General features: G+C 49.4%; 4 protein-coding genes and 1 non-coding gene across 6 annotated transcripts; 4 read left to right on the top strand and 1 right to left on the bottom strand.

Moving 5' to 3' along the window:
* The first annotated feature begins 3082 nt into the window (after nt 1-3082).
* On the top strand, nt 3083-10616 carry rrp7a (ribosomal RNA processing 7 homolog A). Its single transcript, XM_072271805.1, has 7 exons — nt 3083-3152; nt 3237-3376; nt 5184-5309; nt 6906-7023; nt 7236-7333; nt 8038-8236; nt 9438-10616. The coding sequence occupies exons 1-7, from the start codon at nt 3101-3103 to the stop codon at nt 9521-9523; spliced, it is 819 nt and encodes a 272-aa protein (XP_072127906.1). The 5' UTR covers nt 3083-3100; the 3' UTR covers nt 9524-10616.
* Nucleotides 10617-22182: 11566 nt separating this feature from the next.
* On the bottom strand, nt 22183-22333 carry LOC140205623 (U12 minor spliceosomal RNA). Its single transcript, XR_011887891.1, has one exon. It is a non-coding gene; the product is annotated as a U12 minor spliceosomal RNA (small nuclear RNA).
* A 4901-nt stretch (nt 22334-27234) lies between these two features.
* On the top strand, nt 27235-33836 carry tomm22 (translocase of outer mitochondrial membrane 22 homolog (yeast)). The gene is made up of 4 exons (XM_072271806.1): nt 27235-27374; nt 29064-29182; nt 31279-31396; nt 32828-33836. Exons 1-4 carry the CDS (start codon nt 27240-27242, stop codon nt 32903-32905), a joined length of 450 nt encoding a protein of 149 aa, XP_072127907.1. The 5' UTR covers nt 27235-27239; the 3' UTR covers nt 32906-33836.
* A 2258-nt stretch (nt 33837-36094) lies between these two features.
* Nucleotides 36095-56866, top strand: adsl (adenylosuccinate lyase). Its single transcript, XM_072271807.1, has 13 exons — nt 36095-36303; nt 39264-39467; nt 41395-41439; nt 41529-41608; nt 42027-42198; nt 43904-43950; nt 45585-45675; nt 47211-47280; nt 47896-48043; nt 48175-48265; nt 51849-51938; nt 53963-54139; nt 55818-56866. The coding sequence occupies exons 1-13, from the start codon at nt 36139-36141 to the stop codon at nt 55902-55904; spliced, it is 1467 nt and encodes a 488-aa protein (XP_072127908.1). The 5' UTR covers nt 36095-36138; the 3' UTR covers nt 55905-56866.
* A 1020-nt stretch (nt 56867-57886) lies between these two features.
* pick1 (protein interacting with prkca 1) lies at nt 57887-82948 on the top strand. Of its 2 annotated transcripts, none has more exons than XM_072271808.1 (13): nt 57887-57975; nt 61249-61331; nt 64248-64359; nt 65945-66073; nt 67905-67971; nt 69824-69913; nt 71794-71847; nt 72986-73048; nt 74203-74336; nt 74549-74641; nt 77994-78044; nt 78543-78687; nt 80804-82948. In XM_072271808.1, the coding sequence occupies exons 2-13, from the start codon at nt 61291-61293 to the stop codon at nt 81007-81009; spliced, it is 1185 nt and encodes a 394-aa protein (XP_072127909.1). In that variant the 5' UTR covers nt 57887-57975; nt 61249-61290; the 3' UTR covers nt 81010-82948. The 2 variants fall into 2 exon arrangements, with proteins under 2 accessions (XP_072127909.1, XP_072127910.1); XM_072271809.1 differs by lacking the exon at nt 57887-57975 and adding an exon at nt 57983-58153.
* Nucleotides 82949-122130: the final 39182 nt, after the last annotated feature.

Genomic DNA, 122130 nt, shown 5'->3' on the forward strand with positions numbered 1-122130 from the left:
GTAAAGTTGTGCATCACACACAGCCTGCCTGCTGAGCAACATTAACCAGCTACCTGGTAACTTGATCTGATCCAGATCTGCTCAGCATTCCCTCTACCTTTACCTGCCTCTACAGAATAGGGCTAATCTCAGTAAAACACACACACACATACATTCACCCCTACCTCAATCCCCAATCAAAACAAAAACCAAATTCAAATCACATGTTATTTGGTTTTCTATTCCCTGGAAGTTTTGTGGGAGCTGTGTGCAAATTGGTTGACTGGTTCTCCACAACACTTTACTGGCTGTAGACCAGTTAGGGCATTTTGCAAGGAAATGAAAGATAAAATCAGTACAAATCTTCACATTACCTACTTGCTGCTGTTCCTTGTACACAGGCCTCGGTATCTCAGCCCAATGATTATGCCTGGTTCATTAAAAGAATTACTCAGTGACACCCTAATGTTCCTTTCCCAGCAGCCCAGCCAAATACTCCATTTTCAGAACGTATCCAGTTCCATTTTCAGCTTGGCCGTTGATCGTCTCCACTGACCCTTCATGAAGACCGGATCACGGCATCAAAAAACTCCGACCATCTGCCCATGGCTAAAGACAGCAAACCTGCCCCCTCCTGTGGTGGAGATGCTTATAAATTCTCACCAGTCTTCCAGCAGCGGTCAGCATAATGCTTTACAGCGCCAACGATCAGCGTTCAACTTCTGCCGCTCTCTATAAGGAGTTTGTATGTTCTCCTTGTGAGCACGTGGGACTTTTCCAGGTGCTCCAGTTTCATCCTGCATTCCTGAAACATGGGTAAGGCTCATAAGTTGTGGGCATGCTATGTTGGCACCAGAAGTGGGGTGACGTGAGCTGTCCCTCAGCATATCATTGGCCTGTTGGTCATCAATGTAAACGACACAGTTCACACTATGTTTTCATGTATACATGACAAATAAAGCTAAACTTCCAATATTTTGAATATTTTTATTGAAATAATGGATCAGTGGCTCCTTCAAACTGAGCATGAAAGTTCCTGAAATCCACATTCTGGATGCAATATCTGCAATGCACTAATAATCTCGTGCATTATCTATGCTTTCCCTAGGGCGTTGGTCAGTGACTCCTATTATACACTGGTAATACTGTCAAATTCCTCTGCTCACTAAAGGGCCAAGGTATAACCTCGATTTCCCATCGGGGCAATCCTTCTGATCTCATAATGGAAAGCAGAGACATGGCTGATATTGATTGGAGTTTGACCAGTTGTTCCAAGGGCACCATGGTAGTGTAGCATGATGCTATTACTGCTCGGGGTATTGGAGTTCAGAGCTCAATCCCAGCACCGTCCATAAGAAATTGTTACATTCTCTCCATAACCGCATGGGTTTCCTTCCACGGTCCAAAGACGTACTGGTTGATAGGTTAATTGGTCATTGTAAATTGTCCTGTGATTAAACAGGTGGGTTCCCGGGCATTGCAGCTCTTTGGGCTGGGAGTGCTTGTTATGCACTGTATCTCTAAATAACTGAGTTCCCCACACTGGGTTATGAGGATTTTACGTCTGCCGCCAGCATTTCAAAAGTTGCTGAGCTGTGGGCTGGGGTTTAGCTAAGAGAAGGCTCCTGTCCAGAATGGGGATGCCATGCTCCGTTAAAGCAGCTTTGCACCTTGTCTGCTGGTCTGGCTTGATTCTGGGATGACGGATAAATGCTATCCGTCAGCCAAATTACCCTTCGAGACAGCAGTCTTGGTTTGACTCATCAGGTGCAGATCCAAGTACCTTTCTGGCTCTATCACCCTCCTGCATAAATTCCTGTGTAGAACATGGGCCAAATTCGAGCCACTCACTGGTCAGAATTCCATCCCCTTGGTCTGCTCCATCTTGCCGGTGATCTTACACAGAACTTCATGTGTGCAATTGATGTCCAGAAAAGGAGTGTTGTGGTGTAAGGGGTGAAATAAGAGGATAGATCTTTGTTTAGTATGAAGGGTTTTTGCCCAGGGCTTGGACCTCTTGGGGACTGAAAGCAGGAATTCACCACCTCTGAGAAATGGTCTTGGTGTCAGTGTCAATTCTTGCACAGGACTAGATAGGTTTGTCCTGTGTATCCCAACGCTGCAGGAGAATAGGTAGGTCTGTTGGTGGCAGAAGAAGCTGAAGATGCTGGAATGTGGAGCAATACACAAGATGCTGGAAGAACTCGGCAGGTCAGCAGTGTTGGGACATCTTCAAACGGTAGTATCCATCATTAAGGACCCTCACGATCCAGGACATGCCATCTTGTTCCTGCCATCAGGTAGGAAGTAAAGGAATCTGAGCACCGGCACCCGAAATTTCAGGAACAACTTCTTCACCGCCACCCCCACCATCAGATTTCTGAATGGTCCACGAGCATTACCTCAATTCTTTTTTTTTTGCACTATTTATTTATTATAACTTAGTTTTCTTTTCGTGTCTTGCTGCCACAAAACAAGAACTTTAGTGACATATATCAGTGATAATAAACCCGATTCTGATATGTTTGGGGGGGGGTAATATATAGTCGATGTTTCAGATCGAGACCCTGCAACTGGACAGATGAAAATTAAAGTGGTGCGGAACCAAGCAGCTGAAAGTTGGGAGAGCTTGTAGCTGGGACTGGGTGGGGACTGGATGGAGATGAGCAGTCCAGATGAAGGGTCTTGACTTTCTCATTTCCCTCCACGGATGCTGCCTGACGCAGCACGTTCCTCCAGCATCTTGTAGATAGGTCGGGTTCTGATATTGATGTGAGTTCGGAGCTGTGAAGAGCTGCCTCGGGTGGTCTGGCACAGGATCATAGATACTGGACGTGTCCAACTGCCTCTGGCTGGCAGAGAACAGCCGACCAGCCTGATCCCATTTCCAGCAGCCTTGCTTTGACACATCCAGGTACCTGCCTCTTCCCACCCTGTTCCACACGCCTGGGAACTGGACAGAAGTGTTCCGACCCTCGGGACTCCGGCGGTGGTCCTGCCAAGAGGAGGGAGGGACGGTGGGAGACGGAATTCCCTCCTCGTCCCTTCCCCTCCCTCCCTCCCTCCCTCCCTCCCTCCCACTGCGCAGGCGCGGTGCCGCGCGTTGCATCCTGGTCGTGTGATGGCGCCGCGCGGTGTGGGAGTCGGCGGAGCGGAGTCGGCGGGTTTCTCAGGTACCGAGGGGTCGGTGTCGACCCAGGGAACCGGGAGGGGCAGGGGGTGATGCGGCCCGGACTGACTTCCATCTTCCCCGCCAGAGATCCCCGTGAGGTTCGCGGACAGGAGCCCGGTCTCCCGCCGCCTCCTGGTGAAGCCGCACCGGGCCCGTGAACCTGCTGCCGCCCGGCCTCAGAACCGGACGCTCTTCGTGCTCAACGTGCCGCCCTACTGCACCCAGGTACCGGGGGGAGATGGGTGGGGTGGAGGGACGGGAGGTGGGGGTGAGGGGTAAGGGGAGACGAGGGGTGGGATGGAGGGACGGGAGGCGAGGGTGTGGGATGGAGGGATGGGAGGGCGAGGTGGATGGTGGTGTGGGGTAAGGGGAGACGAGGGGTGGGATGGAGGGACGGGAGGGCGAGGTGGATGGTGGTGAGGGGTAAGGGGAGACGTGGGGTGGGATTTAGAGATGGGAGGGCGAGGTGGATGGTGGTGTGGGGTAAGGGGAGACGAGGGGTGGGATGGAGGGACGGGAGGGCGAGGTGGATGGTGGTGAGGGGTAAGGGGAGACGTGGGGTGGGATTTAGAGACGGGAGGGCGAGGTGGATGGTGGTGTGGGGTAAGGGGAGACGAGGGGTGGGATGGAGGGACGGGAGGGCGAGGTGGATGGTGGTGAGGGGTAAGGGGAGACGTGGGGTGGGATGGAGGGACGGGAGGCGGGGGTGTGGGGTAAGGGGAGACGAGGGTGGGATGGAGAGACGGGAGGGCGAGGTGGATGGTGGTGTGGGGTAAGGGGAGACGAGGGGTGGGATGGAGGGACGGGAGGGCGAGGTGGATGGTGGTGAGGGGTAAGGGGAGACGTGGGGTGGGATGGAGGGACGGGAGGCGGGGGTGTGGGGTAAGGGGAGACGAGGGTGGGATGGAGAGACGGGAGGGCGAGGTGGATGGTGGTGTGGGGTAAGGGGAGACGAGGGGTGGGATGGAGGGACGGGAGGCGGGGGTAAGGTCGACAGTGGTGGGGGTAAGGGGAGACGAGGGGTGCGATGGAGGGACGGGAGGCGGGGGTGTGGGGTAAGGGGAGACGTGGGGTGGGATGGAGGGACGGGAGGCGGGGGTGTGGGGTAAGGGGAGACGAGGGGTGGAATCCCGTGAGAGGAGAGGAGGGTGCAGGAGAAAGCGGAGGAGATCGAACCACGCATAACGGTTCGGAAGGAGCGGGAACGGCCCCTCAACCTCTTGTATCTGCTCCACCATGTGACAGTCCGATCCAGCTGAATCCCCGCCCTCCCTCCGGGAAACTTTTAGCCCTTCACTTACAAGAATCAATCCCCTTACAAATATATGTATTCAGAGGTTTTATTAATGGTACTACTTGCAGAAGAGAACCCCGAAAGCTCTCAGTAAGAGAGAAGTTCACCTCATCTCTGTCCAAAGCAGCTGACCTCTTGATTCTTCCACCAGATACCTCAACAGTATCTTGTGTTTCAATCAAGTTCCCTCTCACTGCTCTGTACTCCAGTGATGTAATCTGGTCTGTCCAATCTTTGTATATGAGATTATGCATCCCACTACTAATCATGTAAATCTTCCCTCACTTTGGTTTTTTTTGGTTTGTGTTTTTTTTTCATTTTTCCTTTTATCATGGTTAACTATATAGTTTGGGAGATCTATTATACTTGTATTATCTGTAGTTTTTACTTGTCAGTTACCAATAATGTAATCCCAATCTTTTTGTATTAGTACTGTTATTATGTTTATGAACTTGAAAATTAATAGAATGATTATAAAAGGAAATCTTCCCTCACTGGTAATGAGCCCTGGACACTGAGGTGAGGGTGCCAGCTGGCTGCAGGCCTTGAGCCCTCGAAATAGGGATGAAAGTGAGGGCCAGCATTCCAGGCGTGGAGTCTTGGAGGGAGGTTGGACAGACAAAAGGGATTTGCTGTCCTCTTACTACCACAAAAATCTGTTCCTTGGAGTATTTTTAAATATTAGTTTAGCAATGCTGAATCTGTCTGAAGTTTTTGTCCCTTTCTGTTGGGTACTAGGAGAGCCTGCTCAGGCTCTTTTCACAATGCGGTGCCGTCGCGTCAGTGGAACTGCAAGACAGACCAGGCCCAGGAACCAAACCTGAGGCAAAGAAATCAAAGTTCTTCTCCAGGAAACCTGCGGAGGTAATGCTTCAGTGTCTGGTGTGATTATCATTACAAGCCAGAGTTCTTTGGAACGTGGTGAACTAAAAGACCGTAAGGGTGAGCTGGGAATCATTGCTTGGGTGGCCTGAAAGGAGTTGACTTCAGATCAGAGAGTCGTGAGTGAGTTTCTCTTCACACAATGACCACTGACTGTCTTTGGCATTAATAAAAGATGTGTGTGAGCATGGGAGTGGTGTCATTGGGTAACTCGTGGGATCTCAGCTATCAGTGAACATCCTGTATAACCATCATAGGTCAAGTGAAGTTTTGGTTTGCTGTTTGCCTTGGGAGCAGCCTGCCCTGTGACAGTGCAGTAATGATAGCATGTTCCAGAGTTTCACTATCCTCCCCCTTCCGCTGTGCACCCTGAATTCTCCATCTACAATAGCCTTCTCCTTAGTGAATACAGGTGAAAAGTGTTTGTTTAGAGCTGATCTGTGTCCTGTATACACACACGTCGTTGTGTTGGTTCCTTATGGGACCTCATTCCCCTTATTATACAGAAAAATGCTTTTGAATTTCTCCATAGTGTTGTCTGCCAGAAATATTACGTGCCCCCTCCTGCCCCGCCCGTGCTCTCCTAATCTTTCTTTTCCCTACTGTTCCGCTCCACCCCGACACTTGAGGTGCATCTCCCGTTTCCATATCTAGATCCCTGACATCAGATTTGCCGTGCTTGTGTTCCAGTGTCCGGGAACACGTTGTCCCTGAACTCTCGTTCACTTCAAAATGATTCACTAGTCCGATGTTGACCTGTCTTCAAAGTAACTCCTCCCTGTCTACTTTTGCCAAGTTCTGTCTGGTTTAGAAACTGGTCTTCCTCCAATTCAGGACCTTAGTCTCTGGACCACCATCTTCTCTTTCCATAACAACCTTGAAACATGCAAAGTTACGGTTATTGTCTCCAAAATGTTCTCCCACTGATACTTCAGCCACTAATAATACCATAACATATGGGAGCAAAATTCAGCCAATCAGCCCATCTAGTCTGCTCTGCCATTTCATTATGTCTGATCCATTTCCCTCTCAACCCCAATCTCCTGTCTTCTCCCTGTACCGTTTCATGCCTTGACTTACCAAGACCCTATCAACCTCTGGTTAAATACACCCAATGACTCGGCCCCCAGAGCTGCCTGTGGCAATGAGATTCACCGCCTCATTTCTGTAATTCTCTGAGTCTGGGTCCAAAACTGCCCCTCTACATACTGGCACATAAGGCTCCCTGGGTGCATTTTCAATTTTTTTTCCCTTCAATATTAAATGGAATCACTTTTAGACACCTTGCACACTAATACTGGGGGAGAAAGTTTCCTGCTGCAACCCTTGTGTGAAGAGAGCATGCCCCAGGTGGTGAGGGTCCTTAATGATGAGCGCCGTTTTCTTCACCACCACCTACTGACGAAGGGGAGACGAGTACATAGAGTCAAGTACTTGGTACAGTCAGTTATGGTGATGGGACCGACAGGACTGCCTGGCTTCCGGCTGCGTCTCTATGAGCCAGAGCGGCCGTGTTCTGCAACCCGTGTGCTGGACGCTGCCTCTCGCGGTGGTGCCTAACCTCCGTCTTTGCTGCAGGGCTTCCAGGTGGCCTACGTCGTGTTTAAGAAACCAGCCGGGATGATGTCTGCCCTGAAAGTCCAAGAGCCTTGGGTCCTGTCTCCGAAGGAGCACCCCATCAGAACAGGCCTTCAGAGTGAGTACCCCGGGTGGGGTCGCTAACCGTGACGGCAGAGCGATGTTGGGGCGAGGTAGGAAGCAGCCCCTGCGGGGGTGGGGGAGTACGTAATCCTGGAGTGGTGGGCAAAGGAGGGGGTTTCGGAACCACTGTGCCGGTGTAACCCCTGTTGATTGGGAACCCAGGCTGGCTGAGTCTGCTCCTGAATTCCAGTCCCGTTTCTTCCCCAGAGTGGATCCAGGAATACTCATCCGGCATCGTCGACCCTGAGGCACTACAGAGCGACATCGATGAGTTCATGAAGCAACACGACAAGCGGGTGGCAGAGGTAAGTGCAGCAGGGTGGGGGACGCTGTCTGTCACTGGCGGGAGAGCTGGGTGCCGGGGGTGGATCTCGGGGTGGGGGACGCTGTCTGTCACTGGCGGGAGAGCTGGGTGCCGGGGGTGGATCTCGGGGTGGGGGACGCTGTCTGTCACTGGCGGGAGAGCTGGGTGCCAGGGGTGGATCTCGGGGTGGGGGACGCTGTCTGTCACTGGCGGGAGAGCTGGGTGCCGGGGATGGATCTCGGGGTGGGCGGCGCTGCCTGTCACTGGCGGGAGAGCTGGGTGCCGGGGGTGGATCTCGGGGTGGGGGGGCGCTGCCTGTCACTGGCAGGAGAGCTGGGTGCGGGGGGGTGTGGGTTGGCTAGTCTTGCGTGTGGCAGATGAGCAGATCTGCCTCGGGTTGTGGGGAGGGGTGGCCATATGGTTTATTGGGGAGAAGATGGTCTGGGGAGGGTCAGTGGGCAGGGTGGGTATGAACATGGGCACGCAGTGGAGTAGGGGTGGGTCAGATAGGGTGGGTGGCTGCAACATGGTTCATGGGATTGGGTGGAGTGTGGTTCCTGATGGTTAGATGTAGGGCAGCCTGGTGGGTGCGATTGGACAGTGGGGCAGATGCTGTGGTTGAACGGTGAGTCACTGAGTGGGTGGGTGTGGTGGGGATGGTGGGTTACAAGCCAGGGCCTCTCACGCCCCTCGTTCCACTCGCAGCTGGAGGCCGTCGCCGAGGCTGAGGACGGGGTCCCGGACGAGGAGGGCTGGGTGAAAGTGACCAGGAAGGGCCGTCGGCCTGGTGTTCCCCGGACCGAGGCACACAGCCTGCAGGCGATCCAGCGGGAGAAACGCAAGCGAGCTCAGAAAGAGCTGCTCAACTTCTACAGCTGGCAGCGAAAGGACGCCAAGCGAGAGCGTGAGTCTGACAGTGGGCTCTGTGTGCGGGGTGGGGGGGCGCCGATTGCTGACCTAGGCGTGGCCCATAGAGGCTCCTGCTGTGGGGAGGGGGGTTACTTCTGTTTCGACTCCGGGATGGGGTGGTGGGCAAGTGTAACGGGGGAGGAGTGCTCTCCAGTGAGAGTTCTCACTCCATCACAACCAGGACCTACAGACGATTGTCTCTGATTTCCCCCACCGAGGTCTCTTGTCTTATTGAATCACAGAGTACTACAACACAGAAACAAGCGCTTTGACCCATCTAACTTGTGTCGGCCTGATTTGCCTAGACCCATCCATCTGCACCCCGACCAAGTCCCTCCATGCCCCTCTCATCCTTGTGTCCATCCAAACTTCTCATAAATGTTACAAATGAACTCACGTCTACCCACTTCTGCTGGTGGCTCATTCCACACTCGCTCCGTCCTGAGTGAAGAAGCTCCCTCTCAGATTCTCTTTAAACATTTCACCTTTCATTAAACCTGTGGCTTCCAGTTCGAGTCTCAGCCTGCCTGTACTTAATTTTGTATTATGGCCCTTCGTTGGTCTGGATGTTACGTCCCAGCTGTCTACATGATACACAAGCCAGGGCAATGTGATACGGAGAGCAAGCTGTTGCCTATACAGCAGGCCCACCCCCTCCACACAGCTGATGAGTCCAAATGAAAGGCAGAGACCGATGCGGTTTGGCACCCGTGTCTGCAGAAATTACGGGTCAGCTCCGGACTTTTCCCTTGGTGTTTACTCCTGAAGCCCTCCCCCATGAGTGGGTATAGCCGCAAGGCAGTGGAGGTTTGAGATCGGAGTTTTCTTTCTCCTAGGTGAGCTGCCAACCCTGCTTGACGAGCCTCATCTGCCCGAAACGACTGGTTTTAAGGTGCCAGTAACCCACCTTTGCCCCTTCTCCTGTCAGTAGAAATGGTTCCGCTGGGCTTAGTAGCTAAATCACGTGAAGCCCAGGAGCTGGACTCGGTTGTCAGAAGCTATTTGGGACACACTGTATTGGGAGCATTTAATAGGCAGCGGGAGCTAATTTAGTGCACCTCCATGAGATATCCCCTCATCTCCTGCCCCCTGGGGAGTTTTCCCTTCCTCCCTGACATCACTGTCTTCCCCTCCCCTCTCCATCTTTGGGCATCTCTGATCCTCCCCCAGCTCAGCCTCTGCTGTTCTCTTCGCAGATATCGCCCAGCTTCGGAAGAAGTTCGAAGAGGATAAGCAGAGGATTGCTGTGATGAGGGCCGAGCGGAAGTTCAAGCCTTACTGAAACCTGGTCGGGGCGGGGGCCGGCGGGGGAGGGAGTGGGATTCGGGTCGACGGCAAGGCTGCAGCAATGAGGAAGGGCTTCAGAGAGGGTTCTTCCCTCGTGCTCAGTCCTGTGGTACCCATGTGTGGGTCCACAACAGCTCGGGACTATAACTGGGCGTAGCTATTTGCGACTGGCCAGGACCTTGGGGTGGGTGACAGGGGCCGGGGCTTTATCACGTTACTCTGGTAACTGAACCCGTGGTGAGTGAACCAGAGATGATGTTTTCAGCTGGCAGAACAGTGAATGAGCTCATCCAGTCACAAGTCAGTGGGCACCTTGTGTCCTGGAGGTGCCGTCCACTGGGTATGGCAGAGGAACAGAAAAGGCTGGATGCACACCTGGTCAGGTGGCACCTGTGGAAAGAGATCCAGAGTTTAAGGCCGCCGTTCTTTGTAACTGGAACTTGCACATTGACTGCACACATCGCTGATCTGAATGTGTATGTTCCCTACAGAGCCCCGCTATATAAAAGTCTATTGCTAACTGCGAAATCTAAGATTTTATTAAATGATGACATTGTCAAGTTTTGACAGGAAGTCCTAAGGTGCCATGATTTAAAATCAAAAAGTAATAGGAACGAGAGATAAATTTCCTGCAGCTCAGTTTTTGCGTAAGCTTGGATCTTGTCAATGTTATCGAACCACTTCAACACCTTGTCCTCGCCAAAGCTCCCAGTCCAGGGGTTAAGTCTCACTGCCAAAGTGTTCCTCAGTGTGCAGGTGGTTGAGCTGCTGAATCAAATTCTCCGGGACCAATCTGTCGTTCCCCGAAACAACCTTGCTGCGGTCAAATGTAGGTGAATGGTACAGATATTCGCAGGGTTCTTTGAGCGAATAAAGAGAAAAGCTGAGGCCTGTCACAGTAATTCACCTGTTTGTCACTGCGGCCGTGAATCAGTTCACTTCACTGACTTCTCCCGTTGCAGTCCGTTCAGGTGGTGCAGAGGAGGCGGCTGATTTTCACACTATTTATTGAACCTGGAGCGTTTTAACTTCATACCTGGAAACGTATTTCAGAGTTTCTAAGATATTTGTAAATAAACAGCCAGTATCATAAACACTGTGTCCTGTGTTGGTCATTTGGAAACAAGAAAGATAATTGAGAGGTAAAGGCACAAGAGGTGGAGAAGGTGGAATCTGGAGCAAAAAAACAAACTGCTGGGGGTGGTGGGGTCAGTGGGTCAAGCAGGGTGGTGTTGGTGGGAGAGTGGGTGACATTTCAGGTGGAGACCGTGCATCAGGGCAGGGAATTCAGAGGGGAAGGGGAGGGTGTGACACAGGATGGGCAGGTGGAGCCCAGGTTTGGGAGGGTAGGAAGGAAAGGGATAATCTTGGGCAAATGGGGAAGGGATGAGGGATGTTAAGAGTAAAGGGAAGGTGGTTGGGAATGTGGATAATATGCAGATGGACTAGGGTCATGAATCTGGTAACGGGGAAATGGTGAACAGAGAAACAGAGGCTCCGGGTGAACTGATGGGAGTGGGTAACCTGAAATCAGAGAATTCATTCAGTATACCATTTGGTTGCCTCCACCTGCTGATCTTCTCCCACCCCACCTCACCTGGTTCTGTCTCTTTCTATCACCTGTCTTCCCTCTGCACTGCTAATGCAGGGACTCCACAGAAAAATATTGACCATCACAGCTGCTGCCTGACTCAGTGAGTTTTTGACTGAGGGGTGAAGGCAGTGTGGACAGCCACGCTCCAGCCTCTGAGGGTAATGGTGAAACGTCTTAGACTTCTGAAAACGAAGTGGAATGGTCTAAGAAAGGGAGAATGTCTCAGTCACTGACCTAACCCAGTGAAACATGAACTGCTGGAGCTCAGTGGCTGCAGCAGCATCTTGGGTGGAATTATCGACCGTTTTTAGGGGTAATTGAAGCCGCTACCTGAGCATGCTCTGGTTGACTGTGAATTGGTTCAATATTGTCACATGTTCTAAGATACAGTGAAAAGCTTGTATACTGTTCACACAGATTAAATCATGACAGTGCAGTGAGGTAAAACAACATTGCAGAATAAAGTGTTATAAGACATAGGAGCAGAATTAGGCCATTTGGCCCATCAAATTTGCTCTGCCATTCCATCATGGCTGATCTATTATCTCTCTCAACCCTGTTCTCCTGTCTTCTACCCATAACCTTTGATGCCCTGATTAATCAAAAACCAATCAACCTCCACTTTAAATATGCTCAATTGCTTGGCCATCACAGCCATCTGTGGCAATGAATTCCACAAATTCACAACCCTCTGGCTAAAGAAATGTTTCCTCGTCTCTTGTGAATGGAAGTCCTTTTATTCTGAGGCTGTACTCTCTGGTCCTAGACTCCCCCATGATAGGAAACATCCACTCGATCGAGGCCTTCCAATAGGTTTCAATGAGATCTCCCTTCATTCTTATAAACTCCAATGAATAAAGGCCCAGCACCATTAAATGCTCCTCATATGTTAAACCTTTCATTCCTGGAATCATTCTTGCGAACCTCCTCTGGACCTTCTCCAATGCCAACAAATCTTTTCCTAGTTATGGGCCCAAAACTGCTCCCAATACTCCAAGACCATTGCCTTCTAAGCCCTCAGCCATACATTTTTGCTTTTGTATTCTAGTTCTCTCACAATGAATGCTAACATCACATTGTCCTCCTCACCACGAACTCAACCAGCAAGTTAACCTTTAGGGAATCCTTACATGAGGACCCCCAAGTCCCTTTGCACCTCTGATTTCTGAATTTTCTCCCATTTAGAAAATAATCTTCACCTTTATTCCTTCTGCCAAAGTGCATGAGCATACACTTGCCAACACTGTGTTCCATCTGATACTTGTTCACTCATTCTCCCGATCAGTCCCTGCAAACTCCCTGCTTCCTCAACAGTGCCTATCTACCTGTTCCAGCTACAGAGAAACAACGGTACAGGTAAACAACAAGATGCAAACGAGTTAGCTGGTGAGGTCAAGAGATGATCTTACTAGGAACAATTCCATAGTCTATAATGGCAAGATAAAAGCTATAATCACAGGGTCACCAGAGGCTGCAGGTGTAGTTTTATTCTCCCTTTCAAAGTGTGCATAAAAGGAGTTGAGCTCATCTGGGAGCGAAGCATCGCAGCCATTCCAGATGTTAGGTTTCACCTTGCCTGCAAACACTACCAGAGGTGATGTGCATCAGATTCCATTTCTAATTTCGATCAGATTGTTTTTTTTTTTCACTCTTAACATACCCTTCTATTCATCGTACCTGAACTTCTTGTATTGTTTGGGGTCACCGGTTTTGACGCCACAGATCAAGCCCTCAGTTTACTGCAAATCTCCTGCCTCACGGCTTTTGGTTTGTGTATATCCAGCACGCTCTTGAAGGCAGAAATTCATCTTTACGGGTCTTGATGAAGTTAGTGACAACAGTGGCGTATTCCACTGTCCTTGAGCCTGCTGTCTTCAGGCTTTTGTATCTTCTGCCTAACGCAAGGGGGAGAAGAGAGAATGTACGGGGTGGGAGGGGTCTTTAATTGTGCTGGCTGCTTTACTAAGTATAGACATTGTCCATGGAGAGGAGATTGGTTTACGTGACGTGCTGAACTGTGTCCACAAATTTCTGCAATTTTTTGCAGAACAGAGCAGTTGCCGTACCAAGACATCATGTGCCCAGATAGGGAGCTTTCTACGGCGCATTTATAAATATTGGTAAGGGTCGACGGGACGTGCCAAATTTCTTTAGCCTCCTGAGAAAGTAGAGGCGCTGGCATGCTTTCTTGGCCATGGTGGTCGGACCGGGGCGGGCTGTTGGTGATGTTCACTACTAGGAACTTAAGGCTCTCGACCACAGCTCTTCTCATGTAGATAGGAGTATAGGCATCGGCCCCCTCCTGCAGGCAATGACCAGCTCTTTTGCTTGTCTTCAACCTCAGGTTTGAGGAACTTGGAATTGGTTGTCATGGAGTGGGTTACGTGCGCTGAGCTGGGAGATGTGGGTGGTCTTCCTGTTCTGAGCCCCATCAGTGGGTGTCCTCTGAGTTCTGTTGCAGTTCCGCCTCTTTCCAGCAGGCGTCCTCCGCGTGTGGCTGCTGTGCTTGCAGTTCTACATTGGCCCAACAGAGGCCCTCAGTCGCCAGGACGTTGATACTTTGTGGTCGAGGGAAGTGATGGTGTGAGGCCTTAGTTTGGGACTTCTGTTTACGAAAGTTGGGGATCAACTCAGATGAGCATTAAGAGCTGTCTGGAGCTGAGTGTTTACATTTTCCAGGCATGACTAAGTAGAACTAAATGCAACAGTCTCAAAAGCACTCCAACCAGGTCAGAATCAGGTTTAATATTACCCGCATATGTTGTGAATTTTGTTTGTATTTGCAGCAGTAGTACATGGCAATATATAATAATAGTGAAAAAAGTGAATTACAATGTATACTAAATATTGAAGTTAATTAAGTAGTGCAAAAATAGAAATAAGAAAGTACTGAGAGAGTACAGAGAAGATTTACTAGAATGTTACCTGGGTTTCAGCACCTGAGTTACAGAGAAAGGTTGAACAAGTTGGGTCTTTATTCTTTGGAACGTAGAAGGTTGAGGGGGGACTTGATAGAGGTGTTTAAAATTATGAGGGGGATTGATAGAGTTGACGTGGATAGGCTTTTTCCATTGAGAGTGGGGGAGATTCAAGCAAGAGGACATGAGTTGAGAGTTAAAGGGCAAAAGTTTAGGGGTAACACGAGGGGGAACTCCTTTACTCAGAGAGTGGTAGCTGTGTGGAACGAGCTTCCAGCAGAAGTGGTTGAGGCAGCTCCGATGTTGTCGTTTAAAGTTAAATTGGACAGCTATATGGACAGGAAAGGAATGGAGGGTTATGGGCTGAGTGCAGGTTGGTGGGGCTAGGTGAGAGTAAGAGTTCAGCATGGACTAGAAGGGCCGAGATGGCCTGTTTCCGTGCTGTAATTGTTATATGTTATAGGTAGTGCTCATGGGTTCAATGTCCATTCAGAAATCGGATGGCAGAGGGGAAGAAGCTGTTCCTAAATCAATGAATATGGGCCTTCAGGCTTCTGTACCTCCTTCCTGATGGTGGCAATGAGAGCAAGGAATGTCCTGGGTGATGGATGCTGCTTTTTTGAGGTTGGTACAGTACCCATGATGGAGCTGACTGAAATCTGAAAGGACCATCTTTATTTGGTACATGTACATCGAAACATACGGTGAAATGTGTCCTTTGCATTAGATGAAATGAGCGAGGATCGTACTGGGTAGCCCACAGGCGATGCCATGCTCCTGGTGCCATACAGCATGCCCACAACTTGGAATGTGTGAGGAAACAGGAGTGCCAGACAAAACACACGCTCTGACAGGGAAAACATACAAACACCTTTCAGGCAGCGACGAGATTTGAACCCTACTCTTACAGTGGGCACCGCCAAGGGCTGCATTCACCAGCATGGTGATGCAGAAGCCTCGGAAGCATCCTATCGAGGTACTTGAGGGTGGAGCTCTGGACGTTTATCAGAACAGGGGCGTGAGTTCAGCACAGCTTGGACCTGATCTGGGCACAACTCCGAGCCAGGCCAGAATCTCCCCGCGTTGGTCAGAGTCCTCACCCAGCATATCGGTGCGGTTCAGTTGTGTTTTGGGTCGGGGGCAAGGGTGGAATGGGTAGCTTCACACGGTCATCCTGCAAGACAAGTGTACTGATCAGTGAAAGGTGGGGGTCAGGGATAGTTGGCCCAGTACTGGCTGGGGAATAGAAACCAGGGAGTGTGTACAGAACAGATTGACGTCAGTATTGATGGTTGTAGTTGGGAGCTGAATGTCCAAGATTACACATTGTATTGGAGGGATAGGAAGGTAGGCAGAGGGGGTGGTGTGGCTCTACTGGTAAAGAATGGCATCAAATCAGTACAAAGATGTGACAGAGGATCGGAAGATGTTGAATCCTTGTGGGTTGAATTAAGAAACTGCAAGGGTAAAAGGACCCTGATGGCAGTTATATACAGACCTCCCAACGGTGGCTGGGAGGTGGACCACAGGTTACAACAGGAAATAGAAAAGGGCAATGTTATGGTAGTCATGGGAGATTTTAACATGCAGGTTGACTGGGAAAAGCAGGTTGGTAATGGATCTCAAGAGAGTGAGTTTGCTGAATGCCTAAGAGATAGCTTTTTAGGGCAGTTTGTCATTTAGCCAACTAGGGGATCAGCTATACTGGATTGGGTGTTATGTAATGAACCAGAGGTGATTAGAGAGCTTAAGGTAGAAGAACCCTTAGGAACCAGTGATCACAATATGATTGAGCTCAACTTGAAATTTGACAGGGAGAAAGTAAAGTCTGATGTAGCAGTGTTTCAGGGGAGTAAGGGGAAATACAGTGGTTGAGAGAGGAGTTGGCCAAAGTAAATTGGAAGGAGCTGCTGGCAGGGATGTCAGCAGAGCAGCAATGGCTTGCGTTTCTGGGAAAATTGAGGAAAGTGCAGGATATGTGTATTCCAAAATTGAAGAAATAATCAAATGACAAAGTAGTATAACCGTGGCTGACAAGGGAAGTCAAAGCCATTGTAAAACCAAAAGAAATTTTGTACAGTTACTGTTACAAGAGAGAAGGTGCTCAAAAAGCTGAAAGACCTACGTGTACATAAGTCACCCGGACCAGATGAACTGCACCTTAGGATTCTGAAAGAGGTAGCAGCAGAGATTGTGGTGGCATGAGAAATGATCTTTCAGAAATCATCGGACTCTGGCATGGTGCCAGAGGACTGGAAAATTGCAAATGTCGCTCCACTCTTTAAGAAAGGAGGGTGGCAGCAAAAAGAAAATTATAGCCTGGTTAGCATGACCTCAGTGGTTGGGAAGATATTGTTGATATAGTCAATTGTTGAGGATGAAGTGATGGAGTACTTGGTGACACAGGACAAGATAGGACAAAGTCAGCATGGTTTCCATCAGGGAAAATCCTTCCTGACAAGTCTTTCGGAATTCTTTGAGTAGATTACAAGTAGGATAGATAAAGGGATGCATTGGATGTTGTGGGTTACTTGGCCATTGTAAATTTCCTGTGACTAGGCTAGGGTTAAATCAGGGATTGCTGGACGGCAAGGCTCAAAGGGCCAGAAGGGCCTGTTCCACACTGTATCTCAATAAAGAAAAAAACAAGCAATGTTCAAGAGAGATATAAATTAAACTTAAAATTATATACGTAACTCTCACTTCAGCTAGCAGCTTAATATGGGGGGGGGGGTGATAGCCCCGTTGCCTGGTCAAACTTAAGAAATTGCGTTTGGGTGGCTGCTGTGCGATGTGTCCCCTGTTGCAAATCAGTACCCCAAAGTAACAAACAGTACATAATATGGGATTAAATGATTAAGCTTTATAATTCTTACTTTGACTATATGGTTAGTAAAGAAACAGAAAAAAAAGGGCCCAATCTTATTGAACAGTCTATTGCGCAATGTTGGAACTCACTGATAAGCTGGTCGTCCGTCCACCATCGACCTCTTCCGATTGTTGCTGCCCTTCGGACCCTCGCTCCAAATCCACCCTGTCCAGCAGTCTACCCACTCTCTCCATTCGTGTCTTCTCTCTTCATCTCTCCCCAGCCAAAAGGCCGTGAAAATCTCTCTTCCAGACTCACAAGAAAGAACAACAGCGTTCCAAACCCCGTTATCTCTAGTCATAGCCCAAACATTGCTGCTACAGATAAACCATTACGATATCAGTGAAACCTTACAGCGTGTTACACACAGAATTGTTTACAAGGGAGAACACAATTAGAACAAATAAAATGGTCATAGTGTTATGAAACTGTAGTGATCAGGGTTCCTCCGGTTGGTTCAAGAACCACATGGTCGAAAGGAAGTCGCTGTTCTTGAACCTGGAGGTGTTGGACTCCAGGCTTCTCCAGCTCCTGCTGTTGGTAGCTGCAAAAAATTGATGGTCCTGGAGGTGGGGATCTTTGACGACGAATGTTGCCTTCTTGGGGCAGAGTTTCTTGTAGGTACCACTGATGGTGGGGAGGGATGTGTCTGTGATGTATTGAGGGTGAATCCACTGCTCTGTGCAGCTTCCAAAGTTCTTGTGCATTTGAATAGCCGTACCAGACCATGATGCAATCAGCCCAAAATCTTTCAACAGTATGTCTGTGCAAGTTTGTTACAGTGTTCCGTGGGGCTGGAGTGTGAAGATCAGGTATGGAATCACTGCTCAGTTTTACTCGCGCAGACTGAAGATACTGAGGCTGGGGGTGGTGAAGTGCCTTTGGGTGTGAGCAGCAGCGAGCGTCTCTCCTGGCAGCGGGCAGTAACCAATGGGTTCGACAGTGATCAGTCCCCAGCCGTTCACAGCGATCTGGATGAGGGAACAGAGTGTTGCATCTCCCCATCAAAAGGGTGTGCGGACTGCAGGCAGGACGCAGAGAGGCTCCAGTGCAATGTGAAAATGATCCTGGGAACGAAAGGGTTAACGTATGGGGAGCATTTCGTGGCTCCGATCCTGTCCTCGCTGGAGTTTAGAAGAACGGAGAGGGGCCATATCTCATTGAATACCGAAAGGCCTACATGGAGTAGATGTGGAGAGGATGTTTCCTGTACTGGAGGAGTCTAGGACCGGAGGGCACAGCCTCAGAATAGAGGGACATCCATTTGGAACAGAGATGGGGAGGAATTTCAGAGGGTGTGAATCTGTGAAATTCATTGCCACAGACAGCTGTGAATGACAAGTCACTGGGTATATTTAAGGCAGAAGTTTGATAGGTTCTTGATTAGTTGGAGTGTCAAAGGATACAGAGAGAAGGCAGGAGAATGGGGTTGAGAGGGATAACTAGTTATGCTCTTCGGATCTCACATGTGAAAGATCTCATTATCTGAAAGATGGAGGGTGGATGGGAACTAGGGAGCATGTGTGTTCTCCCGTTCCAGTCACTGAGAGCTGGTGTTCAGGAGCACCAAGCAGATTGGCAGACAAATGAGACGCTGGCCCTCATTACAGGAGGATTTGGGTGCAGGAGCAAGCAAGTCAAATGTGCCGAATCTTGGTGAGAACTTGCCACCTCACCACTCCATCAATACCCTCCTGATGCCTGTGAAGTTTAATGTGCCTCCCTCTCCCCCATCCCCGTTTGAGGAAGGATGTTCTCACCAAACAGGAAGCTCCCTGGGGTGCCACATGTTGTGTGAGAAAGGAAGGGGCCCATTGGACCTTCTTGTCATTAACCTTTAGAAGAATGAGAGAATATCTTGTAGAATGTATAAAATGTGAACCAACGAGATACCTGTGACTGCACGAAGTGGCAGAAAGTAGGAGGCACAGCTCAACTCATCACAGAATCCAACTTCCCCACCATGAACTCTATGCATCTCCTCCCCATGGACTCTACACATCTCCCACCATGGACTCTACACGTCTCCCACCATGGACCCTACACGTCTCCCACCATGGACCCTACACGTCTCCCACCATGGACCCCACACGTCTCCCACCATGGACCCCACACGTCTCCCACCATGGACCCCCACATCTCCCACCATGGACCCCACACATCTCCCAGCATGGACCCCGCACATCTCCCACCATGGACCCCGCACATTTCCCACCATGGACCCCGCACATCTCCCACCATGGACCCTGCACATCTCCCACCATGGACCCTACACATCTCCCACCATGGACCCAAACATCTCCCACTATGGACTCTACACATCTCCCATTCATGGACCCTACACATCTCCCACTCATGGACCCACACATCTCCCATCATGGACTCTACACATCTCCCACCATGGACCCACATATCTCCCACCATGGACCCTACACATCTCCCATTCATGGATCCCACACATCTCCCACCATGGACTCTACACATCTCCCATCATGGACCCACATATCTCCCACCATGGACCCTACACTTCTCCCACCATGGACCCTACACTTCTCCCACCATGGACTCTACACATTTCCCACCATGGACCCCACACATCTCCCACTATGGACCCCACACATCTCCCACTATGGACCCCACACATCTCCCACCATATACCCCACACATCTCCCACCATGGACCCCACACATCTCCCACCATGGACCCCACACATCACACATTCATGGATTCTACACATCTCCCACCATGGACCCCACACATGTCCGACCATGGACTCTACACATCTCCCATCATGGACCCCACATATCTCCCACCATGGACCCCACACATCACACATTCATGGATTCTACACACCTCCCACCATGGACCTCACACATCTCCCACCATGGACTCTACACATCTCCCATCATGGACCCACATATCTCCCACCATGGACCCCAGACATCTCCCATCATGGACCCCACACATCTCCCACCATGGACCCCACATATCTCCCACCATAGACCCCACACATCTCCCACCATGGATCCTACACATCTCCCACCATGGACCATTTTCTTCTCCCATTCATGGACCCCACACATCTCACATTCATGGACTCTACACATCTCACATTCATGGACCCCACACATCTCCCACCATGGACTCTACACATCTCCCATCATGGACCCACATATCTCCCACCATGGACCTCACACATCACACATTCATGGACCCTACACTTCTCCCACCATGGACCCACACATCTCTCACCATGGACCCCACACGTCTCGCATTCATGAACTCTACACATCTCGCATTCATGGACCCTACACGTCTCGCATTCATGGACCCTACACATCTCCCACCATGGACCCTATACATCTCCCATTCATGTACCCCACACATCACACATTCATGGACCCCACACATCTCACATTCATGGACTCTACACATCTCCCACCATGGACCCTACACATCTCACATTCATGGACTCTACACATCTCCCAACATGGAGTCATCACTTGCCACCTTGGTCTGGAAGCCAATATAATCACCCACCGTGGAATATTCTCTCTTTCCTTCTCTCCCATTGGGCAGAAGAACGTGAAAGCAGGTCCCACCAGGTTTAAGGACAGTTGGTATGAGACTCTTTCATGGTCCCCCAGGACAATACGACGGACTCTTGACTTCACAGTCCCCTCGTTATGACCGTGCCGCTTACTGCTTGCTTGCTCTGTGCTTTCCCCACCGTCTCTTATTGTTTGACCTTGTTCTACATTCACGCACTGTGTCCTGATCTGATCTGTATGAACAGTACGCAAGACAAGATGTTCACTGTGTCTCAGTACCGGTGACAACTGTAAACCAAACCCATTCAGTGCAGGATTGTCTGGTGCAGGGAGGGTTGGGATGGGGATGGTGAGTATCTGATAGTGTTAAACTGGAGTGGATGATAAACTGTAAACTATTCCGGTTTAAGATGGCGCTGGTGAAGCCCAATGAAACAAAGAACATAACTAAATACTTTTTTAATAAAATTTCTTTCTGGTAAACAATCACCGCAAACAATGGAGTGGTGAGGCTGGGCCGAGACCCTTCACCAGGACTGGAAGAAGACATCAGAAGTTCTGAAAGACCTGCTGAGTTCCTCCAGCGTTATGTGTACGTTGCCTCGGATTTGCAGCATCCGCTGATTTTCTCGCGTTTGTGAGCACTCGCAGCAATTTCTGTTTCAGATGCTGGAGGAACTCAGCAGGCCAGGCAGCATCCATGGAAAGGAATAAGCAGTCGACGTTTTGGGCTAGAACCCTTTGTCAGGACTGTAGAGGGAGGGGGCAGAGGCCCTATAAAGAAGGTGGAGGGAGGGTGAGAAGGAGAAGGCTGGTAGGTTCCAGGTGAAATACCAGTAAGGGGAAAGATAAAGGGATGGGGGAGGGGATAGGCAGGAAAGGTGAAGAAGGAATAGGGGAAAACACAATGGGGAGTAGAAGGAGGCGGAACCATGAGGGAGGTGATAGGCATCTGGGGGAGGAGGCAGAGTGAAATAGGGATAGGGGAAGGGAATTACCAGAAGTTAGAGAATTCTATCCAACATGAGCTTAGCCTCATCATGGCAGTATGGACATACCCGAATGGGAATGGGAAGCAGAGTTGAAGTGGGTGGCAACCGGGAGATCCTGTCCGTTGTGGCAGACGGAGCGGAGGTGCTCGACGAAGTGGTCCCCCAATCTGCGTCGGGTTTCACCGATGTAGAGGAGATTTATCCTGACTTATGGAAGTGAATGCTGGACCATTTCTTCAGCAATGGAAAATAGACTAGAAGCAGCTGAAGGAGTCTCCAGGAGAATGTTAAAAATATCATGGACCACACACACACATCAAATGAAGAAGTTCTCAGAAGAGACCAAGCAGTTCGATCACTCATACCAACAATAAGAGAAAGACAACTCAGATTCCTAGGACACATCATGCGGAAAGATGAACTAGAAAAACTCATACTCTCTGGAAAGATTGAGGGGAGCAAACCTAGAGGAAGACCTCGGCTTATGTACGTCAAAAGCCTAGCCAGGTGGCTACACATCGAGGAAATGGAAGTCATCCAAAAAACGAAGGATAGATCTATATGGAAAACCATGGTCACCAAAGTCCACATCGGATACGGTACCTAGGCAGACAGACAGAGGAAGCGGCAGCGGATGCAATAGATGAGGCCAACAGACTCGCATGGACTTGCATGGAGACCCCACGCTGAGCGTAAATACGTCATATTTTTCATTCACAAAGAAGAGTACCGGGCAGATCGCGGCACTGCGGCATCCCGCAAAGTAGGCGGGTCACCGATAGGGCGACCTTTACCCGCTCAAAAATTCCTCTCGCACAAAGAGGCGAGGACCCGGGCGTCACCCCGGACCGTTATTTTCCTTACTCATTAGTTTAAGGCATACTAAGCTTTTTCTGCCGCTGCGACTAGAGCTTGAGCACACCCACTCATAGTCAGGGTGAGACACGACCAACTACTTAGAAATAAAACATTCTACACCTCTTATCAAATGATTTCTACCGGTCTTCGGTCATTTTCCTACACCCAAGCTACTGATTTAAAGAAAATAAAATATGATATGTAAATTAGGGTTTCCCGGCGTTTTATGGGAACGTTTTTTTTCGCGGACGTGTGATAGAGGGTCATGGGATTTGTAGTTCCATGCTCATCTTTGTCCTGGATGGCTGACAAGGCTGGGAGAAATATCATTCATGAATCCGCAAACACGAGGAATTCTGCAGATGCTGGAAATTCAAGCAACACATATCAAAGTTGCTGGTGAGCGCAGCAGGCCAGGCAGCATCTCTAGGAAGAGGTACAGTTGACGTTTCGGGCCGAGACCCTTCGTCAGGACTAACTGAAGGAAGAGTGAGTAAGAGATTTGAAAGTGCTAGCTCTTCCTTCAGTTAGTCCTGACGAAGGGTCTCGGCCCGAAACGTCGACTGTACCTCTTCCTAGAGATGCTGCCTGGCCTGCTGCGTTCACCAGCAAGTTTAATGATTCATGAATCCACCTTGTAACGCCCTGCAAGAACTTTGGGGGCTTCTATCAGTCATCCTTCCAAACACAGCGGCGTGCTTAATCTGTCTCCACACATAAATCCCCAGGAATCCATCCGGTGACGTTCCATTACTTCATTTCGGAATATCCTTCTCTCGGGTAGTGAGACCAGAGCTGTTCCTCACATTCCAGATATAACCTCACCAGGCTCTTTATAACTGGAGCTGGGCATCACTACAACGTTCCCACCCTCTAACGATAAAGCCAACTGCGTTGCAACACAGACAAAATGCTGGAAGAACTCAGCAGGCCAGGCAGCATCTATGCTCCGAGGATGAGGTTTTCCATTCCAGGACATCTCAAATGTCCTCTTTCTTTGAGGATAGTGGTTTCCCTTCTACCATCATCAAAGACGCCCTCACCCTCATCTCCTCCATTTCCCGCACTTCGGCTCTCACCCCATCGTCCCGCCACCACAACAGGGACAGAGTTCCCCTTGTCCTCACCTACCACCCCACCAGCCTCTGGATCCAACACATTATCCTCCTCAACTTCCACCACCTTCAATAGGACCCCACTACTAAGCACATCTTTCCCTCTCCACTTTCTACAGGGATCGGTCCCTCTGTGACTCCCTGGTCCACACGTTCCTCCCCACGGATCTCCCACCTGGCACTTATCCCTGTAAGTGCAAGTGCTACACCTGTCCCTACACCTCCTCTCTTGCCACCATTCAGGGCCCCAAACAGTCCTTCCAAGTCAGGCAACACTTCACTTGTGGGTCTGTTGGGGTCATCTATCGCATCCGGTGCTCCCGGTGCGGCCTCCTCTACATCGGTGAAACCTGACGCAGATTGGGGGACCGCTTCGTCGAGCACCTCCACTCCGTCCGCCACAACAGACAGGATCTCCCAGTAGCCACCCACTTCAACTCTGCTTCCCACTCCCATTCAGATATGTCCATACATGGCCTCCTCTACTGCCATGATGAGGCTAAACTCGGGCTAGAGGAGCAACACCTCATATACCGTCTAGGTAGTCTCCAGCCACTTGGTATGAACATAGAATTCTCCAACTTCCGGTAATTCCCTCCCCCTCCCTTCCTCTATCCGGATGTCACTCTGCCCCCCTCCCTCAGCTGCCTATCACCTCCCTCATGGCTCCGCCTCCTTCTACTATCCATTGTGTTTTCCCTTATTCCTTCTTCACCTTTCCTGCCCATCACCTCCCTGCTTCCCCTCCCCCACCCCTTTATCTTTCCCCTTACTGGTTTTTCACCTGGAACCTACCAGCCTTCTCCTTCCCACCCTCCTCCCACCTTCTTTATAGGGCCTCTGCCCCCTCCCTCTTCAGTCTTGACGAAGGGTTCTGGCCCGAAACGTTGACTGATCGTTTCCACGGATGCTGCCCGACCTGCTGAGTTCCTGCAGCGTGTTGTGAGTGTTGCTTTGACCCCAGCATCTGCAGAGTATTGTGTGTAGCCGGCTCTTATTACCCTCATATCACAGTGTTCTCCAGTCTATACAACACAGTGTTATGGATGTTCACATTGGAAGCCTGCACAGCACCACTGCCACTCGTGGCCTCTGGGCGATACAAACTCCAAGTGTCTCCAAGGCTTTACACAAGGTCCCTCCCCTCAGTGGCAACGACCTGCAGCTCGCGAAGGGTTGGCTTAACGGCTGAGTGGGACTGAATGGATCAGACCTGCTGGAGGGGTACAACATGTCAGCATGTCAGACCCGATGAGGAAGGGCATCATCACCCTCATACAAGCAGAAGTGGGGGAAGGAGGACATCAGGAATTGGAGATCCATCTCACTGTAGAATGCAGATGATAAGATCCTGCTGAAGACCATCACCAACACGGTCAAGTCTTCTCTGGGACAGAGGACCCACCTGGACCAGATCTGTGCAATATCTTGCAGGAAAAGTTCTGGCAGACTAATATGGGTCAGGGGTGGACACTTGCCTGGTTAGCTTGGACCAGGAGAAAGCCTTCGACAGGATATCGCACACGTACATGGCGGACGTGCTCTCCAAAATGGGATTTGGGGAGGGAATCTGGAATTGGATTAGACTGCCCTACACAGACATCCGTAGTGCAGTCCAGGTCAACAGGTGGGAAACAGACAGCTTCCCCATCAGGTCTGGAGTCAGGCAGGGCTGTCCCCTCTCCCCTGTCTTGTTTGTCTGCTGCATAGAACCCTTTGCAGAAGCCATCAGGAGGGATGAGGGCATAAGAGGGGTGACGCTGCCAGGCAGTGGAGGGACCCAAGTGAAAACCTCCCTGTACATGGACGACATCACTGTCTTCTGCTCTGATCCGAGGTCAGTTCGCAGGTTGATTGGCACCTGCGAACAGTTCGAGCTAGCGTCGGGGGCCAGGGTCAACCGCACGAAGAGTGAAGCCGTGCTCTTCGGCAACTGGCCCGACCGATCCAGCATCCTCTTCATCGTCATGTCGGACTACCTGAAAGCGCTGGAGATCTGGTTCGGAGTGGGGTGGGGTCAGGATACGCGGCAAGAACCGGCTGGAGTGGACGGACAAGGTGAAGCAGGAATTAGGGGCGTGGGAGCCGCATTTCCTCTCAAAGCAAGGCCAGAGCCTAGTCACCAGGTGTAAGATGATCTCAGTGTGGCTGTGCTGGATGCAAGTATGACCCATTCCCCGCTCCCACGCCGAGACTCCCCAGAGGCATCTCCCGTTGAGCCCCATAAAACGGGAGTGACGGGGACTCAGTATCTCCCTCATTCAGATATGTGGCTGTGTCTGCACCAAATGTGCGTAGATCTGGAAAACAAACACCAGGTGAGACTCAATGCTGAGAATCTTCCTGTTCCTGGTGCTGTCCTACCCACACAATGTCCATATCCCTCCATCTTCCTCACATCCTTGTGCCTCTCTAAATGACTCTTAAAAGCCTCTAATGTATTTGCCTCTACCACCGTATCAGGCAGCACATTCCAGGCATTCACCACCCTCTGAGTAAAATCTTCTCCCTCACCTACCTCCTTGAACCGACCGCCTCTCCCCTTCAATGCGTGCCCTCTGGTGTCAGACATTTCTACCCTGTGCAAAGGTCCATTTAGTTGGATCCATCATGGAAAGGTTGCTGTGAAAAACTCCTTTGGCTGCACGTTCTTCAAAGCAGTGCTGAGCCCGGGAGGTCCTGGGAGCACTGTGTTCGGAGTGATTCTGTTATCAGGGTGCTCCGTGGGGCAGAATGATAGTGTTGTGGTTAGCACGGCGCTTCACAGTGCAGGCGACCCCAGTTCAATTCCCACCGCTGACTGTGAGGGGTTTGTGGTTTCCTCCGAGTGGCCCAGTTTCCTCCCACAGTCCAAAGACGCACGGGTTAGTCGGTTGATGTAATCAGATAGCATGGGCTCATTAGGCTGGAGGGGTCTGTTACTGTGCTGTGTCTCGAAATAAAAATTACTAAATTATATACTGCCTTGAGATTTATTACCTCCATTTACGGGGGAGAAAAAAGGAAATACAATAGAATTTACATTAACAGACAATGTCTGTCTAGCAAACAACAGGAATTCTGCAGATACTGGAAATTCAAGCAACACACATCAAAGTTGCTGGTGAACGCAGCAGGCCAGGCAGCATCTGTAGGAAGAGGTGCAGTCGACGTTTCAGGCCGAGACCCTTCGTCAGGACTAACTGAAGGAAAAGTGAGTAAGGGATTTGATACCTCCAACTTTCAAATCCCTTACTCACCCTTCCTTCAGTTAGTCCTGACGAAGGGTCTCGGCCTGAAACGTCGACTGTACCTCTTCCTACAGATGCTGCCTGGCCTGCTGCGTTCACCAGCAACTTTTATCTGTCTAGCAACGTGGGATGGGTCTCTGAGCAGACTGAAGAAGCCATTTGGCCGGACGTCTCGTCACCAGAACTAAGGCACCAAGGCCTCACTTGGCTGCTGGTGAGAGGGCCCCCCCCACCCCCGTCAGACCCCTCCCTGGACTGCCCCACCGCACACTGCCCTTGTGGGGCAGATGAAACAATCCTCGCAGACTGTGTGTTTGCAAGGGAATAGGGTGCAAGGGAATTTTGTGTGTCTTTGGGTTTCTAGCATCTGGAGAATCTCTTGTGTTTATTACCTCACTATTTATTTATTTGTGTAATTCATAGTAATTTTTATATTTTGCACTGTGCTGCTGCCAAAACACATTGCACATGTACGGTATCTCTGCTGATGGAGTTAATCAGCCCCTGCAGTACCCGGTCTCGCCACTCGCCTCTCTGGTGCTGCAGAGTACTCCGGCCGACAGGTGGCGTCGTCGCCGGCGGAGATGCGCATGCGCGGCGTTCTCGGCCTAGTGCAGGTGGAGCGCGGCGGTGGCGGCGTCGGTCGGATGGCGGCAGAGCTGAGTGTGGAGCGGCGGCTTGATGCTGGCGACGAAATCGAGGACGATGATGATGACGATGTGAGGAGCCGGGACGGGGTGGGATGTGTGTCCGTGTCCAGTGCCGGGGGTGGAGTGTGGGCCGCAGCCCGGAGCTGGAGTTCCCGTGACCCCTGCCCGGTCCCGGCCGCCTCGTTTCCCCCCGCCAGGCCCGGCTCTGTTACCGATCTCCACAGTGGCCCCTCGGCCCGGCTACCGAAGCCTTTCCCGCCCTCTGGAGCTGGCACCCAGGCCACGCTCCACGCCGGTCTAGACTAATCCTGGTTCTCCCGGTCACCTCTCCTCTTCCCACGGCTCTCCAGGCTCCTCCCGTTGCAGATACTAATCATCCCCCATTGGGACCCGGAAACTTTGGAATTCCCACTTTGAAGTCTGTCTTTGCATCTGCGTGGTTTCCTGCCAAAATTAACCCGGTGCTGAATCCTTGGTGCATTTTTTTCTACTTTAACATGTTTTGCGAGTATGTGTTGTAGGGAGAGAGATTATTTTATTTATTGAGATACAGCCCGGTGTGGGCTCTTCAAGCCAAGCTACCCTGCAACCCACCTCTTTAATCCTGGCTTAACCACAGGGCAATTTACAATGACCAATTAACCTACCAGTACATCTTTGGACTGTGGGGGGAAACTGGAGCACCCGGAGGAAACCCACATGGTCACAGGGAGAACGTGCAAACTCCTCTTTCAGTATTTTTATTAATATTATATAAATTAAATCATGGTCACCAAAGTCCACATCGGATATGGTACCTAGACAGACAGACAGACGTTATATAAATTGCATGAATACAAAGACAAAATTCATTAGGATACAAGTAAGTAATACAGATTACATTACATTTAAATCACAGTAATATGATCACAGTATCCCATATTCCAAATCAATCATATAGAAAAAAAGATTGAATTATAAAATAAAATAATTATATTTTATTTAAAAAAATCTACCCCCACTACCAAAATGAGCTGGTTGGTAAAAAAAAAAGAAAAAAAAAATATCTTACCATATAATTAATAATGGCTCAGATCCATACTTTAATAACAGTTCAAAGATTATGAAAATAACTCAGTATGGGTCCCCATAACATTAGAAAATCATGTTTAGAATCAGAAATCGAACAACAAGTCTGCTCTAGATTAAGGCACAACATAACATCAGATGGTCATTGAACATGAGTGGGCGGGGCGGCCTCCTTCCACTTGAGCAAGATCACCCTCCTGGCCATAAGAGACATAAAGGCCAATACCCGCAAATTGGATGGCTTCAGTTTTGTAGCACTATCCTCAACAATACCAAACATGGCAGTCAAGGGATTGGGCTTAAAAATAACATTGAAAAGTACAGAAAAAATTTGAAATACATCCTTCCAAAATTTTTCAGGGGTCAGAATTTTTCAAACTCCTTGCAGACAGCCGTGGGAGGTACACCCGGGTTCTAGTGCTGCAAAGCATTGTGCTAGCCACAGTGGTACTGTGCTGCCCCAGTTTTGGATTGAAGTATGTGTGAGTGACATGGGGCTTTGATTTTGGGGTGCCCAGTTAACATTTTGGGTCATCACATTTGGTGAATAACCTCAAGCAAGCGCTGTGGTCCGTGATCTCACGTCGGCCTGTTCTTCAACTGAACACAGATTATCAGTGTTGCAATCTTAGCATTCCATCGCGCTGGTGATAAAGGTTTTAATTCTGCTTTATCATCCTATGCTTGCAGTTGGATGAGTCCCTTGCGGAGCGACTGTGGGGTTTGACGGAGATGTTCCCTGAGGGAGTACGAAACGCCTCGGGGGTAGCCGCCAGCTGCTCACTGACGTTGGCCAAGAAGCTGTACAGGTGTGAAGCGGGCAGTGCCGCGGGTTTTCTGGAAACGGCAGTGTGTGGTGGAGGTACCAAGCAGCTCGCAGAGGCTGCAACAGCGCGGAAGGTGTTAAAGCTGGGGGATTACTGAAGTGTAATTAAAAGTGTCTTATCCATCGGCTGCACTTAGACCTGGAGAGTGATCCTGGACAAGTGGGAAGCGGTGGGAAGAGAGCAGAGAGTGCAAATGGTGGAATCTGGAGTAATGACCTATCTGCTGGTGGTGAGGAACCCACTGGGGCAAACGGCATCAGTAGGGAAGGAGGGGATGGGAGGAATTGCTGCAAGTTTTGGGTTGAGGCCCAGCTTCAAGCCTGGGAGTGTAGAGCAGGGGCTCCCAACTTGGGTTCCACAGACCCCTCGGTTAGTGGTGAGGGCTCATGGCGTGAGAAAAGGTTGGGAGCCCCCTGCTGTGGAGGGAAGATGGTTGGTATAAAGAGAGCGGGGTGGGTAGGTGGGACAGGGCCAACAGGTGATAGTCGCACTGGCTGTCTCAGACTCAGCAGGGCCTTGACCTGAAACGCGGACTGTTCCTAGCCCACCCTCACGGGAGCTGCTCCACCCATTGAATTCCTCCAGCACTCTCTTTATCGCCATAGTTCAGTTTGATTTTGTGTTGGTGCAGAAAAGAGCCACACTGGAAATGCTTTGACTGGGGAAAGACCATTTATGCGGAGGGACAATTTAATAGAAGTACATTAGAGACTGCGACCTGAAGGTAGATCAATACGGTAGAAGTGGGATGGATTTTGCTTTCATGGAAGATAAATACTGTACATAGAATCAGAATCAGGTTTATTATCACCAGCGCGTGTTGTGAAATTTGTTAACTTAGCAGCAGCAGTTCGATACAATACATGATAATATAGAAATAAAAAATCAATCAATTATAGTAAATATACATGTGTTATGTATATTAGATTGAAAATAGATAAAAGTAGTACAAAAACAAATAGTAATTTTTTAAAGAAGTGAGGGAGTCTTCATGTGTTCAGTGCCCATCTGATGGCAGAGGGGAAGAAGTTCTTTCTGAATTGCTGAGTGTGTGCCTTCAGGCTCCATAGAAGAGAAATATCAAGGATCAATTTAATTCACCACATACATTTACATTAGGAATTTGCTGTGGTTGGTGTGACCTGTAACAAAACAACAGCTATATCACACAATTATAAATTAAGAATGATATAAAAGTGAAGTTAGAGGTTATGGAGTAAAATATACATAAATGAATAAAATTGATTTTATGATACATGATATCATAAAATCAGCTGGTTGAGTGCTGTCACAACATAAACCTTGCACTCAGCGTTTGTAAGACCAAGGAATTGATTGTGGACTTGAGGATGGGAAGTCAAAGGAATTTACTTTGAACTTTTTGACATATGCCAGTGCTATTAAATCTGATTCTGATGTGGCATCTTTAAGAAGTGTGAGTTGCTAGACCCTGGCAGACTGTTTCCCAAATCCTAAAGGAAGGAAGAGAGGAAATGTACTCCTCCTGTGCTGAAAGCTGACTGAAGCGGTTTGCTGAAAGGAGGAGGGGGGGGATAGTCCAAGCACACAGACTAGCCAGTTTGCCAGGATAAACTTCTGTGGGACAGCTTTAGTACAGATTGATCAGAGTCAGCATGGAATTATTCAGGGAAAGTGAGGTTTAATTAAAGTAATTGAGTCTTTTGAGGTGATTACAAAGAAGGTCGATGAGGAAGAGGCCGGCTGGCGGTGCAGTGGCATCCGCACTGGACTTTGGAGTGAGTGGCCGTGGGTTCGAATCCAGCCAGCTCCTTGCACGCTTTCCATCTGTGCTGGGCTGAGTGTCGAGCTAGCAGCTCAGCCTTGTAAAAGAAACGGCAAGGTTGCTGCCCAATGTGCAGGGAGAGACTTTATTGTTATTACAGTTATCACAAGGTGCTCTGACTGGGTCTTAGTAACAAAAGATACGTGCACCAAATTGCTCAGGAAAGTGAAACAGTTTGAGTGGTGGGGTTGAAGTTGGGCAGACCGGACTGTCTGCTGGTCATGGGGACAGAGGCAGCCGAGTCATAACATTCAGTTGATGATGTGTTTTACAGCTTCACTCGCTCGGCCCTGTGGGTGGGGACCACGTCCTTCATGATCCTGATTCTCCCAGTAGTCTTTGAAACAGAAAAACTACAATTGGAGCAACAACAGATCCAGCAACAGAGACAGGTGAGGACTCGGCTGTGGGCTGGGCCCTGGGGTGGAGGGGGACGCTGGGCCCAGGGGTGCTGGGGAGACGCGACAAGCAACTGGGCCCACTGTGTGAGGAATGGCTTAGAGGAGGGGGTACTGGGCGAAGCTGGAAGAACCACGGCCACTGTTCCCACTAAGTTGTGTGACAGCACAGTAACTGAAATGCTGCCACGCACATAGCCTTCGTTGCCACGCAGCTGGAATTGAACTCAGCTAGAAAAAGTTTACGAAATGTGAAATATTTTTTCCATTGTCGTCATTTCATTATACCCTCCAATTAATAAGTAAATTCAAAGGTATGTGATTTTTCCATTTTCTTTCTAAATATTCATAGTGTTCATATTACAAGTAAAAAGTTTTCTGGCCATGTAAAAATTTCTTGGTTGGTCCACGCAGCTGTAAAAATGAAATGAGTGGGAACGTTGGCCAGGGCACAGCTGTGCAAGGAGTAAGGTGACTAACGTTGTACCACAGACTAAAGGAGTGGTTGTGGGTGAACCTGTCTCTGTTCTGCAGCAGTTGCCAGTCTGTCTCCTCTGACATTAGACATTGTGTGAAATGTGATTAAGTGAGGGGGTAACAATTATTTTGTTCTCCATTGCATTTGTGTACTGGAAATGACAATAAACAGTCTTGAACTTGGACAAAGAATGAAGCACTGAACCTGCAGGTGAGGCATTCTGGAAATCTAGCCCTTAATCCAGACAGGAAGCACTTCTGGGCCTTCATAAAATACTCAGTGGCCACTTTATTAGATACACTTATTTGTTAATGCAAATATCAAATCAGGTAATCGTGTGGCAGCAACTCGATGCATCAAAGCATGCAGACATGGTCAAGAGGTTAAGTTGTTCAAACCAAACATCAGAATGGGGAAGAAATATGATCTAAGTGACTTTGACCATTGTTGGTGTCAGACAGGAAGGTTTGAGTATCTCAGAAACTGCTGATCTTCTGGGATTTTCACACACAAAGAGTTTACAGAGAGTGTTGCAAAAAAGCAAAAGCATCCAGTGCGCAGCAGTTCTGTGGGCGAAAGTATCTTACCAATGAGAGAGGTCAGAGGAGACCGGTCAGACTGGTTCAAGCTGACAGGAATGTGACAGTAACTCAAATAATTGTGAGCATGGGCATGCTGCTTTGCATCTGAATATATTTTGTATTTGAAATAATTTGGAAAATGTGTAGCTTGGGTGGTTGATGGTTGGGTTGAGTTGTTCTGCCATCTTGGCCATTTACTTGTAAACATTTTATCAGCGTAACCCACAAGAACCCACAATTAACAGCGCACTGATGATGTCTCCTTGTACGTTTGCAAGTAAGTTGCCAAGATTGGAGAACAAATCAATCCAAATATATTGTACTGTACATTTCCTAATCTGATTTTTAAAAAAAAATCATTCACAGATCCTACTGGGTCCGAACACAGGGATATCCGGAGGAATGCCGGGAATGCTGCCACCACCAGTTCCAGGGAAAATATAATGGACTTGACCCTCCCCTCGGAACAGGAATTGCTGGTGGAGGAGGGGTTAAAGGACTGACCTTGGGGAGGGAATTTGATAGCACCTACCGACTCGGAGTCCGCAGCCCATCGCTGAGGAGGATCGAGCTGATCCAGGCCCAATGTGTGGAGCATCGTGTCTGCTGGTTGTGGGAGGGGGAGGGTTGGGGATAATGAAGTAAAATCTGCTGGATAGTTCATGGGAGGAGGAGGAGGCAGCTCGGTGAGTGCTCAAGCCCTGTTATTCATGAATCGCAGTGTGATTGTTCACAGCATCTTTTATCATCGAGGTGTACAAGTTGTTCTGCCCCAGTTGTTTATGTGTGTGTTAGTGTTCACTAGGTTCAGCAAGGAGTGTGAGGGACACCTCTACCAGTCCCGAGCTCCATCTAAACCAGGGGTTCCCAGCCTGGCGTTGGCAGACCCGTCGATTAATGGTAGGGGTCCCTGGTCCTACTCTAAACACAAAACAAGCTCGCCCTGCATCGGTCTGCCTCACAGTGCCAAGTATTGCAAAGCCAAAAAATACTGCCGGCTGTCGCGAAGTCGGGCACGTTTAGTGCCTGCAGTGATGCAGTGCTTTGGACAGTGAAGCTTGTACAGTTGGGGAATGAGCTCTCACCAAAGAGAGAGACTGTTGCCTACCATTCACCACCGGCTCCAGACCAATTATCCACACGATACTGGGTGACCAGTGTGCAAGGTGAGGTGGGAATGTGTTCACTGAGGCTGCAGGGTGAAGGAGAGTGGGCAGGTTACAACTTAATTGCTTATACCTGACTCTGGGTGATAGACTACGACATGGTACAGAGGCCAACCTGAACGTACTGCCTGCAGAAACAGTGACAAGTTAACACAGAGCTGTTTGAATTGTATTGTGGTTCAATAAACATCTGGTGCTGGATTGTGAAAGAGTTAATCTTATTTTAAGAGGGGACACACACTTGCTTGGAAATGAGTGCAGTTGTAATTGTGTCCAGACTCAGCGAGTGCAGACAGCTGAGTGGGACAGGCTCCAGTTCTGGCTTTTTCCCACCGGCTCACTGATACTGCATGGAATCTGCAAAGGTCACAGTGCTCCGGTGGGACTTTTCACTAATATACAGTAACAATGGTATTCAGGCAGGTATCATATCTGAGGTTGGCGCGTGGTCATCTAGTGATTTGAAGGTCGCTAGTTCAAGCCTTGGCAGTGTATGTGTCCTTGAGCAAGGCACTTAACCACACATTGCTCTGCGACGACACTGGTGCCAAGCTGTATGGGTCCTAATGCCCTTCCCTTGGACAACATCGGTGTTGTGGAGAGGGGAGACTTGCAGCATGGGCAACTGCTGGTCTTCCATACAACCTTGCCCAGGCCTGCGCCCTGGATACCTTCCAAAGCGCAAATCCATGGTCTCATGAGACTAACGGATGCCTGTATCACATTATGATATAATGGCATTTAGCCTCTCTGTGCACTTCCCACCACTCATAGCAACCGCAGACCCCAGCGCCGTAATGCCATTAGTTTGACCAACTTGTAATCTTGCTGTGGTTGCAGTTGACAAAGTTTAGAGGGAGTTTTGCCCTGTACCAAATCTGTCCTATCCTTGCCTTGAGAATGTTAAAGAAAATTGCGTAGAGAGCTTTGCTCTGTAACCCTTTTTTCCTTTATCTACAGCCCCCTCCCCCACCCCGTGAATGTTTTAAAATAACTACGTATTAGGAACAACAACAGTAGTTTAAAATATTGATCTTGGTGTCAAGCCTCTTCTGGTGCCATTAGATCTGTAAGGCCTCCAACAAATCCTTTGCTTCCTCTCCAGGCACAGGCGTTGTCAGAAGATGAACAAAGTATCTTGCTCGGGTCCAGGAGCTGAAGATCAAAGGATGTTCCTCCCATGCCTCCTGACCTTTCCCAACAGCTCCCCCATAAAATCCCAAAGATCAGGAGTGTGTGTACTGCTATCAGCGGCCTGCGTGTCTGAAGCAGTCAAAAAGAATTGCACAGACTGCTCTGTGCAACCTCTCTCCACCATTGTGGTTGTGCATTTTGCGCCAATGAACAGGCTCTATGAATGTACCAAGAGAATGACTTTGATGCCTAGCCTGCGCAGTGCTGGGTTTTCTCCCAGTTCGTCCCAGAAGCGTCGCGGTTAGTGTGACACTTTACAGCTGTCAGTGTTCAATCCCGGCATCCTCTGTAGGGCGTCTCTGTACATCCACCCCCCCTCCCCCCGTGAAATGCATGGGTTTCCCCCCAAGTGTTCCGGGCTTCTCCCACAGTCCGAATTGTTCCGTGATTTGGTTAAATCGGAGTAGTGTGTGTGGTGTGGCATGGCTGGAAGGTCCGATTCCACAGTATATCTCTAAATAAAACTGATGAGCTCGGTCTCGCCAGCTCTGTCAATGCCAGGGAAAGTATCCAGTTCATCAGTACCCTTGGGTAGATCTGAAGGCACAGTTGCTACCTGACATGTGTGCTTTATTGGAATGTAAGTAGGAAATACAGAGGCAAAGCTGGGTACTTTACAGACTTTTTTTTAAATAAGAGAATTAGATTGTGACAGGTGAAGTAAATGACCCGGTTGTATCTGTGTTCACAGAAGGCACAAAATCCTGAAAACAATAGAATTGTTAAAAATATAGAGTCGCTGTCTATTCTATCTCTGCCTTTTATGTTATCTATCTCCATCAACTTAAAAAAACACTAAAGTCGTCTCCCATTCTTCGCTCCGAAGGGAAAAAGTCCAACTAACACAGCATTTCCACGTAAAATATGTTCTCTAATCCAGCCAAGAAAGGCTAAAGATAACCTTTGATAAATTCCACGACATGCATATCTGCACCCCGGAGTTTCGGGGAAAGTATGTATAAATTGTGAATGCTGTAGTCATTATTATCCAAAACTCAATCGATTCCGGAACTGTCCCGGAAGATTGGAGGGCAACATCATCATCCCGTTATTTAAGGAAGCGGGGAGAGTGGTGGAGGATGGACTCAACCTGTACTGGAGGGTGAGGTAACAAATCCTGGTTAAAAAACACAATACATGTATGATACCGAAACAAGCTCGGGAGTTTGCTAATCCCCGCAGGTTACATCTCCATTCAGCCGGGGACACGTGGGGCAGTGGCCACGTGACTTCGCACTGCGAGTCCGTTGGCCGATCATCCGCCAATCAGCGCCGCCGTCGGCAGAGGCGTGCGGCGGGCTGGATACGGTCGGAGAGATGGCGCTGCCGGCGAGCGGGGAGCGGGCCGACGTGGACCTCGGGCGCTATCGCTCGCCCCTGGTCAGCAGGTACTCGTCTCCCGAGATGGCCTTCAACTTCAGCGAGGTGAAGAAGTTCAACACGTGGCGTCGGCTGTGGCTGTACCTTGCGAGGGGCGAGAAGGTGAGAGGTCAGGGGTCAGACCCGCAGAGTGGAGGTGGGGGTCAGAATCAAGAGTTTGGGGGTAAAGGCTGGTGGAGCTGGCGGTGGGAAGTACTGTGGAGGAGTGGATTGCAGGGGTTAACGAGCTCTGAGTTTAGACAGAATTAAATCCATACTGACTAGCGGAATAAAGTTTCGGCACAGACTAGAAGGGCCGAATGGCCTGCTTTCTGGCTATAGTGTTCTATGGTTCTAGAGAGCGATTTGGAAAGTTTTTTTTCCCCTTCTCAAATGGCTTGCTCGATTCTGTCAACACTACCCAACTATTGGCTTTTTCTTCAAATCCCTGTGCACTTTTAGTCCCTTTGCTCTGTCCTGCCCCACCTGAAAGTCCTGATGAAGGGTCTCGGCCAGAATCGTCGACTGTTCATTCAATTCCATAGATACTGAGTTCCTCCAGCAGTTTATGTGTTTTGCCTTGGACTTCCAGCATCTGCAGATCTTCTCGTCTGTGTCACTTGAATGTCCTCCTTTTTATATTAATTCAATTTCCTGTCTTGTGATTTCTCCAATTCAGTTACTGAATTGACAAGAATCTAACTGTCTTTCCAGAGAGAGGCAAGGGTTGGGAGCTGGCTGTTTGGGAAGGGCCCCTCTGGGTCAACATTCAGTCAGTACTGCAGAATTCCGATGTGATTCCCTGTTGCAGAATTCAGTTGGAGTTTCGGACCATATAACAATTACAGCAGGGAAACAGGCCATCTCGGCCCTTCTAGTCCATGCCGAACTCTTACCCTATCCTATTCCCACCGACCTGCACTCAGCCCATAACCCTCCATTCCTTTCCTGTCCATATATTTATCCAATTTAACTTTAAACAACAAAATAGAACCTGCCTCAACCACTTCGGCTGGAAGCTCATTCCACACAGCTATCACTCTCTGAGTAAAGAAGTTCCCCCTCATCTTACCCCTAAACTTTTGTCCTCTAATTCTAAACCCATGTCCTATTGTTTGAATCTTCCCCACTCTCTATGGAAAAAGTCTAACCACGTCAACTCTATCAATCCCCCCCATAATTTTAAACACCTCTGTCAAGTCCCCCCTCAACCTTCTACGCTCCAAAGAATAAAGACCTAACTTGTTCAACCTTTCTCTGTAACTTAGGAGATGAAACCCAGGCAACATTTTAGTAAACCTCCTCTGTACTCTCTCAATTTTATTGACATCTTTCCTATAATTCGGTGACCAGAACTGTACACAATACTCCAGATTTGGCCAAGAGGGCACTACTTCAGAAAAGAAGGATGTCCTTTTAAACAGACATGCAGAAGGATTTCTTTAGCCAGAGGGTGGTGAATCTATGGAATTTATTGCCAAGTACAGCTGTGAAGGTCAAGTTACTGGGTGTATTTAAAGTGGAGGTTCATTAATCTGTTAGAGCAAGGACTGGGAGGAGTGCGGGTTGGTCAGTGGGTGGGGAGGAGGGTAAAGCTGGCTGTGTACAATGATGGGGGTGCGGCATTCCCTTGAAGAGATTGGACCACTTACTCACCAACACAATACCTGGGCTGGTGGGTTAATATTTGATGAAGTTGCATCCCTTGGATTGGTATTCCCTTGATTTAAAGCATTGAAGGTTGAGCTAAACGAACTTAAGCTGATCAAAGCCTTTATTATAGAACATTGGACAAACATTCCTGTGCGATAGGGGTGAGAATAAGTTCTGGACGTGGGAACATATCCTTTAAATTGGAATAATGCCATTTAGTTGCAATGTTAAATAGTGCATGCACAATTGGTAATGAAATCTTAAACTGTCCCCAGTGTTGTGTACCATTCAGCTAGGTCTTCTAAGTATACAGTAATAGACTACAACAAACTCAGTGGATCAAATCACAAGTGCTTTTGTTACTTGCAAGGGAAAGTCTACCTCCATGCGTTAAGATGTTGGTAGGTAGCTTCAATCTTGCAGCTCAAAACAACATTTTTGTACATTAACAGGCTTGAATAATTCATCCTTAATTGCATTCCTTTCTTATCTGCATCCATCTTAAGTGCGTTGCATCTCCATTTGTCTTTTGAGGCTTCCGTCCTCCACCCCCATGACAGCTGTCTTGTTTTTTTCTGTTGTCAAAACACTTTCTGCCATAAAACACACACCTTACTATAAATCACGCCCCTAGCAAGCCTTCCATCCAAACAAATCAACTAACCAGCAAAGCACTCTGGGGTTGTACAGATTCCATTTTGTCACATTACATTTTACAAAAGTTATAAATACATGAAGAATTCAATGTTAAATATATATTTCTGCACCAATGAGCTGCAGGTTGCAGTGGTACATTAGAAAACTCCCACACCTGAGACTTTTGTTATAAATGTAAAGGAGCAAAATTATTGGCAGTGTTGGTTACAGATTAGAATCGGTGAAAGGTTCTGTTAGATTAAATAGTAAAATCTGACAATGGAGAAGGCCATTTGGCCCATTGTGACTGTGCTGGCTCTTGGAAAGAGATCTTGTAAAGCGGGGTTTGCTGACCTTCTTTATGCCATAGACTCCTACCATCAATCGAGGGGTCCGTGGACCCTAGGGTTGGGAATCTCTGTTCCAAAGTGTCCTTATTGCCAGAATTTTTTCCAATATTGGAGCTGCTTGTTGAGCATTCCTGTGAGCTCTGGTTCTGCGACCTCTCTGGGTATTGAGTTCCTGGTTTTAGCTGACTACTGAAGATGGTGATCATTCTATATTGTGACCATTTTGTGATCCCCAAAAATGGTTATCCTACCCCTTTAGGTCTTTATTTACACATTTGATGCCTGGTCCACTTTCCAGAGGAAATAGTTTCATCCTGGGTATGTTATCTAAATCTTCGTTAATTTGGATGGTTGCACCTTCTGAGTGCTCTTACCCTGTGCCCTGTCCACAGTCTGGGATGGCGTGCATTGCCCTGTTCACTTCTTGTCCCTCTCTCTGTGCAGATGTTGGGATTGCCGATCACGGAAGAACAGCTCCAGGAAATGGAGTCAAACCTCGACAACATTGATTTCAAGATGGCTGCCGAGGAGGAGAAGCGGCTTCGCCACGACGTGATGGCCCACGTGCACACGTTTGCTCACTGCTGCCCAAAGGCTGCTGCCATCATTCACCTCGGAGCCACCTCCTGTTACGTTGGGGACAACACGGTTAGATGATCATGGTGCACATTCTTACCCTCCCGCCTGTTACAGCCCAGGCTCAGCCTGCCGAGTGTGCGTGTGTGTGCGCGCTGGCTGCTGTACGTGTCTGCACTAATCTTACTCACTCCGTGGCTCTCTCTGCCCTGATACAAATACCTGTCTAGATGCTTCTTAAATATCATGGAAGTCTCTGCCTCCACCAGCTCTTCAGGTAGCACGTTTCAGATGCCACGACTCAGGGTGGAGGAAACCATTCCCTGATCACTCCCCACAGCCCTGCAAATTATTCTTCCATCAGTTCTGATGCAAATCTCTTGTGGAAAGTCCTGGCTTGCAGTTACTCACTAAATGAAAAATGATCTTCCTCGTATCCCTCTTGCACCATTCAGCCCAGACTTTTAAATCTTCACCCCCCCCACTTGTGAAACAATTGGGTGTACTGCTGTGCCATTTCAGGGGAAGATTAAGAGTCATACAACTGTGTAGAATCGTATACAAATCAAACTTTGTAAGGATGACAGATATCCTTCTTTGAAAGGCATCAAGAGAACAGATAGGTTTTTACAATAATCCACAGCTTTATGGTCACCACTTGTTCTACAGATGTCTCCAGGTCACTGGCGCAGTAACTCTGCTCTCTCAGTCTGATGGAAGAAGTAAAGGAAGGTTTAGTTTGCACCTAACTTCACATTAACCATTACAGAATCTTGTTACCCTCTCCCTTCCCTTTTCACAACTGTGATTCCCCTCTCCCTGCCCCCTTTCCCACTCTCAGTCCACAATAGAGACCCATGTCAGAACCAGGTTTATCATCACTCACATATGTCATAAAATTTGGGTTTTTTTTTTTGCAACAGCACTATGGTGCAATACATAAAATTACTACAATATTGTGCAAAAGTCTTTTGACACCGTAGCTGTATATACATTGTGTGTGCGTGTGTCTAAGACTTTTGCACAGAACTGTATATCAGTGGGATTGGGATGAAAATTAAAGTCACGGGGCATTGCTTGAATTTTAGATTTTCCTTGTGGAATGCTTTGCTGTATCTCCAGCCCTGCCACCTTGGTGACACACGGACTCATCTATTCCTAATCTCCTGTATGCCAGTGTTGAGGCTGTTCGCTCTGAGTTCCTCTCTAAATCCGTCCCTGTTTTCCATCAAACCTGTCCTGTTAATTAGTTCAAGTTCAATTGTCATTCAACCATACATGAAACTGCAGTGCTCCGGGACCACCGCACATACAGCGACACACAGCACAACTAGTTACGATTGGCACATGCGGTTGCAATATAATATTAGCACATTAGGATTTTGTGTTCCTGCTATGGTGAAATCAGGGAATGAGAGTGGCTCAGGTAGTTTTCTTTGGCCCATTGAGTCTGTGCTGGCTCCTTGTCGAGAAATCTCTCCATCCCATTCCCTTGGTCGTTCCCTGTAGTCCTGCTAGTGCTAGCCCAGTTTATTTAGAGTTAGGTGTGGGAACAGGCCATTCAGCCCAACATGTTCATGCTAGATTGCCTACCTGAGCTAAGCCAATATGCCTGCATTTGGTCCGTATTCCACTGAGCCTTTCCTATCCATGTTCCTGTCCAAATGTGTTTTAACTATTATAGCTGCAATTAAACAATTATAATAATTTACTCTTGAAACCCCTGTTAGACTTTGATTTCACCAAATTCATTGGCAGAGAATTCCAAGCCTTAACTTAATATTTGCTATGTCAAAGCGAAATATAAGCTCGAGCTGGTGTCTTCTGAATTGCTTACAGCTGCTCTGTCCATTCTGTGCTGGTAGGATTACCTCTAAATATAGCGTTCTTGCCCTTCTCCTTGCCATGGCCTTTTAAGCGGCCGTACTGGTTCTTGCCTCGTGACCTCCTCGTGGCTTGGGTACTTTTTTTTGTTAATGATTGACTCTCTTCTCGCCAGGATCTGATTGTTCTCCGCGATGGTTTCGACATCCTCCTGCCCAAGGTGAGGCTGTTTTGAATGCTGATGGTTGCAGTTTCTCCTCTGCCGAGCGCGAGCTGCTTTGACTGACTCTCTCAATCCCTCTGCCGCAGTTGGCTCGAGTCATTGGCCGCCTGGCGGACTTTGCCCAGCAGCACGCTGCCCTCCCGACCCTCGGCTTCACCCACTACCAGTAAGTGGCATTTCCCCGAGCTGGCGGCATCACGTCGTGTCTTCTCAGCCAGCTGAGGTCTACTCCTGTTGGTATCGTCCCCGTTGTGTGACCTTGATTCTGCGGTTAAAGCTTTGCATGTGCCCAGTCTGTTTGCATCTTCCCTCTGCTGAAGGTTCTCTTCCTTTGCTCCTAAACAATACAACTTTTTAAGAGCAGCTTCTTCTCCACCACCATCAGATTTGTAAACTGTCCATGAACACTTTCGTCTTTTGCACTGTTTAATTATCTGAATCCTCTTACCCTTCCAGTCCGCTGGATCTCCTATTGCCTTGTGTCTAGATGCCTCCTTCCCATGTCCGAACTCTTCTTCTGTGATTGGTGGGTTTGGGATACTGTGATTGGTTTGTTCAGTGGGTTCTGCTCTGTCATTGGCCAGGCCAGCCCAGCTGACCACTGTCGGGAAGCGTTGCTGTCTCTGGATCCAGGACCTCTGCATGGACCTGAGGAACCTGGAGCGTGCCCGAAATGAGCTGCGATTCCGGGGGGTGAAAGGCACTACCGGCACCCAAGCCAGCTTCCTGCAACTCTTCGAGGGCGACTACGGCAAGGTGAGTGGCTGTAGCAGTTCCAGCGGGTGTGCAGTGTTGTTACAAACGGCAGTGAGGACGCTGATCCATGAACAGTTTCCCGTCCACCTGTCCTGCCTGTGGACTGAGCAACACCTCTGCTTCCAGAGACGGTCAACCACAAACTGTTCCAGCTGCTACCATCTGGGAAACAGTACCGCAGCGTGAAAGCCAGGACCAACGGGCTCCGGGACAGCTTCCTCCACCAGGCCATCAGACTGATTAATTCCGCTGATACAATTGTATTTCTATGCTATATTGACTGTCCTGTTGTACATACTATTTATTACAAATTACTATAAATTGCACATTACATATTTAGACAGAAACATAGTGTAAAGATTTTTACTCATATTTACTATATGAAGGATGTCAGCAATAAAGTCAATTCAATTCAATTTGACATCACTTAACTTCCTAAGTGGTCACGTGAGTAAAACTCGAGTTGCTCTGCCCGTGGTGGGATAGTATTTAAATCCCATCTGGTTATTTTACCCCTGAACTCCTCATCAGACTGTCAGATCTGTTCAGTCATTCCTGCACTCCACCCTCAGGGCAATCTACGGTTTCACAAACCTGGGTCAGCTGGATCTTGTTTCCTTTCTGCATCAGAAGGTTTGCAGACACCTGTAAGTAAAAAAAGTTTGAACAGTTGAATGCCACCTTTTGGATGATTGCTCTGCGCTACTCTGATGAAGAGGAGGTTTGCTGTCCCGACTCCCTGTTCTGAATTCATTCCCCTAAACATTACAAAGTTAGTGGGCACCCTCACAACAGACCCTCCCCGGGTTCCCTTCCTGCGAACTGTTCGTAATGCGGACAGTTTGCGAGTCAGAAAGGTGTCCTCTGCCACGAACCAAGTTCCCACATGGCAGAAGGTGCCTACAGCCCCACAGCGACTGACAGGTCCATCCATCCAGTCTCCCAAGTGCTTGTTCGCAGGTAATCTCGGGAGGACCTGTACTGTGTTAACATACAGGCTGCTGAAGTACAACAGTGAGTGTAATTCAGAAGCACTAAATTGGCTGTGAAACATTTCTGATTGTGAAATGGTTTTTATAAATGCATACATTTACTTTTTTTTAAAATGCAAGAGGTAACTCCATTTTCTGTAGACTTCTGTTGTAGGTCTTATCTTTGAAAGCACGCGGCATGGAAGCAAACAATTTGCTGACCGTTCTGTGCGAGAGCTGCTGTTCACCCTCCTCTAACCCCACCCTCGCTGCCCAGCGAGGGGCCCAGGCCCCAGAAGAATGAGAGGAGATCTTATAGAAACATATAAAATTATGAAACGGATGGATAAGATGAAGGCAGGAAAGTTGTTTCCACTGATAGGTGAGACTAGAACTAGGGGACATAGCGTCAAGATTCGGGGGAGTAGATTTAGGACGGAGATGAGAAGGAACTGCTTTTCTCAGAGGATGGTGAATCTGTGGAATTCTCTGCCCAATGAAGCAGTGGAGACTACATCATATTTAAGACAAGGCTGGATAGCTAGAGGGATTAAGGGTTATGGGGAAAGGCAGGTAGGTGGAGATGAGTCCATGGCCAGATCACCCATGGTCTTATCGAATGGCGGAGCAGGCTCGACAGGCCAGATGGCCGACTCCTGCTCCTATGTTCAGGCAGCCTGGGCGGGTTCCCTCTTCAGTGCGCCGCTCTGCTTCTCACACTCCCTCTTTTTCAGGTCGAGGAGCTCGATCGCCTGGTGACTGAGATGGCAGGATTTAAACAGTAAGTTATCTTCCGTCCACCAACGACGTCCGTGGCTGTTTGTCCACCTGCAGTCACTGCTCCCACACACCAGCAAGCCTCCCCTTGCCCCTCTCGGCCTGTCACCCCCTGTGAACCATATCCGATCTCGCTTCCCCTTGTGTGATCAGTCTGTCTGTACTAGTGCATCCACAGAGCTGGCAATATATTTGTCTGCTCTCTGTCCCCGTGCCAATAATGTGTCCACTCTTGCCTTTCAAGTCAAGTCCTGTTGAGTTTATTGTCATATGGAGATGTGTGATGAGGGTACGGGTACAATGCAAAATATCTGTGCCATGATACATACACTGTGTGACCCATAACCTCGTAAGTTATGCATGAGAGTGGGGGCAAAAGTGTGCAAACGAGGACAACAGTGCCTCTACTTTCTTAGAAGGCTGCGAAGATTCGGCAAAAATCTTGACAAACTTTTATAATAGGCATCCGTTAGTCTCAGACCATGGATTTGCGCCTTGCAAGGTTGTATGGAAGACCGGCAGTTGCCCATGCTGTAAGTCTCCCCTCTCCACGACACCGATGTTGTCCAAGGGAAGGGCATTAGGACCCATACAGCTTGGCACCAGTGTCATCACAGAGCAATGTGTGATTAAGTGCCTTGCTCAAGGACACAACACGCTGCCTCAGCTGAGGCTCAAACTAGCGACCTTCAGATCACTAGACCAACGCCTTAACCATTTGGCCACGTGCCAACACACACAAACTTCTATAGATGTGTAGTGGAAAGAGTAATGACTGGCTGCATTACGGCCTAGTATGGGAACACCAAAGCCCTGAACGGAAGAGGTAGCAGATTCAGCCCAGAACATCACAGGTAAAGCTCTCCCCACCACTGGGCACACCTATGTGCAACGCTGTCGTAGGAAAGCAGCATCCATCATCAGAGATCCCCACCACCCAGGCCAGGCTTTTTCTGGCTGCTGCCATCAGATAGAAGGTACAAGAGCCTCAGGACTCGCACCACCAGGTTTGAGAACAGTTACTACCAGACCACGATACAACTACGTCAGGATATTTCCAGCAGTTGCATCATGTGCACCATCTACAAGGATGCACTGCGACAACACACCAAAGCTCCTAAGGCAGCACCTCCCAGACCCACAACCACCACCATCTAGAAGGACAAGAGCAGTGGATACCTGGGAACACCACCACTTGGAAATTCCCCTCCAAGTCACTCACCATCCTGACTTGGAAATGTGTCACTGGGTCAAAATCATGGAATTCCCTCCCTAACAGCACAGTGGGTGTACCTGCACCTCAGGGACTGCAGCGGTTCAAGAAGGCAGCTCACCACCACCTTCTCAAGGGCAGCTGGGGATGGGCAATAAATGCTGGCTTAGCTGGCGATGCCCACATCCCGTTAGTGAATGAATAAATAAAAGCAGTGTATCTATGGGAGACTTGGAATCCTCCATCCCCTCGTGATTGGAATGGACACCCTCGCTCTCCTCTCCTACTGTGAGCAGTGTCCGTTTTGCTCTACCAACTCTCCCTGGTCCTTTCTCCTTCGACTCCTCGCGAGGTTCCAGTAGCAGAGGGCCACCCTCATTCCTCCCAGCTCCATCGTCTTAAGCGTTTTCTGCCCTGCCCCTCAGGACCTACATGGTGACAGGGCAGACGTACAGCCGCAAGGTGGACATCGACTCGCTGGCTGTCCTCTCGAGCCTTGGGGCAACAGTACACAAGGTCAGTGAGTGGCCGCTTGGTGTCCGGTCAGTGTGGGTGGGGGGAGGCTGTGGATTTTGTGTGGCTGGTGAGGAGTGCAGCTGCTGAGAACTATGTACTGTGTGAAAACGAGCCAGGTAGCACACACAAAATGCTGGAGGAACTCAGCAGGCCAGGCACCCTCTGTGGAAAACTCCCTGACTTTTCCTGTTTCTTTCCATTTCTGGTGAAGGGTCTCAACCCGATATGACCATAGATGCTGCCTGGCCTGCTGAATTCCTCCAGCATTTTGTGTGCATTGCTTTGGACTTCCTTGTGTTTGTGACTGAGATAACCCAGGACTGGTGCTGGGGGGGCAGGTGTTACCCAGGGTGGGTGTGCTCAGCCTGGGAAACGTTGACTCCTTGGAGCTCGATTTCACTGTGGGATTTTCCTGTCCTGGCAAACGGTGAGTAGGTGGCAAAGAAAGCAAGGCCCATGACCCAGTCATTGAAAGTGGGCATGCAGATACAGCAGGCGGTGAAAAAGGCGAATGGTATGCTGGCATTCATAGCAAGAGGATTCGAGTACAGGAGCAGGGAGGTACTACTGCAGTTGTACAAGGCTTTGGTGAGACCACACCTGGAGTATTGTGTGCAGTTTTGATCCCCTAATCTGAGGAAAGACATCCTTGCCATAGAGGGAGTACAAAGAAGGTTCACCAGATTGATTCCTGGGATGGCAGGACTTTCATATGATGAAAGACTGGATCGACTAGGCTTATACCCACTGGAATTTAGAAGATTGAGGGGGGATCTTATTGAAACGTATAAAATCCTAAAGGGATTAGACAGGCTAGATGCAGGAAAATTGTTCCCAATGTTGGGGAAGTCCAGAACGAGGGGTCACAGTTTGAGGATAAAGGGGAAGCCTTTTAGGACCGAGATTAGGAAAAACTTCTTCACACAAGAGAGTGGTGAATCTGTGGAATTCTCTGCCACAGGAAACAGTTGAGGCCAGTTCATTGTCTATATTTAAGAGGGAGTTAGATATGGCCCTGTGGCTAAAGGGATCAGGGGGTATGGAGGGAAGGCTGGTACAGGGTTCTAAGTTGGATGATCAGCCATGATCATACTGAATGGCGGTGCAGGCTCGAAGGGCCGAATGGCCTACTCCTGCACCTATTTTCTATGTTTCTATGACCCAAGAGATGCTCTGTGTTTACAGAGCTGTCCCTGTTCTGTGGCGGTGAGTGAGAGGGATGGTGGGGGGGGGTCAGTGATTCTGTGTTGTTCGGCAGCATATGAGAGTGGGGAGGGGAGAGATTTTATATGTCAGTATAGTGAAGGAGCTGGCTGGAAGTGGTTGAAGCAGGTACATTAACGTTTAAAGAGCACTTGGACAGGTATTTGTTTAGGAAAGGTTTTGAGAGAGAGAGACAGAGATACGCCAAATGTTGGCGTGGACAAATGGTACTAGCTTCAGTGGACATCTTGGTCAGTATGGACTAGTTGGGCTGAAGGGCCTCTTTCCGTGCTGTATGGCCCTATGACTGATATCCCAGATCATTTTTACAGATCTGCACCGATATCCGCCTGCTGGCAAACCTGAAGGAGATCGAAGAGCCCTTTGAGAAGGAGCAGATTGGTGAGTAACGTAGTGGTGAGAAGGGCCTGGACAACTTGGGGCCTGTATGCAGCCCTAGGGGGTCGGTGGGGAGGAGGAGGGATGGAGTAATGTCTGCACGTGGCAGTGGTTGGGGGCTACGTGCGTTCCTCCAGCCGGCTGTGACTCCACCTCACAGCCAAGAGCAACTCTGCCCTAGGGAGCCCCAGAATGGACGGGCAAGTTTTCCAGACACTGGGTCAGAATCAGGCTTGTTACCATTGACGTGTGTCAAGAAGTTTGTTCTGTGTCTGCTGCACAGTGAAGGGTTATTTTAAAATTACTATGAATTACAATAAAGAATAAATAGTGCATAAGGGGTAGTGCTGATTGACCGCGGGGCAAAAGCTGTTCCTAAAACGCTGAGTGTGGGTCCTCAGACTCCTGTATGATAGTAGTGAGAGGAGGGTACGTCCTGGGTGATGGGGGTCGTTAATGATGGGTGCCACTGTTTTTGAGGCAGTGGAGCTCCCTACTTGGGCTATCTTCACCTGGCTAGGTATTGGGTGGATGATGGGGTGTGTGGGGTTGGTGGTTGTTGGCTAGGGTTCTGCAGTGGGCAAGGGCAGCCCATTCAGTGGTGCGTGCTGTTTGCAGGCTCCAGCGCGATGCCCTACAAGAGGAACCCGATGCGCAGCGAGCGCTGCTGCAGTCTGTCCCGCCACCTCACCACGCTGATCCTGGACCCCCTGCACACTGCCAGCGTGCAGTGGTTCGAGCGCACCCTGGACGACAGCGCCAACAGGTGACCCCCCCCCCCCACCTCGCTCCGTACCGTACCGCCCTGCCGCTCCATCGGGACACGGACTCCCACATGTTTAAACCTCACCACTGCCCCCCTCTCTCTCTCTCTCTCTCTCTCTTTCCACCCTCCAGGCGCATCTGCCTGCCGGAAGCATTCCTCACCGCCGATGTTATCCTGAGCACACTGCAGAACATCACGGAGGGGCTGGTCGTGTACCCTAAGGTATGATCTCTGTGGGGGGGGGGGGGGATCAGGCTGCTCGGTTAAAGTGACGAACACAAGCTGCTGGCTGGAGGAACTCGGCTTGTCGAGCAGCACCTGAGATGGCAAAGGAATTGTCAATGTTTCAGTTGGAGACTCAGCATCAGAACCCAAATGAAGTGTTTACAGTTCTTCTCCCCCCAGTGATACTGCCGAGTTCATCCACTGCACTTTTGTTTTGGCTCCAGCTGTGCAGTCTCCTGCGTCTCCGTTTGGTTGAAGAGCTGCTGCAACTGAGTTTTAGTTTTAGGTTATGAGAACACTCAGTCCTCTTTTATTGTCATTTAGAAATGCATACACGTATTAAGAAATGACACAATGTTTCTCCAGAGTGGTATCACAGAAAACAGGACAAACCAAAGACTGACACTGACAGAACCACATAATTATAACATATAGTTACTGCAGTGCAAAGCAATACCATAATTTGATGAAGAACAAACCATGGGCACAGTAAAAAAAAAAGTCTCAAAGTCCCCGAGTCGATCGACTCCCGAGTCCCCGATAGCGGGCAGCAAAAGGGAGAAACCCCCTGCCATAAACCTCCAGACACTGTCAACTTGCTGCTGCCTTGGAAGCAGCCGACCACAGCCGACACTGAGTCCATCCGTCCAAAAACTTCGAGCTTCCGACCAGCCCCTCCGATACAGCCTCCCGAGCGCCATCCTCTGCCGAGCGCCTTCGACCTCTCCCCGGCCGCTGAAACACGCAAAGCCGAGGATTCGGGGCCTTCTGCTCCGGAGATTCCGGTTACCACACAGTAGCAGCGGCAGCGAAGCGGGCATTTCAGAAATTTTCCAGATGTTCCTCCGTGCTCTCACGCCCGTCTCCATCAAATCAGAATTGTGCACGGTCCCCTACTTGACAAATAACAGACATCACCACCGGAGAGGCTACGCGTGCTGCCGTCGCGTTGCCATCTTCTTGTTGGTCAACTTGGAGTTTATTTATCAACAAGAGGTGCAGAACCGCTCAGTATTCCCCGAATGGGCAGTAATGTAGTGGTTAGCACAACGCTTTACGGTGCAGGGGACCCGGGTTCAATTCCTGCTGCTGCCTGTAAGGAGTTTATACGTTCTCCCCGTTACCGCATGGGTTTCCTCCGGGTGCTCTGGTTTCCTCCCACAGTCCAAAAGCATACCAGTTGGAAGGTTAATTAGTCATTGTAAATTGTTCCATGATTAGGCAAGGATGAAATTGGGGGATTGCTGGGAGGCGCAGCTCGAATTCCATGCTGTACTTCATTAAATAAAAATAAATAAATATTAATCCTAGGGCAATTTACAATGAATAATTAGCCTACTAACTAGTACATTGTTGACTTGTGGGAGGAAACCAGGGCACCCAAAGGAAACCCACACTCTCACGGGGAGAGTGTACTAATTCCTTACATTTATAGTCGTGGCACAGGTGTAATGGGGAAAAACTTGTGGCATCACAGCCATGTAACAATTAAACATTAAAATAAATACAATTTTCACAAGTGAGAACACAATTAGAACAGGAAAAAAAAAGTCCACTTTTAGCGAAAGGTAATTAAAGTGCGAGTCATAGTGCTGGAATACTGTAGTGATTAGTGGTGTGCAGGTTGGTTCAAGGCCGAATAGGTGAAGGGGAGTGGCTGTTCTTGATGCTGTTGATGTGGGTCGTCATGCCTCTATACCTGTGAGACAATGGTATGGCCCTGCTGGTGGGAATCTTTGAATATTGCCTTCAGGAGGCAGCACCTCCTATAAATGTTCTGGATGGTGGGGAGTGATGTCCTCGTGACTTACTGGCCAGAGTCCACTGCAATCTGCAGCTTCTTGAATTCCCGCCCATTTGTACTGCTGTACCAGCCTGTGATGTAACCACTTCCAATAGGACATCTGTGGAAGTTTTTTTGGGAGGGTCTGTTGTCAAAGCTGTGGATTCACACCCAGCATTGTGGTGTGAATTTGCTTCCGCAGCGCATTTGCAGCTGGTCCCTACAGACAGTGAATTCTCTTACTGTCCTAAGAGGAAAGAGACCTATGAACTGTGGGGACAGGCCTAGATCTTGCTGCTCTCAAAGACACCACAACTCTTTCTTTTTGAGCAGGTGGTAAGGCCAACACACATCAACACACATCATTATGAGCTCTGTTGTATGACGTGGGTGATCATGATGACCAGGATTGTTCTTGGCAGAGGTGGTTTGCCATTGCCACCTTCTGGGCAGTGTCTCAACAAGACGGGTGACCCCGGCCACTATCAATACTCTTCAGAGATTGTCTGCCTGGTGTCAGTGGTCGCATAACCAGGACTTGTGATACGCACTACCTGCTCCTATGGCTTCACATGACCCTGATCGGGGGCAAAGCAGGTGCCACACCTTGCCCAAGGATGACCTGCAGGCTAGCGGAGGGAAGGAACACCTTGTACCTCCTTTGGTAGAGACGCATCTCCACCCTGCCACCCACGTCAACACCGATGGATTGAATTAGACCACCTGAGAAAGAGTGCAGAAGATTGAAATGACAGGCAAAGGTTCAAAGTTTCATTTATTATTGAAGTATTTATGTCGTATACAACTCTGAGATTCGTCTTCTCCAGATAGCCACCAAACAAAGAAAACCATGGAAGTCAGTTCAGAGAGTAACAGCAAATCCACCACACCCCACACAGAAATGGAATGGGAACACTAGCATCACCCCCCTCACCCACACAAAAACGCAATAAGAATATTGGCCTCACATCCCCCTCCCCCACATTAAAAAAAAACTAACAACGAGACATCGATCCCCAACATCGTGGGAAGTAAGATACACGGCTCGAGCACACGGGCCTACCCTCCGGGCGCAGCAGTAGGCCACACTGGCTCCCTCTCCAACATCAGAGAACCCTTGCTCACCTCCTGCATGCACCTCGATGCTTCAATCTCCCTCATTGATTTAATCAGCGAATAACGGAGTCGACCATCGTCCCGTCTTGAAGCTTCTTCACCTCGAGGCAAAGAGATTGGGACGTTGTTTAGTCTTTTAAAGGAAACGATGAGCTTTGTTTCAAGGCAATGGATCATAATATTAAGGCAGTGCCGAGTACATGTCACTATCAAAATTAAAGTCACGTTCCCCACAATTTAAAACCGTTGACTGTGTGTAAGTCAGGCATCTTGTGATTGAAGAACACAGCAGCGCGTGTGTGGGGAAAGCAATGGACCCAGCTACAAGGAACAGTTGCACAGAGCGGGTACAGCCGGTGTGTGCAAGGGGCTTCAATGAAGAGTATATTACTGCCGGGCTTTCACTGGGGATTTCCTGGTATTCGTACTTACTGTGCATGGCCTGAGGTTATCAAAGGGATACAGGGTCAGTGTATGATGGCAAAATGGCTTGTGAGCTGCTGGTGTCCTGTCTTTCACTATCTGTAGATATAGACCTTCTCCTTTCCCACCCTCTCTGCGCTGGGCTCCTGTTTGAGTTACACCCCTCCCCCTTCCCCAGCCACACCCTTTCAGCTGACTCTTCTTCCCCCGCGACACTGCCTGCGGCCGGCTCCCATCCCGTGTCATCTTCTGTTGCAGGTGATTGAGCGCCACATCCGCCAGGAGCTGCCGTTCATGGCCACTGAAAACATCATCATGGCCATGGTGAAGGCCGGCGAGAACCGGCAGGTCAGTGGTGACGGTCCGGGGAGTGGGAATGGTCAGTGGTGACGGTCCGGGGAGTGGGAATGGTCAGTGGTGACGGTCCGGGGAGAGGGAATGGTCAGTGGTGACGGTCCGGGGAGCGGGAATGGTCAGTGTTGACGGTCCAGGTAGAGGGAATGGTCAGTGGTGACGGTCCGGGGAGAGGGAATGGTCAGTGGTGATGGTCCGGGGAGCGGGAATGGTCAGTGGTGACGGTCCGGGGAGCGGGAATGGTCAGTGTTGACGGTCCGGGTAGAGGGAATGGTCAGTGGTGACGGCCCGGGGAGAGGGAATGGTCAGTGGTGACGGTCCGGGGAGAGGGAATGGTCAGTGTTGACGGTCCGGGTAGAGGGAATGGTCAGTGGTGACGGCCCGGGGAGAGGGAATGGTCAGTGGTGACGGCCCGGGGAGAGGGAATGGTCAGTGGTGACGGTCCGGGGAGAGGGAATGGTCAGTGGTGACGGTCCGGGGAGAGGGAATGGTCAGTGGTGACGGTCCGGGAAGAGGGAATGGTCAGTGGTGACGGTCCGGGGAGTGGGAATGGTCAGTGGTGACGGTCCGGGGAGAGGGAATGGTCAGTGGTGACGGTCCGGGGAGTGGGAATGGTCAGTGGTGACGGTCCGGGGAGAGGGAATGGTCAGTGGTGACGGTCCGGGAAGAGGGAATGGTCAGTGGTGACGGTCCGGGGAGAGGGAATGGTCAGTGGTTGACAGGGATCTGAGGAAAGGGAGCATTCGATGATGTGGGTTGGTGTAGTGGGAGAATTTGGTTGAATGTGTATTTGAGCAGATAGTCAGATCATCCCCTGAACGTCAGTGGGGAATGGGCAGCCGTTCTACCTGTGTTAGAGTGAGGTGTGTGGAGAGAGCAGTTCACTCTGGTTGTAACTCAGAAATTCTGTCGTTCTGCAGTTTGGGTCCTTTTAGATGTTTGAGAACCAGTGCAATGGTGCAGAAATTGTGTTACTGCATTATAATGCTGAAATGCAGTTTGTAAAATCGCATTAATATAGCTTAAATGTTCACAATGCAGCCAGCATTGCCTCATAAGACAGCAGGTCCCTGTAGGAAACTGCTCAGGCGGTGCCTACAAGGTGCCTTCCCTTGGGGAAGCCACTGCCCACTCTGCCAGCTGCTGTGGGCTACAGGAGCAGTAGGTGAAGTCTGTCTGTGAGTACAGAGGCAGGGTGGCCTCCCTAACACAGTAGTGAGCAGCATGCCGAGTGAGGGCTGGTAGATGTCACGAGCAGTGTCTGCTGCAGTCACACCTGGGCAAGTCCTCTGAGCACACGTTCAAAGAAAATTTATTGTCAAAGTATATAGGGTGTATATCACCATATACAACCCTGAGATTCATTTTCTTGTGGAAAATAAATCCAAAAGGCAGTAACCAATAAAAGACCGCATTCAACAGGACAAAGAACTGACCGAAGTGAAAAAGCCAAAAATTGTGCAAGTAGAAAAAAAATTAATAATGAACAATAAATATTGAGAACATGATGGAGAATCCCCGAAAGTAAGTCCTTAGGTTGTGGGAACAGTTGGTGATGGGGCGAGTGAAGTTATCTCCTCTGGTTCCAGAGCCTGATGAGGACCATCACTGCATGGGCTGCGAGAGGTGCATTCGTAATTGGAGTGTGTCTCCTGTGAATGAGACGTGATTCAGTCTGCAGACACAAGCCCTCTCCAGTTACGGCAGTGTTTCGTTCCTGAGAGCTGTTCGTAGCCTGATATATTCACGAGCTAGAAACCGAAACTGAGTTCCCACGGCAGTAGGTGCCTCCCTACTTCAGTACAGCTGGGAAATTCACCCTGGCAGTCTCCCTAATGCTTGCTTGTATAAAAGCACTGTACGGAAGTCGGGCGTCTGTCACCTGGGAGCGATGTGTACAGCACTCCCGGTTCTGGTGAATGCGAGCGCTGGCCACTGGTCACATCGAGTGTCTGATATGGCTCTAGTGTCAGTGTGATAACCTTCTCCGTGATTTATGCCCTTCCTGTCTCCTACAGGATTGCCACGAGCGAATCCGTGTCCTCTCTCAGCAGGCAGCTGCCGTGGTCAAGCAGGAGGGAGGCGACAACGATCTGATCTGCAGGATAAAAAAGGACCCCTACTTCAGCCCGATCCACGAGCAGCTGCAGGCCCTGCTCGACCCCAAATCCTTCGTTGGGTGTGCCCCACAGCAGGTGAGAGTGGACAGCTGTGTCTGTGCAAAGTAATTGGTCGTGCTGCAGGGTGCCACTGCCCGGTGCCCCTCGCTGCGACCCACCCACACTCCCTGCTCTGTCATTGTTACCTGTCCGCCTTGTCTTCGAAAATGCCACTACACATTCACGTGGCCTCAGCCGAGTGTTCTCGATGTCCCCAACGCGCCCACAGCTGTCATTGTTACTGCTGTAACTAGAGAACCCTGTTCTCTCTCTCTTCCCCTCCCCTCATCTTAAGTGCCTGTCACACCACCTTCTCGGCAGCAATGCCCCTTCTCTGTCATCACTATTACAATGTAGTCGATTTTATGATGAAGTATGCACAAACAAATAGACAAGATTGTGGACAGGAATTCCTGGTCCTCTTGAATCGGAACCCTACTGCAGTCACATAGTTCCTTATGGTACCTTCACACATGTATGCAGGAATGTTTTTTAAAGTTTTAGAAACATAGAAAATAGGTGCAGGAGTAGGCCATTCGGCCCTTCCAGTACGATCATGGCTGATCATCCAACTCAGAACCCTGTACCTGCCTTCTCTCCATACCCCCGATCCCTTTAGCCACAAGGGCCACAAGGGCCATATCTAACTCCCTCTTAAAGATAGCCAATGAACTGGCCTCAACTGTTTCCTGTGGCAGAGAATTCCACAGATTCACCACTCTCTGTATGAAGAAGTTTTTCCTCATCTCGGTCCTAAAAGGCTTCCCCTTTATCCTCAAACTGTGACCCCTCGTTCTGGACTTCCCCAACATCGGGACCAACCTTCCTGCATCTAGTCTGTCCAATCCCTTTAGAATTTTATACGCTTCAATCAGATCCCCCCTCAATCTTCTAAGTTCCAGTGAGTATAAGCCTAGTTGATCCAGTCTTTCATCATATGAAAGTCCTGCCATCCCAGGAATCAATCTGGTGAACCTTCTTTGTACTCCCTCTATGGCAAGAATGACTTTCCTCGGATTAGGGGACCAAAACTGCACACAATACTCCAGGTGTGGTCTCACCAAGGCCTTGTACAACTGCAGTAGTACCTCCCTGCTCCTGTACTCGAAATTATTTCATTCGGAGGTCCACTATATTAACAACGCATGCTACCCAGCAACCCACCTATTTAACCCTAGCCTATTTGTAGGTCAGTTAGCAATAACCAATTAACCTACTAACCAGTACAGTTTTGGACTGTGTGAGGAAACCGGAGCACCTGGAGGAAACTCTCACGGTCACGGGGAGAATGTACAAGCTCCTTACAGGAGGTGCCAGAATTGAACTCTGAACTCCGATGCCCCGAGCTAGACTTTTTAAAAAAACTAAACTACAAAGATGTATTCAGGGCAAAAATACACAAAGTACAAAGCATCCAAGTATTTCCAAGGCAGTGAACAAATTCAAATTAAAATATTATTATTAGCCTATAGAACAGTTAATTCTCTGGGAAGCGGGTCCACTATTCTATATTCTGTACCCATTACTTAATACTGAGCTAGATCTTCTCTCAGTCTGCCCTCCTGTTGTCTCTCCCTTATCCTCGTCTCTCTGTAATAATTGAGTTTCCTGGGTGAATCGAGGCACCCCTCCACATTTGACTCTGCACCCCAAGCGCCTGGTGAGTGTGACAGACTGTGTTGGGATTAGTTGGATTTGATTTCTGCCCTGACAGGTGATCAGGTTCCTGGAGCAGGAGGTTCGCCCGATGCTGGTCCCCTACGCGAGTCAAATGGAGGGGAAGGTTGAGCTGGAGCTGTGAGAAGCTGTGAGCCTGGTCCCCACACCCGGTACGGCAGCTCATCGAAGACTCTGTGTGGAGCAGGGTGCGTGTGGGGCTTGTGCTTTTGACCTGTGTTCCATTTGTGTAGAGTGTGTGAATGAGGACAGGTCCCCCCCCCCAGGTCACAAACACCCGACTTGTGGGTAGCCTGTACGGTTTCGGAGACTGGTGGGGTGGATTTGCCGGCTGCTGTGGGACGGCGGGGGTCCTCTGCCTGGTGGGAACTTCATCATTGTATCTTGCAGGGAAATCGGAGTGGTTGAATTAAACACCCTGGTTTGTCGATACGCTGGAGATCTCGGCCGGTCGGGCAGCATCAATGGAGGGAAATAAACTGTCTTGATGAAGGGTTTCAGCCCAAAACATTGTTTGTTTCCCTTCACAGATGCTGTCTGACCTGCTGAGTTTCTCCAGCATTTTGTGTGTGTTGAATCTCTTGTTTCCGGTTTGACTACAAATTGGTCTGTATATTGCCAGGGAGACACGTTTCTGAAGGAGAACCATTTGGGTAACGGACAGTCCTCGGGATCAGAACCTGGGGAGAGCATGTATCTCTCTGGGAGCAGGTCTTGATAAGTAGCGATTGAAAATGTTAGTCAGATGTGCCTAAGCTCGGCATTACTTTGCTTGTGAAGCACAAACAGGAAAGAAAGTCTGTTTCCCATTTCAGAGGGAACGAATCTCGCCCCCACCTCCCATTCACATGGATGTGTGATTGAAGAAATATCTCCACCAATTTCCACTCCAAATGTCACTCAAAACCATTGCGTGATCCCAGTAAAACTTGAGAGTGATGGTGCAGCTGAGGCTCCTGTTACGTACCTGTGTCAATCTATTCCAGCTAGGAGCTGGTGTATCCTCAGTGGCCAAACAGGTATTCCGGTTGGTTCTGTACAGCTCTGTGCTGCATCTTTTTAAAATAAAGACCTCTTGAAATGTCATTCAGAACAGTTTTTTGTGTGTGTTTCAATGTTGATTTGAGTAATCATTTGAAAAGATTCAATAAACATCTCTAGTTCCACCAATTAACCCAGCTTCATCTATAGAAAGGGAATCTGGGGATAATGGGGAAACAAGAAGGTGGTAGATGAGTTAGAAGTATTTTGCATCAGTCTTCACTGCAAGATCAGCATAACACTGTGGGCTGAATGGCCTGTAGCGTACTATGCTGTTCTGTGATAACGGGGAGGAATGATGTAAGTTGAGGTGCGGAGGGGGAGGAGTCAGGTGGAGGCAGATGGGGATGGATAAGGTTCAAAGTAAATTTATTATCAAAGTACATATGTCACCATAAACTAACCCTGATTATTTTTGTGGGTTAGGGTAAACACAAAGAAACACAATCGAATATATATGAAAAACCACACACAAAGACGGGCAACTAACGTGCAAAAGAGGACAGACTATGCAAGTACAAAAAAAGAGAGAAAAAGCAATAATAATAAATAAATGAGGAATAAATATCGAGAGCTTGAGTTGTAGAGCCCTTGAAAGTGAGACCTTAAGTTGTGGGAACAGTTCAGTGATGGGGTGAGTGAAGTTATCCCCTCTGGGTGAAGAGTCTGATGGTTAAGGGGTAGTGACTCTGAGGTTCTTGTACCTTCTTCCTGATGACAGCAGCGAGAAGAGGACATGATCTGGGTGGTGGGGGTCCCTGATCATGGATGCTGCTTTGCCGAAACAACCCGCCCTCCTGTATACCGATTCGGTAACAACAGCGGTGCCGACACGTTGGAGAGTCTAATGCAGAGGAGACAGGGCTGGGACCGTGGTTTGAGTTGGGGTCCGGTGCCCGACATGATTCAACTTCGAGGGAAGAGTCTGAACCGGGATGAGTAACCAGTTTAACCGGCTCCTCGTTATGTCATCGCGCAAGCGCAGCAGCCTTTCGCCAGTAGTAAAGATGGCAGCAGTAAACCTGGCACAGCGTCCGAATCTTTTTCGCGGGAGATTGGTTCCGGGTCATCCTGGCGGAAGAGGATGTGAGGGAACAATTTGCCACGAAGGTGACGTCACCTAAGACAACATTGGAACAGCAGCGGTGAATCAGGTGAAGCTAAAGCCGGGCGGGGGTCGGCGGTGCCTGGGGTCCGGTGTCCGCTGAGGGGCTGGGATTCAGGGCTCGGATCTCTTGCTTGTGATCCAGGGATCTGCCACTCAGAGACTGGGATCTCAGAGACTGAGGTCCAGAGCCTGTAATCTAAAGATCTGGGATCCAGAGTGTGTGGGTGAGTGACACTGTCTGGGGGAGGCCGAAGGTGGGGGGGGGGGGGGAATAAATTGGAGTTAATACAAAGTCAATATAAATGGGTGTTGGACGGCCAGATAGACTCCGAGGGCTGGTGTCTGTGCTCTGTAACCCAATGACTCTTGTGAAATTTGGGTTCCAGTCACAATATTGCAGCCCTGCCTTTTATTAACTTCTGCAACTTTCTTGCCTCTCTGAGTAAAGGCATGTCAATGTTTAGAGGAAATAGTAAGCACAGGATTATGTAAAGATGGTGAGCTTGGTGGTCAATATGGATTCAGTGTTTTGTGCTGTGTCTTTCTAAATCTGACACATACGTGGGGCTGATCAGTGGACCATTAAACTATTTATGTCCACCTCCTCTGCATTCTGCCCCTCAGTGATGTTGTAGGTTGTCACAAATAAAACAGCGTCAGGCGTTTTATGTTTAAGAATAACTGAAGCAACTCATTTATTGTAGTCCAAACACTGAACACAAAGTGGGGTGAAAACATCTTCACGCAATTATGTCATCACCAGCCCCTTAAAGTGAACCCCAACTCAATGTTGATAGGTTTCAATGAGATCCCTCCTCACTCTTCTAAACCCCAGAGAGTGCAGACCCAGAGCCATCAAACATTGACCCTTATGTTCCCACCAGTTACATTACCTTACAGCGCCATCTGAAAACATCATGGTGGCCAATCCTCCATCCCCCACCCCGCCTCTATCTCCCACCACCTCTTTCCATCTCTCTCTCATCCCTTCCCTCGCCCCCATTCTCTCCTTATCCATACCCCCTCACTTCCATCCCTCCACTCCTCCATTACCACTAATTGTTTTTATTGCTGTTGTCTTAACACTCAGTTCCGATCAGCATTCTCCAGCTAAATATTAGGAAGCCCAAAGACAACACTTCTGTTCTTCGGACTCCCTCTCTTGGCCCTGCTGTGGTCTCAACCAGACTGATCCTAAGATAAACTCTGACCTCTCATCGACACGGCCCTGACACTCATTTTCACCCCTGAGGTACCGTTCGGCTCTGCCTCTGGTTTCAATCAGTTGTGACTAACACCCTCAGCTTTGTCTTGGTTAACTTCTAGACAGCTATTCCTGGCTGGTCACTCACCTTCTGTCAGGCATCTGTCAATCAATCTACTATGAGAATAATTCTGGGGAATGATAGGGTTAATGATAGGGCTTGCTGCACCCGCAAAGCAAACAGCGTTATGAAGGACCCCACGCATCCCTCATACAAACTCTTCTCCCTCCTGCCATCTGGCAAAAGGCACCGAAGCATTCGGGCTCTCACGACCAGACCATGTAATGGTTTCTTCCCCCAAGCCATCAGGCTCCTCAATACCCAGAGCCTGGACTGACACCAACCTACTGCCCTCTGCTGTGCCTATTGTCTTGTTTATTATTTATTGTAATGCCTGCACTGTTTTGTGCACTTTATGCAGTCCTGGGTAGGTCTGTAGTCTAGTGTAGTTTTTGTGTTGTTTTACGTAGTTCAGTGTAGTTTTTGTATTGTTACATGTAGCACCATGGTCCTGGAAAACGTTGTCTCGTTTTTACTGTGTACTGTACCAGCAGTTATGGTTGAAATGACAATAAAAAGTGATTTGACTAATGTAAGATGAGTGTTTGATGGCTCTGGGTCTGCACTCACTGGGGTTTAGAAGAGTGAGGAGGATCTCATTGAAAACTATCGAAAGTTGAAAGTCCTAGATAGAGTGGATGTGGAGAGGATGTTTCCTATAGTGGCTGAGTCTAGCACCAGAGGGAGAGGGAGGGCCATCCCCTTACAACAGAGATTCGGAGGAATTTCTTTAGCCAGAGGGAAGTGAATCTGTGGAATTCACTGATGGCTGTGGAGCCCAAGTCAGTGGGTGTATTTAAAGTGGAGGTTGAGAAATTCGTGATTAATCGGGGTGTCAAAGGCTGCAGGGAGAATATAGAGGAACGGGGTTGAAAGGGATGGAATGGAGGAGAAGATTTGATGGGCTGAATGGTCTAATTCTGCGCCTGTGTTTTGTGTGTTATGCTTCCAGAATCCTAACATTTCACTATAATTCTGCTTGTTGCCCTTTGCTCGCTGATGATTTGTCTTCTGGTTAAGTTCAGGTCCAGCATTTTCAGTCCCCACCCCTCAGGTTGTCTCTGTAACCCCCTCAGGTGCTGCCCTTCCCTGCTCCAGTTGCTTCCCTTCAGTTCTGGCATCCATTACACGCTCAGCCTGAATCTTGTTACCGCCCTGGCATCCATTACACACTCAGTCTGAATCTCGTTACCACCCTGGCATCCATTACACACACAGTCTGAATCTCGTTACCACCCTGGCATCCATTACACGCTCAGTCTGAATCTCGTTACCACCCTGGCATCCATTACACGCTCAGCCTGAATCTCGTTACCACCCTGGCATCCTGACCTCCTCCTCCTTTTCCTGAAGTTTTATGGCAAACAGCTGTAAGGTGTGTTACTGCCACCTCCGGAACTGGAGTGTGGCTTGGGATATCTAAATCTAATTTGTATTTGTATCAAATTCTATATTAAAAAAACCTGTATTGTTAAGGAACTGCTCTATATGTTTACATCAATAATCCTGTGATCTTTTCTGCACAATATTGATAATGCTGTATTTTATTCTGTGATAACTTTAAAATCAAACCATCCCCTCTCTTGATTATGTCTTAGACACCTCACCAGTACGTGTTCAACTGTTTCTTGTTGATTACAACACTCAAACCTCCCATTACTGTGTCTCTTCATTAAAACAATATACTATTTAACCCCGTGTGCCCAAACCTCAACCTCCATATTATTGCTTCCTTGACCATCTCACCTCTTTCTGCCTTCAGTTGCCGAGGCCCTGGCTGCATGATTTTCCATTCTACACCTCTCTGTTTCTTATTTCTCTTTTACTAGAGTCTCGCACTGAGCTTTCGGACATCCCCCACAAAGTATCAGAAAGATTGCCCGTGTTCTTGTGAGGTTCCCCAGGATCATTTACGATGTTACAGATACGATGGGAACGTAGTTATTGCTGGTGAGCAGGTACAATAGGCCCCACTGACTCAATGTACTTTACAGAGACCAGAGGCAGCGGCAGGATTTGTCGAGCGGGCGGTTATCATGTTCGGTGACATGGATTTTGAAATCGAAGAAGATAAGTTGTGAGTAATCATCACTTTGAGTGATCCAAGACTTTTGTAACTGTCCGTTGCTCATATTTGAGGTGGGCTGTAACAAGCTCAGGTTTATAATCCGTCCGTAACTGAACGTGACCAGTGATGGTGCCTTAACCCCACTGCTGAAAGCAAATCCCACTGCTTTGAGACTGCCTGGAGTTGTACAGTTCACCTGCTGATGGTCCAGTGTGCCTTGGGTGCACATCAAGCTGTCCTGCTGAACTTCCTGTCTGGCACTTCCTGTGATCAGTGTAGATTGGTCTCATTTAATAATCAATAGACAGGCACTCGATCAATAGAAAACAACTAACTCCTCATGAAGTCCTCATATACACCAGTTAGACTACCTCAAGCCTCCTGGTTAGTCTTGCATGAATTGTCTACTTCGAGACATTGCATGAATTGTCCATTTCGGTACGTTGCATGAATTGTCCATTTCGGTACGTTGCATGAATTGTCCATTTCGGGACGTTGCCACCTCTGATAAGCTTTGTTGTGGTCTGTGTCAGTGGACCTGCTGATATCGATGGAGCCATTCCAATAGGAACCCTTGAATCTGACCAATCAGAGAGAGGTTTTGGTGCTTTAAAAAGAGCCTGGGAGCCATTTGATGCTTTAAATTGGCTGGAGAGGAGGAGATACGTCTCTACCGAAGGAGATGTAAGGCGCTCTTTCCCTCTGCTACCCTGCAGGTCACCCTTGGTCATGGTGTAGCACCTGCTTAGCCCCCCGATCATGGTCACGTGAAGCCATGGGAGCAGGTGGTGGATGGTCGTATGAGCAGCCGGTGCACATCACAAGTCCTGGTTTTGCGACCACTGACGCCTGGCAGACAACCTCTGAAAAGTATTGGTAATGGCTGGGGTCACCCATCTTCTAAAGACACTGCCCAGAAGAAGGGAATGGCAAAACAATTCTGTAGAAAAATTTGCCAAGAACAATCATGGTCAAGACCGTGATCGGCTACGTAATGTGACACAACACGTGATAAACAAACGATGCTTTAAAACCCATGTGGTGCTTTAAAAAGAGAATGGGAGCCTTTAAGATCACTGGCCAAGTGGAAAGGATATTTCTACTAAACTAGGTTGACCAAACTCAGGTTGGGTGATGGCATTGCAGGAGTGAACTTGCCAGGTTAATTTTCCATCCATTCCTGCTCTACACACTTACAGTGAGGCCCAGTGAAGTGCCTCGTCTCCTGTGTGGGCCTGTTACAACTTTGCTGTCTGATCTACAGGCATGGGGTTGGTCTCTCTCTCCCCCTCGAAGGGGTGAAAGGCGGGAGATTGGAGCTGAGAGGAAGTTGGATCAGTCATGATGAAATGGCAGAGCACATTCGATGGGCCGAATGGCCTAATTCTGCTCCTTTATCTTATGGTATTTCAAAAAAAAGCAGTTGGCACTACTGAATGTAAAAGTTTTGCACTTTTTTCTTTGGTATTTTTTATTGTGATGAGTGAATTTTATTTTTTAAATATAAAAAGATTTCAGCCTTCTGCACTCAATACTGAATTCTCCAACTTTAGATAACAACTTTGTTTACCTGAGTCGGCCATTTCTGCTGTGACTCAGCCAAGTACCACAATAGTAATTTTTTCTCTGCCTGCCCTGCTGTGCACATCCCACTGATCTGCTGTGAGCCAAACCAAGCACACAGCAAGAAGGGTAATCCCTCTCAAATGGGTCTTAACCCTCTGGACCCGATGACTCGCCCCCACGGCGTATCTGGCCTCGCCCCGTCACGCTTCCTTTGGCTGACCTGCCGATCCTGCCTCCTTCTCGGCAGCAAGAAAACATCTCTCCTCCCTCTTATTCCCACTTCTGACTAAGCTGAAATATTCACTCTGCTTCACCCTCCACAGACGCTGCCTGACCCGCTGAGTGTTCCCAGCTTTCTGTTTTGATTTTAGATTCCTAGCCGATCCTTTGATTTTCGGGTCAGGCCCTCCTCCTCCCACTCCCACATCCCCTCCCTCTCCCTCTTCCTCTCTGCTGCTTTCCCTGCGCCCAATTCCCAGAAAATTAGATTATGAGAACACTCAGTCCTCTTTTATTGTCATTTAGAAATGCATGCATGCATTAAGAAATGATACAATGTTTCTCCGGAGTGATAGCACAGAAAACAGGACAGACCAAAGACTAACACTGACAGAACCACATAATTATAACATATAGTTAGAGCAGTGCAAAGCAATACCATAATTTGATGAAGAACAAACCATGGGCACAGTAAACAAAAGTCTCAAAGTCCCCGAGTCGATCGACTCCCGAGTCCCCGATAGCAGGCAGCAAAAGGGAGAAACTCCCTGCCATAAACCTCCAGGCACCGTCAACTTGCCGATACCTTGGAAGCAGCCGACCACAGCCGACACTGAGTCCGTCCGTCCGAAAACTTTGAGCTTCCGACCAGCCTGTCCGATATAGCTTCCCGAGCGCCATCCTCTGCCGAGCGCCTTCGACCTCTCCCCGGCCACTGAAACACGCAAAGCCGAGGATTTTGGGGCCTTCTGCTTCGGAGATTCCGGTTACCACACAGTAGCAGCAAAGCAGGCATTTCAGAAATTTTCCAGATGTTCCTCCGTACTCTTATGTCTGTCTCCATCAAATCAGAATTGTGCACAGTCCCCTACTTGACAGATAACAGACATCACCACCCAAGTGGCCGCGCGCATGATCGAGTTTGACCCTTCCCAAGTCCCTCTCAGGAGAGACAGCAAACCTGATTTTACTGTCAGTGAGTCAATATTCATTGGTGGGGGGGACCCAATGGGCTGTCACCCATTGTCCAGAGAGGGTGGTGGTGTCACCCACTGATTCAGAGGGTTAATATCACGGCCGTGTCCAGTGAAATGAAATTTTAGTATTTTAAGCATGATATAAAAATGTCAACTGTTGCAGGGGAATTCCGACCGTGCCTGGGACTGTGACGCTCAAAAAGGATTCTCAGAACCTAGTTGGGATCAGCATCGGAGGAGGTGCCCAATACTGTCCCTGTTTGTACATTGTGCAGGTGAGATACCCTCAGCCATCCATTGTACGGAAAGTAACCCGTCTCTCACTGCCTCTACGGTTCCCGTCTGCCTTGTTTTATTAGAGGTACAGGCCCTTCCAGCTCACTGAGCCGTGCCCCCCAGCGACCCACCGATTTAACCCCAGCCTAACCACCGGACAATTTACCTACTAACCAGCTCGTCTTTGGACTGTGGGAGGAAATGCATGTGCACGCTTGAGCGTACAAACTTTTTACAGCGGGCGCTGGAGTTGAACTCTGAAAAGCGTCGCGCTAACCACCGTGCTGCTGTGGTGCCCCGCGTGGTTTCTCCATTGGGATTGGGTCTCCAGGAATTTAAAGGGATTCTGTTTGTAGACCGGCCCCGGTGAATCTCAGTTCACTCTCTTTCCCACCTGCAGCATTAAACGATTCCCTCCCTTCTGTGTTTCTGGACATTTGCTGTAGCTAACTGTGACCCTCCAGTAGCTCGTTCCGTAATATCTCTTCGGGTTACAGTCAGGTGAGTCTGTACGCACAGTATGCCTACAGACATTACTCAGAGACTGGCAGTCACCATTCGAGTTTTAGCTTCGGGTGGAAGTAATCGGAAATGCGATGCTACCAAGCGGACCAATCACAGTTGTTGCAGTCTGCGTCACCGCGACGCGTAGTTACATTTTTGGGGAGGTGCGCGTCAGGCTACGGTGTCGGGTACGCGGTATGGTGTAGATTCGACGCAGAAGTATAAATTGGCCTTAAGGGTGCACACACCATGGCCACTGCTTCCAGCCTGAGACAGGCTTTCCAAAGCCCAGCGTACACGAGGATCGTGCCTCAGACTGAATACTTCTCCCCTGCGTTATAGGGGCAGCCCACAGCAACTCAGTGCTGCTGACCGGGTGGGAAGACTGATAATTTACTCAGGGAATGCGACTTCCATCTCTGAATCCATAGTGGGAATATTGTCCTTGGCTTATTTTCCAACCATATCAGAGGAGGAGAGAGGGGGTAGGTTCGAGGGGGATGTGAGGGGTAAGTTTTTTACTCAGAGAGTGGTGAATGCCTGGAATGCGCTGCCTGGTCTGGTGGTAGAGGCAAATACATTAGAGGCTTGTAAGAGACATTTGGATAGACACATGGATGTGAGGAAGGTGAAGGGATAAGGACATGGTGTAGGTAGGAGGGATTAGTGTTTGGGTGTTTCTGGTCCAGTACAACATTGTGGGCCAAATGGCCTGTACTGTTCTGTGTTCTCTGTTCTACTGGTGGATATGTTACGTTGCTGGGCTGACTGCAGTGTGTGTAATTGTCAGAAATGGCAGCAACTGAGGACACATCAGGCCATTTTATATGTAAGGTGGTTGGAGTCCAAGTAGGAGGGATTTGCTGTACACATACAGAGGTCTGAAGCCCCTCTGGGTCTCAGTGCCTCAGGAGAGGATTGCTTGTACCGGGGGTGACTCTGCTTCCGCTCTGCCCGCATCCCCTGCTCCTGATCCACCTTTTGATGCTCCTGTTCCCGCTCCCAGTCCGGATCTACTCCGGGTGAACCCTGCCCCTGTGACCCAGTGGAGCCAGGCCTGACCCGTGTCTCTGCCGGTAGGTTTTCGATAACACTCCAGCTGCCCTGGATGGGACGTTGGCTGCAGGCGACGAGATCATCGGCGTGACCGGGAAGTCCGTCAAAGGGAAGACGAAAGTGGAGGTGGCCAAGATGATCCAGGCTGTGAAGGTCAGAGGGAAGGGTCTGTGCAGCTCATGGGGGTGGGGTGGTGAAGAGGAAATGAATAAGGTGAAGGGCTCCCTTCTGCTTGGGAGTGGGGTTAATTGGGGTGGGGGGAATGGGGGAAAAGTGGCAGAGGATGTCAGGGAAGCCCTGCGGTGTGGGATAGTGGAGGGTAGTGCCTTCGGGGGGGGGGGGTGGTTGGGACAGGAGGTGGACGAGGCTGTGTGAATGGAAGAGAGCGCAGTCTGAGTTTAATTACGTCCGTTACTTCAGCAGCGATCCCCATAACAGACCAAAAATAGACATGGGACCAGAGACTGCCTGTTCCATAAAGTTGGAAAGAGTGAGCTGGAGAAGGCCATTCAGCCCTTTCAGTTTATTCCATCCCTTCAGTAAGATCATTTGGCCCAACGTCGATGTCCCCATATCACCCAATTCCTTCTATACCCAGAAATCCTTCCACCCCCTTCCTATCGTTCGGTGAGCAGAACTGAACACACTACCCCAGGTGAGGCCGGACCAGTATTTGCTGAGTCTTGGCGCAGTTCCCTTGAATTTAGACTCAACCTGCGGGAGGAACGTTGGTAGGAGGGAAGAAATCAACGGTGTTTCAGTTCGAAACCCCTGCACCTTGGGACTGAGAGTTGGAGAGGTGATGTGAGAGATGCTGCGGATGTGGGAAGCGTTGAGCAATGCTCACAAAACGCTGGAGGATCTCAGCTCCTCCACTCTGGAAGTTGCCTGACCTGCTGGGTTCCTCCGAATGGTGGGGGTGGTGAGGGAGGATTGAAGTGAAAAGCCGGGAGGTGATAGATGGGAAAGATAAACCCCAAACCGTCCTTCCAGGTGAGGAAGAAGTTCATCTGCAAACCCGTCGGGGTCATCCACCGTATCCAGTGCTACATCGGGTCTCACCCACGTAATAACCTCTTCTACCTCGGTGAGACCCGAAGTAGATTGGGGGACCCCTTCGCTCCGTCTGCAACAGAGGCGATTTCCCAGTGGCCAGCCTCCATTCCCATTCTGACAGGTCACTCCGCCGTCTCCTCTACTGCCACTCTCAGGCTGGAGGACCAACTCCCCATGTTCCATCTGAGTGGCCTCCAACCTGATGGATGAACAGCGATTTCTCTACCTACCAGTCATTTCTCCTCCCTTCACCTTCTCTTTTTTTTACCATTCCCCATTCTGTCTTCCCTCTTACCCCTTCCTTTTTGCACCACCTCCCTGTGGTGCCTCCCCCTTCCCTTTCTCCCGTGGTCCACTCACCTCTCCTATCTAATTTCCCACTCGGGATCAAGAAAGCACATTGTTATTATTATTATCAGATTCCTCTTCAGCTTTTTCCACCTAATCTTTTCCACCTATCACCCCCATGTTTTCCATTTAATTCCCCTCCCCCACCTTTTTCTGGCTTCTCCCCCCACTCCCCAGTCCTGATGAAGTGTCTTGGACCGAATTGTCGACTCTCTTTTCCTCTCTGTAGACGCTGCCTTGACCTGCTGAACTTGTCCAGAATTTCAAAAACAAAAGAAGTTCTACAGACTCTGGAAGTCCAGAGCAACACACACAAAATGCTGGAGGAACTCAGCAGGTCAGGAGGTCAGGCAGCCTCTATGGAAATGAATAAACAGTCGATGTTTTTAATCATGATTTCCATTCCTGTTCCGACACGCTGGTGTATGGCCTCCTCCAGCATCTTGTGTGTGTTACTCGGGCTTTCTAGCATCTGTAGAATCTCTTGTGTTTCTAACGATGAACTGTGGTTTTGAGCTAGTTAAGTAACTTTATGTAATTAATTTGTTTTTTTTAAACTCTCCTTTTAATGTCCTGAAAGGGAGAAGTTACAATTCATTACAACAAACTCCAGGCTGATCCTAAGCAAGGCAAAACCTTAGACATCGGTAAGTAGTATTACCTGTTCAGTATGTTAATGTTTACCTCCTCGTTCCCCTCAGTGTCTCCCTAACCAACGTCTCCACCACTTCACCCCCGGCATTGTCTGGGACCCACAGCTGCCCCGCTGAGCTCCTCCAACTCCTTGACTTCACGTGAGGAGCCCAGCACCATGTGTTTTGGAGGCGGCCTGTTGTGGTCAGTATTTCCCTCTGGGTGGGGTGACTTTTCCTGCTCCTGTTAAACTCCTGGCAGAAAGGTCAGGGTTTTTATCTGATCATGCAAAGGTGCTGTAACTGCGAGGATCCCATCGGGCTGGGAAATTCTTCTTCTCTTAAGCCCATCACCCCTTCTGGGGCATAGGCCTCTGCCCACCAGAGTCCTCTGTCCTGTCCTGGGCCTGTCTTTCAAGATCCTTCCTCTCACAGGGACGAGGCCTTCAGAGCTTCTGTTGGTGTTTCTGGAGCACCGGGTTTTTATGGGATGCGGTTGCTAACTTCATGCCAAACCCTCCTCCTTTTGAAGCTGGGCTTGGGACCGTTTGTGCAGAGTTTGGCTTGGAAACAGAACCATTTAAACCAGAGGGTCTCAACCTGGGGTTCACAGACCCCTCTGTTATTGGTCGTGGCATTAAAAAAAGGTTGGGTAACCCTGATTTAAACTCTACATTGTCATTCCTATGTGGAATAAATTATTGTTGGAAATTATTAATATTTTATATTTACTTCTCGGTCCATTTTGCCTTTTGTTTCTCTGTTTATAGTCCCTCTCTGTTGCTCATTCTGAATTGGATTTGACTGTATCCTTCCCTAAGAATCCCATGTTTTTGAGTTAGACCATATGACATAGGAGCAGAATTAGGCCATTCAACCCATCGAGTCTTCTCCACCATTTGGTTATGGCGAATTTATTTTCCCTCCCAAATCCATTCTCCTGCCTTCTCCCTGTAGCCATTGACACTCTTACTAATTAGGAATCTATCAACCTCCTCTTTAAGTATACCCAATGACTTGGCCTCCACAGCTATCTGTGGCAATCCCAATCTACTTGTTGGGCTTGAATATAACCTGATCTGCAGATGGAGTGTTTTTAAGTAATTGCGTTCAAATTATCTGCAGTCTCATGTTGCATTCGGTGTGAAAAATTATGAGGGGTATAGACAGGGAAATGCAAACACCCTTTTTCCACTGAGGTTGGGTGAGACTAGAACCAGAGGTCATTAGCTGAGGGTGAAAGCTGAAATATTTAAGGGGAACCTGGGTGGGGGAGCTTCATTACTCGAAGAGTGGAATGAGCTGCCAGTGGAAGTGGTGGGTGTGGGTTCAATTTCAACATTTAAGAGAAGTTTGGATAGGTACATGGATGGTAGCGGTATGGAGGGCTGTGATCCAGGTGTGGGTCAATGGAACTAAGCAGAATAACAGTTTGGCACAGACTAGATGGGCTGAAGGGCCTGTTTCTGTGCTGTAGCGTTCTATGACCCAATGAATTCCATAGCTTCTCCGCTTTGGATAAAGAAATTCCTCCTCATCTCTGTTCCCTGATACTCAGTGAGGTCCGTGGGTCTCTCTCACAGACAGAACTGTCAGCCTGCATTTGTGAAGCAGCGTATTGTGTCTGAGTGAAGGAGGTGGGACAAGATGAGGTACAGGGGTGAGGAAGGGGTGTAATTCTGTTAAATGCCACAGGTCCAGTGGCTGTCAGTAGGTGAATTCCTCCCCGGACAGACTGCACAGTTTAGTTTTCCTGGGACAGAGCCCACAGCTCTACAGGGATCCGGCAGGTATGAGACTACAGGGTGTGTGGAAGGGGGGATGCTGGTATTGCTTCAGAGTGATGCTCTGTGCCTGTCTTTCACAGTTCTGAAGAAGGTCAAGCACCGGTTGGTGGAGAACATGAGTTCTGGCACGGCCGATGCTCTGGGTCTGAGCCGTGCCATCCTGTGCAACGGTGAGTGAGCTCGAGTGTGGGGCCGCGTTCAGGGAACAGGCAGGTGATTTATCCAGGGTCAACACGTGACACGAGCACGTTGGAAACAGGAGCACACCCAGGCCATTTGGCCCCTCGTACCTGTTCCAGCATTCAATAAGATTGTTACCGATCTTTCACCTCAGCACCACCTGCCTGCACTGATCCCATTACATGCCAAAGTCTATTGATATCTGAGAGTGAGGCCGGGCGTTAACTGGGGAGGTGTAAGGGAGGGTGGGTTCCTTATGCTTGATACCCTGAAGGTGGAATCTCATGTGGATAGGGTGGTGAAGAAAGCTTTTGGTATGCTGGCCTTTATAAATCAGAACATTGAGTATAAGAGTTGGGATGTAATGTTAAAATTGTACAAGACATTGGTAAGGCCAAATTTAGAGTATTGTGTACAGTTCTGTTCACCGAATTATAGGAAAGATGTCAACAAAATAGAGAGAGTACAGAGAAGGTTTACTAGAATGTTACCTGGGTTTCAGCACCTGAGTTACAGAGAAAGGTTGAACAAGTTGGGTCTTTATTCTTTGGAGTGTAGAAGGTTGAGGGGGAACTTGTTAGAGGTATTTAAAATTATGAGGGGGATTGATAGAGTTGACGTGGATAGGCTTTTTCCATTGAGAGTGGGGGAGATTCAAACAAGAGGACATGAGTTGAGAGTTAAAGGGCAAAGGTTTAGGGGTAACATGAGGGGGAACTTCTTTACTCAGAGAGTGGTAGCTGTGTGGAACGAGCTTCCAGCAGAAGTGGTTGAGGCAGGTTCGGTGTTGTCGTTTAAAGTTAAATTGGACAGCTATGTGGACAGGAAAGGAATGGAGGGTTATGGGCTGAGTGCAGGTCGGTGGGATTAGGTGAGAGTAAGTGTTCGGCAGGGACTAGAAGGGCCGAGATGGCCTGTTTCTGAGCTATAATTGTTATATGGTTATGTAGCCTGGAGGGGTTGTGTGGTAATGGGGACCTGCTCCCACTACCTATTAAGTGCTCCTATTGGTGTGTGTTTCAGTAGCTTCTGACAACCAAGTCCAGCTGCTGGCCTCCAAGTGTGGCTCAGCTACTAAGCTCAGTGGAATCATTTATACCGACAGGAGAAGGGGTAAAGGCAGGTTACTGGCACCTTCGGGCAGATGGGGCTCATCAGCTGTGGTTGGCAGCACGTCTGGGACAAGGAAAACCCTGGACTCAAACCTCCGCTGCCTTGTGGCCATACCCACTCGTGGGGAAGGCTTCAGGAGTAAACGCCGGGGAGGAAACCCGGAGCTGGAGTCCCTATGACAGTCAGTCCTATGTTAAGTTCCGCGCTGACTGGCAACTCCTGCGACGCTGCTGGCACCAAACTGTATCGGCCTCTGCCGTTCCTTTGGGTCCATCAGCTGCGTGGAGAGGGGGAGCCTGCTGCACAGGCAACAGCTCGCTCTCCTTATCGTACAGCCCTGGCTTGTGTATCTAGATGGCTGGGTCACAACTTCTGTGGCTGACTCCGACCTCACGAGGAAGGGTGGTTGTTAAGGGTTCAGTGACAAAACGAGGAGGCCATTCAGCCCGTTACATCTGTGCCTGTTGAAGTATGGCTCCGCTGCCTGGTCCAACCTTCTAACCTGTGGGGTTCGGAGGGAATGAGGCGGGGTTTTATTTGGGGCAAGAAGGGAGTGATGACAAGAGTTTATCACGCGTGATGGGAGGGGAGACAAGGGGTTTAAAAGGAGAAAGATCCTGTAAGTTTATTCAGGGCTCATGGAGGTTTGTTCGGGGTCAGAGGTCAGAGTTAACGGGGCCGAGACCAGAGGTTATTGCATTTATGGAGGAGAAAGAAACCAGGCACCAACAGATTCACAGGACGGTCTTTCTTGCAGACGGACTTGTGAAGAAACTGGAGGAACTGGAGAGAACGGCGGAGCTGTACAAAGGTAACGGGAGGCGGGGGGTGAGACTGTCTCAGGGCGGTGTGCCGGAAGACTGGGTGGCTGGAAAACCGTGATCGTTGGAAGGTTATCACAGAAGCGACATGTTGGAGAGGTGTGGGGGTGCGGGGGAATAGGGTTTTGGGTGTGGAGATTGCAGAAGTGAGGTTGCATGGGCTGGGTGTTGAGGTTGCATGGGCTGGGTGTGCGGGTGGGCACTGGGTTTGGGAACTGTGGGTGTGGTAATGAGGTTCTGGGGCGGACGTAGGGAGTGTGGATGTCGGGGAGTACGATGGGTGTGGGGTGTGGGAGTGGAATGAGTGAAGCGTGCGAGGGCAAAGGTGTGTGGGTCAAGATCGGTGGGTGCAATGGGTGAGCGCTATCCCCATTAGTGAGGGCTGGTGTGTGTGTGTGTGTGTTCGTGTGCAGTCAAGGACAGGTCTGTGTGTCTGTGTTCAGGCAAGGGCTGGTGTGTGTGTCTGGGTGTGTGTGTACAGGTGAGATCTGGCTGTGTGTGTATAGGCGAGGTCTGGGTGTATATGCAGGCAAGGGCTGGGTGTGTGTGTGCAGGCAAGGGCTGGTGTGTGTATCTGTGTGTGTGCAGGCAAGGGCTTTGTGTGTGCGTGTGTGCGCGCCTGTGTGTTCAGGCAAGGACGTGTGTGCTTAGGCAAAGGCTGGTGTATGTGTATGTGCAGGCAAGGACAGGTCTGTGTGTGTGTATTCAGGCAAGGGCAGGTGTGTGTGTGTGTAGGCAAGGATTGGTGTGTGTACAAGCGAGGGTTGGCATGTGTACAATTGAGGTCCGGGTGTGTGTGCACAGGTGAGATCTGGCTGTGTCTGTATAGGTGAGATCTGGGTGTATATACAGGCAGGGGCTGTGTGTGTGTGTATAGGGGTGAAGATTGAGGGTTGAGTGTGCAGGGCAAGAACCAGGTGTGTGAGTGCATGCGAGGTGGACGTGTGAGAGCTGTGTCTGGGCCTTTACTTGTCCACGTGCCAAAGGCTGTCTCTGCAGTGAGGAAGAGCAGGGAGCAAGTGCAGAGCCCGTTTATGAGGCTCATTGTTCCCACGTTCAGGAGAGAGAGGTGTTAACAGCTTTGTGTTCAAAGTGCTAAAACATTTCCCCCTTTTCAACGTGTGACAGGACTGATGGAACACACAAAGAGGCTGCTGAGAGCGTTTTTCGAGCTGTCACAGACGCACCGAGGTAAGACCTTCTGTCGGTCCTGTTCATCGGTAACTTGGCCTGGCCTGGCAGGAGGTGTTGTTATGCAGCTCAGAGCTTCGATCTTCACTAGGAACAGGCGAAAGAGGTTCACCCCCCCCCCATTGTATTACCCCAACAAATGCCTCCCTGAGCTAATGCAGGTGAGGGCTGTGTATATTATAATGGGAGAATTGTGTCCTTTGCCTGCCTCAGGGACTGGGGTTTGTAGCGTGGCCGATGACGATCGGAAACTAAAATCTGGAAAATGCTTCCTGTGGACGGGGAATTAGTCAATGATAGGTGATGGAGAGATTAAAGGAGGAAGTTATGAGGGGCAGGCCCTCGCCCGGGTTATGAACGCTTGATTTATAGATACGCAGTGGATGGGGGTAGACTTGCTGGCCTCCGTGAGGCTGAAGGGATCTTCTGATGTTGGGAATGTGGTGTTTCCCCGTGCCTTCTGCCCCCCCACCACCTCACTGAACTGCAATGATCGGGGTCTGGGTGGAGCCGAGGAGACTCAGTCGCTCAGCCCCTGAGGCACCAAGGACGGCTGGCGGCAGCCCACCTCGCGCCTGCTTGCTCTCCCACACGCGGTTTGTGCTCACGTCCAACCTGCGAGCAGTTCGGGTCTCGGGCGGTCCACAGGATCAGATCCTGTTGTAACTTGCGGCCTGCCCGTGTGTTTCCTGTGGCTGGAGGCTAATGAGCAGATGGCATTGACTGACAATGAAACAGCAGAGGCACAGGGATAGGTGTATATAGTGGGTTGTTTTAATTTGGGACATTAAGCACCAAGCTCCAAGGATATAGACTCCTATAGCACAGAAACAGGCTCTTCGGCCCATCTAGACTATGCCAACCTGATCTACCTGCACCCAGACCATCTCTCTCCAAATCCTTCCCAGCCGTGTACCTAACCAAACTTCCCTTGAAATGTTACAATTGAATTCTGTTATTTGTCAGCTTGTTCCACGGTCTGAGTGAAGAAGTTGGATAAATTTGTTTTCGGGCAGGAACCGGAGGCGGTTAGGATAGACTGGGAGGTTAATCTACAGAGCTGGATGAACTTTGAGGTGTAGTTCCCCAAAGGGGTTTGGTGCTGCTGCTGTCAGTCGGGCTCGCACTGTCACCAGTGTTTTGGTTTGTTTCAGCGTTCGGCGACGTGTTTTCCATCATCGGGGTGAGGGAACCGCAGCCTGCTGCCAGCGAGGCCTTTGTCAAATTTGCAGAGGCTCACCGGAGCATCGAGAAGTTTGGCATCCGACTCCTGAAGACAGTGAAGCCGGTAAGTCCCTGCCTCATCAGCACACGGCAGTAACGTGTGTGTCAGGCAAGTTCCCTTTGCTCAGTGAGGACACCCCTGCAAGGTGGGTCCAGATCCACTTTGAAATGGTCAGGTGGGGATGGAAACGCTGAGCCACCAAACCTCCCGATTTATAAATATGGATGTACCTTTGCTCTTCGTCACTGAGTAATGGCTGACATTTCTACTTGCAGATGCTCAGCGACCTGAATACGTACCTGAACAAGGCCATTCCTGACACTAAACTCACCATCAAAAAATACCTCGATGTCAAGTTTGAATATTTGGTACGTACTTGGCAAAATTTTCTTTGGATAGCAACCTCTCAGCCCTGACCCCAGCTAATCCCTCCTCCCTTCTCATCCTAACTCCAGCTAATCCCACTTTCCTTCTCATCCTAACTCCAACTAATCCCATTTTCCTTCTCATCCTAACTCCAGCTAATCCCACCTCCCTTCACGTCCTAACTCCAGTTAATCCCATTTTCCTTCTCATCCCAACTCTGGCTAATCCCATTTTCCTTCTCATCCCAACTCCAGCTAATCCATTTTCCTTCTCATCTCAACTCCAGCTAATCCCACCTCCCTTCTAGTCTTAACCCCAGCTAATCCCAGCTTCCTTCGCATCCTGACTCCAGTTAATCTCATTTTCCTTCTCATCCCAACTCCAGCTAATCCCACCTCCCTTCACGTCCTAACTCCAGCTAATCCCATTTTCCTTCACGTCCTAATTCCAGCTATTTCCATCTCCCTTCTGGTCCTAAATCCAGCTAATCCTTTCTCATCCCAACTCCAGCTACTCCCACCTCCCTTCTCACCCTAACTAAACTTCATTCCTGTCCATTTTTTTCTGGTTTAATGGAACACGAGTTGTTAGAAATGGACTCTGCTTTGAAATTGAAATGAGCATTGCAAAGGACCCAGTTGTGTTCTCTACACCTGGTCTCTTTTGTCTCCCACAAACTGGAGAACTGGGTGCTGAGGAGCTACTGGTTGAGGTAGGTCGCTGTCAACCCCGTACAGCTGAACAGCGGTGGCCAAGTGCTCTTGACCAAAGGGCCTGCAGGTTACCGGCCCATGCCTCTCACAGCCCAGTCCAAGGCTTCACAACAGATCTCTGCCCTCCACTGTCATGGGAAACAGAACTCAAGAAGTACTACACTGTTAGCAGTGAGGGAGCATCACGCTGTTGAAGAGGCGGTAACGAAGGAGTGCCTGGCTGTCAGAGGAGCAGGACTGAAGCTGATCGTAAGAACTTCAATCGGAGCTGGAATTGACCCGTGGAGCCTGCTCCGCCATTCAATAAGATCCTGGCTGATCCGGCTGTGGGCTCAGCTCCATCTACCTGCCTTTTCCCCATAACCCTCAATTTCCCTGCTACGCAAGAATCTATCCAACTATGTCTTAAATATATCTAATGAGGTAACTTCTGCTTCCCTGGGCAGAGAATTCCACAGATTCCTTGCTCTCTGGAAAAAGTACCCCCCCATCTCAATCCTAAATCAGTTCTGCCAAGCCTTGAGGCCATGGCTGGCACGGTAGCGTAGTGGTTAGCACAGGCTTTACAGTACCGGAGACCCGGGTTTGCACGTTCTCCCCGTGACCGCGTGGGTTTCCTCCCACAGTCCAAAGGCGTACTGGTTGGTAGGTTAATTGGTCATTGTAAATTGTCCCGTGGTTAGGCTAGGGTTAAATTGTGGGGATTCCTGGGCAGTGAGGCTCAAAAGACTGGAAGAGCCTGTTCTGCGCTGGATGTCAATAAAGAAACAGATGTCTCCTAGTTCTAGTATAACTTACCAGTGGAAACAACTTTCCTGCCTCTAGCTTATCTATTCCTTTCATAATTGTTGTATATTTCTATAAGGTCCCTCCTCATTCTTTTGAATTCCAGTGAATATAGTCCATGGTGACTTAAATCTCTCAACATAGGCCAACCTCATTATCTCCAGAACCTACCTGGTGAACCTCCTCTGCACCGCCTCCAAAGCCAGTTGCTTTATCCGCTACAGTATCATTGGCCTGAAGTCACGTATCTCGGCCAGGGCTGCACTATCAGCATCAGAGAACCCGCACTCCCCACCTGGTTGACAGGATTATGACTACAGAGCTGTCACTGTTGGATTACAGAGCAGTGGGTGGGGTCAGAGCGAGTCCTTGGACGGTGACGGGGATGGGTGGCAGTGTCCGAGATGGGGAGAAACACTAGCTAGCGTGTAGAAGAACCACACTTGGCCGAGCTACCAGCTCTCCTTCCTTGGGCAGTCTTCCCGGTCAGCGGTGATGATGGAAGTGTCACCTTCGTGGCCTGGATTGAGGGTGTTATTGTGAGGTCCTCTGCTTGTCTGGATATCTGTATTGGACTCCGTCTCCAAAACTATGGATCCTCCCCTCCCCTCCTCTTCTCCAGGTACTCCACTGCCTCTGTTCCAGAACTGCCTGCTAACACCTCTCTCCCACCACTCCTGATGTCCCCCTGTAACCCAAGTTCTACATTCCAACCTTGGGAAAAAGTGGTCACAGTGGAGGCATGAGTTGTCTACACTCCCGCCCCACAGTGAGCACAGATCCATCCCATCAACTGTTACCAGCAACACTCAGGAGCTGACTGCATTGGCAGCATTGGGTTTTGTCAGAACTTTCAGAGGAGAAGCTCCAGACGCTGAGGGCCCAGGACAGGGGATGGTCCAGAGGGAAAGATCTAGAGGAGATGTCCCAGGCAGTGAGAGCCCAGGACAGGGGATGGTCCAGAGGAGATATTCCAGACAGGACCCAGAACAAAGGGGAAGACATAGAGGAGATGTCCCTGACTGTGAGAGCCCAGAACAGAGGGGATGATCCAGAGGAGATGTTGCTGACAGTGAGAGCCCAGAACAGAGGGGATGGTCCAGAGGAGATTTTCCAGACAGAGAGGACCCAGAGGAAATATCCTAGACAGTGAGAGCCCAGGACAGGGACTGGTCCAGAGGAGATGTCCCAGACAGTGAGAGCCCAGGACAGAGGGGATGATCCAAAGGAGATATCCCAGACAGTGAGAGCCCAGGACAGGAGATGGTCCAGAGGAGATATTCCAGACAGGACCCAGAACAAAGGGGAAGACATAGAGGAGATGTCCCAGACAGTGAGAGCCCAGAACAGAGGGGATGATTCGGAAGAGATGTCCCTGACTGTGAGAGCCCAGTACAGAGGGGATGATCCAGAGGAGATGTCCCAGTGAGAGCCCAGGACAGGGGGAGGTGGGTCCCAGACAGCACTGAAGGCTGGAGTTGTTCAGCCAACTTTGAGTTGTACCTGGAGCCAGCTGCGACCTTGCCGACCACGTTAACCTGACCGTGGACGAACCCGGCGAGTGCCTGCGGTGACCTGGTGTTCCATCGCTTCAAAATCAGATGCGCTGAACTAATTAACCAAACCTCACTCTGCCATCTGCCCAGATGGGATTTGCCCGTTCCACACTTCTGGAAATCTCGCCCCATTACTTTTTACCGGCATGTCACTGAAGTGTACATTTCCACCCCACCCCACATCCCCATGTCAACCACCGACCTTTGCTGAGGGGGTGTACAAACGTTAATCTTGTTGGCTGCCTCGTCTTGCTCGGAACCTTGATCTGTAACCTCTCTCTCTCTCTTGTTCGGCGCAGTCCTACTGTCTGAAGGTGAAGGAGATGGACGATGAGGAGTACAGCTGCATTGTGAGTGATGGCATGGGGCTGGTGGGTCTGTGGCTGAGGGCAGCCGGGCAGAGCAATGCTCTGAGGTCAACTGATTGGGGGACAACGTCAGACTGGGCAGCCTGGCCACCTTCCGCAGTTGGTGCGACTGGAGAATGGTTGGTAGGCCACTGTCCTCAGAGGGCCGACAAATCGGTGGGCTGGAGTTGGGGGTGGTTTGAGGGGAAGTATACCAGGTGGACAGGGGTTTCTGACACACTTTGAAAGGATAGGGGGGCAATGGCTTTAACTGGCGATTATGGCCACTTGCAGCATGGGCATGGATAGGTTCAGCCGTGGCTGGAAAGGGGGAGGGGATCCCTGGTACGGGGTTTGGATTATCCATCTGGGTTTGTGTGTTTGTGTGTTGACTCGGAGCCATCTTCCCACCCCCCGTGCCCCGCACCACCCGGGGTATGTGCTGCTCTCAGCAACGTCAGGAGTTCTGACTACACAACCTCCCTCTTTGCCCCACACCAGGCCCTCCAGGAGCCCCTGTACCGGGTCGGCACTGGGAACTACGAATATCGCCTGATTCTCCGCTGCCGTCAGGAGGCCAGAGCGCGATTCGCCAAGATGAGGAAGGATGTCCTGGAGAAAATCGAACTTCTGGACCAAAAACATGGTTGGTTTTAACTTTCTGTGCCGCACACACCATGGTTTGGGGTTGCTCTGGTGGCTTTGTTTGTCCCAGATCAAGAGGGCTTGGGGTCAGGTGCTTTGTCAGGTGTGATGGTGCTATTCCAGGTATGACGGTTCTGTCCCAGGTGTGATTGTGCTGTCCCAGGTATGATAGTTCTGTCCCAGGTGTGACTGTGCTATTCTAGGTGTGACGGTTCTGCCCCAGGTGTGACTATGCTATTCCAGGTATGATGGTTCTGCCCCAGGTGTGACTGTGCTATTCCAGGTGTGGCAGTTCTGTCCCAGGAGGGGCGGTGCTATCGTAGGTGTGATGGCACCTGGTCAAATGCTCTGTCCCAGGTGTGACAGTGCCGTCTCGGGTATGCTGTTCCAGGTATGATGATGCTCCACCAGGTATGCTGCCTCAGGTGTGACAGGAACAGATTAGCTCGTGTTTAGCTGTGCCACGTCACTGCTGCTTTACTGTGTGACCGATTCAGGTCAACTGGAGCAGCGTTGTTGTGTCTGTAGCTGGATCAGTGTGTTAGATCAGCGCTTACTCATTCGTCCTACCTGCCCATTTCAGTGGAGAGTATGATATCCACTCACCTTCCTACCCATTCCTTAGTCTCTGTTTTCATTATACGTTGCAGGGGTGGCCTGGTAGTGTAGTGGTTAGCACAACGCTTTACAGTACCACGGACCTGGGTTCAATTCCCGCCACTGCCTGTAAGGAGTTTGTCTATTCTCCCCGTGACCGGGTGCTCTGGGTTTCATCCGTAGTCCAAAGGTGTAGTGGTTGACCAGGAGCAGAATTAGGCCATTCAGCCCATCGAGTCTGCTCCGCTGTTCCATCATGGCTGATCCCGGATCCCACTCAACTCCATGCACCTGCCTTCTCCCCATACCCTGACTAAACAGGAAATGATCAACTTCCGCCTTAAATATACCCACGGACTTGGCCTCCACCGCAGTCTGTGGCAGAGCATTCCACAGATTCACTATTCACAGGATGGGAGGTAAATTGTCCCGTGATTAGGCTAGGATTAAACCGGGGGATTGTTGGGTGGCACCGTTCGAAGGGCCAGAGGGCTTATTCCGCATTGAATCTCAATAAATAAATAAAATTGCACCTTGCCCATTAAATAAAGACTGAGGAGAGACAATGGTGGGGGTTATAACGTTGTTAGGGAAAGGGCTAATCTGAGGGCTAGCTGGGGTCGATGAGGTATCTTTACATCAGGTGTAATTGAATGGGAGTGCAAATACAGAAACTCTCAATGAGACAGATACTCAACTAGTCGCAGTGAAGTCATTGAAAAAATAGCAAAGATAATGTAGCTCTAACAGGCAGCAGGGGTCCCCACAAGGATGGCAAAGGGCTGCAGTGATTGGGGCCACTGTTGTGAATCATGATGAAAATTACCTGCAAAATAAAAAAAAAATCTACAGATGCTGGAATCAGAGAATGCTCAAATCCCGCTGCAAGTCAGTCAGCATCTGGGAGTCAACAATCTCAGGTCAGTGAACTGAAGAACAGGGCAAATGTAGAAAACCAACTGCAATTAAAGGTGAAGAGAATCTGGGATGGGATAGGGTGAGATGTGAGGGGAAGATAGAATCATATTTACAATCGCTGAGGTATATCATGAAATTTGTTGTGGCAGCAGTACAGTGCAAGATATGAAAATTACTATAGGTTAAAACAAATACATCATGCAAAGGAGAAATAGTGAGGTATTGGGCTCCTGGAGCTTTCAGAAATATGAATAGTGGCAGGGCCGGGGGGTGGAGGAAGCTGTTGAGTGTGGGTGACGAAGATTGGTGTTGGCCATAGAGATGCTTCTTAATGGCAACTACTCTGTCTGGAGGAAGGACAGACTGGGAACAAACTGAAACTGTGAGTGTTAAGTAACAGTCCTGCGAGTCAAGCTTTTATGGAGATGGGAACTGGCCAGAGATTTTATAAAAAAAAGCAAAGGAATTAGAAATCTAAATCAAAATTATAAAATACTGAGGCTTGTGAAAAGCGATGTCGCCCTGTGGTCAGTGATCCAAACCCCTCAGACCCACTCTCCCTTTCTCTGTCAAGTCTGGTAACCATCTCTTCCCATTCGCAGTTCAGGACATCGTGTTCCAGCTCCAGCGCTTCGTCTCCGCCATGTCCAAGTACTACGACGAATGTTACGCCGTCTTAAAGGACGCGGACGTGTTCCCAATCGAGGTGGACCTGAGCAAAACTATGCTGAACTACAGCCCGAAGGACCTTTATACCGATGCAGAAGAGGAGGAGGAAAACGGAGAGAAACTCTTCGACGATGAATAGAGTTCTTCTGGAAACCCTTATTGTTAAATAAGACCAAAGTAGGTTGTCTATAATTGGATTGATGCTCGTATTTATGTCTCCTGTGATGAGACTGTTGTCCTGTCACAGGGAATCCCTGTTCTACAGACATTGGCTGTGTTCTTGGATTCTGTTCTTGCCTCCTCTGTCACAGTTTCCAGAGGTGGCGTGTGTGGAACTCCAATCTGCTGCAGGTCCACATCCCTGCTCTCCACTGCGAGCCGGGCACTGCGCCCTCGCTCGGGTGGCCCACAGCGTCTGCGGCTCACCCAGTGGAACATCCAGTGAAATCCACCTACCGGGAAACGGCCAGTGCTCGGATCGTTGACTCTCCTCCGCGGTCTGCCCTCTCGCTCTGTGTTTGGGGGACGTGGCAGTTTAGTACCTGTGGAAGTACTCCCTGTTCAGGCCCGTATGCCGATGGTACGGCGTTTTCCCCATTTAATTCCGTGTTCTAGACCGTGTGACAATCACTGAACGCTGCATTGTGTGGGTATCGGGAGTGTTACTGATGGGCGGTCTCTGTTGACAGGTTTCCACATCAATCTCGGTACTCTGGGTCTGAGAGATCCCCCGGATCTCTGTTCTTTGGGCCTGAGAGATCCCCCTGACCTCTGCACTCTGTGTGTGGGAGGTCCCCCGATCTCTGTACGTGGGGTCTGCGATTTCTCCCTGATCTCTGTTCCCTGTGTGTGGAAGTTCCCCCAGATCTCTTCTTTGGGCCTGAGAGATCCCCCTAACCTCTGTACTCTATGTGTGGGAGTTGGCCCCCGATCTCTGTACGTTGGGTCTGAGATTTCTCCCTGATCTCTGTTCTTCGGGTCTGAGATTTCTCCCTGACCTTTGTATTCTGGGTCTGAGATTTCCGCTTGACCTTGAGCCAAATGGTAAACTGTCACTCTGCACATTTTGGAGAGCATAGGCGCAGGTTGAAATGAACAGACAATGTCAATCCACCCACAAGTGATGGAAATGAATGTGAATGAACGAGTGTGAGCTCACCTCAGCCCCGGAATATCAAGCGCTCTATGGAACAGGGTCGTGTATGCAGGACTTAAGAGATCAGTGCAGATCCCGTGTCTCCCCGCACAGGGTAGAAGCAGAGGGAGGACTCGGTATCTGCTGCACAGCATGCAGTGGATTGAGAACCTGTCAAATCCCCTGGCTGTACTTTGTGTGGGGCATCCCTTTACCTCGGGCAAATGGTGACACTCATCATCGCAGAAGCCATACAGCAGGTTATGAAAATCCCAAGTAAACACTGGCACATCCTGGGAGTAGAAATTAGTATTCCTCGTAGGCTGGTGTGACACCTACTGTACTCATGGGCTGTGTGAACATCTCCTACTGATTACAATGCTCTGATTTTATGGGAAATCTCCCCGATGATTCATAGAGTCACTCCACACAGAAAAGGCCCTTCAGCCCACTGAGTTCATGCTGACCAACCTTTACACTAATCACATTTTTTATTCTCCCCACATTCTCATATCTACCCCAGATTTTACCCCTCAACTACACCAGGGCCAATTTACAGCAATCAATTAACCCACCAACCCGCTCAGCATAGGGATGTGGAAGGAAACCCAGACAGTCACAGAGAGAACCTGCAAACTCCACACAGACAGCACCTGAGGTCACGGTTATACCTGGGTCTCTAACGCTCTGAGGATCTGGGACCATTCTCCACTGCTGTATTCCAGGGATGTGGGCCGCTCTCTGTTAATCACCATATTCTGGGGTTGTGGGACATTTCGGTCCTATACTCTAGACGTGTCCACGTTTCCTGATGACTTTTAGATGCTCGGTTTTGAACATATTCTGTTGCTGCTTCCACAACTGAGGGAATGGTGAATGTTTTCCACCAGTCTGGTGAAATCTCTCACATCTTTTTGCCAATAAAATCACTCATTGTCTCATGGTTGCAGACTTCCATCTGTGGGACTGAGACGGAGACGGTGTGCGTAGTCTGTGAGTTTCTGGCTCAGTGTTTGCTTTACTGAGTAACTTAGCAAAGGGAAAATCATACGGAAAGTAACTTTTGTCTCAGGAGTTGCTGTTGGAACCTGGTTTTTATTGACCTGGTTTTCCATATCAGTCCCACAGCGGTACACTCCTAACTGCTAGTGTCAGAGACACGAGGGATCCTGAAGGTGCTGGAACTCTTGACCAACACACACAAAATGCTGCTGGAACTCAGAAGGTCGGGCAGCATCTATGGAGGGAAATAAAGAGTTGACATCTCGGGCTAAGACACTTCGTCAGGATCAGGGGAAGAAACATGTACTGTACCATCGGGTGTGCAGATGACCATAAGACCATATGATATAGGGGCAGAATTTAGGCCATTTGGCCCATCGAGTCTGCTCCACCAGTTCATCATGGCTGATCCAATTTTCCTCTCAGCTCCGATCTCCTTCCTTCTCCCCGTATCCCTTCATTTTCTGACCAATCAAGAATCTGTCAACCTTAAATATACATAAAAACTTGGCCTCCACTGTGACAAAGAATTCTACAGATCCACCACTCTCTGGCTAAAGAAATTCCTCCTCGTCTCTGTTCTAATTGGATTCCCCTCTATTCTGAGGCTGTGTCCTCTGGTCCTAGACTCACCCACCATAGGAAACATCCTCTCCACGTCCACTGTTATCAAGGCCTTCCACCATTTGATAGGTTTCAATGAGGTCACCCCTCATTCTTCTGAAATCCAGTGAATACAGGCCCAGAGCCATCAAACGCTCTTCATTTGACAAGCCGTTTAACCCTGGAGTCATTTTTGTAAATAATGGGGAAGGAATGGAGGGGTAGGGAAAATGGAAAAGGGGAGGAGAGGAAGAAGATGGAAGAACAAAGTGGGGATGGGAATGAAGGAATGGGAAGGGTACAGGACATGAAAGTCAAAGGGAACGATATTGGGCAAAAGAATGAGGGACGGGGAAGAAGAGTGAGAAAGAAAGTTGTGTAAGAGAGAGGACAGTGCAGAGAAATATGTTTGAGGTCGAGACCCTTCATGAGGACTCGTGTTAGTTCCCCTCCTATCCTTTACTCCACTATCGTCTCCTATCAGATTCCTTCTTCCTCAGCTCTTTACCTCTTCCACCTATCATCTTTCTGCTTCTCACATCATCCCACCCACCCTCACCTGGTCTCACCTATCACCTTACGGCTTCTCATCTGATCTCACCTATCACCTTCCAGCTTCTCACATCATCCCACCCACCCTCACCTGATCTCACCTATCACCTTACGGCTTCTCACATCATCCCACCCACCCTCACCTGGTCTCACCTATCAACTTCCAGTTTGTACCCCTTCCCCACCTTCTTATTCTCGCTTCTGTCTCCTTCCTCTCCCGTCCTGATGAAAAGTCTTTGCCTGAAAGTTCCCCTGCACAGATGCCTCCTGACCTGCTGAGTTTGGCCATTCTGGCTGGCTGCAGAGTGTATTCACAGCTGAGATCAAACCTCACACAGTAAGGGGAAGGGAGGGGATCGGGGGTTCGTAGGACTGACAGTGAGTGGGATATTGGGTGATAGGGCAGACCCAGGAGGTTGTCAGGCCTGATGTGGCCTCTGGCGATATTGTAGTGGAAGGGGTAATGAGCTCACAGAGAAGAGGGCAAGCAGAGGAAAGGAGGGGGAGGGCTGGAGAGAAAGATGTGTGAAATGGAGAGAAGTTAAAGGAAAAGGCAGGTCAAAGGGGCTGGATGTATACGGCAGGGGGAAGGGAGAGTGAAATGGAGAAGGCAGGGGAGAGGAGGGAGAACAGGGAACAACTCCAGCCAGCGGTGCAGAGAAACCAAGCCTTTGGGCTGATAGAGCCATGGGGTTCAGTCTGGGACACAGTTTATTAGTGAGCAAGACAGGGAGAGGGAGATGGGTAGTGGGGTATCCAGCAGTGGGGTGGGCTGTGTTTTAGTCAGCCTGGTGCACCATATTGAGCTATGGGCCCATCCTTCCCTTGTGAGCAGCCTCTTGGGGTAGATTCTGTCCCCCACACTGGTTACAGCGTGGAAGGCAGCCAGTCGGCCCATCGGGTCTGCACCAGCTCTTTGCAAGAACACCCAGCTGGCCTCATTTCCTTCGCCCCTCTCCGTAGCAAATCTCTTTCTTTCAGCTCCCGCGCAGACCTGAGCACCCCCTGCCTCTGTGGGCTGTCCCGTCAGTCAATGGCCACTGGCCCGTTGTCACCCCAGTCTCTAACCTTCGTAGTTCCGAACGCCCCCGAGTTGTTCCGAGGAGGACAACTCCGACCTCTGTCCTCATCCACCGATCTGAAGGTTCTCATTCCTGGAATCATCGTGGTGTCTGTGGGATGTCTACCGGTGAACAGGGCTGTGACTTCATTTTAAATGTTTGTTCAGTTTCAGTATTAAATTGCCTCCTTTCCCGTTTGCACTGATGACCATGGATACTCTGGAAGTCAGGTAAGTCGCCGTTTGGCCCTTTGAGTCTGTGACACAGGTCAATACGATCAATCCTCAATAACTTCAATGAGAATCTCTTCCCCCCCCCCCCCCTTCATTCTTCTAAACTCCAGTGAGTACAAGCCCAGGGCCATCCTTTGCTCCTCATACATTGACCCTTTCATTCTTGGAATCTTTCTCGTGAACCAGCTCTGAGCCCTCTCCAATGCCAGCGGATTGTCACCGCTGCCTGTGAGGTGTTCGTACGTTCTCCCCGTGACCTCGAGATGCTCCGGTTTCCTCCCGCGTTCCGAAGCCAAGCAGATTAGTAGGTTAATCAGTTACATGGGTGTAACTGGGCAGCAGGGGGTCACTGGGCCAGGAGGGCCAGTTACCATGCTGTCTCCAAATAAGACACAAGCTCGTGATGCAGGAGGCAGTGTTGGTGCAGAGCAGAGGTTCCCAACCTTCTTGATGCCACGGACCAATACCATTAAGCAAGGGGTCCATGGACCCCAGGTTGGGAACCCGTGGTGTAGCGGGAAACAGAGCGTATAAAGGGGTTTCTCTGCGTGGCATGACATTAAGAGTGCTTAACATCGTGCCACGCAGAGTGAGGGCAGACATGACTGATGCCCCCGAGGGCTCTCGACAGGCTGGGGGTGGAGAGACCGTTACCTCTGGTGGATGCATCGAGAAACAACGTCGCTGCTTCAGAATAAGGGGTTGGCCATTCAACGCGTAAGCTGAGGGTTTTTTAAAATCTCGGAGGATTCTGATTTTTTGGAACTTTAGGAGTTAGCGGTCAGAGTGCTGAGGAAGCAGAGGGGCTACAGAAGGACTTCGATCGGGAGAATGGACAAAGGAGTGGCAGATGGAAGACAGTGTCGGGAAGTGTACGGTCGCGCACTTTGGTAGAAGAAATATAAGCGTAGACTATTTTCTAAATGGAGAGAAGGTTTTAAAAATCTAAGGTGCAAAGGGACTTGGGAGTCCTCGTGCAGGATTCCCTGTGGGTTAATTTGCAGGTTGCGTCAGTGGTGAGGAAGGCAAATGCAATGTTAGCATTCATTTCAAGAGGACTAGCAAAAATGTAACACTGAGGCTTTATAAAGCACTGGTGAGGCCTCACTGGAGTATTGTGAGCAGATTTGGGCCTCTTATCTAAGAAAGGATTTGTTGACTTTGGAGAGGGCTCAAAGGAGGTTCACAAAAATGATTCCAAGATTGAAAGGCTTATCATATGAGGACTGTTTTATGGCTTTGGGTCTGTACTCACTGGAATTCAGAAGAATGGGGGGGGGGGGGCAGGATCTCATTGAAACCTATCGGATGTTGAAAGGATGTGGAGAGGATGTTTCCTCTGGTGGGGGAGTCTAGGACCAGAGGACACAGCATCAGAATAGAGGGACGTCCATTAGAAAGGAGATGAGGAGGAATTTTTTTAGCCGGAGAGTGGTGAGCCTGTGGAGGCCAAATCATTGGGTATATTTAAGGGAGAGGTTGATATATTCTTGATTGGCCAGGGCATTAAGGGATAGGGGGAGAAGGCTGGAGATTGGGGCTGAGAGGGGAATGTGGATCAGCCATGATGAAATGGTGGAGCAGACTCGATGGGCCAAATGGCCTGATTCAGCTCCCATATCTTATGGACACAGAGATTTTTCATATTTTTAAGGAGGAATTGGATGGGAAAGAGGAGAAATAAAAATGGAGGGCTCTGGGAGGGAAGAGTGATTGATCTCGGAGTAGGTTAACAGGTTGGCACAACATAGCGGGCCAAAGGTCTGTACTGTGCCGTATTTTTCTATGTTCTATGATTCTTGGCAAGTGAGAGGGTGGAAGGTCATGGGCAGGAACGCGGAACAGATATCCAGACCTTATTGAGTGGTGGGAGATGAGAAGGGCAGCTCTGTATTGTTGGTAGGTACACTTCTTGCATTTACATCCGTATGTGGTGAATCTACATAGCCTGAAAATCCTCCTATTTCTCTTTCTGATGCAACTTACCTCTCCCAATCCCACTGCTCCTGTGATCCTGCTGAGCCCATTGTCCAGTGAACGTCCCTGCCAGGAGACTGGTCACAGCCTCTCGGGCAAGAGTCCACCTCTTTCAGAACTGGCCCAGTGCCTTACCCATGGCCCACCTCTCCAGCCGTGTGTAGATGAGTACAGTCTGCTGTTTATCCATGGCACGGTGAGTAAAGTCCAGCTTTGTAATCTATCGCTGAAACCCTGCAGTCCTGCACCCACAGACCATCAGCAGAGCTTACGAACATTCCCCTTCAGAATTCTCTGCATCGTTAACCCTGGCACTACCGAGGACACAAGCCATCCAACAACTGCATCCACAGACACTCCCATCTGCTCTTCTACAAGGCCATCAATTCGCTGGGGATTAACGGTGTATGTCAGTGAGCAGGGCAGTGAGTGATGTGTTCTGTGCTCACTAGTGATCAGGGCAGTGAGTGGTGTGTTGTGTATTCACCAGTGAGCAGGCAATGAATGGTGTGTGTGTGTTCTCTAAAGAGTGGGGCAACGAGTGATGTGATGTGCTCACTAGTGAAATGGGCAGAGAGAGGTGTGTTGTGTGTTCACTCGTAACCAGGGCAGTGAGTGGTGTGTTCTGTGCTCACTAGTGACCAGGGCAGTGAGTGGTGTGTTGTGTTCTCACTAGTGACCAGGGCAGTGAGTGGTGTGTTGTGTTCTCACTAGTGACCAGGGCAGTGAGTGGTGTGTTGTGTGCTCACTAGTGACCAGGGCAGTGAGCAGTGTGTTTTTTTTTACTAGTGAGCAAGGCAGAAAGCAGTGTGCCACCTGTTCAACAGTGAGTTGTGTTTTCCAGTGAGCAGTGTGTTTGTGTGGACACTAGTGAACAAGAAAGTGAGTGTTGCGTGCTCACCAGTGAGTGGCACAGAGAATTGTGTGTTGTGTGTTCACCAGTGAGCAGGAAGTGAGAGGTGTGTGTGTGTACACACTAGCGAGCAGAAAGTGAGTAGTGTGCTATGTGCTTACTAGTAAGTGGGACATTGAGCCGTGATGTTTCCTAGTGAGTAAGGCAGTGAGCGAAGTGTTCCGTATTCACCGGTGTCAGGGCAGTGAGTGGTGTGTGATCACTCGTGAGCAGGGCAGTGAATAGTGTGTCATGTCTTCATTAACGAGCAGGACAGTGAGAAGCTTTTTGTATGTTCATAGCTGGGCATTGTGCCATGTGTTATAGGTTCACCAGTGAGCCGAGAGTGGATAGTGTGTAATGTGTTGACTAGTGAGCAGGGGTGTGAATTGTGTATTGCCTAGTGAGCCAAGATGTGAATGGTGTTGCCTAGTGATCAGGGCAGTGTGTGGTATGTTGTGTGTTCACCAGGGAACGGTTACAAAGGACTGCTGAGGCTGTAGTTTGGAGGTGACATGAGGCGACAGGAGAGGCAAGCCAGGGTAGATTAGGAGTTTGCCATTCTCAGCCTAATTGAGTTGGGGGTTCACTGTTCTCAGGGTAATTGAAGTAGGGTATTCACTGTTCTCAGGTTAATTGAGATGTGGTTCTCTGTTTTCAGGGTAATTGAGATGGGGTTCGCTGTTCTCAGGGTAATTGGAGTGGGGTATTCACCATTCTCAGGGTAATTGAGATGGGGTTCTCTGTTCTCAGGTTAATTGAGATGGGGTTCGCTGTTCTCAGGGTAATTGAAGTGGGGTATTCACCATTCTCAGGGTAATTGAGATGGGGTTTGCTGTTCTCAGGGTAATTGGAGTGGGGTATTCACCGTTCTCTGGGTAATTGAGATGGGGTTCTCTGTTCTCAGGGTAATTGAAGTGGGGTATTCACCATTCTCAGGTTAATTGAGATGGGGTTCGCTGTTCTCAGGTTAACTGAGATGGGGTTTGCTGTTCTCAAGCTGCTCGTCCCTGTGTAACTGCTCATAATTCTGCTCCTCCTGTTCCTCTACGGGTCCTGCCTCAGCTCTATCCTCCACCACGGCTTCATTGTGACCTTCCCTCTCGCTCTCCCTCACTGTGTTTAACCTCTGGTCCCGGGACCGTCCGCTTGGCGGGCTACCCTCCTCTATCCCTGCGTCCTCTGCCCCCACTGACACCTCTCCCAGAGCCACCCCCTCCCCCTCCTCCTCCGCCATCCCCTCCTGCTCGCGGGGCGGCTCCTGTTTGAGGCAGAAGCGAAAGGCTCCCACCAGGATGAAGGCTGAGAGGATAAGTTCCGCCCCCGCCACGTAGAAGACGAGCTCGTAATTCTTGAACGTGTCGACCAGGCGTCCTACACAGGGAGACAAGCAGAGAAGCTGGACTTACAGAACATTCTCCTCCTGCCAAAAATCACCGGGATCCTCAGGCTCGGCTCTCACAGCTCAGTCAGCACCGGACTGGTGACGAGCAGGAACAGGCTCAGTTAACACATTAATAGTGCTGTGTGTGTATGCGTGTTTGTATGTATGTGTGAATGTCTGACATGTATGTGGCTGTGTGTGTGTGTCAGTTGTGTGTGGTGATGATGTATGTGTGTGTGTGAGATCTGCATCTCAGTGTTTGTGTGTGGGAGACAATTGTGTGTCAGTCAAGTGTGTGTCAGTATCTGTGTGTGTTGGTGTCTGCAGATCAATATTTGCATATCTGTGTGCACCAGTGTGTGTACGTTAGTGTTGTGCATATCTATATGTGTTGCACATGTGTGTCAGTGTGGGCATGTCTGTGTGTGTACCAATATCTGCATGTGCCTCTGTGTGTGTGTGTGTGTCTCAGTGGATGTCAGTGTCTGTGTGTCTCAGTGGATGTCAGTGTCTGTGTGTCTTCGCGCGCACTGTGTGCTTGGAGATGTGAGAGAGTACAATCATGGGATCTGGAGCAAAAAGAAACTGCTGGAGCAACTCAGCTGGTCAGGCAGCGTCTATGGAGGGAAATGGACAGTTGACGTTTTGGGTCGAGACCCATCACCTGGACTGAAAGAGTAAAAGCTGGTGCATGTGGGTCCATAAGACCATAAGACATAGGAGCAGAATTAGGCCATTCAGCCCATCGAGTCTGCTCCACCATTCCATCATGGCTGATTCCGGATCTCACTTAACCCTATACACCTGCCTTCTCACCATATCCTTTGACCTGACCGATCAGGAAACTGTCAACTTCAGCCTTAAATATATATACCCACAGACTTGGCCTCCACCGCAGTCTGTGGCAGAGCATTCCACAGATTCACTACTCTGTGGCTGAAAAAATTCCTCCTTACCTCTATTCTAAAGTGTCGCCCCTCAGTTTTGAGGCTGTGCCATCTAGTTCTGGACACCCCCTCCATAGGAAACATCCTCTCCGCACCCACCTCATCTAGTCCTTTCAACATTCAGTAGGTTTCAATGAGATCCCCCTGTATTTGTCTAAATTCCAGTGAGTACAGGCCCAAAGCTGCCAAACGCTCCTCATATGTTAACCCCTTCATTCCTGGAATCATCCTCGTGAACCTCTTCTGGACTCTCTCCAATGATAACACATTCTTTCTGAGATAAGGGGCCCAAAATTGTTGACAATACTGTAAGTGCAGCCTGACGAGTGTCTTAGAAAGGCTCAGCATTATTGCCTCGCTTTTAGATTCTATTTCCCTTGAAATAAATGCCAACTTTGCATTTGCCTTCTTTACCACAGAGTCAACCTGTAAATTAACCTTCTGGGAGTTTACATGAGGACTCCTAAGTCCCTCTGCACCTCTGATGTTTGAACCTTCTCCCCATTTAGATAATAGTCTGTACTATTGTTCCTTTTACCAAAATGCATTATCATACATTTCCCAACACTGTATTCCATCTGCCACTTTTTTGCCCAGTCTTCCAATTTGTCTTAAGTCCTGCAGCAATGGCATTGCTTCCTCAGCACTATCTACCCCTCCACCTATCTTCGTATCATCCACAAACTTTACCACAAAGCCATCAATTCCATTATCTAAATCATTGACAAACAATGTGAAAAGAAGCAGTCCCAGTACTGACTCCTGAGGAACACCACTAGTCACCAGCATTCAAACAGAAAAGGCTCCTTTTATTCCCATTCACTGCCTCCTCCCTGTCACTCATTCCACTACCCATGCCAGTATATTTCCTGTAACGCCATAGGATTTTATCTTGTTAAGCAGCCTCATGTGTGGCACCTTATCAAATGCCTTCTGAAAATCCAAGTAAATGACATCCACTGCCTCTCCTTTGTCCACCCTGCTTCTTACATCCTCGAAGAACTTTAAGAGATTTGTCAGGCAAGATATCCCTTTACAGAAACCATACTGACTTTGACTTACTTTATCATTAGTCTTCAAGTACCTTGAAACCTCATCCTTAATAATAGACTCCAACCACTGAGGTTAGGCTAACCGACCTCTAATTTCCTTTCTTTTGCCTTCCTCCCTTCTTAGAGTGGTGTGATATTTGCAATTGTCCAGTCCTCCAGGATCATGCCAGAATCAAGTGATTCTTGAATGATCTTGACTAACGCATCAGTTATCTCTTCAGCAACCTCTCTCAGGACTCTGAGATGTAGTCTATCTGGTCTAGGTGACTTATCCACCTTAAGACCTTTAAGTTTGCCTCGAAATTTTTCCTTTGTAATAGCAATAGCACTCGCTCCTGCTCCCTGACATTCACGCTGCTAGTGTCTTCTACAGTGAAGACAAATGCAAAGTACCCATTACATTCATCTGCCATTTCTTTGTCCCCCATTACTAACTCACCAGCATCATTTTCCAGTGGACCAATATCAACTCTCACCTCCCTTCTATTCTTTCTACAACTGAAAAAATTTTGGTATCCTGCTTTATATTATTGGCTAGTCTGCCCTCATATTTCATCTTTTCCCTTCTTATAGCTTTTTTAGTTGCCTTTTGTTGGATTTTAGAAGCTTTCCAATCATCCAACTCCCCACTCACTTTTTCTACCTTTTATGCCATTTCCCTGGCTTTTATGCAGTCCTTAACTTCCCTTGTCAGCCATGGTTGCCTTCACCTGATATTTTAGAACAACTTCTTCAGTGGGACATATCGATCCTGTGCATTGTGAACTATTCCCAAAAACTTCAACCATCTCTGCTCTGCTGTCATCCCCGCCAGTATCCTCTCCAATCCACCTGGGCAAGCTCCTCTCTCATGCCTCTCTAATTCCCTTTATTCCATTACGATACTGATACATGTGACTTATGCTTCTCCCTCTCAAATTGCAGTATGAATTCAATCATATTATGATCACTGCCTCCTAAGGGTTTCTTAACATTAAGCTCCCTAATAAGATCTGGGTTATTACACAACACCCAGTCTAAGTTAGCCTTTCCCCAAGTAGGTTCAAGCACAAACTGCTCTAAAAAGCCATCTTGCAGGCATTAAAAAAATTCCCTCTCGTGCGATCTGACATCAACCTGATTTTCCCAATGCCCTTGCATACTGAAGTCCCCCATTATAATTGTGTCATTACCCCTATCACATGTCTTTTCCAGCTCCCTTTGCAATCTCAACCCCACATCTTGGCTTCTACAGGAGTCCTATATATCATTCCCATTGTGCTTTTTTTAACCCTTGCAATTTCTTAACTCCACCCACAAAGATTCAACATTCTCTGACCCTATGTCACCTCTTTCTAAAGATGTAATTCCATCTCTTAGCAACAGAGCCACACCACTGCCTGTGTTTTCCTGCCTGTCCTTTTGATACAAAATATATCCTTTGATGTTAAGCTCCCAGCTATGGCCTTCTTTCAGCCATGATTCAGTGATGCCCACAATGTCACACTGACCAATTTCTAATTGTGCCATGAGTTCGTCCACCTTATTCCGAATGCTAAATGCATTTAAATACAGCACTTTCAGTCTTGTTTTCTTTGCCCTTTTGAATTTTGCCTCTGCGGTACAATTTAACTCCTTGCTCTGTTTGCACTTGTACCCAATCATTGGCTTGTACTTCCTTACATTCATGTTACACCCATCTTCTACTTGTAAACCTGCTGGCTCATCCTCAGCTCTATCATCCTGGTTCCCACTTCCCTGCCATATTAGTTTAAACCACTCCCAACAGTTCTATTAAATCTGCCCACAAGAATATTGGTCCCCCTCGGATTCAAGTGCAACCGGTTGTGGAGTGTTGGCTAGATTGTGTGGTCTCTGGTCATTGACTGACTAGGGTGATATTGGGTCACTCAGGTGTCTCTAGATCAGTGGGGTGTCGTGTCTCTGAGCATTCACTTTTCATGGGTGTTGGTTGCCTGTGGGGTCAGGGGTATCTCGGGACTGTCGTCTGGGCACCGCTGGCCGAGGTGCTGGTGTGCCGCTGAGCGGGGTGCGCGTCACTGACCTGCGGACGGGGGCCCGATCAGCACGGCGATGGCCTCGATCAGCAGCAGCAGGCCGATGGCGCTGGGGAAGTTGTGGGAGCCCACGATGGCCATCAGCACCTCGAACTGCAGGGCGCCCACCATGCCGTAGGAGACGCCGAAGAAGATGCAGAAGGTGACCAGGCCGGTGTAGGTGGCCGCCCTGGCGTTCAGCACGTCCGTCAGCCCGTTGCAGAGCATGGAGAAGCCGAAGAAGTAGGCGATGCGGGGCCGGAGCAGGGGCAGGCCGGCCAGCAGCCCGCTCAGCGGCCGGGCGAAGATGTCGATGAAGCCGATGATGGACAGCAGGAAGGCAGCGTCTGTGTCTGCCACCCCCACGTCCTTGGCGTAGTTGACGATCATGATGGGCGGCACAAAGAGGCCCAACACCAGGATGAACTTGGCCACCGCGTAGAAGAGGAAGCCGCGGTCCCGAAACACGCTGAAATCCAGCAGCTTGCGGCCCTGCTTGCCCCTTCCTTTCCGGGCCCCCGCCTGCTCAGCCTTGTCTTGTGGCAGCATCTCCCTGGTCTCGGGCCCGCCGCCGCGCCGCGCCTTCAGGCTCTCCAGCGGCCTCATGACGGCGCCGCACATGCAGCAGTTGAGCAGCAGGCCGCCCATGATGAGGAAGGCGCCCCTCCAGCCGTAGGTGTCCTGCAGCAGCTGGCCGACAGGGGACAGGGCGCTCAGGAAGACCGGGCTGCCCGCCGCCGCCAGCCCGTTGGCCAGCGGCCTCCGCTTGTCGAAATACCTGCCCAGCATGATGAGGGAGGGCTGGAAGTTCAGGGCCAGGCCCAGACCTGGAGGGGGCAAAGGAAAGGTTATCACCATAAACCAACGCCACTTCGCAGACGTGAAGCACACCGCCTGACCTGTTTTTACAAAATGCCAGCTCGACATAGACTACCAATCCCACATCAAACCCAAACCTATTAGGAGCAGGCGAGGGCACTCAATTCAATTTGAAATACTAACTACCAAGTCAGATGTGTATAGCAATTCATTTTTCCTCCCTGCACAATTTAAGAGTGGAATAATCTTAATCCTAACACAGTCACGCAACCAAACCCAATTAAATTTAAGGCAGCTTTTTTTCTTCAAAAATCTCCTTCTTAAATCCACCCTCCGCCACCTCCAGTTTAAACTCCACGCGGAATATTTTGGAGGACCAAGAACCAAGACATCCCCACGCATACACATCGGCTACAGGCGCTCTTCAAACCTTTGCAGACTGTTGCAATCTCTACAAACCCGGACACGTTAAAGCAGTCGCGAACGACGCACCGCAGCAGCTCTACTTGTCAGAAGTCTGAAGCGGTTTGGTATGTCACCACAATCTTGCAAATTTCTGCCGACGTCCTGTGGAGATCGTCCTGGCTGCACCCCCGCCTGCTGTGGAGGCTCCGACGCACAGGATCGCTGGAGACCGTAGAAGGCGGCAGAGCCAGCTCCATCGCAGACAAAACCCTCCCCACCCTCGAGGATGTCCGTCACTAAGATCCCTCACCCTCCGGGACATGCCCTCTTCTCATTACTACCACTGGGGAGCAGGTACAGGAGCCTGAAGATTCGGAAACAACTTCTTCCCCTCCACTGTCAGATATGAACCCATGAAACGGGTGCTCATTACTCATTTTTTGTGGCACCGCTTATTTTTCATGTATGGTAATGTTATTCCTTTACATTTTACTGCTGATGCAGAACAACATGTGGCCCAGGTAATAAATCAGATTGTGGAGCTGGAGGAACTCAGCAGGTCGAGCAGCGCCTGTGGGGGAGGGTGTGAGGAGGACGCGTGGGCATCTCGGGTTGAAGCCCTGCATCTGTGCCCGCGAGCATCCAACTCTCCTCAAGTCATCCCAGACACAGGGGACTGCAGACGTCGGAACCGGGGACGACACCCAGACTGATGTCGGAACCGGGGACGACACCCAGACTGACATCGGAACCGGGGACGACACCCAGACTGAGGGAGGAACCGGGGACGACACCCAGACTGACATCGGAACCGGGGACGACACCCAGACTGTTGTCAGAACCGGGGACGACACCCAGACTGACGGAGGAACCGGGGACAACACCCAGACTGACGGTGGAATCGGGGACGACACCCAGACTGACGGAAGAACCGGAGACGACACCCAGACTGACGGTGGAACCGGGGACGACACCCAGACTGACGGTGGAACCGGGGACAACACCCAGACTGATGTCGGAACCGGGGACGACACCCAGACTGAGGGAGGAACCGGGGACGACACCCAGACTGACCGTGGAACCGGGGACGACACCCAGACTGACGGTGGAACCGGGGACGACACCCAGACTGACGGAGGAACCGGGGACGACACCCAGACTGACGGTGGAACCGGGGACGACACCCAGACTGAGGGAGGAACCGGAGACGACACCCAGACTGATGGTGGAACCGGGGACGACACCCAGACTGAGGGAGGAACCGGAGACGACACCCAGACTGACGGTGGAACCGGGGACGACACCCAGACTGAGGGAGGAACCGGAGACGACACCCAGACTGACGGTGGAACCGGGCACGACACCCAGACTGAGGGAGGAACCGGAGACGACACCCAGACTGACGGTGGAACCGGAGACGACACCCAGACTGATGTCGGAACCGGAGACGACACCCAGACTGACGGTGGAACCAGGGACGACACCCAGACTGACGGAGGAACCGGAGACGACACCCAGACTGAGGGAGGAACCGGAGACGACACCCAGACTGACGGAGGCGGGTCAGGCAACATCGGGAGGTGGGGACATGCCTGATGTTGGGGTTTGAGGTTCTGCGCCGGGACTGAGGGTGTTGGAGGGCTGATGGCCCGGGGAGGGGAGGGTTGAGCCAGGATCTGGCAGGTGACAGGTGGATCCCGGTGAGAAGGGGAGCGAGGAGCAAGTGGAAGGGGGGGGAGGGGTGAAGTTGGGAGACAGAGGTTGGTGGGTGACTGTGGAGACAGGTAAGGGAGGGCTGAGGGGCAGATGAGACCGGGTAGGGAAGGGGAATAAAACAAGAGAGATGGGAGACTGGGTGGGATTGGGGTTTGGGAGAACCTGGATGGATCAGACGGAGAGAGGAAGGGACACAGGGGGGAGTGGTTGACCAGAAATTGGAGAATTCGGTGTTTCATGCCGTTGGGTTGCTGACTACCCAGGCGGAATATCAGGTGGTGTTTCTCTAGCCTGCATTTTGCCTCACCCTGGCCGTGGACAGACAGGCTGGTGTGGGAGTGGGGAGGGAAATGAAATTGCTGTTTCTCTCTCCTTGCCGTCTCCTTATTCCTCCCTCCCTCTGCCCCTCATTGGGGACTTGCCATTAAATGGGGGCTTTTCTCTTTTGCCAGAGTACCTTGTCTCAGGGGTGTGTGTATGTGTGTGTCTGTATTTGTACAGGGGTGGAGGAGGAAACAGAGATTCTATGGAAAATGGGCTGAAAAAATGGCAGATGGAACTTAATGCAGCCAAGTGTGAGGTGTTGCACTTTGGGGGGTCAAACCAGGGTAGGACTTACACAGTGAATGGTGGGCCTTAAGGATCCATAATTTCTTTAAAGTGGCGTCACAGGTAGACAGGGTCGTAAAGAGCTTTTGGCATGTTGGCCTTCATAAATCAAAGTACTGAGTACAGGAGATGGGATGTTAGGTTGAAGTTGTATAAGACATTGGTGAGGCCTAATTTGGAATATTGTGTGCAGTTCTGGTCTCCTACCAGCAGGAAAGATGTTAGTAAGATTGAAAGAGTGCAGGGAAAATTTAAGAGGATGTTGCCAGGACTTGAGGATCTGAATTATGGGAAAGAGTGAAAAGGTTCGGACTTTATTCCCTGGAGCACAGGAGAAAGAGAGGAGATTTGAAAGAGGTACACAAAATTATGAAGGGCATAGACAGAGTAAATGCAAGTTCTTTTTCCCCTGAGGTTTGGTGAGACTAGAATGAGAGGTCATGGGTTAAGAGTGAAATGTTTAAGGGGAACATGAGGGCAAACTTCTTCACTCAGAGGGTGGTGAGAGTGTGGAACGAGCTGCCAGCGGAAGTGGTGGATGTGATTTTGATTTCAACGTTTAAGAGAAGTTTGGATAGGTACATGGATGGGAGAGGTACGGAGAGCTATGGGTCAGGTGCAGGTCGATGGAATTAGGCTGAATAATAGTTTGGCACAGACTGGATGGGCCGAACAGTCTGTTTCTGGTTTAGTGCTCTTTGGCTGTGGCTGTAGATGGGCCTGGAACCTATTCTCCCCCGCCTCCACCCTCCGAACCTCGCTCTGCAGGAGAGGCCAGAGCAGAGAGTCAGAATTGCGCTCAGAGGCACCCCGGATTCCATTCCCTCGCCCTACCCTGATCCAACTGCGTGTTTGACCCCTGTGATGAACTTGCAGCCACATGCCCACGGCCTTGTGAGAGTGACCCGGAAACACCTCCCTCTTTCCCTCAGCCTCTCCCCTCTGCCCACTGAAGGCCCCACCATTACCTGTCTTGGTCTAGACATGCCAGTTCCCCTCACCAAGCACCCCTGCAGCCTCCACGACCAAACGCAGCAAAGCCCCTTGTTAAAATTCCATCCAGTGTTTTCACTCCCCTTACTGGCCTCAGCCCTCACTGTCTCTGTAACCTCCAGCTTCACCTCCCTCTGAGATCTCCACGCTGCTGCATTCTGGTCTTCTGCCAAGGTCCCAGCTTCCTTCTTCGAGACCTGACTCTGACCTATAGACAGTTCTTATGACATCTTCTATGTTCAATTAGCTTTGGAAAACACCCTGTGTGGTTTTGGCAGGTTAGGGATGTGAAACACTGCCTGTTGGAGCTGTTGGAGGAGTGGGGGGGGGGGGAGTGGTATACATCAGCTCCAGGGGCTGGGATGTTCACAAGCTTTGTCAACTGTGACTTTGAAGAGGCACTTCCAAGAGAAGAGGAACATGGTGATGATCAGACTAGAGCTATGAGGAAGGGGGGAAAAGACTTGGGAAGCAACAGTACAGGAGCTCGGAGGGAAGGGCAGGTTGGAAATAGAGTTAAGGGTGACGTTCAGCAGCACCTTCTGAGGGCCAAGAGATGGTGACAATGTTGAAGGGAGTTCTACCCAGGAAGTTCACATTCAGAATCAGGTTTAATATCCCTGGAATAAGTCATGAAATCTGTTAAATTTGCAGCAGCAGTACAATGCAATACGTAATGATAGAGTGAAATGCAGTAAATATATATATAAAAATATAAATATAGAAATAGAAATAAAAAAAGTAGAGAGGTAGTGTTCATGGGTTCAATGTCCATTTAGGAATCAGACGGCAGAGGGGAAGAAACTGTTCCTGAACAGTTGAGTGTGTGCCTTCAGGCTTCTGTACCTCCTTCCTGATGAGAAGACGGCATGTCCAGGGTGGTGGGGGTCCTTAATAATGGACACCACCCTTCTGAGGCACTGGTCCTTGAAGATGTCCTGGGTACAATGGAGGCCGGTGCCCATGATGGAGCTGACTGAGTTTACAACTGTCTGCAGCTCACTTCAATCCTGTGCAGTAACCCTCTCTCCCCATACCAGATGATGATTCAGCCAGTCAGAATGCTCTCCACAGTACATCTGTAGAAATCTGCGAGTGTTTTTGGTGACGTACCAAATCTCCACAAACTCCTAATGAAATATAGCCACTGTCTTGCCTACTTTATAGCTGCATCGATACGTTGGGACCAGGTTAGATCCTCAGAGATATTGGCAGCCAGGAGCTTGAAATTGCTCACTCTCTCCACTCGACCAGTTGCCGACTGGTTGGAATGGACCCTCCCCAATTCTGATCTCAACTCGACCAGCTGCCGACTGGTTGGGACGGACCCTTGAGGACGATCCAAGCTTTGGTGGGTGGCTATCACAGAGCGACCATTCCTCCTGTCAGTTGGTGGTGTGTGGGGACAAGTACCGAACGGCATTTCTTTGGGCTGGGTTCAGCTGTCACCCACCTGTAACCACTCCCGCCGACAAGTAGAGCTGTGTGATGTTGATGGAGAAGGAGGCGATGATCATTCCAGACGAGGCCAGTAAACCGCCCACCAGCATCACCGGCCGGCAGCCGAATCGGTTCACCGTGATACTGCAGAGGGGCCCTGGGACAGAGATCAGAGGAGTCACCTCACAGCCCAAACACCATCTCCCGGCCCACTGGGAACCTTCAGCAAGTCTGACACTTTGACCAACCCACCGGGACTTAATGGGGAACTGAGAATCCAGGCTTAATTGGTCACATCTCTGCGGTGAACGTCTGTGGATACACTTCGGAGTGGGGTGAGGGGTGGTTTAAAGAGACCTCAGTCTCCCAATCAATTGGGAAATGGCTGGAGTACAGAGTGGGTCAGGGAGAGGAAAATAGTCAACGTTTAGATCAGCGCAATTTCATCACGTCAGAGGGTTCGCGTGGCAGTGAGAAGGTTTAGAAGCGTATTTTAAGTATCTCAAACATGTATCGGTCTGGTTACTGACACTACAGTCACTGGAACCACCATCATTACTGACAGTAACAAGACTTTCAGGATTTTGGACACTCTTCCCCTTTCCTGCTCCACGGAGACCTTTCCGGAATTCCTCGTGTCTCTGCGTAACCTCACGGTAGGGAGCATTCCAGCATCACTTTGCACCAGCTCTCCAGTCGTTTCTCTCTGGGGGTGGGGTGACAGAGTAGGGGTGCTGGGAATGAGGGAGGGGGTAAGGCTGGAAAGGGATGTGAGCTTGGGTGAGATGAGGATAGGAACCGGGTGGGGTTGAGGCTGGATGCAAGGGTGTAGGTGGTAGGGGAGGATGAGTATCGGGGTTGGTGAAGGGAACTGTGGTTGGGTGTGGGTTGATGGTGGATGTCGGGGAGGGTGGGGATGAAAGTGGGCCTGGGGGATGATGAGATTGATTGAGACTTGGATGAGAATTGGTGTGAGAGTGGGGTTGGCTGAGGATTGGTGTGAGGGTGAGGGTTGGGTGAGGATTGGAGTGAGGGTGGGGTTGGGTGAGGATTGGAGTGAGGGTGGGATTGGGTGAGGATTGGTGTGAGGGTGAGGGTTGGGTGAGGATTGGAGTGAGGGTGGGGTTGGGTGAGGATTGGAGTGAGGGTGGGGTTTGGGTGAGGATTGGAGTGAGGGTGGGGTTGGGTGAGGATTGGTGTGAGGTGGGTTGAGGGTAAAGGTTGGTGTGAGGGAGGGGTTGGGTGAGGATTGGTGTGAGGGTGGGATTGGGTGAGGATTAGTGTGGGGGGGTGAGGGTGAAGGTTGGTGTGAGGGAGGGGTTCGGTGAGAGTGAATTTTGTGTGAGGGTTGGTACGAAAGTTGGGGCGGGTGAGGATTGGTGTGTGGGGGGTGAGGGTGAAGGTTGGTGTGAAGGCGGGGTTGGGTGAGAGTGAACTGTGTGAGGGTTGGGGCAGGTGAAGATTGGTGTGGGGGTGGGGGTGAGGGTGAGGGTTGGGGTGAGGGTGGGGGTGGATGACGATTGGTGTGTGTGGGGGGTGAAGGTGAGGATTGGTGTGTGGGGATGGGTGCTCAGGGGTAGTGCTGGGCTCCGTGACCCACCTGTGCCATAGAGCATGGCGAGGATAATGGAGGAGATCCAGGCGGTGTCACTGTAGCCGATGTGGAAATCGTGCATCAGCTCCTTGAAGTAGACGCTGACGGCCTTGGGGAAAGCGTAGGAGAAGCCGGTAACCACGAAGCAGCCACCCAACACTATCCAGCCCCACCCTCCATCAGGGGGGTCACCTGTCTGTGCGAGCCTGCGGCCTGGGTTACCCATCCTGCGGGCAGTCAGCGGCTGTGAGAGACAAACAGAAAGTGACCCCAGGAAAGCAGTGATGATCCGCAAACCCAGTGTTACCCTTAGCCTCAGCCTGAACATACATCACCTTCATCCCAAACCCCCACAACCCCCAAAACCTACCTCAACTTAACCCTAAACACAACTTCTAAATACTCTGCACCCTCATCCTGAACATCCCACCCCAAACACACATCATCTTCACCCTAAACACAACCCCAAAACACACCTCACCTTCGTCTTAAAAACCCCAACCCCAAAACACAACTTACCTTCACCCTAAACACCCACAACCTCCAAAACCTACCTCAACTTAATCCTAAACACAACTCCTAAATACTCTGCACCCTCATCCTGAACATCCCACCCCAAACACACATCATCTTCACCCTAAACACAACTCCAAAACTCACCTCACCTTCATCTTAAAAACCCCAACCCCAAAACTCACCTCACCTTCACCCTAAACACCACAATGCCAAAACACACCTCAACTTCATCCTAAACACTCACAACTCTCAAATACACCTCAACTTCATCCGAAACACATCCAGCCCCCAAACACACCTCAATTTTATCCCCAGCCTCTGACCTGACCACGGTATTTCCCAGTCTCTGATCTGCTCTTGTAACCGCGGTATTTCTGCGGCTGGTCCATTTTAAATTTCAGTTGAATGGTGGTTCTTCCTCCAGATGTTGTTTGTGGAGGATGCGATGTCAATGAGAGATGTTGAATTCTATCTGGTTGAAAGTGGGCTTTGTGGTAACAAAGGCTGTGCTTCCTGTGGTCCCTCAGGGGATGTATCTCTGGCCTCACACATCTCTGCTGATCCCTACCCCACCCTGACACGCCATCTCCACAATCTCACACTCTCTGTGTCGGCATTTGGTTTCCCAGGAGAGGGTTGCAATTGGTGACTGTCTTTTGGCCATCGAGTACACCTCCACCCCCTCCTTTGACCCTGCTATGAATTTTCAATGAGCTCTTAAATCAGAGAGTTTGCGCACAAGGGCAAAGTGTGTCAGAGATAGAGAGTGAAAATGGCAATGAAAGAGAATCAGAATCAGGTTTAATATAACCAGCATGTGTCATGAGGCAAACACGAGGAAATCTGCGGATGCTGGAATTTCAAGCAACACACATCAAAGTTGCTGGTGAGTGCAACAGGCCAGGCAGCATCTCTAGGAAGAGGTACAGTCGACGTTTCCGGCCGAGACATGGACTGTACCTCTTCCTAGAGATGCTGCCTGGCCTGCTGCGTTCACCAGCAACTTTTATGTGTGTTGCTTGTGTCATGAAATTTGTTGTCTTCGCAGCAACTGTACGTTGCAATACTGTACATGATAATAGAGAAAAAAAGCATGAATTACGTTAATCATATTAACTATTTAAATTAAATAAGTATTGCAAAAAATAGAATAAAAAGGTAGTGAGGTAGTGTTCACGGGTTCAATGCCCATTTAAGAATCAGATGACAGAAGGGAAGAAGCTGTTACTGAATCGCTGAGTGTGTGCCTTCAGGCTTCTGTACCTCCTGCCTGAGGGTGGCAATGAGAAAGGGGCATGACCTGCGTGACGGGGGTCCTTAATGATCGACACGTCCGCTTTGAAGCATCGCTCCTTGAAGATGTTCTGGATACTATGGAGGCTAGTGCCAATGATGGAGTTGACTGAGTTTACAACAGGATGTGAATGAGAGGCCGGGGGGGGGGCGCGGGGCGGGAAGAGTGGGGGAGGGAAAGAGGAAAAAAAAAACAGAGAGAGCAAGTCAGGGACTGAATGAGACAAAGGAAGCCAAAGGGTAATGGAAAACTCAGAGAAAATAGTGGGGTGCAGAGGCAGAGGGAGCTGAAGAATAGTGGGGTGCAGAGGCAGAGGGAGCTGAAGAATAGTGGGGTGCAGAGGTAGAGGGAGCTGAAGAATAGTGGGGTGCAGAGGTAGAGGGAGCTGAAGAATAGTGGGGTGCAGAGGCAGAGGGAGCTGAAAAGAATAGTGGGGTGCAGAGGCAGAGGGAGCTGAAGAATAGTGGGGTGCAGAGGTAGAGGGAGCCGAAGAATAGTGGGGTGCAGAGGCAGAGGGAGCTGAAGAATAGTGGGGTGCAGAGGCAGAGGGAGCTGAAGAATAAAAGGTAAAATAAACACAAGCACTGGAGAGAAACTATGAGAGCGAGAGAGGGAGAGTCAGAGATGTGGGTAATAAATTGGAGGGAGTGAACTCAAGAAAGAGGGGAGCAAAGACAGATACAGCATTGGAATAGAGAGCACAGAACACTGAGGGGTAGAGAGAAAGAGTAGGGAAAGTTACAGAGGCATAGAGCACAGAAACAGGCCATTTGTCCCAAAGTATCCAAGATGCTCACCTTAGCTAGTGTATTGGGCCTGTGCCTCTTTAAATCTGTCCATATCCATGTACCGGTCCAACTGTCCTACCTGAATCACCTGCTCTGATACTGATCACCTTCTGGGTGAGGAAGTTGCTTCTCAAATTCCTTTCAATTCCCTCCCCTCTCACCATCAAGTCCTGCCCCGTACTCCTCGATTCCCAACCCTGGGAAACAGACTGAGTGAGCTCACGCTCAGGACAGTGGAGGTGTTTGGAGTGAGACGGCTGAGGTGGAGCCAAGGGCAGAGGTCTCGAGTGTGAGATTGTGAGAGGCAGAAGTCGGAGAGCCATGGGTGTATGATGCTTGAGAATAGGCCTGAACGCATCAGACGGCCCAGCACGTAGATACAATCATAAGGAAAGTGCGATGGCATCCTTGGAGGTTAAGGCCATTCATCTTGTCATCATACACTAACAAACTTTTGGATACTGTTGGGGGAGATGTCTTATCAGGGGAAGGCAGCAGCAGCCAAGTTCATAGCACCGTGGGTGGCTCTGCGGCTCAGGAGGGAAGGAAAAGGAGTGGGAGAGCTATAGTGATAGGGGATTCGATTGTAAGGGGAATTGATAGGCGTTTCTGCGGCCGCAAACGAGACTCCAGGAGGGTATGTTGCCTCCCTGGTGCAAGGGTCAAGGATGTCTCTGAGTGGCTGCAGGACATTCTGGAGTGGGAGGGTGAACAGCCAGTGGTCGTGGTGCACGTAGGTACCAACGATATAGGTAAAAAACGAGATGAGGTCCTACAAGGTGAATTTAGGGAGTTAGGAGATAAACTAAAAAATAGAACCACAAAGGTAATAATCTCTGGATTACTACCAGTGCCACATGCTAGTCAGAGTAGAAATAGGCGGATATTTCAGATGAATACGTGGCTTGAAAAATGGTGCAAGGGAGAGGGATTCAAATTTCTGGGGCATTGGAACCAGTTCTGGAGGAGGTGGGACCGGTATGAACAGGACGGTCTGCACCTGGGCTGGACTGGAACCAATGTCCTAGGGGGACCGTTTGCTACTGTTGTTCAGGAGGATTTAAACTAATGTGGCAGGGGGATGGGAACAAGTGCAGAGAGAAAGAGGGTAGAAGCAAAAAGTAGTAAGGTGAAAAGTAAAAGTGGCAGGCTGGCAAATCCAGGGCAAAAATCAAAAATGGCTGCTTTTCAATATAATTGTATAAGGGCTAAGAGTGTTGTAAAAGCAAGCCTGAAGGCTTTGTGTGTCAATACAAGGGGCATTCGTAACAAGGTGGATGAATTAAAAGTGCAGATTGTTATTAATGAATATGATATAGTTGTGTTCACAGAGACATGGCTCCAGGGTGACCAAGGATGGGAGCTCAACATTCAGGGATATTTCAACATTCAGGAGGGATAGACATGAAAGAAAAGGAGGTGGGGTGGCATTGTTGGTTAGAGAGGAGATTAACGCAATAGAAAGGAAGAACATTAGCCGGGAGGATGTGGAATCGATATGGGTAGAGCTGCATAACACTAAGGGGCAGAAAACGCTGGTGGGAGTTGTGTACAGGCCACCTAACAGTAGTAGTGAGGTTGGGGATGGCATCAAACAGGAAATTAGAAATGCTTGCAATAAAGGAACAGCAATTATAATGGGTGACTTCAATCTACATATAGATTGGGTGAACCAAATTGGTAAGGGTGCTGAGGAAGAGGACTTCATGGAATGTATGCGGGATGGGCTTTTGAACCAACATGTCGAGGAACCAACTAGAGAGCAGGCTATTCTAGACTGGGTATTCAGCAATGAGGAAGGGTTAATTAGCAATGTTGCCATGAGAGGCCCCTTCGGTAAGAGTGACCATAATATGGTGGAATTCTTCATTAAGATGGAGAGTGATATAGTTAATTCAGTAACAAAGGCTCTGAACTTAAAGAAGGGTAACTGAAGGTATAAGACGTGAATTAGCTAAGATAGACTGGCAAATGATACTTAAAGGGTTGACGGTGGATATGCAATGGCAAGCATTTAAAGATCGCATGGATGAACTGCAACAATTGTTCATCCCAGTTTGGCAAAAGAATAAACCAGGGAAGGTAGTGCACCCGTGGCTGATGAGGGAAATTAGGGATAGTATCAATTCCAAAGAAGAAACATACAAATTAGCCAGAAAAAGCGGCACACCTGAGGACTGGGAGAAATTCAGAGTCCAGCAGAGGAGGACAAAGGGCTTAATTAGGAAAGGGAAAAAAATTATTAGAGAAACCTGGCAGGGAACATAAAAACTGACTGTAAAAGCTTTTATAGATATGTGAAAAGAAAAACTGACTGTAAAAGCTTTTATAGATATGTGGTTAAGACAAATGGAGGTCCCTTACAGTCAGAAACAGGTGAATTGATCATGGGGAACAAGGACATGTCAGACCAATTGAATAACTACTTTGGTTCTGTCTTCACTAAGGAGGACATAATTAATCTTCTGGAAATAGTAGGGGACCGAGGGTCTAGTGAGATGGAGGAACTGAGGGAAATTCATGTTAGTACGGAAGTGGTGTTAGGTAAATTGAAGAGATTAAAGGCAGATAAATCCCCAGGGCCAGATGGTCTGCATCCCAGAGTGCTTAAGGAAGTGGTCCAAGAAATAGTGGATGCATTAGTGATAATTTTTCAAAATTCTTTAGATTCTGGATTAGTTCCTGAGGATTGGAGGGTGGCTAATGTAACCCCACTTTTTAGAAAAGGAGGGAGAGATAAACCGGGGAATTATAGATCCGTAAATCTGACATTGGTGGTGGGGAAAATGCTAGAGTCAGTTATCAAAGATGCGATAACAGCACATTTGGAAAGCGGTGAAATCATCGGACAAAGTCAGCATGGATTTGTGAAAGGAAAATCATGTCTGACGAATCTCGTAGAATTTTTTGAGGATGTAACTAGTAGAGTGGATAGGGGAGAACCAGTGGATGTGGTATATTTGGATTTTCAAAAGGCTTTTGACAAGGTCCCACACAGGAGATTAGTGTGCAAACTTAAATCACACGGTATTGGGGGTAAGGTATTGATGTGGATGGAGAATTGGTTAGCAGACAGGAAGCAAAGAGTGGGAATAAACGGGACATTTTCAGAATGGCAGGCAGTGACTAGTGGGGTACCGCAAGGCTCAGTGCTGAGACGCCAGTTGTTTACAATATATATTAATGACTTAGACGAGGGAATTAAATGCAGCATCTCCAAGTTTGCGGATGACACGAAGCTGGGCGGCAGTGTTAGCTGTGAGGAGGATGCTAAGAGGATGCAGGGTGACTTGGATAGGTTAGGTGAGTGGGCAAATTCATGGCAGGTGCAATTTAATGTGGCATAATGTGAGGTTATCCACTTTGGTGGCAAGAACAGGAAAAAAAATTATTATCTGAATGGTGGCTGATTAGGAAAAGGGGAGGTGCAACGAGACCTGGGTGTCATTATACACCAGTCATTGAAAGTGGGTATGCAGGTACAGCAGGTGGTGAAAAAGGTGAATGGTATGTTGGCATTCATAGCAAGAGGATTCGAGTACAGGAGCAGGGAGGTACTACTGCAGTTGTACAAGGTCTTGGAGGGACCACACCTGGAGTATTGTGTGCAGTTTTGGTCCCCTAATCTGAGGAAAGACATCCTTGCCATAGAGGGAGTACAAAGAAGGTTCACCAGGTTGATTCCTGGGATGGCAGGACTTTCATATGGTGAAAGACTGGATTGACTAGGCTTGTACTCTCTGGAATTTAGAAGATTGAGGGGGGATCTGATTGAAACGTATAAAATTCTAAAGGGATTGGACAGGCTAGATGCAGGAAGATTGTTCCCAATGTTGGGAAAGTTCAGAACAAGGGGTCACAGTTTGAGGATAAAGGAGAAGCCTTTTAGGACCGAGATGAGGAAAAACTTCTTCACACAGAGAGTGGTGAATCTGTGTAATTCTCTGCCACAGAAAATAGTTGAGGCCAGTTCATTGGCTATATTTAAGAGGGAGTTAGATATGGCCCTTGTGGCTAAAGGGATCAGGGGTATGGAGAGAAGGCTGGTGCAGGGTTCTGAGTTGGATGATCAGCCATGATCGTACTGAATGGCAGTGCAGGCTCGAAGGGCCGAATGGCCTACTCCTGCACTATTTTCTATGTTTCTACAGATGCACTGTTGAAAGAATGTTAACTGTATTAGGCTTCAGCAAGTAATGGGCTCTGCCAATACCTCACAGGCACATTCCTCCACACCGTTATCAAGAAAGCAACATCCATCATCAAAGATCCCCACCTCCTGGTCCATGCCATCTTTTAGCAGTCACCATCAGGCAGAAAGTACAGAAGCCTGAAGTCCCACACCACCAGATTCAAGATTGGCTATTTTCCTACACCTCCAAGAGGACCACAGCCTTGCCGTAGGGTTTGGAGGCTTGCGAGCCTCAGCGACCCAGAGAGCTACGCTGGCTGGGGTCAGGGATTTGTGCTTTGGCTCTTGGTAGGGTCACCTGTGCCAAGTTGGTCAAAGGGTAGAAGCCAGACTAAGAGTGGTTCCCCCACTCCCCCAGATTCTGGGGTTCAGCTCGAGGCTAACAACCCGACCAGTCAAAGAAGCATTGTTAAAAAACAGCAATGAAGAATCCTTCTACATCTGAGTGCGACGGTGTATGGCCAAGGATGGAAGACATTCACTGCCACACTGAACATCAATAGCGTAACAGACAGTGACTAACCACTATCCCACAGCCATTTTGATTTTGAACCAACAAGCACAAACCCTAATCACTGCAGCACAGCAACACTATGACGACTTCGCAATAAAATTGACTTTATTTTTTGTTTTAATTGTGTTTTCTTGTAAAAATGGTGCTTGTGATTCTGCTGCGTAAGTTTCTCATTGCACCTGTGCTCATGTGGACTTGTGCATATGACAGTAAACTTGACTTTGACTTTGAATGTCAGTGAAGACAGGGCAACCAAAGATAGAACTAGACATCAAGGTAGCAAAATCCGAAGAGCCACAATGAAAAGGAACGAGAGATGAGTTGGAACTCATCAGGCTTTTTACTGAGCCCTTCGTCTAACACAGAATTCCCCTGAATATTTGGGGACTCGGCAGCTTTACAACGAAGAAGAGAGTTCAGTGTAGAAAGGACAGGTATTAGTGTAAACCCAATCTGCCCTCAAAGCACGAGTGTTCCAAAAGCACAGAAGCAGCTTTGGAGAATTAGCCTAACATTTGGCAAAAGAAACTATCTTACAGAACTCAATGATCCTTTGTGCTTTCACAGAATTTAAATCTGCCGACTTGGATGAAGAACAGGAAACGGGTCTGATTATCTGGAGAGGTTTGCTGTGGCTCAGATGTGCTATGAGTTTGGCTCAGCCGCCTGGCTTTTACACCGTAGCAGGGGATGCTGCCTCACAGTGCCGGAGACTCCCAGTTCAATCCTGACCTCAGCCGCTGTGTGCATTGAAGTGTTTACAGTCCCCGTGACCTGATGGGTTTCCCCCGGTGCTCCGGTTTCCTACCACACCCCAAAGGTGGGCGGGCTCGTGGGTTAACTGACCGCTGTGAATTGGCCGTAGTGTGTAGGTGAGGGACAGAATACGGGGTGGGGTGGGGAGTTGTAGAGTCGAGAGTCAGCATGACAACTACCGTGACATTGTACAGCGATTCAATTCTTGCCGCTGCCTGTAATGTAGGGTTTTTTTTTATGCCGTGGAGCCTTACCAATAACTGAGGGGTCCATGGACCCCAGATTGGGAAGGAGTGTGTACGTTCTCCCCGTGGCCGTGTGGGTTTCCTCTGGGAGCTTCTGTTTCCTCCCACATTCAAAAAACATGTGGATTAGGGTTAGTGAGTTGGCGGCGGAAGCGTGGCGACCCTTGCGGGCTGCCCCCAGCGCACGCTCGCACTGTGTCGGTCGCTGATGCCAACGACGTTTTTCACAGTTTGTTTTGATGTCCTCTGTGACACAGATAATGGTGGCACGGCGGCGTAGTGGTTAGCGCAGCGCTTTACGGTGCAGGCGACACGGGTTCAAATCCCATCACTGTCTGTAAGGAGTCTATATGTTTTCTCCAGGACCACGTGGGTTTCCTCCGGGTGCTCCGGTTTCCTCCCACGGTCCAAAGATGTACCGATTGGTAGGTTAATCGTTCTTTGTAAATTGTCCCATGATTAGGGTTAAATCGGGGGATTGCTGGGCGGCACGGCACACTGTATGTCAATAAATATAAAATAAATATTCTAAGAAATATTGAAAAACCGGCCCTTCAGCTTTACTGGCTTTATTGGTCCATGCTGACAAAGATTTGTCTAGGAGAGTTCCATTTGTGCACATCGGTCCCATATTCTTCTAAACCTTCCCTATGCATGTAGGTGGCTGGCCAAGTGGGAATGTGGGAAAATAAAAATGGGATTGATGTAGGAGGAGTGTAAATGGGTGGTTGGTAGCATGGAATCAATGGGCTGAAGGGTCTGCTTCTGTGCTGTATCTCTCTGTGGCCCGAAACCATTTAGAACTGTCAGTGGGACGAGCTTTGAAGGGAAAGGTTCCCCTGCGGAAGCGGATGGGTAACTCCAGCTGTGAGGAAGGTCGGCGGAGGCAATCCGAGGATCGGTGAAGCTGTGTTGGATCAGTCTTTGAAAGATGCGACTGGGATTCCTCTGGTTAGACCAAGAGCTTCAAGGGACAATCAGTCTAAGAAACAAGAGGTTGCAAATGCTGGGACCTGGTGTCCCCTAGGGGAACGCCAATGCCCAGGAATGCACGAGTCTACAGAAAGTGATGGATATAGTCCAGTCTGTCACAGGCAAAGCCCTCCCCAACTCTGAGCACATCTACTAGGAATGCTGCCACAAGAAGGCAGCATCTATCATCAGGTACCCCCACCATCCAGACCATGCTCTCTTCTCATTGCTGCCAACAGGCTCGAGGTCCAGGAGCCTTGCGTCCCAAACCACCAGGTTCAGGAGCAGTTATTACCCTTCAACCATCAGGTTCTTGAACCAGTGTGGATAATTTCACGCGCCGCAAATCTGATCTGATTCCACAGCCTACAGACTCTCTTTCAAGGACTCTACAGCTCAATATTATTTATTTACATTTTTATTTATTATTTGCACGATATGTCCTCTTTTAAACACTGAATGTTTGTCAGCCTTTGTTAAGTATGGTATAGCTTTTTGTAAATTCTATTTCTTTATTTTCCTGTGAATGTCCGCGAGTGGATCTCAGGCTAGTATATGGTGGCATATTTGCACCTTGCACATTTACTCTGAACTTTGAACAAAAACGAACTGGTGGAAGAACTGAGTGGGTCAGGCAGCCTCTGTGGAGGGAAATGGAGTCAATGTCTCTGGATTCAGTGTAGGGTCCAGATAAATGGTCGCGGCACAAAATACTGACTATCTCCACAGATGCTGCCTGACCTGCTGAGTTCCTCCAGCAGCTCATTTTTTTGCTCGTGGATTTGAAACTGCCAAGTAGGAACTACATCTTTGCTCAAAGAATTATTTTACTCCAAGGTATTTTAACCGTTGGCAAGGTCAGAAGTTGTTGCTCTTTTCTATCGCTGCTGAGAAGATGGTGGTGAGTCTCTGCTTCCTGTGTTGAACACATTCCCACAATCTGGTAGCCAGAGTTTTGTCCACAATAATCTCCGCAAATGCTGCCCAACATGCTGGGCTGTTACTTCACGCCATGTGCTGGAGGAGCTCAGCAGGTCAGGCAGCATGTACAGATGGGAATAAACAGTCGACGATTTGGGCAGAGATCCTTCATCAGGATTGGAAAGGAAGGGAGAAGACACCAGATTAAAAAGGCACAGGTATTGCTCTAGATTTCCAGCATCTGCAGTACCTCTTGTGCGATGATGGGCTGAACCTTCAGACTCTCAGCCACTGTTACGTCTGTACCTCACAGCATCAACTTGTTCCCTCTCTGTTAGCTACTGTTAATAAGCACCTCTCCTGGCCAACACCGATCTTCATCACCCACACTCAATGCTTTAGGAACAGCTTCTTCCCCTCCACCATCAGATTTCCGAACAGTCCATGAATACGACCTCACTATTCCTCTTTTGCGTTATTTGTTTATTTTATTTCTCACTGTAATTGATAGTGATTTTATGTATTGCACTGTATGAGTTTTTATTTATTTTTCTTTTCATGTGAGGGGGTGTGATCTCTTTTCTTTCAACTACTTTCTATAGTTTTCCTGTATCTCATGGATATCTGGAGAAGGCAAATCCCAGAGTTGTATTCTGCATATGCATTTCGTAATAAAATGAACCTTTGACCTTTGGTGTGCTGCCACCAAACAACAAATTTCGCAACACATGTCGGTGATAATAAAAACAAATTCTGATATGTCTATCCACGGCCTCCTCTACTGTAAAGATGAAGCCACACTCAGGTTGGAGGAACAACACCTTATATTCCATCTGGGTAGCCTCTAACCTGATGGCATGAACATTGACTTCTCAAACTTCAGCTAATGCCCCACCTCCCCCTCGTACCCCATCCGTTATTTATTTATATACACACATTCTTTCTCTCACTCTCCTTTTTCTCCACCGATGTGGAGCAGATTATACAAGTCACAAGCAAGAGAAAACCTGCAGATGCTGGAAATCCGAGCAACACACACAAGATGCTGGAGGAACTCAGCAGGCCAGGCAGCATCTATGGAAAAAAGTACAGTCGATGTTTTGGGCTGAAACCCTTTGGCAGGACTGGAGAAAAAAGCTGAGGAGTAAATTTAAAAGGTGGGGGGGGGAAGAGAAACACAAGGTGAAAGGTGAAACCTGGAGGGGGAGGGATGAAGTAAAGAGCTGGGAATTTGATTAGTGACAGAGACAGAAGGCCATGGAAGAAGGAAAAGGGGGGAGGAGCACCAGAGGGAGGTGATGGGCAAGGCAAGGAGATAAGGTGAGAGAGGTGAATGGTGAAGGGGGGAGGGTTGTTTGGAGGCATTACTGGAAGTTTGAGAAGTCAATGTTCATGCCATCAGGTTGGAGGCTACCCAGACGGAATATAAGGAGTTGTTCCTCCAACCTGAGTGTGGCCTCCAACACAGTGGAGAAGGCTATGGATGGATGTATTGGAATGGGAATGGGAAGTGGAATTAAAATTGGGTGGCACTGGGAGATCCAGCTTTTTCTGGCAGACGGTGCTCGGCAAAGTGGTCTCCCAATCTATGTCGGGTCTCACCGATATACAGGAGGCCACATTGCAAACTATACAAATTGTGGTTAAAACAACACTCACAACACGCTGGAGGAACTTAGCAGGCCAGGCAGCATCTGTGGAAACGATGAGTCGACGTGTTGGGCCGGAACCCTTCATCAGGACTGAAGAGGGAAGGGGCAGAGGCCCTATAAAGAAGGTCGGGGGGGGGGGTGGGAAGGAGGAGGCTGGTAGGTTCCAGGTGAAAAACCAGTAAGGGGAAAGTTAAAGGGGTGGGGAAATGGAGGCAGGGAGGTGATGGGCAGGAAAGGTGAAGAAGGAATAAGGGAAAACACAATGGATAGTAGAAGGAGGCGGAACCATGAGGGAGGTGGTAGGCAGCTGGGGGAGGGGGAAGAGTGAAATAGGGATAGAGGAAGAGGGGGGAGGGAATTACCGGAAGTTGGAGAATTCTATGTTCATACCAAGGGGCTGGAGACTACCCAGTTGGTATATGAGTTGTTGCTCCTCCAACCTGAGTTTAGCCTCATCATGGCAGTAGAGGAGGCCATGTATGGACATATCTGAATGGGAATGGGAAGCAGAGTTGAAGTGGGTGACTACCGGGAGATCCTGTCTGTTTTGGCAGACGGAGCGGAGGTGCTCGACGAAGTGGTCCCCCAACCTGCATCGGTTTTCACCGATGTAGACGAGGCCGCACCAGGAGCACCAGATGCAATAGATGACCCCAACAGACTCACAAGTGAAGTGTTGCCTCACCTGGAAGGACTGTATGGGGCCCTGAATGGTGGCAAGAGAGGAGGTGTAAGGACAGGTGTAGCACTTACGCTTACAGGGATAAGTGCCAGGTGGGAGATCCGTGGGGAAGGATGTGTGGATAAGGGAGTCGCGGAGGGACCAATCCCTGCGGAAGGCGGAGAGGGGTGGAGAGGGAAAGATGTGCTTAGTGGTGGGGTCAATTTTCGGTGATTCCCTCCTCCTCCCTTCCTCTATCCCTATGTCACTCTGCCACCTCCCTCATGGTTCTGCCTCCTTCTACTACCCATTGTGTTTTCCCCTATTCTTTCTTCACCTTTCCTGCCCATCACCTCCCTGCTTCCCCTCCCCCACCCCTTTATCTTTCCCCTTACTGGTTTTTCACCTGGAACCTACCAGCCTTCTCCCCCCACCTTCTTTATAGGGCCTCTGCCTCTGCCCCTTCCCTCTTCAGTCCTGACGAAGTGTTCCGGCCCGAAACGTCGACCGATCTTTTCCACGGATGCTGCCCGACCTGCTGAGTTCCTCCAGCGTGTTGTGAGTGTTGCTTTGACCCCAGCATCTGCAGATCATTTTGTGTTTACAAATTGTGGTTATAGTGTAATGTTAAAATCGTTACTGCTCAGATTGAGACTTTTTTGGCCCATGTCTATCCTGCCCCCTTCCACATATCGCTCCGACTATTTCCCCGCAATAATCTGCTGGAGGAACTCAGCGGGCGGAGCAGAAAAGGTCGACATTTCAGCTTGAAGCCCTGTGTCAGGACTGGGTCCCTTCATTTACCCTTTGTCGCCCTAAGCCTGACTGTCTCCACCTCCCCTACCGGCAGCTGTTCCAGACCAAGATTACTCTCTGCTCTATTTGCTTTTCCTCTTATCCTCCTGTTTTTAATGTTCTTATACGCAATCAGGTAAAAGTTCTCCAACGCCTCGACTTTCCGAGGAGGCTGAAAAGAGCCGGACTAAGCACATCCGCGCTCGCGTCCTGCCCAGCAGCGAGCACCCGAACAAGCTGCATTACTGCTTGGTACGGAAACCGCAACCGTAGAGGAAGGTTCTGCAACGGGTAGTCAAAACTGCCCAACGCATCACCGGCGCCGACCTACCCGCCATCAAGGACAGGTATACAGAAAGGTGCCGGAAAAGGGCCAGTAACCTCGTGAAGGATCCCACCCACCCTGCTCATGGGCTGTTTACGGAGATACAGCCCTTCCGGACCTTTGAGCCGCGCCAGATTTCATCGTAGCCTAATCACGGGATAATTTCCATTGATCAACTAACCTGTCTTTGGACTGCGGGAGGAAACCCATGCGGCCACAGGCAGAAGGTTCAAACTATTGAACCCGGGTCGCTGGGACTGTAAAGCATTGTGCTAACCGCTGCCTTATTCCCTGGGGACGGGAGTTTGTCCCGCTCCCATCAGGGAGGAGGCTACCTTGCATCCACACCAGGACCATCAGACATAAAAAAAACAAGCAACACACACAAAATATGCTGGTGAACGCAGCAGGCCAGGCAGCATCTGTAGGAAGAGGTACATACCTGGTACATATAGATGTTGTCCGGCCTGCTGCGTTCAGCAGCACTTTTTGTGTGTGTTGCTTGAAATTCTAGCATCTGCAGATTTCCTCGTCTTTGAGGCACAAAAAACAGTTACTTTCCCCAAGCAGTAAAGCCGATCAACACCTCCAGTCACAAACTCACCCCTCCACAACCCCAACCACCACTGCTTTATCATTTCCGGTCAGCCATCTTATATACAAACACTCCTGTACCTAGCGTCACTTTATGGACATACAATCAATCTATGTACATGAGCTATCTTGTGTATTTACTTTTATTGTGTTTTAATACTATTATTTAAAATAAAGACCAATTAAGCAATATTGAACCTTGTCGTGTCAGCTCTTGATTTACCCTCCGTTACCAGTCCTGATGTGGCTAAATTCCATTCAGTCACCTCCCCTACTCCCACACGAACGGTCGCAGTTTCTCTGGTCCAGCTGTAAATCTGATTCCCCTGATCCCAGGAAACGCTTCCGCCAACCTACCCTGCGTCCGATCCGGGACGCCGGCGAGCTCTCGTCTGGTGAAGTGCCCAGAGACGGACGCGGTACTGCAGCCGCGGCTGGACCCGTGTTTGATATAGGATGGCTTGTTTTTATTCTCCTGCGTATCCCACCACGTGAGCGTTTCATCCCTTCTGCCGGGGTCTAATGCTTCACCGTTCTCCATGCTGCATCGGGCAGCCCACTCAGCCGACCTCCGTCTCCACCGGCACTGCCCAATGAATGAGTCCGCGCTGCTTCTCCTTGATGACCTCAAACTTCCCCAAAGTTGTATCAAATCTAACCGGCTTGTCGTTACCTGTTGTGTGTCCACACGCCTTTTCAAACAGGCCACCTGCCGGTCTTCTGGCAGCTCTCTCCGAGGGCGGGTTGGAAGACTTTAGCCAATGTTCACCATCTTCTCCCCACGACAGCCCGGGCAGGGTCTCCTCCAGAGAAAGGACCTCGTTTAGCTTAAGGACACAGTCTTGTCAATCTTCTTCCCATCTGTTATCCCACAGTCTCTCCATCCACAGAGTGACCCCTTCCTTGGCAAAGCCCAATCCCAATGGAACATATAGGGCAGCACCATCCAGGATGTCTGCGCCGAACACGATGCAAAATTGAACGGAGTCTCTTCTGTCCATACACAATCTATATCCCAATTGTGAAGCGTTCCTCCCTGAACTCTACATCTGCACTTCTGTGTATTTATTTGGTCCCTGATGGGCCCCACTCCAGCTCTTGTTAACGCTTACTGTTCACTGACCCAGGGGAGACTTCTAAGCTCATTATTAACTGCCATCCTCCATCTGTCAACGACACTTTGCCTCGGCTTATCCTACGCAACCGGAATTGTTGGACGTGGTGTAACCTCTTACTTGTGCTCGTTTCCCTTGTCGAACAGGGAAACCCGGCCTGGGTTCCCGTTCTCTTACCCTGAGGGGAAGCACCCAGGCTTCACCTGAAAGATTTAGATAGTTCTACTATGGATGAACCCCAGGGAGAACGGCCAGACAGCTTGCGGAGAAGGTCCTCACCCTGAATTTCAAAGTGGTTACAGAAAGGGACAAGGTCTGGGGGTCTGAACTGGAGGAAGGGCAGCTTTAATATTTTTCTGAACCTGACAAACGTAGACTGAGGTTCTGAAGCTGGCAAGCATAAAGGTGACTGAGGGGGTGGGGGTGCTGGTGGAGGTGTACAAGATTATGAGGGGCTGTAGAAAAGAATTCCCCTTGGTAGAGACGTCTAAAACCAGAGGACAGAAGCTTAGGGTAAGGGGACAGAGATTTAGAAGGGTTGGAGGAAGAATATTTCTACCCAGAGGGTCAGTGGAATCTGGAACACACTGCCTGAGTGGTTGGAGGTTGAGCATCTCAGAACGCTTAAGAAACATCTGGGCAAGCACTTGAAACGCGAAATCACCGTGGACCACGTGTGCTGGTAAGGGAGATTAGTATAAATGGGTATCTGATGGTTAGAATGGACAGTGGGCTGAAGGGCCTGCAAAGCTCTGTGACCTTCTAACCCAGGGGTTCCCAACCCTTTTTATGCCATGGACCTCTATCACTAAGTGATGGGTTCATGGGCCCCTGCTCTAACTAATTGACATTCTTGACAAACATCTCCCACTGTTTTATTAGTCTTACTGACCCAGTCTTTGGCCCACTGGGCTGCCTCCTCTTTCATTCCATTGAATTCAGCTCATTAAGAGTGTTGTGAATTTAATACTTCAAAAAATCTGAGTAATCTTGTATATTCAATTCCTGCCACTCTGTGTAAGGAGTTTGCACGTTCTCTCCGTGACCGTGTGGCTTTCCTCCAGGTGCTCCAGTTTCCTCCCACGTTTCAAAGACGTCAGTAAGTTGTGGTCATGCTGGGCTGATGCTGGAAGCATGGTGACACTTGTGGGCTGTTCCAGCACAACAAACAGGAAACCCTGAGGCCCCCTTCAATTCACCTGGGTCACTGGTATTTATAAAAGGATTATCCAACTGTTGGGGAAATCCCCCAAGTCCCGGACATGCTGGATTATAAGAATTTTATTGGCATCCCATGTTGGCAGAAATATCATTGCCCAACATCACGGCAGGTGAACAACAAGACAGGGGAATGCTGTGGGGCGGGATTGACGTCATACCACTACTTTCATACCCTTTTTGCGAGGGACTCTGGCCCATCCAAGACTGGCTTGCTTTAAGTTTATTTATTCATCATTGGGATAGGCAATGCTTAGAGTTATACAGTCAGACTCTTAGAGCATTACAGAACAGAAACAGGCTCTTCAGACTATCTAGTCCATGCCAACTTGAACTTCTGCCTAGTTCCATCCTAGCTGCCCCCAGACCATATTGATCCAAACCCTATCGATCCAAACCCCTCCCATCCACACATCTACTCAAACTTCTCTTACAATTGAAACATCTTAAATATCAGCTGGGAAGATAGAAGAACCAACGTCAGCGTGCTAAATGAAGCAAAAACAACAAGCATTGAAGCCTACGTCATCAAGAACCAGCTAAGATGGAGCGGTCATGTTGTTTGGATGAAAGACGAAGTCTGCCAAAAGAAATCTTCTACTCCCAACTTAAAGAAGGCAAACGTAAAAGAGGCGGACAACAGAAGAGATTCAAAGACGTCTTAAAAGCCAACATGAAGAAATGTAACATCGACATCAGCAATTGGGAAACCAATGCCAAGGACAGGAAACTCTGGCAAGCCATCATCCGAGAAGGAACAGCAACTTTCGAAGCCAACGGATGTGCAGAATTAGAAGAAAAGAGAAGAAAATGGAAAGAGAGGCAGCAACAACCAAAGCCCGATCTGCCATCTGGAACTACCTGTCCTGAATGTGGAAGAACTTTCAAAGCCAAGATTGGACTCATAAGCCACTTGAGAGCCCATAAGTAGATCTACAGAACAAAGACCATCATCTTTGACCTCGAGGGATCGCCACGACGACGACAATCGAACCCACATCTACCATTTCCACTGGCAGCTTGTTTCACCCTCTGAGTGAAGAAATTTCCCCTTTCACCTTCAACCTATGACCTCTAGTTCTAATCTCACCCAACTGAGGGGCAAAAACCATTATGCATTCACCCTCCTTATATCCTTCATCATTTTGTATCCTGTAAGATCTGTTTTGGGAGCCCTGCTCTTTGTGATTTTTATAAATGGATGAGGGAGTAGAAGGGTGGGTCAGTAAGTTTGCAGCTGACACAAAGGTTGGTGGTGTTTTGGACAGTGTGGAAGGTTGTCGTAGGGACACTGACAGGAATGCAGAGCCGGGCTGAGAGGTGGCAGATGGAGCTCAATCAAGAAAAGGTATGAAGTGATTCACTTTGGAAAGTTGAACTTGAAGGCAGAGTACTGGGTTATTGGCAGGATTTTGTGTAGTGTGGAGGAACAGAGGGATCTTGGGGTCCACATGCATTGATCCTTCAAAGTGACCACTCATGTTGGTAGGGTGGCTAAGAAGTTGTATGGTGTATTGGCCCTCATCAGTCATGGATAGAGTTGAAGAGCCATGAGGTAATGTTGCAACTCTATAAATCTCCGGTTAGACCACACTTAGAGTATTGTGGTCAGTTCTGGCTGCCTCATTATAGGAAGGATGTGGAAGCTTAAAGGGTGCATTGAAGATTTACTGGGATTAGAGGACATGTTTTATGAGGAAAGTTTGAGTGAGCTGGGACTTTTCACTTTGGAACAAAGGAGAATGACAGTCGAATAAGAGGATTAGAGATATCAATAGAGTAGACAGCCAGTGACTTTTACCCAGTGGAAATGGTTAAGACCATTTTAAGGTGATTGGAGAGAAGTATAGGGGTGATGTCAGGGAATGGTGGGTGAGTGGAATGCACTGCCAGGGGTGGTGGTAGAGGCAAATATATTAGAGACATTTAAGAGACTCTTAGATAGGCACGTGGATGGAAGAAGAATGGCGGGCGATGCGGGTGGGTTGATCTTGAAGGTTAAAAATTCAGCACATCACCATATCGTAGACTGTAACATCGAACAGTACGGCACACTGCAGGTTCGTCAGTCCGTGATGATCTATGCAACTTTCAGCTGTTGGGCTTCCTGTATACCCGCTGCTCGGGTTCCTGGTGGTAGAAATCACGGGTTTGGCCGGTGCAGTCATACAGTGCAGAAAAAAAGGCCCTTTGGCCCAGCAGGTCCATGCTGACCAAAATTCGCTGTAGGCTAACCCCTTGCTGTCAAAGTTCCCTGTAGGCTAACCCCATGCTGTCAAAGTATCTAGACACACAACTGCAGTGTATTTGACAGGGAACGCTGTATTTTGTATTTGGTCCGAAGTGCAGCGATGGAGGGACTGAGTGTTTGGGGCGGTTGGTGGCGTGCCAGCCCTGTAAGCTGCGATGTGCTGGAGATGACATCGGGCTTCTCAAGTGTTGGAACGGCAAGTGGAGGCTGCAGAACCATATTGCGGTTCTGAACGGATGGCCGCTGGCTGGTGTCGAGAGTTGAGTCACTTTGCCACAGATTATCTGCCCCTTGACCTGGTCTTATCATCCTGGCATCCACCTGGCTGGCGAGTTAACTTCCCAGCAACGTCACTGGATGTTAGTCTCCCTACTTCTGACACTTTTGTGGAGAAAATACAACATGTTACCTAGCAGGTATGGGCTGGTTTGTGACCCTTAACGTGTTCCCCACACGAGGTTGTCCATCGTTTGTCGAGGAGTTGCAATGGAATTCAACTTTGTACAAGTATCATCGACCATCCTCGTTGGCCATATGAAAGAGGATTGTTTCTGGAGCAGCTACAGGTAGTTGGGTAGGTGATAGCCCTGAGGAATTCCTGCAGTGATGTCCCAGGGCTGAAATAAATGGCCTCTCACAAACGCGACCATTTTTTTCCTTTGTGCAAAATATTGAAGTACCTTCTCCTATTGGGCCCAATACTTCCTTCATGTCAAAGGCTGTCACCCGCAAACCACTTCAATCCTGCCCAACCTAGCCCAGGCTGACCAGCACCAGACCAGCCCAAATCCAGCTCAACTTGATGCCAAATTCCGACCGGTCTGACAACCCGGACCTGCCGAGTCCACGACAGACTGAGAGATCCACCGTCCAGACTTCACACAGCCCCTTCTCAGTCCAGATCCTTGTGCCCTGCTCTCCACACCTCCTCACACACATCCTCCTGCCGTCCCTGACCACCTCTCTCCAGACCTTTTATTTTACAACACTGCAAAGGTTTATTAACACAAAAATATACAAAATATGATCAAGTGTTTACAAGACGGTGAACAAATTCATATTAAAAATATGATTATTGCCGTCTCTCCCCAGACCTTCACTCACCTTCCCTGATCTTCCAGCACCCTTGCCCATCCTTCTCCAGATCTTCATCCTCACCACATCCCTCCTTCCCTCATCTCCTCCCTCCCTCATCTCCTCCCTCCCTCACCCCTTCCCTCATTCACGCTGTTCCCTCCTTCGCCTCCATCTCTTCCTCGTTCCAGCCCCTCTCTCAGGACCGTCCCTCCCTCTTACCCCTCCCTCATGACCATCCAGCTCTCCCTCACCTACACCTCTCCCTCACTCCTCCCCCTCCAGCTGCTCTCCAGCCGCGGTCACGGTCGTCAGCAGCGCAGAGTTAGCGCCCGGTCGGTTCGGATCGGTTGCCGGGAACAGACCAGGGCGAATTCTAACTTGAAATAAATTCGGGGCTCTCACTCACCCAAGAGTCGCAGCCGAGACTTGTCTAGCAGCTGGCTCTCCTGCCGCTGCGCTCCCGATCCAAGGTCACTGCCTGTGATCCGGCCGCCCCTGGAAACCCCTCTGTGGCTGAGAGAGAATTGGCCGACAACAAAGCCCCCCGAGCTGGGCGGAGAGATTTCACATCGGAGGTGATCAGAGCTCGGCATTCACAACGACCGTCAACTTCTCTCTGCCAAACCCGCTCCACAACTCCCAGGCAGCCCACCTTAATTCTAATCCAACCTCCCACACGTGCATAACACGCCCTAACCCGCCGCACGTAATCCGCCCGGATTCAATCCGCCCTCAGCATAGCCCAGTTCACTCGACCCGCAGACAGACCACCCCTCACACAGTCAGGGTCCGGGACCCGCCAAAACCGCATTTAACTGCAGACGAGAGGAATATCGCCAGGAAGGGAAGTTTGAGGAGAACGTTGGTGCTCTGTGATCTTCCTGCGAACGTGGAGGTGTGTTCCATTCATGCAGGGAAATTATA

Source organism: Mobula birostris, chromosome 11 (genome assembly GCF_030028105.1).
Source record: "Mobula birostris isolate sMobBir1 chromosome 11, sMobBir1.hap1, whole genome shotgun sequence".
Lineage (NCBI taxonomy): Eukaryota > Metazoa > Chordata > Chondrichthyes > Myliobatiformes > Myliobatidae > Mobula > Mobula birostris.

Coding starts and splice junctions, on each gene's coding strand:
- rrp7a (XM_072271805.1), top strand. CDS start 3,101: ATGGCGCCGCGCGGTGTGGGAGTCGGCGGAGCGGAGTCGGCGGGTTTC. Junction 3,377..5,183: donor TGCCGCCCTACTGCACCCAG/GTACCGGGGGGA, acceptor GTTGGGTACTAG/GAGAGCCTGCTCAGGCTCTT. Junction 7,024..7,235: donor CATCAGAACAGGCCTTCAGA/GTGAGTACCCCG, acceptor TTTCTTCCCCAG/AGTGGATCCAGGAATACTCA.
- adsl (XM_072271807.1), top strand. CDS start 36,139: ATGGCGCTGCCGGCGAGCGGGGAGCGGGCCGACGTGGACCTCGGGCGC. Junction 39,468..41,394: donor GTTACGTTGGGGACAACACG/GTTAGATGATCA, acceptor TCTTCTCGCCAG/GATCTGATTGTTCTCCGCGA. Junction 41,440..41,528: donor TCGACATCCTCCTGCCCAAG/GTGAGGCTGTTT, acceptor CCTCTGCCGCAG/TTGGCTCGAGTCATTGGCCG.
- tomm22 (XM_072271806.1), top strand. CDS start 27,240: ATGCGCATGCGCGGCGTTCTCGGCCTAGTGCAGGTGGAGCGCGGCGGT. Junction 29,183..31,278: donor TTGGCCAAGAAGCTGTACAG/GTGTGAAGCGGG, acceptor TGTGTTTTACAG/CTTCACTCGCTCGGCCCTGT. Junction 31,397..32,827: donor AGATCCAGCAACAGAGACAG/GTGAGGACTCGG, acceptor AATCATTCACAG/ATCCTACTGGGTCCGAACAC.
- pick1 (XM_072271808.1), top strand. CDS start 61,291: ATGTTCGGTGACATGGATTTTGAAATCGAAGAAGATAAGTT. Junction 69,914..71,793: donor CCGTGCCATCCTGTGCAACG/GTGAGTGAGCTC, acceptor TCTTTCTTGCAG/ACGGACTTGTGAAGAAACTG. Junction 71,848..72,985: donor AACGGCGGAGCTGTACAAAG/GTAACGGGAGGC, acceptor AACGTGTGACAG/GACTGATGGAACACACAAAG.